The sequence below is a fragment of the Ovis canadensis genome, chromosome 5 (genome assembly GCF_042477335.2).
Source record: "Ovis canadensis isolate MfBH-ARS-UI-01 breed Bighorn chromosome 5, ARS-UI_OviCan_v2, whole genome shotgun sequence".
NCBI classification, from domain to species: Eukaryota; Metazoa; Chordata; class Mammalia; order Artiodactyla; family Bovidae; genus Ovis; species Ovis canadensis.
In genome coordinates, this window is record NC_091249.1 from 17,560,361 (window position 1) to 17,674,495 (window position 114,135).

A 114,135-nucleotide genomic window follows, 5' to 3' on the forward strand; every position below is an offset into this window, starting at 1 on the left:
GGGGGTCCCTGAGTCCAGAGACAAGGTCAGACACAGGGATGCTGAACCCTGGGAAGGGTGGTTGGAGGGACAGAAGTGCCAGAAAGAGCAAAGGAGCTGAGGCAGGAGGGAGAGGGAATATGAGTACACCCTCTAAGCCCCCCAGCCTGGTTAGTACCACATGCAGCTTCTATGTGTGGCACCTGTGAGGCGGGCAACATTTATGCCAGGCTAGTGGCAGTCAGAGAGGTTGCGAGCCCACCCAAGATCACACGGTTAGAACTGAGCCCCTGGATCTCAGATCCTAGCGTGTTTGTTGCCAGCATCTCTTCCTCTGTCCCCACCCTGCCTCTGAAGACACTGGAGCTTCAGTGAATCTGTAGGCTGCAACATTATCTTGTTTTCCTCAAGCGATGGGGAGCTCAGTACTTACTAAAGCACTCAACACCCAGGACCTAGTTGCAAAACTGTATCCTCTTAAAAAATTTCTCGGGATGGTGGGGGGTTTGGGGTGTCTCTGCCTACTTGCCCTCCCCTGGTGAGCTGGCCTTTAAAGAACCCCTGAGCCCAGAGGGGACCCTGAGACAGGTTTCTGTCCCAGATACAGGTGGGATGTGGAGAGGACCCAATCCTCCCCTCTGCTCAGCTCAGAGCCCTTCCTCTCTAGGATCCGCCCTCAAAGCCCTCTCTCCTACGTGTCCCTCCTGGTGCAGGCTTCAGGGATTATGCCAGCTGTTCTGGGGATGTGGGTCCTGGGACGGCACCTGCATGCCTCCATGCTCATGCCCGTTTTCCTGCTCCATCCCCAGGCCATTCTGCCCCCTTGTCCTGGGCCTGGGTTGGAGTCGGGACAGCTAGGTTACGTCAGAAACCTGTGTTTGGCATAGGGATGTGCCCACCGAGAGCCGCACAGCGGTCAAGGGTCAGTGGGAGGACCATGGCCCAGTTCCATGCCTGTGAGTGGGCTGACTCTGGGGCCTCTCCACCTTGAGACTCTTTGAGCATACCCACTCCTGCCTCAGTGTCCCCATATCACGCAGGCTCCTCCCTTCCCTGCATCCTCTCTCTGGCCCAGCTTACAGGAACAGCCCAGGACCATTCCCTACCCAAGGCTTTTCTCCCTCTTCCTGGGCACTGTCTGGGAATGTGCAGTTCTTGAATACTCGTCTCTGCTCTCCTGGGCATGGCAGTGCTCTCTAGAAGGCCAGCTTCACTGGGAAAGAGGTTTCTTACCTGGTTCTTGGTCTCACTTCACGCCTGAGCAGACGATAGGTAAGGCAAGTCCAGGGAGTGCTTCTCAGTGAGCTTCGCACTGGGATGCCAAAAAGCCCGTCTTTTTAGAACCCTCTGACTGACATTCACCATTCCCTCCCATTTTGAATATAGGTGACATTCCCAGATAGCGGTATGCACTGGCCCTACGATGTTGTCAGCAACAGAAGCCTCAAGACAGTTTTACATCTTGTCATGACTGTTGCAGGAACCATGAAATCTCGTTTCTGTCCCCCGCTCAACTGAGATTACAGACATGGTCAGCCTGCAGCTAGCGTTTTCATCTCTGGAGGCTGACAGAAATTACAGCGCTGCATTCGAGCCCCCTTCTGCGCAAGGCTCCATTCCCACGTCTGCCAGCATTATGGAGCCGAACACAGTCGGAAGGACACGCTGGATGTGTACAGTCCAGAAAGTGCTAACTGCACTGGGTACATTTTGGAAACCATCATCCTCATCGAGGTCGTAGAGACCTGTTGCCCCTGAAGTCACATGCCACAAAAATCTTAAAACTTTTGATAACTGGATCTGTTTCTGATGGTGCATCATTGATGCTAGGTAGTAATAAAACCGTATTCTGAGAAGGAGCTCATGGACTTCCTTAGCCTGCTAGCGGGTCCCTGGTGCCTATATAACCTCCCTGCTCTAGCTTCTAGATGAGGTCAGTAGGGGAGGGAGAGAGGCCCCACTTGGGGATGGTATGTGGCAAGCTGTAGGGCAGGGGACCCACAGAGATATCTGACATGGAATTTGAGGGGCAGGAAGACACCAGTGACTCAGGCACTTTCCATGGTGGTCCCTGCAGTCTGGCTGGAGACCAGGAAGCCAGCAGGAGATCACTGGACCAGGCTGACCAGGGTGTACAGCCATGGCACTCAGCAAGCTGATGGGGAGGGGAGGGGAGGGGAGGGCGGAGGGGCAGGCCCTCAGGAGTCTGGGCGCAGATTGTGTCGCAGACTGTGAGGGGCCCTGCAGCCCTCGTCTCCACCTGGACGAAGCTGTTCTCTTGGGACTCACCCCCAGGTTTGAGAGGGCTGTTCCTCTCTCTGGGGGGCCCTTCTCCCCCTTTCAACCCCCAGACAGAGGACAGCAGGAGGGAGGGACCCAACCTGTCTTGGGAGGCATCTGATGAATTCAGGGTTTCAAAACCCTGGGAAAGGGAAAAGCTTGTTGGTCCCTGCCCTATCTATGGACTGGTGACGAGTTCCACAAACCCTAGTGGCTTAAAATAACAGTCCTCATATACGCAATCTCCTTGGGGGTTAGGACCTAGGAGCATCTTGGTGGCATGGACTGGCGCCAGGCTTGCATGTGGTGCAGCCAAATTGCGGTAGTACCTGGGTTTACCCCACAGGGTTTTCAGGGGGTAGAATGGTATCCCCCCAAAGTCACATCTGTCCAGAATCTCAGAATTGGATCTTGTCTGGAAAAGGTGTCTTTGCAGTTGTTATTAATCAAGAATCTTGAGGTGAGATGACTGGATTAGGGCCCTGGATTCAGTGACAAGTGTTATTACAGGTGATCTGAGACAGACCTCTGAAGGTGGCCACCTGACCACAGGGGCAGAAACTGGGGTGACGCAGCCGTAAGCCAATGGATGCCCGGGCACCGAGAACCAGGAGCAGGAAGGGTCTGCCCCAGGGCCTCTAGAGGGAGCACACTCCACCCACACATTCATTTTGAACTTCCAGCCTCCAATCCCAGGAGAGAACAAATTTCTGTTGTTTTTAGCCACTACATTTGTGGAAATTTGTCACGGCCCCCCCAGGGCCTCATGTGGACTGGTTTCTGGGGCTGAAAGTATGGGGGTCCCCTAGACCCCTCTTTCCTTTCACCTGCCTGTCCAGGTGGTATCTGCACACATTGGCCTGAGGGTGGCCAGCTTCTTGCAAGTGACATAACCTGTGTAGCTGGGTGTGTGTCTCCCAGTGGGCAGCTGTCCCCTGCTGTGACTGCCACACCTTGTAGCGGTTCTGGCTCTTGGGGTTAGAACAGTCCTTTCCTGGGTTCCCCCTGGCCTGCAGCCCCTGACAGGACCAGGGGAAGGACACTCTCTCTCCCTGTTTCCTTCACGCATCACTCCCAAAGCCCCGGGTCTGGAGGGAGCCAGCCGTGGAGAATGTCAGCCTTGTAGCTGCAGTCATTGCAGAACTATTCTGAAGAAAGATGGGCAGCTGTGGGGCAGGACTCCTGCCTGCCACCGTCTCTCCCAGACAGCTCCAAGCCCAGACCCAAGGACCATCCTGAGACTCAGAATCTGTCAAGGACTCGCAAGTGTCTTGCTTGCCATTCCACTGAGCAAGGCTAGGGAGCACCAAGCAGATTGGTGTCTGAGTTACAGGGGTCAGGCACTCTGGTTCCTGGAACCTAGCAGGTGGCCCAACTCAGAAGCCCCATGTGGTCCTTGTCCACCTGAGTGACGCTGAAAACCTTCCATGCCCATGCCTTTCTGCTGTCTGGCTCCCTCTAGTTTTATTTTTTTTAATTTGTGTTTATTTTTGTTGAGTTCTGGCTCTGCTTGGTCTTCATTGCTGCGCAGGCTACTGTCTGGCTGCGCTATGCGGGCTTCTTGTTGTGCGGGCTTCTCTAGTTGTAGAGCAAGGCCCCAGGGCACAGGCTCAGTAGTTGTGGCCCAAGGGCTTAGCTGCTCCGCGGCATGTGGGATCCTCCCAGACCAGGATTGAACCGGTGTTTCCGGCATTGCACCTTGGATTCTTAACCTCTGGACCACCAGGGAGGCCCTCCCTCTCATTTTAGTTTGCTGGTATCAGGCAGCTCAGCTGTGCCCAGGGTTCTGACCCAAGGCCTTTGCACTGACTGCCCCCTTTCAGATGAGTTCGCTTTCTCCTTCCATCCTCTTTCTGAGGGTCTATGCTCCTTTGAACTCCCCTCTCCATTGAAAATAGCCCTCCCTTCACTCCACTCTCCCCTGTTGCACATGAACATATTTAATTCATTTTTTTGTTTCATGCGGGAGACCTGAGTTCGATCCCTGGGTTGGGAAGATCCCCTGGAGAAGGGAAAGGCTATCCACTCCAGTATTCTGGCCTGGAGAGTTCCGTGGACTATATAGTCCATGGGGTCGCAAAGAGTCGGACACGACTGAGCCAATTTCAGTTTCACTTTCACGTTGGTTTCATGGTTTCTTCCTCTGTGCTCTGCCGCCCAGCAGGGCCTTTTCAGTGGACACACTGTAGATGCTCAGAGACAGGAAGAAGAGAGGGGAAGCCAGTGGGGACAGTGGCTCAGAGAGGAGCTGCCTGATCTTGGGCCTCACAGAGAGGGCGCGAGGTCACAGGCCTGCGGGTGCCATGCCTGGCTGTGGGCAAGCGGTGCTTATTCTTGCCACCTGAGGTGCGCCAGCAGCCTTTGGAACAAGACTAGGACCAAGGCAGTCAGGTGGGGGCGCTCCTGCCTAGACCATCGCTACCCTGGCTAGGACCCTGCAGTGCTTTAATTAAAACCCATCTCTCTGCCTGACCCCGCTCTGCCATCACATTCTCCACTTAACTGGGGCCCATCAGAGTGGCCAAGGCTAATTAAAAAGCCCAGCCCGAGGCGTAGCGGTGTCCAGCGTCTGCTGCTGGGATCTGCCACATGCGCCCTGCCTCACACTCCAGAGGGCTGGCCTCCACACCTGTCACTTGGCTTGGGATCCAGCTCCGTGCTTTCCACTCTGGTCTCTCCGAGACTGTGAACATCACACAGGGATCCTGAGGCTCTGAAGTGGGTTTCTGTCTCCACCAGCTGAGGGCACGCTGGCTCTGGGGACACTAGTCTGTTTCTGCCGGGTCCTGTTTCCAGCCTGGGGGGGGCTGGGTGCTGCTTCTGGCTCCCAGGTGAATGTGGGCCAGCCCTGCCCTTTTCAGCACCGCACCCCTACTTGCAAGCCCAGCTGAGCATCTGCCCTGGGAAGCCCCCTTTTCAAGAGGGATTTCAAGCCTCTTGCTGCACAGACTGCTACCTCCTACCACCCCATGTTAGGGCTATCTGTAAGGGGAGAGGCTAAGGTCACCTTAGAGGGCACCTGGCTCCCCAGGTGTGTTTAAGGGGTGGGTGCCCTGTGAGCGAGGCCAGTGGGGAGGCAGAAGCCTTCCACGGACATCAGGGTCTGTGATCTGATCCTTCAAAGGTCTGGTTATAGACAGGGAGACGGACAGGCCGAGGAAGGCAAGTCTCTGACAAAAGCAGCCACTGTTCTGTCATAGATGGGAAAAGAAATGGCCAGAGTGTCTTGCTGCTGCCCAAAGGGGTGGAAGTCTGCCTGCTTGCCTGCCCAGAGCTGGACATCAGGCAACAGGCAGTCCAGGCCCAGAGGCCTGGCAGACCCAGGCTGAGGGATGGGAGAACCTGAGCAGGCAGGCCAGGTAGTGTGAGGAGGCCCAGCCTGATTTCTGGTTCTGGAAAGAGCATTATTCCTCATTAACTGGACGAGGACACTGGACACTGGACCCAGAGCCGGAGACCGCTGGCCATGCTGGGAGCTTGTCTGGGTTGGGTATTAGCTGGCAGGTGCTGCTGCCCAGCAGCACGTCGGACCAGGCTGGGTTTGAGCTGCAGGGGGAGCCCTGGAGAGACCTCTGGCCTCAACCCCGTGGCCTGCTCAGGGACCCCAGGCCCCACAGGAGGGGAGACAGGAAGTGGTCACACCTGCTCCTGAAGCTGCCGACTGAGGAAGCATATCAGAGTGGATGGTGGCCGGTCCCACTGCTCATGCCAGCCTCGGGCTGGAATGCAGGAGCTGGACCCTGTGGGCCTGGGCTGGCTGAGCTGTCTCCGCTTTTTGTCCATCGTAGGGCAAGCCGTGTGACAGGGAGAGGCAGAGAGTGAGCCTGAACCACCTGTGAGTGTGTCCGAGCCTGAGGCATCACACCTGCTGTGTGCAGCTCCACCTGTAGCGTGCTCCCTTGCACTGTCCCCACCTGCAGCATCCACAGCACAGTGCCCCACTTGCATCCGCCCCACCTGCACCCTCTCCTTCCCACCTGCATCACCCTCACTTACGGCATCCTTCTTACCTTCAGTGTCCTCACCTGCCGCACCCTCACCTGAGTCGCCACCATCCCTGCCATTCTTGGCTACTCTGGGGCCAGCTGAGCCGAGCTGTCTTCCACACCGTCCTCCTAGTCTGAGTGGGTGGGTGCTGAAACAGCCCCACCAGGTTCCTCACATCAGCTGTGGGCTCAGTGCCCATTCCCCCATCTGAGAGGCTAGAACTCGCCAACCTCCACATCCACTGGGGGTAGTCGTCAGACACCCACTGGGAGAGTTGTGAGCCACTGGGAAGTGCCAGAGAGGCTCCTGATGGCCCAGTGGGTGGGGGCCGTGGAGCTGATGCTGCACTTGCCGACGTGTCCAGGAGCCTGGGCGAGGCCACCCTCCCCCATACTGGCGGCGACATCCACGAAGACCAGCCCTCTGGACATAGGCCAGGGGCAGCCCCAGACCACTCTGACCTGCCGGGCTGACTTCTGACCTCAGACTGACCCTGGTCCTGTCCCAGGCAGCACTTTTCCTTCCTAGACACTTGCCCAGCTGGAGCTGCCCGCGCTGGATGCAGCCCCTTCCCAGCGGCCTCCCAGAGCAGGGGTGATGCAATGTATGATTCTGCCTGTCCTCAGTGTGCTGTTGACTTTGAGAGGCTGGGACAAGTTCTGCCTCTTTCCCAGACTCAGTTTCCCTGTTTGCAATGTGACCAGCTGCTACGCTGTCATCCTGAGACCTGGGACACCCTTCCTCGTGGACATCTCCTGGGGACCCTGATGTGGGAGGTGGGGAGAGGTTCCATGGGAGGCATCCACACAGGGAGCCCCTGGCATCACTGCAGGGACAGCTGATCCTGAGGCCACCTGTTCTAGGGATGGCCCACTGCAGGTGTCCCAACCACTCCCAAATCTCCTCCCAGATAAGGGGCTTTCTCCTGAGGCATTCTGATAATTTGACTTAGACTGGCCTGCCTGAGGTTGGAGCTAGGAAGGGTGGATCTGTTGGGAGCTAGGTCTAGAGCTGGGGAGATGGCTGAGCCCTTGGAACTGGTCAGGGCCCCTGCAGAGGCTTGCAGCCCTGGGGATGGATCAGCTTGGCACCAGAGATCCCTCCCCAACATGCAACATATGCAGGTTCTCCTCTGCCTTGTGTGGGTCCCTAAGGTGCGGCTGGGTCCCAGGGGACCATGATATAGGAACCACAAAGATTATGGCTGTGAGGTGGTGAGGAAGCCTCCGCAGAGGCCAGGAGATGCCTGAGACTGAGGGATGGGGGCGAGGGTGAAGGAAGTTGAGAGTGAACTGCAGGTGGGACCACAACGTACGATGTGAGGTCTCAGCTTTCCTAAGACTCTGCCTGACTAACACGCTGAGTGCCCTGGGGCAAGTCATGTCCTGCCCAGGTCAGTTTCTCCATCCATAGATTAGAGGTGCCCCTTTAGCTCAGAGTGGGACCCATTTGTGAGGGGTGTAGGCCGAGGCACTCCAACTCCAGCTTGGCACTGGAGAGCCATGGAAGGTTCTTGAGCAGAGGAGGGGGCTGGTTTTCTGTTCCATAGCTTAGACCTGAAAACTCAAAGTGCACTCAGGGAAGAGGCACATGTGATCCATGATGCTCCGTCCCAAATCCAAACATGAAACAACTTCCCCAGGGCCCCAGGCTCTGCCTTTCTGTAGGTTGCAGGCTGACAGACGGGGTGAGCCAGGTGAGGTAGAATGCATCCCTGCAGCTTGTAGGCAGCAGAGGGAGCCGAGGAGCCTAGGACAGCCAGGGCCAGCTGCAGGTTCTACACTGGCCAGCCTGCTTCTCTGCAGTCCAGTTGTCAGGCAAGGGGCAAACATTGGGAAGTCTCCCTTCTCTCCCAAAACCTCCCCCCTGCTGTCTTGGGATTCCACCGTTCAACCTCTTGCATTAAGGCCCAGGTCTCCCCACATTCCTGTCTTGAGTTCTGAAGATGGCTGCCGAGGTTGGGGGAAGGCGTGTGTGTAGAGGGTCCTAACATCTACCATAGGGACTTGGAGAAACTTGAAGGAAATGGAAGCCTGGGAGAAGCTTGGACATGGAGCCCTGGGGAATCTGAGGGCCCTGATGAACCTTCAGAGCTCCCTTTGGAGGGTCCTCTCTGTCACAGAGACTCACCTGCTCCAAGAAGCCCTCCTGGATTAATGACAATGCCACAAGTATTGACCACCTCCAAACATACCAGTGCCTGGCTGGCAGAATTCTGGCCAGTGCTGGCCCTTTGTTGGTGGGTGAACCAGCTGGCTCCTTGCCTCAGGCCAGGCTGCAGGCATCAGGGTTACTGGGAGCAGGCCTGCCTTCTCCTTTAGAGTGGAGGGAAGGCCTTCCCAGAGCCGGGCCTCCATGGGCGGGAGAGCATGCCATCCCTGCCAGCCCAGTGCCTCCCTCCCTGCCTGCTGTGTTTGGGTGGACGAGTCCTGGTCCTTATACCATAAACACCAATTTGCAGGGCCCTAAGAGCCAAATGACTGTTTACTGTGTGCTCCAGAGACTCAAATAAAAAAGAGAGAGAGAAAGAGAGAGAGACGTGATTGAGGAGCCAGCCTGGCTCTAAACATCAATTAGCACCTTCTGAGTAGCTCCTGTCCCAGCTGCCAGGCCAGGCAGTGGCGGCTCCCAGGCTGGGGCCCTTCCCAGGGCTTCCCCAGTGCCCTGGATACCTGCCTGATCCTGGCATCCGTGGGGCTGACCTCTCAGAAGTATGGGATGCCTAAGGGGCGCAGATCGAGGATGTCAGAGCCACAGAAACTGCACCACATGCTCACCTCCTCTTGGGAGCCCTCCGAGATGACCCGGAAGGTATGGAAGGGCCCATCACCCAGATCTCTTGGGCCAAGGTCATCTGGGGGGATGAGGAGTGTGGCAAGTGGGAGTGCCCTCTGTTACCTGCTCCTGATACCACCATTTTATGGGGGGACAGGGAGGGAGAAAATGGGGTAGTTTTGCCTTCAGGAACTCACACTGGGGAGAGAGGCTTTATCCAGTAGACTTCAGTTTACCTGTCAATGCCTATGAATAGAAGGACCTGAAGAACTCCCACCCAGGTGGGATGGCAGAGATGCGGTCCTGCTCCTCTCAGGCCTGGGCGTCACCCTGGGAGGTTGTCCACTCTCCGGACTGAAACTGGACTTGAGACGAGTGCAGTGCGGGCGCGTGAGGTGCCCTGCTCCTGCTCAGGCCAGGGGGCAGGGGGCCACTGGAGAGGGAGCTGCTGACTGCTAGGATGCCTTGTCCTTGGGAGTCCCAGCCGGAGGGTTTCATGAAGGGGCACAGGGTTCCAGTCAGCAGATGAGCTGCAGGCAAGAAGACCACGCAGCTTGGGGAGGGACCACGGAGTTTGGAGTGAGGCTAGGCCCCTGAAGGAGAGAGCTGAGGGACTGGGCTGCCCCAGGCCATCAGGCCGGACCCCAGGATGGGCTGCGTCATGCCCCCAGACCAGACCCTCAGGAGAGGGGCAGAGGCATGGCAGCAGGACCTTGAGGCCCATCCGGTCCAAGCTCTGCTGCAGGGGGTGAAGGCCATCACTGTGTAGGACTAGGGAAGCTGTCTGGGGGTCCTCAGTGCTCTGTGACAGGCTTGGTGACCCAGAGCCCTGCACCTGTTGCTCTGAGGGTCCCAGCCCTGGAGATGCTGGCCCAGCATAGGGGCAGGGGGATGGGATGTTCAGCACATCCTTGAAGTGTGGAAACAGGTCCTAAGGACCCAGAAAGTGGGAGTATGAGGGAAGGGGGGGAGGGGAAAGGGGAGGGAAGGGCCTGTCGGGGTCCTAGGAGGAGGGGGCTCACCACACCCCCTCCAGAACTTCAAAGCTGAAGCCCTGGGGGTGTGAGATTTGCAGGGAGCTGGGCCAAGGGGGGGCCCTGGCAGGGTGAGGGCCCACTACCTCCGGGCCTTTAATATGGTTATTCCTCTCCTGTCTCAACTACCTGTGAACAGACCCACCAGGCCCATTTCCTCCTTCTTCAGGGCTGGCGGGAGGGGCTGTAAACTCCCCGGAGAGGTGGCTTCTAAGGCCCGCAGGCTGGCTGCCCTGTGTTCTGGCCTCCTTCTGAGCTGAGGGTAAAGGCTGGGGGTGGGGAGGCTGGCCCAGAGTTCATGGGAACGTGCTGATGTTGGCAGGTGAGGGGGGCCAGCTGGGCTCCAGAGAGGGCTCTGGATGGAGCATCCCACATCAGCAAAAAGCAGGAGCAGAAAGGCCCAGGGGAGCCCCATCATCCCACTTCCTCTTCCTCTGGAGGGAAACTAAGGCTCTGGGTGGGGCTTGCTCCTGGCTGGCAGAGAGTTGAGGGTTTCACCTCCTCATTCACACAGGCTCTTGCTAGCTCCCTTTGACCATTTCCTGGAGCCTCTTCTGGTGGGGTCCTGCCTCTCTCTGCCCTTGAGCCATAGAGATGGAGAGTGGGGGCCTGGTGCCTCACCTGGGGGAGAGCTGAGACCAGGTAGGCAGAACCTACCTCTGCATCAACTCCCAGGTAGCTTCCACCTTCCTTCTGGGTGGCTGGCCTCTGCTCTTAGGAAGCGGGCCGTGTCCTTGCTTCCTCTCTTGGCCTCTCACCCTTGTGGCCCTGTGGCTGTGCCTCCACTCCCTGACTAGCCCGTCTCGCCTACCCTTTCATCTGTGGAGCCCCAGCACCGAGTCTTCAGCAGGTGCCAATTAGGGTCCTGCCCAGACCCTAAGAGGTGCCACACCATTTGTACCGTCTGTGCACTGTGGATGCAGCCCATGGGCAGCTCCGGTGGCGCCCCTGTCACCCCGCCACCTCCAGGACCTGACCCCTGTGTGGGGTGTCTGATCTGGCTCTATTGACTGGTGGGCTGTGTGGGCCTGGGGTCTTTCTGCTGGTGACTCACGGCTGCAGGTGAGATTGGCCACCTGTGCTCCAGGCCTGGACACTGCCCTGTGAACTTCATCACTGTCTCCCTCTTTATAGAGCGTCTGCCTGCAGTCCATATGACTCCAGCTGACCCCTTGAGGCCCCAGTAGGGAGTCCCTGGTGGTCAGCTACAGCTCTGGGGCAGTGGTGACCTGCCCTGAAAAGGGCCTGGTGAAGGAGGCAGGGAGCCCCGAGCCAGCAAGGGCGAGTGGCTTGGGTGGGACTTTGGTGTGCCAGCCTGGGAAGGTGATAATGATTTGGAGTGTGAAAGCAGAGGATTTGGGAGTCCAGAGCCCTGTGTCTCTTGGCAGTCCCCTTTAAATATATATATATTATATCTACTTATATTTATTTTTGACTGTGCTGGGTCTTTGTTGCTGCACAAGGGCTTTCTCTAGTTACAGCAAGTGGGGGCTATTCAAGTTGCAATGCCCAGGCTTCTCACTACAGCGGCTTCCCTCGTTGCAGAGCACAGGCTCTAGGGCGCGCCGGCTGCGGTAGTTGTGGTGCCCAGGCTTAGCTGCCCTGTGGCTTGTGGACTCTTCCTGGACCAGGGATTGAATCTGCCCCTTGCATTGGCAGGCAGATGCTTAACCACTGGATGACTGTGGGGAAGTCCCTGCCTCTAGTCCCTTAACCTTGCTGGACCTCTTCTGGCTCTGACTTCAGTGGCTTGGAGCCTGCAGTAAAGACCAGTGTGGCCGTTAGCGTGATGGGGGTGGTATTCCCCAGGCCCTGTCTGGAGTGATGAGGCCATGACCTCCTATCACCATGTTTCCTCTTTCCTCCCTTCCTCCCCTGAAGGGCTCCTACTCCCTCCACCAGGCAGCTCCTCAAACCCTCTATCCCAGTGCAGGGCTGTGTGGAGTGGATACTCTTGCCCATGCTGGGTCTGCACAGCCCTGGCCAGGACCCCGGCCAGCCAGCTCTGGCTCTCTGTTGGCAGAGGGTCACAGATACCATATGGCCCTGACATCCAGCCATGGAGCCAGCTGAACTGGGCTTCCTTCCCTCTGCTCTCAGCAGGCACAAGCCTCCTGATTATGAGGCTCCCGTCTGCCCCCAGCATATGGCTCCTGCAGGGTGGCTGTGCTGCGCCTGACCTCTGAGAGGGTGGGGACTAGGCCTCCTCCCCTTACCTCCTGCATCAGCTCTCCCCATGGCCCACCTGTCCCAGCATGCCCCTCCACCCCTGCTTCTCCTTTCTCCCTCCTTGTGGGTCTGCTTGGATATCAGGGCAGGGCTCAGAGGCAGTGGTAGTAGTAGGGAAGAGAGCCTGGAGGGACACAGAGAGAAACAAGGACCCTGCTCTTGGCTTGAAGAGATGAAGGTGTGGTTTGAGGAAGCCATCCCTTCATCCCCTGGCAGCTGCAGCCTCAGTTTGCAGAGGGCTACCCAGCTCTGCACACCTTGAATACCCTGGATTGAGGGTGGGTGTAGGCAATAACCATGGGGGCACAGCATGATGCTCCTGCCAACAGTATGCTTTGCTGGTCCTCGAGTCTCTCCCTGTTTGCCTTGGAAAGATCCCCATCCCAGGATTCTGAGCATGATTCCAGGATCTGGCCAACCATACATATAGAGACTGCTGACCCCTGCCAGTTCTTGGACACCTGAGCTACGCCCTGTGGTGGAGAGGAGGCCGGGGTCCAGGGTCAGCTCAGGCCTGAGGATGAACAGAGGCAGGAAGGAGCCCCTGAGAGTTCTTGGCTTCATACATTAGCTCTCTGCTAGCGATGGATGTCCCTCGTGACCTCCCAACTGGATTCCAGCTGCATGAGCTGTGACTTCTAATGTGGCCTTTGCAGGGGGCAGAAGGAGGTGAGGCCCAGTGAGAAGTTCCTGCCTAATTTTCAGGCTTCTTGCTGGTGAGCCTCCAATTGAGGGAGCATGTCTTGCCTCCAAGTCAGACCAGGCTCCTAGAGTGCCCCATGGCGGGCTGAGAAGGGGACCCCATACAGAGTTCATGTCCCCAAGCCCAGGAAGCATGACCACGTAGCTAGTGCTCAGATGTCAACTGAGTGAGCATGTTGTGGATGTTTGGGGAAGTGGCTTTCAGCTGACTTGGTGGATGTCCTGCTGCACCCCTGACTTGCGTGGGGTCTGCCCCCCTGGGGCTGCCATGGTGCCCTGCTTGCCGCACCACACATCCCCTGCAGCAGGCAGGCCTCCTTCCCCGCTCTCTGCACTTTTCACAGGTCTGTCTCCCCCTCGACTTTGAGACCACTGGCTGTTTCCTTCCTTCTTTGGAGTGGCCATCCTTTTTCCTTCCTCTGGAATTCTGGCTCTGGAGGCCACCACAGAGCCCCCAGGAGTCTCTGAGCTAAACATGCCCACCACCACCTCCCATCGTGGCCCCTCCTAGAGGGTCACGACCAATCCAGGTCCCGTGCCTTGCTGACCCACCACCAAAAATCCAGCACAATCCACAGGCTTGTTTGGTTGTTTCTTCTTCTTCTTTGTTTTTGTTTGTTTGTTTGTTTTTACTTTCCCCATTGTTTGAAACTCACAAGCTATGACTAAAAGTTTCTTTCACAGAAAGAAAAGGAAAACCACAACAACACATCTGTTTGTCTAGCTCCTGTGTATGGTGGATATAGCAGCATCGGAAATAAAATTAAAACCCACAAATGCAAAATTCAAAGCAGAGGAAGGTCATATTCCTAGTGAGGAGTGCAGGTCCCTCCACTGTCTTTCCCCCTGCGTGGAGAGGAGGCCCTCAAGGACAGGGGCCAGGCAACATTTCACAGTACCAGAGGCTGAGGAGGAAAAGTCTTGGCATGGCAGCACATGGTGGGCAGTTCCTATGGGCATTAGTTGAGGGGTCCATCGGCCTTGCTCATTCCCAGACAGGATGGATGAGTCAGATGTGATGAGGGCCAAGTCAAGTAGCCCACCGGAGACTCCACAATGGCTGGTGGCAGGTAGGTCTGGTGTACCATAGACATAGCAGCAGGACCTGGGGGGCAGTCCTGGCCACAAGGGGCTGGGGCAGAGACCACTCCTCTGGGGTCTTTGGGTCCTCTCTCCATAGCACCAGTGTTGTATCATCCCCCGACTCCAAATCTCCCGAACAACCCCAGGTGAGCCTCCAAGCTAGGTTATAGAGCTGAGTAGGCCCTGGGCAGCCTGAGAGTCTAGGTCCCCTTCTTTCCTTTCCCTTACAGAGGACTGTGAATGAGGGAGTTGGAGAGAGGTGCTGAGGCCAAGAGGGCGGCAACAGCAAGACTGGAACAGGAGACTTTGCTCCTTTCCTGTGGATGAGATGGGGTGCCTGTGGGAACGTCAAGACAGGGAGGCGGGAGAACCAGGCTTGGACTCTGTCAGCAGCCAAGTAGAGGGCACAACTGACCAGGCTGCACGGTGCCTTGCTGGGGCCTGGGTAGCAGTAGAACACTTGGAAGAGGGCCTAGGTGTCCGATGCCCAGCACAGAGCAGCCGTGACAGAGTTAGGCCGCACGTTCCAGGCCCTTCCTGAGCCTACTGCCACGAGGCTCTATCTCCTGGACCCAAATCCCAGCCATTCTTGCGGTTCTGCAGGGCCTGGTTGAGAGCGTTGGCAGGTATCATTGAGGGAGGAATCCTTGGAGGATATACCTCGGACCTCAGTGGGAGGGGTAAGAGGACAAGATGTTCCCCACAGGCTCTCCACAGCTCATTCTGTCAGGAGACTCTGCTTTACACAGATGAGGTCCGGAGGATGGAACCACGTGGTCTTCGGGGGACAGTAATGGCAGGCTAAATCCCCGTCCCTGGAGCCCCAACCCCAGAGAGGACCCAGGAAGGGTCCTGGGTTTCACTCCAGGACGGGGAAGAACTTTATGCCACTCAGGAGCCTCAACCCTGTCCTACCATAAAGGACCCCGCCCCGCTCCAGGAGCGCTACCTCAGAGCCCCGCCCCCGCCCCGCCCCGCCCCGCTCCGCCCCGCCCCGCCCCGCCCACGGAGAAGCGCTACCTCGGAGCCCCGCCCCCGCCCCGCCCATGGGGCAGCTCTACCTCAGAGCCCCGCCCCCGCCCCGCCCACGGGGGAGCTCTACCTCAGAGCCCCGCCTCCGCCCCGCCCACGGGGGAGCGCTACCTCAGAGCCCCGCCTCCAGCCCCGCCCACGGAGGAGCGCTACCTCAGAGCCCCGCCTCCAGCCCCGCCCACGGAGGGCCCCGCCCCCGCCAGGTGGAGCTCTAACCCGCGGGCGCGGATAGCGACGCCCTCTACTTGCAGGTGTGCACGTCGTAGACGCGCGCGCACTCCTGGCAGCTCACGTAGCAGCACCAGTGGAAGACGCAGTGGCACTTCTCCCTCCGCTGCTCGGTGCGCGCGTTGTGGCCGCGGCCGCAGCACAGCAGGTCGCAGCCGTCTATGCCGTGCGAGCTCACGTTGCAGGTGCGGTCTCGCGTGCCGAAAGATCCCGTCTCGGGGTTGGGCTCGCAGAAGTTGGGCGAGGCCTCGTAGTAGACCAGGTCGCGCTCTGTGGGCACCTTGAAGTAGGTGTAGCGTGGCCGCAGGGTCTCCACCCAGCCGCGCGACTCGCGGTGCTTCTCCACCACCATCTCTGAGGCGCTGTCATACTTATCCTTGAGGAAGTCACCAATGGCGCGGAAGTCAGGCTGCGACCACCAGCAGGTCTTCACTTCGCAGCTGCCCGAGAGCCCATGGCACTTGCACTTGAGGTGCATGTGACTGGCGATGGCCTGCAGAAGCGGGCAAGCGGCGGGGTCAGGGCAGGCCCTCAACCTCCCCCCATCCCCGGAGGATGGCTGTGCGCCTTGCCTTAGTCTTCCTTCCACTCATCTGTCAAACAGTCCCTCAACCTGCTCCGTAAAGCTCTGGGACTCCCAGGCGGAGCAGACACCCTCTCCCAATGCTATCCTTGATGTGGTTCCCCTGGCAGACCCAAGATCCTGGAGGGAAGGGTCTGGGAAGCCCCCTCCTGGGCTGAGTCTACTTCTAGGCCATCCCTGTTCAGTGAAGGAGCTGTAACGTGACATGTAAGTGCAGGGGTGGGAAAGGGAAATGGTTCCTTCTAACTGGGGAAATCCAAGACTTTGGTCTAGAGAAGATGCGCATGGGCTGGGTGGCAAGCCTGGGGGCTGGCCTGATGGTGAATAATGGGAGTCGCTTGAGCACAGTATCTTCAGGGCCCAGGAAACTGGGTTTATTGCATCGTAGGGGAGTGCTGAGAATTACATTATGTTTCTCCTGTGGGCACCCCAGCAGCAGGATCTCTTCCCTTCTCTCTTTGGGGGAAGGAGTGGGGCTGGGGGTGAAAGGTCCTGTGATGTAATCAGAAATAGCCACCTGTGAGGTCGTGAGATGCGGCTGGCTGGTGGTCCAAACTGAGAAGTGCTGTTGAGGGCACACTACATGCTGGGTCACACGAAATCCCCAGATTTCATAAAGGGATGTAAAATACCTTATTCAAAATTTTAATATTGATTGCATTACTGTCATGGTAACATGTTGGTTATATTGGGCTCAATAAAATTTATTATTTAAAACAAATTTCACCTGCTTCCTTTCAAAATGTGGCTACTAGAAATTGATCTCCATGACCCAGATAATCATGATGATGTGATCACTAATCTAGAGCCAGACATCTTGGAATGTGAAGTCAAGTGGGCCTTAGGAAGCATCACTACGAACAAAGCTAGTGGAGGTGATGGAATTCCAGTTGAGGTGTTTCAAATCCTGAAAGATGATGCTGTGAAAGTGCTGCACTCAATATGCCAGCAAATGTGGAAAACTCAGCAGTGGCCACAGGACTGGAAAAGGTCAGTTTTCATTCCAATCCCAAAGAAAGGCAATGCCAAAGAATGCTCAAACTACCACACAATGGCACTCATCTCACATGCTAGTAAGGTAATGCTCAAAATTCTGCAAGCCAGGCTTCAGCAATACGTGAACCGTGAACTCCCTGATGTTCAAGCTGGTTTTAGAAAAGGTAGAGGAACCAGAGATCAAATTGCCAATATCCGCTGGATCATGGAAAAAGCAAGAGTTCCAGAAAAACATCTATTTCTGCTTTCTTGACTAAGCCAAAGCCCTTGACTGCATGGATCACAATAAACTCTGGAAAATTCTGAGAGAGATGGGAATACCAGACCACCTAACCTGCCTCTTGAGAAATCTGTATGCAGGTCAGGAAGCAACAGTTAGAACTGGACATGGAACAATAGACTTGTTCCAAATAGGAAAAGGAGTACGTCAAGGCTGTATACTGTCACCCTGCTTATTTAACTTCTATGCAGAGTACATCATGAGAAACACTGGACTGGAAGAAACACAAGCTGGAATCAAGATTGGCGGGAGAAATATCAATAACCTCAGATATGCAGATGACACCACCCTTATGGCAGAAAGTGAAGAGGAACTGAAAAGCCTCTTGATGAAAGTGAAAGAGGAGAGTGAAAAAGTTGGCTTAAAGCTCAACACTCAGAAAACAAAGATCATGGCATCCGGTCCCATCACTTCATGGGAAAAAGATGGGGAAACAGTGGAAACAGTGTCAGACTTTATATTTTTGGGCTCCAAAATCACTGCAGATGGTGACTGCAGCCATGAAATTAAAAGATGCTTACTCCTTGGAAGAAAAGTTATGACCAACCTAGACAATATATTCAAAAGCAGAGACATTACTTTGCCGACTAAGGTCCGTCTAGTCAAGGCTATGGTTTTTCCAGTGTTCATGTATGGATGTGAGAGTTGGACTGTTAAGAAGGCTGAGTGCCGAAGAATTGATGCTTTTGAACAGTGGTGTTGGAGAAGAGTCTTGAGAGTCCCTTGGACTGCAAGGAGATCCAACCAGTCCATTCTGAAGGAGCTCAACCCTGGGATTTCTTTGGAAGGAATGATGCTAAAGCTGAAGCTCCAGTACTTTGGCCACCTCATGTGAAGAGTTGACTTATTGGAAAAGACTCTGATGCTGGGAGGGATTGGGGGCAGGAGGAGAAGGGGATGACCCAGGATGAGATGGCTGGATGGCATCACGGACTCGATGGACATGAGTCTGAGTGAAATCCGGGAGATGGTGATGGACAGGGAGGCCTGGCGTGCTGCGATTCATGGGGTCGCAAAGAGTCGGACACGACTGAGAGACTGAACTGAACTGAACTGAACTAGAAATTGATACACACTGTGTGGTTTTCATTACACTTCTATATTGAACAGTGCTGGTCTAAGACTTCATGTGGGCTCTGTGTCCAGATGTTTCCTCCACCCTGTTCCCCTCTCCTTGCTGTTTCTTCAAGACTTCCTTCTCATCCTGGCACTTTTTTAGGGGCATCTGTAAATTACATTCCCTCACCAAAGTCCAGTTCTGTCTAATCTCCATTTTCTTCTCTTTTGTGACCAAGCTTTTCCAAAGAGGAGCTGCCACTTCCCATCTCTGCCTCCTAAGTCTTTTGTTTTAGTTTTGCTTTTGATTAAAGTTATACATGCATATACTTTAAAGAGTCCAAGAGTTCCTAAGACTTGTTAAGAAAAACAGGAGTTCTGCTCCCACACTCTCATTAACAGTACTTTCCTGACCTGCTAGGGGCAGCACCTTGCACCTCTGCACCTCTAATAAGATGCTTGTCTTGACCCAGGTTTGATCCCTAGGTCGGGAAGATCCCCTGGAGAAGGGAATGGCTACCCACTCTAGTATCCTTGCCTGGAGAATCCCATGGACAGAGGAATCTGGTGGGCTACAGTCCATGGGATTGCAAACAGTTGGACACAGCTGAGCGGCTAACACTTTCACTTGTTACTTCTTGAGTTTTCAGTGTTTGGCCTTGTCTTATGGACCTATCACCATGGAGGTCCCATGGGGGAACCTTATGCCACGACTCTGATGCACAGTTTTTCCAAACTCACTCCCTACTCTAAAAACTATAGCATAATTCCAGTTAGATCAAAACTTGGTGCTGACCATGTTGAAAATGAAAGACGCTCACTTGTGTCTGATTCTTTGTGACCCCATGGACTATACAGTCCATGGAACTCTCCAGGCCAGAATACTGGAGTGGGTAGCCTTTCCCTTCTCCAGGGGACCTTCCCAACCCAGGGATCGAACACAGGTCTCTGGCATTGCAAGTGGATTCTTTACCAGCTGAGCCACCAGGGAACCTCAAGAATACTGGAGTGGGTAGCCTATCCCTTCTCCAGTGGATCTTCCCCACCCAGGAATCAAACCGGGGTCGCCTGCATTGCAGGCAGATTCTTTACCAGCTGAGCTACCAGGGAAGCTGACAGTGTTGGGGCTTTGTTAAATGTCATACTTGGTTGAGCCACATGATGTGATTGCTTTTTTTTTCCTACAAAATGTTTTGTTGTTGCTGTTTTTAATGTACTTACGGATTCAGTCTCATACACTCTCTAGTCATGTAAATATTCTCTTCAAGACTTTCAAACACACCAGATGTTCCATGGATTTCATGTTCTTGGAGACATCTTTTTCAAAGCCCTTCTGGTAAATTTTGTGAAGTGTGCATATCTGCAAACAAATCTTTTCTACCTGAAAAGTTGAAGAGATGATTTAGCTGGGTATAAAAGTTTTGGCTTAAAATATTTCGCCCTTTCAGGATTCTGAAAGTATTGCTCTATTTTATTCTAGCTTTCACTGTTGTTCTCAGAAGCACTGATGATATTTTGATTCCTGATCCTTTGCGTGAAGTCAAACCTTTTTCTGGGAAGTTTGGAAGGCTTCTCTGTGTCATAGGCTGTGAATTTCACAATAAGCTTTCTTTTTAAATTTTTATTTTTCGCTGTGCTGGGTCTTCGTTGCTGTGAGTGGGGGCTACTCTTCATTGACACGTGTGGACTTTTTCACTGTGGTGGCTTCTCTTGTTGCGGCTCGCAGGCTCAGTAGCCGTGGCACGTGGGCCTAGTTGTGCTGCACGTGGAATCCTCCCAGACCAGGCGTTGAACCCATGTCCCTTGCACTGGCAGGCGGACTCAACCACTGCACCACCAAGAAAGCCCTCACAATGAGCTTGGACATGGGTCTTCCCCTCTCTTGTGCTAGTCACTTACATGGCCTGTTTGGTCATCAGCTCTGGGAAACTTCTCTTATTACTTCTTTACCAAACTTCCTCATCTTCATGTTCATGGTCTTTCTTGGACAGATCTTCTATATTTTCTAGTCTTTCCTATTTTCCAGGTCTTTGTCTTTCTTCCTCTACTTTGTGGGAAGGCTGTCTCAACTGTCTTCCAACCTTTCTGCTGAGATTTTTTGCTGTTCTATTTTAATTTCTAAGAGCCTCCTTTCCCCCCTGAATATTCTTTTAACAGTTTATTCCGATTTTATGGATTCAGTGTATTAACTCTCTGGGGATAGTGATGGTTTTTTGAAGTTTTCCTCTCTCTCTATAATGTCTCTTTCCCGTAAATTTGTTTTTTGTTTATTTATTTTGGTCTTTATTGTTGTGGTTGCAGGAAGGCATCATCTTCAGTGATCCCTAACTACCTGCTGTATTTAAAAGCAGGGCACCAAAAACTTATTGGAACCTCCTGTACAGAGGAGAGACTCATGTACTTGGACCCTCACTGTAGAGTGATCTGGCCATGTTGCTTTTAGGGGAAACCCCACATCAATATCTTCAAGTCTCTTCTCTTGGATTGGTCTGATTTTCAGGGAAGAATCTTCCATTCTCCTGCCTAGAGCATACAAGATTCGCTGTGGCATTAGGAGATTAAGAGAAATGTGTATATAGACAGATTCCTTTCACTTGGGCAGCCTCACCCTCAGCAGTCCAGACATCTTCTGCTTTACCCTCATTAGGGAATAAGCTTCTGCCATGGTGATGGAGGGGTGTTGTCTGGATGCAAGAGGTGGGACAGAAGAGCTAGTAGGTTTAAAAGTGCTTTTAAAATAGATTTCAACCAATCTTTCTGTTTCCAAGCCCTATATCTATCTCTGCTTCTCAAGATATCGAATACTAGAAATTCCTGGGTTGATTGCTTTTAAGACTGGCTTTAGATTAAAGCCGATCTAGTTTAAGAGCTTCTATTGGCTTAAGATTCAGCTTTCTTGACTGTACTGAGGTATTGCTTTCTGCTGTCAAAGTTTTATTGCCTTTGTCCCCTTCTGTTTTGCATGTTCTCTATAGTTTAGTATCTTTAAATCAATTCATTGTCAGTTTAGTGATGTTCTAGGAGACTGCAGACAAAAATCCTTCGTATTTAGTTTGTCATTTTTTTTTTAACTGGAAGCTCCCATCCAGTTTTCAGGTCTACAGTTTCTTTGTGATTCTTTCCCAAATCTATTACATTGCATTTTAGCTTTGTGAACATAAGTAAGCATATTTTTTTTCTCGTAATCTGTGTCTAATAATTTCAGTATTGGACTCTTGTTTCCTTTTTTGTTGCTGTTCTTGTTTTGCTTTGTTTTGTTTGGCTGGTTATCACTCATTCTCTCACCAGCCCATTTAATAGGTTATATTTGATCATGTGTTGAACATTGTGCCTGAAAAATTGTTTGTAGAAAAAAAAATCAGCCTATCATAAGGTTATCATTCTCCAAAAAAGATTTTTGTCTTCTTTTTCCAGGTGCATGGGAATACCAGCAATCTGGGATCACCTTAATCCAGGTTTGAGATTTTGCTAGCCTGCACATGTGCACAAGGGCTTGTCTACTTCAGGTTTTTTTTACTCCTCAGGATCCCGCCTAAACTGAGGAATTATTTCCCAGACATAGAACCTTTGATGGTCCCTTTTAGCTCGGTGAGGCTGGTGAAAGTGCAGCTCAGCATATATACTTTTTTCACAGACCAGCAAATTACCCCTGGATAAAAGCAGCCCCAAGTACCTGGCTTGGAGGCTATAGTCGCCCTCTGAACTTTGGACTGCTAATTCCTCACTATATGGCTAGCTATTTGACACGTAACAATTTTTTTTTGGAAGTGTAGTATACATGCAAAAGTTTATATGTCATAAGCATGAAATATGACCAAATTTCACAAATGCCCAGCCTCAGAACACCAGCTCCTCGGAAACCTCCATCATGCTCTCTTCTAGCTGTTATCTTCTTTCCTGCCAGGGCATGTATTCCAACAGCATTTCCTTGATGACTAGTGATATTGATCACCTTTTTACATATTCACACATATTGGTCATTTCTAGATTTTCTTTTGTGAAGTGGCTTTCCATATTTTAGCCAACTTGCTATTGGGTTACCAGTCTTTTTCTTATTACTCTGTAGAGTTCTTTTTATACTATAACTTTAATATGCAGGTTGACTGTATATATTGTGAATCTCTCCTCCTGTGTGGATTGCCTTTTCAGTTTCATGGTGGTGCGGTTTTGTACATTTTAATACACTCTGCATTATCACATTTTTCTTTCATTATGAGCACTTTTTTGGCCTGTTTAGGAACTCTTTGCCTACTCCAAGGTCACAAAGATATTTTCTTCTAAACATTCTCTGTTTACTCTTTCCTATTTGGAAATGGAGAATTGATTTTTTAAAATATGGTGTGAAGTAGGGGTCAAGATTAATTTTTTACCATGTTGTTATCCAACTAACTGAGCATCCTTTATTGAAAAGACCACTTCCCCCTTTGCACCGCACTGTCTTCTTGCCTGTGATAAGTCAGGTGACGGTATCAGGTGAGTATTCTATACTTGTGAATGGTGCTTTTTAGTTTCATCCTACGTTTGTACTTGTCTTTAGTCGGAAGATTAATGTGAGTCACCAAGTTCCCTGCTGTTGGAAATTAAAATGTTCACTCTTCAGCCCTCTGCAATGCCCCAGTTTCACTGGCCAAGGTCAGAGCCAACTCTACTGGACATTTTCCAGCCCCGACACACATCACTTCCTATCAGCAGCTCCCCCCTGACCCTCTAATCAAGTTCTTTTCAAAAAGGCTCACAAAGCTTTTTACAGCTTGCTCTCTGGCAGCCTCTCCATCCCCCACATCTTTCTTTCTCTGCTCTCCATATTCGGCCTGAACTAACCCCTGTGCATTCTTTCACTGTGGGTTACCCAGAGGCTCTCCTGGCTCCCCCTCATCTCACTTCAGTTCAGTTCAGTCACTCAATCAGGTCTGACTCTTTGCGACCCCAGGGACTGCAGCATGCCAGGCTTCCCTGTCTGCGAAGGATTCTGCTTGTCTCCACCCACTACCTCAGTTAGTAGAAGTCTTTTTTGAGACTGCAGTCTGGGTCTGACCTCTCCACATGCCCAGATCACCTTGCGTGTGTGTGTGTGTGTGTGTGTGTGTGTGTGTGTACCCGCGCGCGTGCGCATTTCTTCATTGGAGAGCTTACCACACTGTGGTGTAGCAGCCTGGCTGTCTCCCTCCGGGAATGTGCAGGAGCAGGCCTTTCTCCCGTCCCTCCTTCCTTGTGACCTCAACATCACAGGCAGACCTGCCATCCTGTGAGAATGCCCTAGACCTCGTGGAGCAACGGGACAGCCCCGTGTTTCAGACACTCCTGGGCAGGAGGTGAGCAGACCCCCAGTCTGGCCATCAGATACATCTCTCCCACGACCCGCCACCCTGCCTCCAGCGGGCCACACGCCTCAGGGGGCCAGGGCACACATCCTACTCAGAAAGCTTCTGTTTCCCAGAGCCCCGCAGGGGTGTGGTCTCAGGGATTTCTGCTTCACCCCCAGGACTGAAGGGGCCACAAACGTACCTGGCGCCCAGCCTCATTGTTGTGGCGGTTCATCGCGGAGCGAGCGTCTGGGCGGTTCTCCCGCGCATCTGCGAACTCCCGAGACACCATCCCGCCGAACTCGATGTCCTCGCTGCAGCCGCCCCACTTCCAGCCCTCACCGGGCGAGCCCTGATGGCGGCCGCTGCAGCCGCAGATGGCAGCGGAGCCCTCGGCGCAAGAGCGCGTCACCGCGAAGGCTACGCCGGCAGAGGCGATGGCGTGCACGAAGGCGGACTCCCGAGTAGCTGCGGAAAGAGATGACTTGCTTGGCAGCACCCGGCTTGGCTGGGAGGGGCTGGCAGTGGGGGCGTGGCTGCCTCTTCCCAGGCTGGGCCGTGGGCACCCACAGTGGCCGTGGGGTGCTAGACTCGCAGCGCGGTAACCGGGGTACAGGGAAGGGGAGGAAGGGCTGCGGTGGGACAGGAGCGCGCGTCCCTGAGTAAGGACCCAAGGAGGGGAGAGAGCTTCCCCGAAGAAAGTATACGGAGAGTTAAGGAGCCAAGGCAAGATGCTGGGCATCACTTGTCATGGAGAACCGCGGGGATGGCTGAAACCAGAAAGTCAGATCATAACCAGTGCTGGTGAGGATGTAGAGAAATCAGAACGCTGTAGATTGCTGGCTGGAAGGAAACTGGTGCTTCCCGCTTGGAAGTCGATTTGACCGCTTCTTGAAAACATATACCTACCCTATGACCTGGTCATTCGCCTCTAAAGTATTAACCCTGGAGAAAACCTGTGTCCATGCAAAGACCATGAAGCAAATGTCGCTGCAACTTTATTTGTAATAGTCCTAAACTGAGTTCTAAAATGTCTATTAACAGGTGAATGGATGGAAAATAGCGGTATAAGGTAAATATGTCGTGGGTTACAGATGGCAACTAGAATTAATATTGTATATTTGGAAACTGTTAAGAACATAGATCTTGAAGTTCTCATCATAAGAAAAAGTCTTGTAACTGTGTGGGGTAATGGATGTTAATTAAACTTATTGTGGTGATCGTGTCACAGTGTCCACAAACACTGAATCATTACGTTGTAAATGTAGTAGTAGGTGTGTTAGTCACTCAGTCGTGTCTGACTGTTTGCAACCCCATGGACTGTAGCCCACCAGGCTCCTCTGTCTATGGGATTTTCCAGACAAGAATACTGGGGTGGTAACAGGGGATCTTCCCGACTCAGGGATTGAATCAGGGTCTCCTGCATTACAGGCAGATTCTTTACCATCTGAGCCACCAGGGAAGCCCCTCACTATTTTGGACACCTAAACTAATTATAATGTTATATGTCAATTATATTTCGATTAAAACCTGTGGCATATTTATGAAGTGGAATTCTACTTAGCATGCCAGGAAAGACAGGATGGATGAATCTCAAAATAATTATGTGGATTGATTAAAAGGGAGACAAAAAGGCAGATACTCCTTCTAGTGTCCTCCTAACCCATGGTGGAGCCCTTCTGCCCAGATGTCCTTGTTGGAAGCTTCCAGCAGCCCTGCCCAGGGGGCAGCTCCTGGTTCACATGCTGCCCATTGTGCCTCTCACTGCCTGCACACACGTCCCTTCTCCCACTTCAGACACCAGGTGCTGAGAGTCCCAGCGGAAGGGCCACCTCTTCTGGAGCCGTCTGAAGGTCAGCGTCTCCGAGTGCACTTTACCATGTGCTGGCCCCTCGTGCGTGGGTCTGGAGCGGAATGCCCCTCGGGAACTGGCAGACTGCCTCTGACCTGACATTGGAGCTTCTGGGCCCCTGAACGCTGCCTTCTCCTTCTACATATGGAGGAACTGAGTCAGGAGGTGTGACATTTGTTTTTAGAAGGCCAGTGGGGGGTGGCTGATGCTTAGGAAGAAAAAGCCAGTGGGGCTGAACTGGATCAGACACGCATGCGAGGGAGTCAGCAGAGGCCTGCCTTGGAGAGGCCAGCTGCAGGGGGTTTCTGGGTGTGGGAGGCCTCGCCTCACCCTGGCAGACAGAACCCTAGAGGAGCTGGTCTCAAAGGACAGGCAGGAAGTCGGCAGAAGAAAATCAGGAGGCAGGCGTATTCTGCATGGGGGCTCACAAAGTCAGGGCCCCAGGTGGGGAGGGGCTGGGCCCGCAGGACCGGGGGGAAAAGCAGGGCATGTGGGGGACAGCCTGGACTTGGCAGAGGCTGGATCCTCAGCGAGGCTTCCCCAGATGGTATGAATGAATGCATCAATGCATCATGCCTCCTGAGTGTGTGCAAACATTTCCTCAAGGCACCAAGCCGTGATCTGCTCCAGGTGGAGGACCAGGTCCTGGGGGCACCCTGGGTCCTGTATGAACTGACAGAACTCACTCACTCCTCAAATCACCATTCCACATGTGTGTGGAGAACCTGCTGTTTGCCAAACCCTGCTGGAGAAACATCGGGGAGCAAGATAACCTCATGGAGCTTACCTGCTGATTAGCAAGAATTTTAAAATCCCAGGTAAAAAAAATTGCTATGGACTGAGGAGTGAGCTGGAGAGATATAGGAACAGGACCAACCAGGGCTTTCTGTGTCTGGCAAGGGGTATGTGCCCCACTTTCTCCCTGGGCAGAGGCCCCACCGCAGGCCTGGACCGTGCAAGGGCTCGAAATGGCTACAGGAGAGTCATCCCAGGGGGCTGCTACCTCCTCACCCCACATCAATGCTCAGGAGGCTTTTTTCCTGGGAGGGGGATGGAGAGGGGGCTCCACCCTGGGGAGCAAGCAGAGGTTTGGGGTTGCACCACACACTTCCTCCAACTGCATGGTCTTACCTGCTCCCAGGTTTGCAGCCAAGGATATGTGTCCCAAAACTCAGGCAGCAGAGTCGGGGAAGTGGTAAGATAGGGTTCCAGCCAGCAGTGTGCACACACTCAGACTTAGCCACACAGCTTTGTACACATATACACACATCTGCCGCTAAGAAAAGCACATTTACTCCTATACCAGGAACACACAGAGTGGGATGTGTCTGAGAAAGCGCCCTAGGCACCAGCCTCTTGATAACTGCAAGGCTCCACTGAGCTTTTGGTGACTTCTTTCTATGGATTTGCCAACACTTCTGGATGGTCCTCTGCAGATCGTAGCCACCTATGTACTCCTCATGTTTTCCCCAGAGCAGGCCTGGACACCTGCTTCTTTCTGGAACTCCCAGGTGGCAAGCACCCAGTCACAAACCCAGGAGGACTCCCCATTTCTCCCCCATCAGCCTCCCACTGACAGCTTGGTTGGGATCTTCCCAAGTCTGAAGGCTGCTCCGGCCTCCTGAAATGGCCGTGGCCCATCTCGCCTCTCCTTGTTCTCAACCGTGAGTCCCGACCTTAGAATCTCCCACTTGCACCAGAAGAGGATCCTAACTGGGACAGGCGGCTCCAGCTTCCAGCTTCCCCCCACCCAACCCACACATATAGACACTCTCACCTCATACCCATATATGCATGCACACACAGACACACACATATATGCACACTCGCACAAGTATGTACATCCCCCGATACATACTGTAGGAGGAATGCTTTGTCCAGAGCCCAGCTGACCCTGCCAAGCCCCTTCTCCAGTCCTTGCCACTGTGTCCTTGCCTGACTCACACACAGGCTGACTCTGCTGTACCTGCTACCCTCTCAGCCCTGATCACCACTCCCTGGCCTCCAGCCACACTCGGCCCTCGTCCTTCCCTTGGGTTCTTTCCAGCTGCTTCTCTGCTGCTGTGCGTGTGCTGTGTCCCCATCCCTGCTCTTTGGAGATCCGAGGATGCAGTCGGGGCTCAGTCCACACCTGGCCCTGGAGCCCTAGGGCTCCCCAAGGACTTCAGGAGGACCGTCTCACACCCATTCTGCCTGAAAGCTCCCTGAAGTGGGGGCTGTGTCGAGTTCACCTTTTGTTTCTAATCTGTAGCCCCAGGCCCGCCCCACAGATGGTTATTGGTGAGCAAGGGACTGGTCAGAGGGGAAGGCAGAGGCCCTGGGCTGGGACAAGGAGTCCAGGAGGGTCTGAGCACACCTGGACAGGCCCACCCCAGGGGACCTGGCTCTCCGCCCCTCCCTGCTCAGCTTGTCCTGGAACAAATTCAGGACAGCTTGCCTCACTGTCTTCTTTCCCAGACATCAGCCTGGCCTCTGAAGACACGAAGCCCCCGTCCTGTTATCCTTTTATAATAAACCTGATTAGTTTCAGGGCGGCCTGGAGCCACTTCCTGCTGACTCAAGGCACACATGACATGGCCACAGACCCTCTTCCTTCCTGAGCTTCCACTCAGCAGAGCCCCCACCCTTATTTTGTCTTCTCAAGGACTCAGGTTGTCCCTCACCTCCAACTCTTTGGAGGCTGGGCTAACCTGATTCTCACCCCTCCAGGGTCCTGGTCGGGTGTCTCCCCTCCTGCCCATGCAGTGACTCTGGGTTAGGGGCTGTGAGCTGGAGGTCTGGGGGTTCCTAACCACCCCTCCCAGGGCAGGGTAGAGCCAGTATGTCCTGGGCATTCCTGAAACCCACTGCACACAGCCTGATGCCTCCCCTACCATGCGCTCTCTAGTGGCCCTTCTCAAGGCTCAGAGTCTCTGAGTCCTAAATACGGTCCCCCAAGTCCCTCTGAGTCTGTCCCCAGAGGGCCCAGGCGAGCCCCTGTAGGAGGATCCTGCCTCCTGTCTCTGCCTCTGCTCTGCACCCTACTCTAGCCCCTGTTCACCTCCCCTCTCCAGCTACTGAGATTAGGGGAGAGAAAGCGGGCCTGGGGCTTTGCCCTGCCCTGCACAGGGCTTGGAGATCTCTGCTTATCAAGCTCAGGCAAACAGTCCAGGGCTTCCAGACAACTTGAGGGGAAGGCTGTGCGGGGATTGGGAGGGGGTGTTCCCCCTTGAACTTAGAGGAAAAAACTCATTCCTGCCCTGCTCTGTCACCAACTAGCTGTGTGAGTGAGCCTGCACACTTCTCTCTCCTCTGGGTACCTCAGTTTCCTTTTCTGTCAAATGAGCAGAGGGGCTCCTCACAAATAAAGATCTGAGGACCAAGGACACCTTGGAGCTGGCCTTCAAATTGCTCGTGAGGAAAAGAAGCCTTACAAAGACCATAAGCCAAAAAAAAAAAAAGATAAGATGGTTCTTTCTGGCAAAGAAAATCCATTTAAAATTGAAGACACAGGTCTTTAAGCAGTTACCAGAGAAGCTGATCAGTCACAAAGAGAAAACTTGAAACTTTGCATTGGGGAACTATGACAGGTCCCTCCTCACCAGAGAAATCGGGGTTGCCGTCACCAGCAACAGGACAGAAAGCAGATGGATGGATGCCATGTGCCTCCTAGGACGATGTCCCAAGGAAATTCCACCCTATTTGAGGCATTTTAAAGATCTAATCATCAGGAAACATCAAACACCCCCAAAGACCTAACCAAATTCCTCCTGGTTTCAAGGGCATGAAGGGCAAGGGCTGGGCTGAGGAGCCCATGGATCTGGGATGGGATCCTGGACAGATAAGGGACATTAGTGGAGAAGTGGACGAAACCTGGGTAAAGCCTAGAGTTTAGTTAGTAGCGACGGATCTCGGTTTTGATGGATCTAGCTGGATTTGTGTCATGTCAGCAATGGGGAGGCCTGGAAGGAGATCTGGATTCCTGCAATGTTCCTGTAAGTCCACACAATTATTTCCAAAGGAAAAGTTAAAACACACTCTGATGCTGTGCATGAGACCCCCAGAAGGCCCAGATGCCATCCCATAGCTGCGGGGCTTTTAACCCAGGAAACCATAGGTAAGCTTTAGGGTGTTCATTGCTGTTCGTTGTTCTAGTTGCTCAGTCGTGTCCGACTCCTTTGTGACCTCATGGACTGTAGCCTGCCAGGCTCCTCTGTCTATGGGATTCTCCAGGCAAGCACACTGGAGTGGGCTGCCATTTCCTTCTTCAGGGGATCTTCTCGACCCAGGGATCAAACCTGAGTCTTCTGCTTTGGCAGACAGGTTCTATACTGCTGAGCCACCAGGAAAGCCCACGTGTTCATTTACTCTACCCCTAAAACGAGGTTTATTGTAGACTTACAGAAGTCTTTCAACCTAAACTTCTTGTCAATATGTAACAGTAACAGACCAACAAAGTCCAGAACATAACCCTCCCCAAATTGTGAGCTGAATTCCAGGGCATACCTGAAAACTTGTGTGTTTTTCTGGATAGATTTTTTTTTTTTTAAATCAAATTTCCACAGAGGTTTGAACCAAGAAAGCTATGACCTTCTGGAGTAGTCTCGGCTTAGAGAGGAAGGGCACAGGGCTCTCCTGTGGTCATGGGCTGGGAGGGTACAGCAGCAACTCCAGTTACAGCAACATTTTAGCCACAAAGAGCAGACACACACAGATAGGGAGAGAGAACCATTCTGCCTGTGGGTAGAGGAATTGCTTCTTGGAGATGAGACTGGAAATATCCCCGTCACCAGCAAAATGCTTTCTTTTGAATGGGCTATGGCAGGTCAAGAGAGAAGGAAGGGACACAGCCTATAAGAGAGGGGTGCATTGCTAGAACAGAGCCTACATGAGCTGTTAGGGTTTCTCAAGCCTGCTTTGTGCCAGCTCAGGACTCTCACACTGCAATCTCAGATTGGGAAAAGGAAGAAGTAAGGGAATCTCCTAAAAGAGTCTTTTTGTAAGACAGTGTCTTCCATCAAGAAAACCATCTTCCCCAGAAGCTTGATATTTTTCCACTGTTGTTCAGTAGCCTAGTTGTGTGCCAGCCCTTTGCAACCCCATGTACTGCAGCACGTCAGCACCACCCCTCCACCCCCATCCCCATCCCTCACCGTCTCCTGAAGTTTGTCCAAGTTCATGGCCATTGCATCGGTGACACCATCCAGCCATCTCATTCTCTGACGCCCTCTTCTCCTTCTGTCCTCAATCTTTCCCAGCATCAGGGACTTTTCCAATGAGTCAGCTATTTGCATCAGATGACCAAAATACTGGAGCTTCAGCATCTAACGAGTATTCAGGCTTGATTTCTCTTAAGATTGACTGGTTTGGTCTCCTTGCTGTTCAAGGGACTCTTGGGAGTCTTCTCTAGCACCACAGTTTGAAGGCACCAATTATTTGGTGCTCTGCCTTCTTTATGGTCCAGCTCTCACAACTGTATGTGACCACTGGAAAGACCATAGCTTTGACTGTATGGACCTTTGTGGGCAGAGTAATGTCTCTGCGTTCCAACACACTGTCTAAGTTTGTTATAGCTCTCCTGCCAAGAAGTGATCATCTTCTGATTTCACGGCTGCAGCCACCATCCTCAGTGATTTTAGAGCCCAAGAATAGGAAATATGTCACTACTTCCACCTTTTCCCCTTCTATTTGCTGTTAAGTAATAGGGCCGGATGCCATGATCTTAGTTTTTTAATATTTAGCTTTAAGCTGGCCTTTTCTCTCTCTTTCTTCACCTCATCAAGAGGCTTTTTGTTCCTAATTGCTAATAATTGTTTCATTAGCAATTATTTATTCAGTTCATTCAAAGGATTGATGAGGTAAAGGATCAATGAGCTATGCTTTTTTCATTTATCCACAATCCATCCATCCAGAATCAACCATCCATCCATCTATTCATCTACCATCCCTCCACCATCTATACATCCATCCATCCATCATTCATCCATTCACTCACTCGCCACCCGTCATCCGTCTATCAATACAGTCATCCACCCATCTAAGACCCGAGAGTCTATAATGAGCCATACACTAGGCTCACAACTAGATATACAAGATAAGTAAGATGCAAGGTGCCCATTCTCAAGAATCAAAGTAAGAAGTCTGTGAGAAAGTGGATTGCTGCTCTGATGGAATTTCTAACAACTTAGACTTTCTGAAAGTGGAAGGAGCTACCTGTTCTGGTGGTCATTAAGCATCCACTGAATGACCTACTGTTAGGTGGAGGGAAGCCCTGCACTGGGGAGGAGGAGGGTGACCCAGAGGAATCTTTGCATTCCTTTAGTGGGAGGCCCTGCTATTGCAAGTCAGGTTCTTTGCTTTGGGCTGTGCTGTGTCACCTGCCTCTGGGAGATTACAGTTTATGATAAAGAGAGTGGGGGGAAAGGACACACAATAGGCTTGGCAATGTAAGCTCTGGGCCAGGTTTGGGCTGGAGGGGTGGCTAAATGAATGGAGGGTGGAGGGATGGCTGAATGGGTGGATGGTGGAGACTGGGTGGATGAATGATTGAATGGGTGAGTGGGTGGTGGACAGCGGGTGGATGATGGCTGAATGATGGATGGATGGATGGATGAATGACGGTGGATGGAGGCATGGGCAGAGGTAAAGTCTGGGGCAGGTTACTATGTTGTAAGAGCTTGCAGTCCCGGCGGGGGGGTGGGGGGAGGGACATGCAGCGGGAGTTGCCTGGCGCCTGGCACGGCTGCACCATCACTGAGACCAGTGCAGCCTTGGGAACCAGGGTCAAGAGTCACGTGTGAGATGGGCTTTGGCGGTTACTTTACTTCCCTGGGTCTCAGAACTTTAGAACTCTAGTGCTAAACTCTAGAGGGATTCTAATAAATCCTGTTTCCAGATTTGGATTTCATAGGCTTGGAAAGTACTAAAAATTACATAGGGACTGACACAGGACTGTGAAATTTTGTTACTTTTTTGAGAGAATGTGATGCATAAGAAATGACAAGCATAATTTCAGAAAAGGACCTTTTTTTTACATCAAAAAAGGATTTATTTCCAAAGTCCTATATGCTGAAGAAAGTTCAAAAAAATATTCCAAGGTCCTTGTCTTTAACATTTCCTCAGTGGTTAGCAACTACTTATTAAGTGTTGACTGTGGTCTGAGTGGACAAGAAGACTGCGGCCTCTGTCCCAGAGATGATTTTCCATCTGGGAGATTACCCAGAAGGCCCTTTTATCAGGGATTGATAGGAAAGCACCACCCAGAGCCCTCCCTGCCCTAGCCCTTGCACATCCTTTTATAACTGGTCCAGACAAAAAGAGGGGGCTCCTCTCTGCTGAGCCACTGTAATGGGTCCCTCAGGCCCTCTCAGCTCCAGACGGGTGCAGAGCCTCAGGGCAGTCAGCCCAGGCCTCATGCTGCCCAGCCATGGCACTGAGCCCAGCGAGGCTCCTGCGTCCCCTAGCAATGGGCTCCATGACCACCGGGCTGTCCCCATAGCTGTGGCTTTCAGGAGGTGGAGGACCCACCTGCCCTGCTAGGCTGGCCCCATACTTTGCAGCCACAGGGCATGGGGAGAGACCCTCCGGTCCTCTCCTGGGAGGGGAAGGCTGTGGGGGGCTGGTCCTGGATGAGAAGGAGGGGATGGCCCTAGGGCTCCTGGGATGGTCCCATTGGCCTGAAGGGGCCATGGATCCCTTTTTTGAGGAATGAGTGTAACCTCTCAGGCAGTGGAAGTTCCTGGAAGGGGACTGTGGTTCAAATTTGACCACTGACCAATGAAATCAAGCTCCTGGGGCATTCTGTCTGTGGGGTCCACACAATGCACCCTTTGAAAAGCTCTGCAGGTAACTACATGCCCCAGCAGTGGTCACTGCAGATCTCCCAGTGGACACAGGGCTGCAGTTCTGGGAGGGGGCATGTATATCTGTGAAGAATCCTTCAGTGATTCTGACACATTCCTGAGCTGAACTCAAGCTCCATTATGGTCTCAGATTCCTAAGGCCCTCCTCAGGAAGGTGGCCAGACCCAAGAGGCATCTGGAAAGGAGGTCCCAGGACAGGGTTCTAAAGGGAGAGGGTTCACCATGGCGAGGGTGTCTCTGACACTCCCTTCCCTTGGAGGGACACGGAAAGGGCTAATATGGAGGGTGTCACCTACTCCCTCTTACTCCAGGCTCCTGCAGCGGGCTATGCATTTCTGGCCTGGCTTCTATGTGAAGTGAGGCCCTGGGTCCCTGGGGCTTGGCTGCTATCATCTGGTAGCTGGGTGGGGACTCAGCCTGGGGCAGGGTGGGATGTGACTCCTCCTTTAGAGCTGTAGGACCTGCCTGCCAAAGCCTCCTGGCTGAGTTCTGGCCTGAGAGGCAGCCCTCTCTCACCTGGGTGTGCCTCCCCTGTGGTCCCTTGAGACCTGGGGCTCTATTTCTTCCATGGGCAATGTTGACTTCTGGGTCAGACCTCCTGTCTTGATGTTGGAGTGGATCAGCAGAAGAGGTGCACATAGGAGGCAGGCTTCCTTGCCTCCATGCAGACCCCCTCCCCCTGCCAGGACCGCGGCTGCAACCACAGTCGCCTGCTCAGGGTGGGGAGCCCTGGACCCTCTCCCCACCACTCTACTACGCTGCAGGGAAGCTTCTCTCTCACCAGCTCTGTGAGACAAATTCCCCCATCCCACAGGCTTGCCCTTACTCAGCTAGGGGTCCTTTGGGTCTTCCCCGGGGGTTGCAGGCAAGGAGTTCTTTCTGGCGCATGCTGGTGCTCACAGTTGGAGAGGCCTGCAGAGACGCCAGCTTGGGGCAAATGGCTCCTGTGGACACTGAGCCTCCACGGGAGCTTCTGTGGGGGCATTTCTCTGTTCCCACCTGCCTCCACAGCATCCCTGGCAAGACATAGAAAGAACTCAGCGCCCTGACTCTGCCACATCCCCAGCACACACTCAGAGGCAGCGACCGTGGCTCCCTCTAGGCCTCCCTGGCCAGATTCGGGCCTCTGCATACCTGGCAGGTGAGAGGCTGTAGGAGGGGAGGGGTGCAGGGAGGCAGGTCCAGGGATAACCAACCCCCTGCAAAGACAAGCAAGTCCTACGGGGCCTGTGCAGGTGCAGAGAGGCCAGCAAATGCTCCGTGTCTGTCTCCCTGGCCCACGAAGGCCTCAAGAGCACTTTCAGAGCTTTCAGAGGTTGTTACCTCTTCCCCCAGCAAGGCTCCAACACGAGGAAAGGACAGACGAAAGACTGGCAAGAGCCCCTAGCCTGCAGTCTGCCCCCTTCCCACACAGCCCACCGTCCTTGGTCTCAGAGCTGGCGGGGTGGCTAGGAGGGGGTGTCGCAATGGGCAATGGCATTTGGTAATCCTGTTGGCCCGTCCTGCACAAAGGATGGAGCCACCTGAGAGCGGAATGCGGCTTGCGCCCCACTGCAGCAGCGGCCCCTGACACTGCCCGGCCGCCAGCACGGCCGGCGTCCTGATTACCTGCTGGGGCTAATGAATCTGGCTTTGTGAGCCACTGTCACGCCGCGTTAGGCCCACAATGGCCCTCGATATTTTATATGAATTTCCCCCTCGTCGGCGATTAGGCCATAGCAAGCCAGTCATAGCAACCGGGAGGTATGCGCGGCCCAGGGGCCTGGGGCACGAGGGGAGCTCACTATTCACACGCTTTAACACAGCACTCCTGAGGGCGTGTGAATCGCCAGCAGCATTTTCACTTTCCTCTTGTGCTTAATCTTGTCGTCTTCGTGGGGATATTGTTTTCTGAGCCGGGCCCGGCAGGGTGTCACCGGGGTCTCTCCTGGCCCCTTTACACACACCCCCAACTGGGGAGAGTTAATGATATACAGGGGCGGCCGCAGAGACGGTCGGAGCCCCCCAACCACCGTGAACCGAAACACTTTCCGATGGGGGTCAGGGGTTGCAACCTGGATTCAGGGATGCTGGTTCTCTGGAGGGCCCCCCTTCTCTCTGGCCCCTCCTGAGCCCCGTGGTTGGTGCCGTCCCGGCCATCCTGCCCGGGCCCCGTGCCTGCACTCCGACCCTCCGAGGATCGGGCCAGGACACACAGGGAGGTGGACAGACCACCCCCTGGAGCCTGGCCAAGGGAAGGGGCTCTGCCTGGGGGAGGACAGGCTGTGCCATCCCCCTCTGGCTCTCTCCAGCCCAGCCCCACAAGGAAAAGGGGGTAGAGGGAGGCAGATGTGGCTGCCTGGTCCAGGGCTGCCCAAGGGCATAGGCAGAGGGCTGCAAGGGATAAGCAGGGCCTGGGGAGCCAGAGCAGGCCTCAGGCACCCAGAACGCACTTGCTGAGACTTCGACTGACACCGCAGACTATACCTCAAGTAACCAACCAGGATTCTGACATGATGTGCTTTGAAGGGGTCAGCCAGGGCCGCCAACTCAGCTGTCCCATGGGTGAGGTCCAGTGGGTGAGGACTCAGGTGAGGACTGGCCCACCTCTACCAGCAGCGAGGCCCCTTTTGCCAATGAGGATGCCCCACCAGAGTGCAGATGTGCAGGCACTGTGTCCTCCAGGTCCTGAGACCCTGAAGGGACCCTTAGAGGCACACAGTCTGGAATCAGAGGCAGGGTTGAGCGGCTCCTCCAGTCTCTTCACTAGGGAAGCCTTGGAGGCCCTGGCTTGGGGGTGCCTGCAAAAGCCACTGGCAAGGACACTATACCAAGGGCACTAAACTAGTGATGGACCCAGGCTGAGGCCCAGCTTCTTAGGGGTCATCGATGGTGAAACTGGGGCCCATGCCCCACCTGTTCACACTGACGTGCTGGGACGCCAGCGGGAGAGACATCAAGGGTCCTGCCTCCCACTGTGGATGAGTCACCTCCTTACGGCCCCCTCCATTTCTCTAAGGTGCAAATGCCCCACCTAGCTGCGACACAGGCCCCTCAAAGTATGCGCCACCCACAAACCCACTGGCCTGGACCTTGGACCAGCTATCTCACTTCCTAAGGGGCGTGGTCTCGGCGGGGCTTCCTCCAGAGTGTCTGCAAAAGCGCTGACGTCTGGGACCTGCCTTCCCTGCCTTTTGGCCTCCCCTCCCTTCACCTCATTGGAGGTCAAGAGTGGGTGTCGGCCAGCTCTCAGGGAAAGCTGGTGCTCCAGGTGTCCAGGAGGGACAGATAAGCTGCATCGTGTGCCAGCCTCCACGCACTCAAAATTCTTCAAATGCTTTCTGCCCAGTGCAGGTTAAATTGTCCTGCTACTGTGCAAATGAGAGTGGAGGGTACTTCTTCCAAGCCCAGGCTCGCCTCTGCCGCCCAACCTCATGCTCCTTGGTGGCAGCTTCTCAGGGGTCCACCTGGCCAACCAGTCTCCAGCCCCAGGCCAGGCAGGCAGATAGTGGTGTGTGTGTGTGCGAGAGAGAGAGAGACAGACAGACAGACAGACAGACAGACAGAGAGTGAGCGCGCTGGTAGCGGGACACATGAACACACTCTCTCCCTCTTATCCTCACCCCCACACACATGCTCACACACGCACACACTCACACACCTCCACATGGGGCTGGGCCCCACTCCTCAGCTGGCAGTGTTAAGCTTTGTTCAACTAGGCCGCCTCAGCAGGGGTGGGCAAACGCCCCATGGACCCTGCCACAAAGCCCGAGTGACCTCTGACACGATTAGGGTCGCCCTGACCCTAATCCAATCAGATTGATTACTGTGAGTGTGGCCGGGTGGGCAGGCGGGGGCCTCCACAATGGCCTCCCAGAGCTGGCCTCTCTCTGGGGCCCCTGGCAGGCTCCTTCCTCCTGGGCCATTCAGCTCTGCGCCACAATGCATCCGGCCATTTCTCAGCCCCGTGGCGAGCGACGGGGGGAGAGGTCTTCCCTTTCCCGTTAGACCAAGTGATGAGGGCGAATGGAGCTGAGGTGACTTTCATCCCGCTGAAAATGGAGGCAGGAAGAGGGAGAGAGATGAGGGGAGGAGGGAGAAGAGGGAGCAAAGGGCAAAGGGAGGAACACAGAGATGGGGCGGTGAACGTGAAGGGGGGAACGCGGGGGACAGTGGACGTGAGGGAGAGACAAGAGGCGAGAGTGGGCTCGGGAAGGGTGGATGTGGGGGAGAGCCCACCCGAGGGTCCTGGAGGTCTGCTGGAGACTAGACTCCCTCTGAGAGCCTTTCGAGGGAGTGCAGAGGAGGGGGAGCTCCCTGGGCCTCCAGCCCTGGAGCTGGTGCCTCTCTGTTCCTGGACGCAGGCCCTGGGCGCCTTCAGGGCTGCTCTCACCTGAATAGCCTCTGCAGAACCCCCAACCCCCACAGGCTGGTGCTCTCTTAGGAGTCCTGGCCCAGCCCATTCTTTGTATCTCAGTTTCCTTAACTTATAACCATAGTGCTGGCTCATGAGATGGGTGTTAGGACTCAATTTACTGCTGTGTGTAAAACACTCTAACACATGGCTTCAAAAGCACTGTATACATGTTTCAAATAAAAGGAAAGCTCTTTAAGACCTAGCTTAGGTTCCCGCTCCCCAGAGAAGCCTGCCTGCAAGGGCACCCTCAAGCCTACGTGCTCATTCTTCAGTCATTTACTCAGCGTGTCCTTATGAAGTAACCATTCTGTGCCAGAGCAAACCTTGGTACTGCCCTATGTACCTGCCATGTGAACCTGCTGTGCATGGCAGGGGGGCCCACACCAGACTGGAGAGCACCCTGCAGGGCTCAGCTCTTGTCCTGGGAGAGCGATGTTGAGGATGGAGCCAGGAAACTAGGAGCTGCCCTGGAGGATGGGAGGGGTCCCCTAGGTGGGCCCTGTGGGCTGAGAGCTAAAGAGAAGACTGATCTGGAGAGGATGGAGGCTGCAACAATGGGGCCACAAAGACAGATCCCCACTTCGGACTGTGGGGCCTGGGAAGCAGCAAGTGCAGGCAGCTCTGAGGGTAGGTCCGTCTCCAATGGAGGCTTGGAAAAGTCGCCAGGGAAAGGGCATGGGTGCTGTGGCACCCTGGTGTGGGTAACACGGAAGGGAGTTAGGGTCCTGACTGTCACCACAGCTGTCCTGCTTAGGTGCCTGCGTGTTTGATCATGGCTGGAAGGTTCCAGTTTGGGGTCGAGCAGGACAGGATCCTTTGTCTGAATGTACAGAAAAGGGACAAGGCCTGTAGGCCAGTGAGGGTGATGCTGTGCCCCAATAGTCTCCAAGGCAGGTTCACATGTCCCTAGGGGTCAGGCCAGGGCCTACAGGACGGCATGGGTCATGCCAAGGCATCCTGATTGTCATTCTTGCCTGCATCACTGCTTCTTCTCTGGCCTTCCCTTCCAGGACCACCCATCTGCCACTTGACCCATGAAGACGCCCCCAGTTTTCCTGGTCCATGTCCAGCCCTGATGTCAGCTATAAAGACTGGGACACCAAGACCTGTGTAAATCAGGCGTTTCCAATTTCTTGTTTCAGAATGAAAGAGGACCCAATAGAATGACGAGCTGACAAATTTTTAAAATGTTTTGATATATCACTGTATCAATACATCACTGTGAGATTTTTGGCATACATAACTGAGAAAATATTCAAAGAATTGAGACATGTTCTATCAAAACTCACCCCCTTTTATCTATTTATTTGTGTGAAGGATAATTCTCATACCTAGATTTTTAAATTTTAAGAACACAATGGGCCCTGAAAGCTGTTCCTCCAAGATTAGGAGGAAATCAGGGGCACCTGCTCTTCTCACTGCTTTTCCACATTGTCCTGCAGGCTCCAGCCAGGGTGACTGATCAAGAAAAACATGAATAAATAAATTTAAAAAAAGGGTCCAGATTGGAGGAAACTGTCTCTATTAGCAAATGACATGAAAATTCTAAGTAATGCGTGAAACATCTATTAGAATTGATAAACTTTCATCATAGAGTATGAGATCTATATTCGAAAATCAACCATAGAGTTCAAGAGGTCAATATCTGAAAATCAACCTTATTGCTATACACCAGCAACGAGCAATGCAAAAATGAGATTAAGAAAACAATTCCATTTATAATACCATAAAAAAGAAAAAAAACACTTAGGAATAAATCTGACAAAAGAAATATAAGATTTGTATGCTATGAGCTGCAAAATGTCATTGAAAGGCATTAAAGACCTAAATGGAGAAGGCGATGGCACCCCACTCCAGTCCTCTTGCCTGGAAAATCCCATGGATGGAGGAGCCTGGTAGGCTGCAGTCCATGGGGTCGCTAAGAGTCGGACACGACTGAGCAACTCCACTTTCACTTTTCACTTTCATGCACTGGAGAAGGAAATGGCAACCCACTGCAGTGTTCTTGCCTGGAGAATCCCAGGGACGGGGGAGCCTGGTGGGCTGCCATCTCTGGGGTCGCACAGAGTCGGACACAACTGAAGTGACTTAGCATAGCATAGCATAGCAAAGACCTAAATAAATGAAGACATTCTGTGTTCTTGGATCAGAAGACTTAAAAACTACTAAGCTGGCAATATTCCTCTAAGTGATCTGCAGATTCAGTGTAACCTCTAAAAAAGCAAGTTTTTTTCCCCCAGGAATTGACTAGCTGATCTTAAAAGCCAAATAAGGGGCCCTGAAGAGTTGAAACAAACTTGGAAAAGCAGACAATGGTGGACTCACACTTCCCTGTTTTCAAACTCATTGCAGGGCCGCAGATATCAAGACAATGTGGCCTGGGCATAGGACAGACATGTGAACAATGGGGCAGAACAGAGCCCAGAAATAAACCCACTCTTCCCTCTCTGGCTGCTAGTTAGAGCCTGCCCCCACCTGGTACAGCCTTCCTCCACCTCCAGGATGACAGCCTTTCCAGGTGGGGCAGGCTTCTGCCTTCTTCTGAAACCCCTGATGTTTCTTCTTACACGGGGGAGTGGGAACCTTAGACATCCGCATTAGGTTCTGGAGCCAGGAAGCCAGATGGCACCACGCTCCTGTCTGGACCCTCCTGGGCATGGTGAAATTGAGGACCATACCTTCCTGCACCACAACACCGCTGACCCTGGCACAGCATAAAACCCTGCACCACACACACACTGCACACCGCACACCACACACACGCACGTAAATGCACACGCACAGTTCGGTTCAGTCGCTCAGTCGTGTCCGATTCTGCAACATGCCAGGCCTCCCTGTCCATCACCAACTCCTGGAGTTCACTCAAACTCACGTCCGTGGAGTTGGTGATGCCATCCAACCATCTCATCCTCTGTCATCCCTTTCTCCTCCTGCCTTCAGTCTTTCCCAGCATCAGGGTCTTTTCCATTTAGGCAGTTCTTTGCATCAGGTGGCCAAAGATTGGAGCTTCAGCTTCAGCATCAGTCCTTCCAATGAACACCCAGGACTGATCTCCAGGATGGACTGGCTGGATCTCCTTGCAGTCCAAGGGACTCTCAAGAGTCTTCTCCAACACCACAGTTCAAAAGCATCGATTCTTTGGCACTCAGCTTTCTTTATAGTTCAACTCTCACATGCATACATGACTACTGGAAAAACCATAGCTTTGACTAGATGGACCTTTGCTGGCAAAGTAATGTCTCTGCTTTTTAATATGCTGTCTAGGTTGGTCATAGCTTTTCTTCCAAGGAGCAAGAATCTTTCAATTTCGTGGCTGCAGTCACTGTCTGCTGTGATTTTGGAGCCCAAGAAAATAAAGTCTGCCGCTGTTTCCAGTGTTTTCCCATCCATTTGCCATGAAGTGACGGGACCAGATGCCATAATCTTAGTTTTCTGAGTGTTGAGCTTTAAGCCAACTTCTTCACTCTCCTCTTTCACTTTCATCAAGAGGCTCTTTACTTCTTCTTTGTTTCTGCCATAAGGGTGGTGTCATCTGCATATCTAAGATTATTGATATTTCTCCCGGCAATCTTGATTCCAGCTTGCGCTTCCTCCAGCTCAGCATTTCTCATGATGTACTCTGCATATAAGTTAAATAAGCAGGGTGACAATATACAGCCCTGTCGTCCTCTTCCTATCTGGAACCAGTCTGTTGTTCCATGTCCAGTTCTAACTGTTGCTTCCTGACCTGCATACAGATTTCTCAAGAGGCAGGTCAGGTGGTCTGGTATTCCCATCTCTTTCAGAATTTTCCACAGTTTATTGTGATCCACACAGTTGAAGGCTTTGGCATAGTCAATAAAGCAGAAGTAGATGTTTTTCTGGAACTCTCTTGCTTTTTTGATGATCCAGAAGATATTGGCAATTTGATCTCTGGTTCCTCTGCCTTTCCTAAAACCAGCTGGAGCATCTGGAAGTTCACGGTTCACGTATTGCTGAAGCCTGGCTTGGAGAACTTTGAGCATTACTTTGCCAGCGTGTGAGATGAGTGCAATCGTGCGGTAGTTTGAGCATTCTTTGGCACTGACTTTCTTTGGGATTGGAATCACATGCACACTACACACAACTTTGCACATGCACAAATGTGAATGCATACACACTTATGCATATGCACACACATGCACACATGACTCCACATGTACACGTGCCACACACACAATCATACATATTTATATGCACGCACACACACACTCACGCACACGCCCCCACACTCAGCGTGCCACATCAGCCAGTGACCCTAACTCCTCCCGCTCACGGCAGTGGCCATCCCCACAGGACCTGCTGTGTAATTACCCCAGCCAGTGGCTCCGTGAAGCTGGCTGAGTGGCAATTACTCTCCCATTTTATAGATGGGGACGCTAATGCTCCAGGAAGTGAGCCGACTTGCTGGTGAAGGTCACCCGGTGTGACTCTCCCCTGCCCCTTCCTGACTCTGGAGGACATGGGCCAAGCTGGAGGGGCGTGACCATGAATGCCTGATGTCGAGGAGCCCTGGCCCCTGAACACACCCCATCGGGCCCCACCTGCCGTCCGTGCAGTGCTCGGTTGCACTCTCAGGACCTCTGTGCACATGCATGCCAGCAGTCTCAGGGCCTGGTATGTCTCCCTCCCAGACATCTTTTGTTCTTCCTTCCTCTGCACTCCAGCTGCCAGGGCTGAGCAGGGCCATTTGTTCCTCCCAAATGTAGTGGCCATGTGCTGGCCAGACAGAGAGGGCAGCTGGGGCGGGCCTCACAGTCCTCCTGGGGAGGCTGATGGATGTGATGGTAAAGGACTTGGGACAGTGAGAAGCAGGGTGTGACGCCAGGTGATGGGGAGAGAGGCCAGCAAGGGGCTATGTGATATGGAGACAAGGTGACATTTAGAAGGAGGCAGAGGGAAATGGACAAGGCAATCATACAGAAGCAGAGGAAAGGGCAATGGCAGGGGACCTGCAAGAGCAAAGGTGGCGCTAGAACTGTCCTCCGTGTTTGGGAAGCAGCCAGGAGGCCAGTGGGATGGAGAGGGGCACAGGGAAGATGAAGAGGAGAAGGGAAAAGAGGCAGCGGGGCCAGAGAGTTCAAGAGAGCCGGGTGCCCTGGAGGGCCCACGTGGCGGGAGTGTGCTTGACACAGCTCTTTTGGCCTTAGGGGCATTGCAAATGTCCCTGAGCAGCTGTATAGGAGCCACTCTGATCATACAGGCTGTCAGGGTGTCTGGGCTTGGTGGGAGATGGCTGGATTCAGGATTGGATCTGAAGGTCTTGCTGATTGCATTTGTGATGGAGAGGAATCACAAGGAAATCAAAGAAACAGAAGGAGGCGGCTGCGCTGTACGAAGATGGGAAAGCGGGTGTGTGGCATAGGTACGTGGCCTTGGCCAGCCTATCACCAACGTCCCTTGGTTCTACAGCACGAGCCCCCAGCAGATCTTTGCTGACGTGACCCGCCGTATCTCCATCCTGGCGGCCTTCCTTTGGCATCACGGTCTCCTTAGGTCTTCCATGGCCTAGTCTAGCTACTGACAGCATGTTCAGCTATGGCCTCTGGGGACCCATCTCAGCCATCAAATCTCTGTTGGCCCATCCTTGAGTGGATGGTATGTTCCAGAGGTGGCCACATCCGGGGATGTCCCGTTTTCTAATGTGACCTTGATGTGCCATCAAGGGTGGGATGTGTCGCTATCCTAGAATCTGGGGGTGGGGAGGTCTTTGCATCTACCTCAACCAACAGAATGTGGGACTGCACAGCCTTTGAGGCTAGGTCTCAAAAGACGATACAAAGTAGTATCAGCAAAATGGCAGAGTGGGAGGGCTTTTCTTGTTATCCCAGGATATTAAGGAAATCTCTGCCAGATCATTAGCTGACTCTAAGCTAAAGAAACAGAGATTTCAGAGAACCATATATAATGTAGAATACAGTAATTAAACATAGTTTAGAAAAGTTACTGAACAAACATACACTAACAACCCATAGCAACAACAACTAACCCTAAAGAGGAAAAAGAATCTAATTTCCTGAGTTACCATATGATACTATTCGGAAGGTATATGTTTCCACAAAAAAATTACTAGGCATGCAAAGGAACAAGAAACTATGGACCATCCATAGGGAAAAGAAAACTAAATTAACAGAAACTGTCTCTGAGGAAGCACGAATATGGAACACTGTAGACAATCATTCTAAATTAATTGTCCTAAATATTCTCAAAGAGATAGAGGAAACCAGAAGAAAAATGTCTCAAGAAAGAGAGAAAATCAACAAAGAGACAGACATTATAAATAGTATCCAAATAAAATTCGTGGGGCTGAAAAGTACAATAACTGAAACAAGATGTTCACTTGAAGTTTTCAACAGCAGAGCTGAGCAGACAGAAGAAAGAATCAGTGACCCTGTGGTGCTTTTCAGGGTCACTGAACTATATGCTTCTACTTTTCTGTATATCCATTCTATTAATTTTTGAGAGTTTGTTATTGAAACGCCAACCAAAAATCTTAATTTGTCTACTTAAAAAATAATTGTAATGCATAGCAGAATGGTATGTAACTTTGTTCTGTATTTTCAAGGTCTCCTGTGAATGTGTCATCATACTTCCATAATTTTAAAAAAAAAGAACCAATGAACCTGTAGACAGTTCAACTCAAATTATACAGTCTGAAGAGAAGGAAGAAAAAAGAAGAAAAGTGAACAGATTTGTGGGATACCATCAAATGCAGCAACAGACATATTATGAAAGTCCCAGAAGAAGACAATAGAGAAGAAGGAGCAGAAAGAATATACTTAAGGAAATAATGGCCAAGAATTCCAAATTTGATTTACAAAAAACTTGAAGATTCAAGATACTCCCAAGAAGCTCAACAAGCTTCAGGTTGGATAAGCACAGAGCTCCACACTAAGACATTTGAATCAAACCATCAAAAGATGGAGACAGAAGGATGGAGGCAAGACGACAGGGGAGGAGGACCAAGAGTCCACGCCTCCCCACAGTCAGGACATTTAATAGATGCTGGTGGGGGACCTCAGACGCCCAGGTAGAAGGGAAGAACCCCCCAGCAACTGGGCAGGAGTTGGGGGGAGCAGGGGGCAGGAGAAGCAAACCTCACAGGACCAGGACACCTGAGGGGTAGCCTGGGGAGGGGAGGGTTTCGTATGCCCGGAGAAGTATCCTTACCCTAACTCCTGGGGATCAAGGGGATAGGAAGGGAACCTCCAGGGTTGGAGGACGAGGGAAGCACCTGGAGTTCTCTACCCACTCAACCCTGGGAAGCCTCCTAGGGTCCTGGGCCTGATCTTACACACTCTGTTCTGGGCTGCGCTAAGCCTGGACTAGAGATACCAAGGGAACATTTCATGTAAAGATGGGCTCCATAAAGGACAGAAATGGTATGGACCTAACAGAAGCAGAAGATATTAAGAAGAGGTGGCAAGAATACACAGAAGAATTGTACAAAAAAGATCTTCACGACCCAGATAATCATGATGGTGTGATCACTCACCTAGAGCCAGACATCCTGGAATGTGAAGGTAAATGGGCCTTAGAAAGCATCACTATGAACAAGGCTAGTGGAGGTGATGGGATTCCAGTTGAGCTATTTCAAATTCTGAAAGATGATGCTGTGAAAATGCTGCACTCAATATGCCAGCAAATTTGGAAAACTCAGCAGTGGCCACAGGACTGGAGAAGGTCAGTTTTCATTCCAATCCCAAAGAAAGGCAATGCCAAAGAATGCTCAGACTATCACACAGTTGCACTCATCTCACATGCTACTAAAGTAATGCTCAAAATTCTGCAAGCCAGGCTTCAGCAATACGTGAACCGTGAAGTTCCAGATGTGCAAGCTGGTTTTAGAAAAGGCAGAGGAACCAGAGATCAAATTGCCAACATCCGCTGGATCATCAAAAAAGCAAGAGAGTTCCAGAAAAACATATATTTCTGTTTTATTGCCTATGCCAAAGCCTTTGACTGTGTGGATCACAATAAACTGTGAAAAGTTCTGAAAGAGATGGGAATACCAGACCACCTGACCTGTCTTTTGAGAAACCTATATGCAGGTCAGGAAGCAACAGTTAGAACTGGACATGGAACAACAGACTGGTTCCAAATAGGAAAAGGAGTACGTCAAGGCTCAATATTGTCACCCTGCTTATTTAACTTCTATGCAGAGTACATCATGAGAAACGCTGGGCTGGAAGAAGCACCAGCTGGTATCAAGATTGGTGGGAGAAACATCAATAACCTCAGATATGCAGATGATACCACCCTTATGGCAGAAAGTGAAGAGGAACTAGAAAGCCTCTTGATGAAAGTGAAAGAGGAGAGTGAAAAAGTTGGCTTAAAGCTCAACATTCAGAAAACTAATATCATAGCATCTGGCCCCATCACTTCATGGGAAATAGATGGGGAAACAGTGGAAACAGTGTCAGACTTTATTTTTTTGGGCTCCAAAATCACTGCAGATGGTGACTGCAGCCAGGAAATTAAAACATGCTTACTCCTTGGAAGGAAAGTTATGACCAACCTAGATAGCATATAAAAAGCAGAGACATTACTTTGCCAACAAAGGTCCATCTAGTCAAGGCTATGGTTTTTCCTGTGGTCATGTATGGATGTGAAAGTTGGAATGTGAAGAAAGGTGAGCGCCAAAGAATTGATGCGTTTGAACTGTGGTGTTGGAGAAGACTCTTGAGAGTCCCTTGGACTGCAAGGAGATCCAACCAGTCCAACCTAAAGGAGACCAGTCCTGGGTGTTCATTGGAAGGAATGATGCTGAGGGTGAAACTTCAGTACTTTGGCCACCTCATGCAAAGAGTTGACTCATTGGAAAAGACTCTGATGCTGGGAGGGATTGGGGGCAGGAGGAGAAGGGGACGACAGATAGGATGAGATGGCTGGATGGCATCACCGACTCAATGGACATGAGTCTGAGTGAACTCTGGGAGTTGGTGATGGACAGGGAGGCCTGGCGTGCTGCGATTCATAGGGTTGCAAAGAGTCAGACACGACGGAGCAATTGAACTGAACTGAACTGAAGCCTGGACACCCCCCTGTACCTCCACCCAGGGCCTTTTCCAGAGGTGTGGGTCTTGAGCTTAGACCCCACCCCAGCCTAAGCCCTGCTCTGCCTAAGCCCCGCCCCTCCAACCAAGGCTTCTGCCTTTCTCTTCTTCTTCTGTTCTTTGCGATTGGAGTTCTGTTTTACCTTCCAGTCGTTGTTTCACATATATTCTTATTTTTTCTAAAACATCTGTTAGTTTTCTAGATTTATTTTATTTTTTAGTCTTTGTTATTGCTTTGCTTCTTTTTTTTTTTCCTTTCGCCATACTCTGTGGCTTGTGGGATCTCAGTTCATGGGCTGGAGATCAGGCCTGAGCTCCTGTGATTGGAGCAACGAGTCAGAATCACTGGACTAACAAAGACTGTCAGGCCTCAGGGAATATTAATTGGATTGAGGTCCCCCAAAGGTCCACATATCAACACCAGGACCTGGCTCTACTCAACTGCCTATACACTCCACTGCTGGAAACCTCTAGTTCTAAACAACTAGTAAAACAGGAACAGTCCCACCTGTCAATTAAAACAAAAATTGAGAAAACAAAAAGATATCTTTCAGGTGAAGGACCAGGGTAAAAATCTACAAGATCAAATAAATGAAGAGGAAATAGACACTCTATCTGAAAAAGAATTTAGAGAAATGATAGCAAAGATATTCCAAAATCTTGAAAACAGAATGGAGAAAACGCAAGAGCCATTTAATGATGACCCAGAAGAACTAAAGAATAAACAAACGGTGATGAACAACACAACAACTGAAGTAAAAAATATTCTACGAGGAATCAACAGCGGAGTAACAGTGAGAAGGAATAGTAAGTTAGCTGGGAGAGAGAATGCCAAGGAGAATAACTACAAAAGAAAGAAAAGAATTGAGGACAGTATTAAACTCACAAACATTCAAATTATAGGGGGTCCCAGAAGAAGCAGAGAAAGAGATCTGAGAAAATGTTTGAAGGAATTATAGTAAAAAACTTGCCTAATATGGGAAAGGGATAGCCACCCAAGGACGTGACATGCAGAGAATCCCATACAGTATAAACCCAATGAGAAACATGCCAAGACACACGTTAATCAAACTAATAAAAATTAAATACAAAGAAAAAGTATTAAAAGCAAGTGAAAAGCAAAAAATCACATACAAGTGAATCCCCATAAGGCTATCAGCTGATTTTCAGCAGAAACTCTGCAGGCCAGAAGGAAGTGGTAGGATTTATTTAAAGTGATGAAAGGGGAAAATCTACAACCAAGACTACTCTACCTAGAAAGAATCTCATTTGAATTTGATGGGGAAATCAAAAGCTGTGAAAGTGAAAGTGAAAGTGAAGTTGCTCAGTTGTGTTCGACTCTTTGCCACCCCACGGACTGGGGCCCACCAGGCTCCTTCATCCGTGGGATTCTCCAGGCAAGAGTACTGGAGTGGGTTACCATTTCCTTCTCCAGGAGATCTTCCCAACCCAGGGATCAAACCCAGGTCTCCCCCATTGCAGGCAGACACTTTGACATCTGAGCCAGACAAGCAAAGACTAACAGAACTCAGTACCATCAAACCAGCCTTGAAACAAAAGCCAAGGGAATTTCTCAAGGCAGGAAACATAAGCGAAGAAAAAGACTCACAAAAACAAACCCAAATCAATTAAGAAAATGGTAATAGGAACATACATATCAACAATTACTTTAAATGTAAGTGGATTAAATGCTGCAACCAAAAGACACAGACTAGCTGAGTGAATAGAAAAACAAGTCCCATGTATATGCTGCCTACAAGAGACCCACTTCAGACCTAGGGACACATACAGAATGAAAGAGAAGGGTTGGAAAAAATATTCCATGCAAATGGAAATCAAAAGAAAGCAATACTCATATCAGACAAAATAGACTTTAAAAACTCCTGGGCTTCCTCGGTGGCTCAGCGCCTGAGTCCCGCTGTCAGTGCAGGAGATATGGGTTTGATCTCTGGTCTGGGAGGATGCCACATACCACAGAGCGACTCAGCCCATGCACCCCAACGATTGAGCCTGTGCTCTAGAGCCCGGGAACTGCAACAGCTGAGCCCACGCTCCACAACCGCTGAAGCCTGCGTGCCCCGGAGCCTGAGGTCTGCAACGGGAGAAGCCACAGCAATGAGCAGCCTGCACACTGCAAGGAAGGTTAGCCCCTGCTCACCACAACGAGAGGAAGACCTGCACGGCAACAAAAACCCAGCGCAGTCAGAAAGAAAGAGAGGAGTGAAATCATCTAAAACCTATTGTAGGAGACAAGGAAGGAGACTACATAATGATTAAGGGATCGATACAAGAAGATAAAACAGTTACAAATATTTATGCACCCAACATAGGAACACCTCAATGCATAAGACAAATGCTAACAGACATACAAGGGGAAGTTGACGGTGACCCAATCATAGTAGGGGATTTTAACATCCCATTTACACCAAAGGACAGATCATCCAGGCAGAAAATAAATAAGGAAACACAAGCCTTAAATGACACAATAGACTAGATAGATTTAATTGATATTTATAGGACATTCTACCTGAAAGCAGCAGAATACACTTTCTTCTCAAGTGCACATGGAATATTCTCCAGGATAGACCACATCTTGAGTCACAAATCAAGCCTCAGTATATTTAAGAAAATTGAAATTGTACTAAGCATCTTTTCTGACCACAACACTATGAGATTAGAAATCAACTACAGGGGAAAAAAAGACAAAACTGTAAAAACCCACAAACACATGGAGGCTAAAGAGTGCACTGCTAAATAACCAAGAGATCACTGAAGAAATTGAAGAGAAAATAAAAAATGACATAGAAACAAATGACAATTAAAAGATGATGACCCCAAACCTATGGGACACAGCAACTTCTAAGAGGGAAGCTCATATCTATTCATTCATGCCTCAAGAAGCAAGAGAAATCACAAATAAACAATATAACACCAAAAGCAACCAGAGGAAGAAGAACAAAGAAAATCCAAAGCCAGTAGGAGGGGAAAAAAATCATTAAGATCAGATTAGAAATAAATGAAATGGAAGTGAAGAAAACAATAACAATGATAAATAAAAGCAGAAATTGGTTCTTTGAGAAGATAAACAAAATTGATAAATCTTTAGCCAGATTGATTCCTCAAGAGAAAAAGGGAGAGGACACACATCAATAAAATTAATAATGAAAAAGCAGAAATCACAACTGACACCACAGAAATACAAAGGATCATAAGAGACTTCTAGAAGCAACTATATGCCAATAAATTGGACAACCTGAAAGAAATGGATAAATTCTAGAAAGGTACCACCTTCCAAGACTGAACCAGGAAGCCTTAGAAAATATTAGCAGACCAATCACATGTAATGAAATTGAAACCGTAATGTAAAATCTTCTAACAAATAAAAGTCCATGACCAGATGGCTTCACAGGCAAATCCTATCAAACATTTAGAGAACAGTTAACACTGTACCTTCTCAAACTCTTTCAAAAAATTGCAGAGCGAGGAACACTCCCAAATTTGTTGTATGAGGCCACCATCATCATCCTGATACCAAAATCAGACAAAGATATCTCACAAAATAAGAAAATTACAGATCAATATCACTGATAAACATAGACGCAAACATTCCTCAACAAAATACTAGCCAACATTATGAAGGCTGGCTCAGATCACATTCAATTCTTTCTTACTACTGGTTAGAGAAAATGCTGAGGAAAGAATGGGTGAAGGAGATCAAGATGTATGAACTTCCAGTTGCAGAGTAAGTGGGTCACAGGTAAGAAATACACAGAGTGGGGAATATATACAGTCAAAAGCTATGTAATATCTTTGTGTGCTGACAGATGGTAACTAGACTTCCTGTAAGGATCATTTTGAAATATATAGAAATACCAAATCACTATGCCAGGAATGAGGAACTACATTTTTAAATTGTTTTTACTTTTTCCTGCTTGAGGTATTTATAATGAAAAGGAAAATACCTTTTAAAATTGGCCTTCCCTGAGAAACTATGGAAGTTAAGGGAACAGATAAACATTAACTATTTGAGTCAACAATTACTTTTAAATTCCAAACTGCCTGCTTTCACAGCAATACTGAGAAAAGCTCATTGCTTCCTGTTTAACTATTATTAGAATCATTTTATGTAATGTACTGTAGTTTGAAAATTCTTTGGCATTGCCCTTCTCTGGGATTGGAATGGAAAGTGATATTTTTCAGGCCTGAGGTCAATGCTGAGTTTTCCAAATTTGCTGGCACATTGAGTGCAGCACTTTAACAACATCATCTTTTAGGATTTGAAATAGTTCAGCTGGAATTCCATCGCCTCCACTATCTTTGTTTGTAGTTATGCTTCCTAAGGCCCACTTGACTTAGGACTCCAGGATGTCTGGCTCTAGGTGAGTGACCACTCCATTGTGGTTATCCTAGTCAGTAAGAAAAAAACTTTTTTGTATATTTCTTCAATGTATTCTCACCTCTTCCAACAACACAAAGGATGACTCTACACATGGAAAACACCTGATGGTCAATACCAAAATCAGATTGATTATATTCTTTGCAGCTGAAGATGGAGAAGCTCTATACAGTCAGCAAAACAAGACTGGGAGGTGAGTGTGGCTCAGATCATGAACTCCTTATTGCAAAATTCAGACTTAAACTGAAGAAAGTAGGGAAAACCACTAGCCCATTCAAGTATGACCTATAATCAAATCCCTTACGATTATACAGTAGAAGTGACAAATAGATTCAAGGGATTCGATCTGGTAGACAGAATGCCTGAAGAACTATGGATGGAAGTTCATGACATTGTATAGGAGGTGGTAATCAAAACCATCCACAAGAAAAAGAAATGCAAAAGGCCAAAACGGTTGTCTGAGGAGGACTTATGAATACCTGAGAAAACAAGTAAAAGGCAAAGGAGAAAAGGAAAGATATACTCATCTGAATGCAGAGTTCCAAAGAATAGCAAGGAGAGATAAGAAAGCCTTCCTTAGTGATGAATGCAAAGAAATAGAGGAAAACAATAGAATGGCAAAGACTAGAGATCTCTTCAAGAAAGTTAGAGATACCAAAGGAACATTTTATGCAAAGATGAGCACAATAAAGGACAGAAGCAGTATGCACCTAACAGAAGCAGAAGATACTAAGAAGAGGCGGCAAGAATTCACAGAAGAACAAAAGAGATCTTATTGACCCAAATAACTACGATGGTATGATCACTCATCTAGAGCCAGACATCCTGGAGTGTGAAATCAAGTGAGCCTTAGGAAGCATCAGTACAAACAAAGATAGTGGAGGTGATGGAATTCCAGCTGAACTGTTTCAAATCCTAAAACATGATGCTGTGAAAGTGCTGCACTCAATATGCCAGCAAATTTGGAAAACTCAGCAGTGGGCACAGGACTGGAAAATATCAGTTTTCATTATAATCCCAAAGAATGTTCAAACTACTGCACAATTGCACCCATCTCACATGCTAGCAAAGTGATGCTCAAAATTCTCCAAGCTAGGCTTCAACAGTATGTGAACTGAGAGCTTCCAGATGTTCAAGCTGGATTTAGAAAAGGCAGAGGAACCAGAGATCAAATTGTCAACATCTGCTGGATCATAAAAAAAGCAAGAGAGTTCCAGAAACACATCAACTTCTGCTTCATTGACTACACTAAAGCCTTTGACTGTGTGGATCACAACAAACTGGAAAATTCTGAAAGAGATGGGAATACCAGACACTTTACCTGCCTCTTGAGAAATCTATATGCAGGTCAAGAAGCAACAGTTAGAACTGGTCAAGGAGCAACAGACTGATTCCAATTGGGAAAGGAGTACGTCAAGGCTGTATATTGTTACCCTGCTTATTTAACTTGCATGCAGAGTACATCACACAAAATGCCAGGCTGGATGAACCACAAGCTGGAATCAAGATTGCTGGGAGAAATATCAACAACCTCAGATATGCAGATGACACCACCCTTATGGCAGAAAGCAAAGAAGAACTAAAGAGCCTCTTGATGAAGGTGAAAGAGGGGAGTGAAAAAGCTGGCTTAAAATTCAACATTCAAAAAACTAAGATCATGGCATCCAGTCCCATCACTTCATGGGAAATAGATGGGGAAATGATGGAAACAGTGACAGACTTTATTTTCTTGGGCTCCAAAATCACTGCAGACAGTGGCTGCAGCCTTGAAATTAAGATTCTTGCTTCTCGGAAGAAAAGCTATGACCAAACTAGACAGCATATTAAAAAGCAGACATCACTTTGACAGCAAAGGTCTGTATACTCAAAGCTATGGTTTTTCCAGTAGTCACGTATGGATGTGAGGGTTGGACTATAAAGAAGGCTGAGCGCCGAAGAACTGACGCTTTTGAGCTAATGCTAAAACTGAACTTCTAATACTTAGGCCACCTGATGGGAAGAGCTAACTCATTAGAATAGAGTCTGATGCTGGGAAAGATTGAAGGCAGGAGGAGAAGGGGACGACAGAGGATGAGCCGGTTGGATGGTATCACGGACTCAGTGGACATGATTTTGAGCCTACTCCAGAAGATAGTGAAGGACAGGGAAGCCTGGAGTGCTGCAGTTCATGGGGTTGCAAAGAGTTGGACATGGCTGAGAGACTGAACAAAAACAGCAAAACTCTTGCCACCTCTTCTTAATCTCTTCTTGTATTAGGTCTTTACCATTTCTGTCCATTATCGTGTCCATCTTTGCATGAAATTTTCCCTTGATATCTCCAATTCTCTTAAAGAGATTTCTAGTCTTTGCCATTCTATTGTTTTCCTCTTTCTTTGCATTGTTCACTTATGGAGGTCTTCTTATCTCTCCTTGCTATTCTCTGGAAGTCTGCATTCAGTTGGGTATCTTTTCCTTTCTCCCTTGACTTTTGCTTCTCTTTGTTTCTCAGCTATTTGTACGGCCTCCTCAGACAACCACTTTGCTTTCTTGCATTTCTTTTTCTTTCAGATGGTTTTGGTCCCTGCCTCCTGTACAGTGTTACAAATCTTTGTCCATAGTTCTTCAGGCACTCTGTCGACCAGATCTAAGCCTTTGAATCTATTGGTCACCTCTATGGTATAATCCTCAGTGATCAATGCAAGAAAATAGTGGAAAACAACAGAATGGGGAAGACTAGAGATCTCTTCAAGAAAATTAGAGATACCAAGGGAACATTTCATGCAAAGATGGGCTCCATAAAGGACAGAAATGGTATGGACCTAACAGAAGCAGAAGATATTAAGAAGAGGTGGCAAGAATACACAGAAGAACTGTACACAAAAGATCTTCACAACACAGATAATCATGATGGTGTGTTCACTAATCTAGAGCCAGACATCCTGGAATGTAAAGTCAAGTGGGCCTTAGAAAGCATCACTATGAACAAAGCTAGTGGAGGTGATGGGATTCCAGTTGAGCTGTTTCAAATCCTGAAAGATGATGCTGTGAAAACACTGCACTCAATATGCCAGCAAATGTAGAAAACTCAGCAGTGGCCACAGGACTGGAAAAGGTCAGTTTTCATTCCAATCCCAAAGAAAGGCAATGCCAAAGAATGCTCAAACTACTGCACAATTGCACTCATCTCACATGCTAGTAAAGAAGTGCTCAAAATTCGGCAAGCCAGGCTTCAGCAATACGTGAACCGTGAAGTTCCAGATGTTCAAGCTGGTTTTAGAAAAGGCAGAGGAACCAGAGATCAAATTGCCAATATCTGCTGGATCATCAAAAAAGCAAGAGAGTTCCAGAAAAACATCAACATCTGTGTTATTGACTATGCCAAAGCCTTTGACTGTGTGGATCACAATAAACTGTGGAAAATTCTGAAAGAGATGGGAATACCAGACCACGTGACCTGCCTCTTGAGAAATCTGTATGCAGGTCAGGAAGCAACAGTTAGAACTGGACATGGAACAACAGACTGGTTCCAAATAGGAAGAAGACGACAAGGCTGTATATTGTCACCCTGCTTATTTAATTTATATGCAGAGTACATCATGAGAAATGCTGAGCTGGAGGAAGCACAAGCTGGTATCAAGATTGGCGGGAGAAATATCAATAACCTCAGATATGCAGATGACATCACCCTTATGGCAGAAAGTGAAGAGGAACTGAAAAGCCTCTTGATGAAAGTGAAAGAGGAGAGTGAAAAAGTTGGCTTAAGGCTCAACATTCAGAAAACGAAGATCATGGCATCTGGTCCCATCACTTCATGGCAAATAGATGGGGAAACAGTGGAAACAGTGTCAGACTTTATATTTTTGGGCTCCAAAATCACTGCAGATGGTGACTGCAGCCATGAAATTAAAAGATGCTTACTCCTTGGAAGGAAAGTTATGACCAACCTAGATAGCATATTAAAAAGCAGAGATATTACTTTGCCAACAAAGGTCCATCTAGTCAAGGCTATGGTTTTTCCGGTGGTCATGTATGGATGTGAGAGTTGGATGTGAAGAAAGCTGAGCGCCGAAGAATTGATGCTTTTGAATTGTGTGAGAAGACTCTTGAGAGTCCCTTGGACTGCAAGGAGATCCAACCAGTCCATTTTAAAGGAGACCAGTCCTGGGTGTTCATTGGAAGGAATGATGCTGAGGCTGAAACTCCAGTACTTTGGCCACCTCATGCGAAGAGTTGACTCATTGGAAAAGACCCTGATGCTGGGAGGGATTGGGGGCAGGAGGAGAAGGGGACGACCGAGGATGAGATGGCTGGATGGCATCACCGACTCAATGGACATGAGTCTGAGTGAACTCCGGGAGTTGGTGATGGACAGGGAGGTCTGGCATGCTGCTGTTCATGGGGTCACAAAGAGTCGGACACAACTGAGCGACTGAACTGAACTGAACTGACGGTATAATCATAAGGGATTTAATTTAGGTCAAACCTGAATGGTTTTTCTATTTTCTTCAGTTCAAGCCTGAATTTTGCAATAAGAGACTGATGATCTGAGCTGCAATGAGCTCCAGGTCTTCCGTTTGAGGACTGTATAGAGCTTTTCTGTCTTTATCTGTAAAGAATATAATTAGCCTAATTTTGGTATTGACTATCTGGTGATGTCCATGTGCAGAGCCAAATAATGTTCAAACTACCTTACAACTGTGCTCATTTCACATGCTAGAAAGGTTATGTTCAAAATTCTTCAAGCTAGGCTTCAGCAGTACATGAACTGAGAATTTCCAGATGTATACGCTGGATTTAGAAAAGGCAAAGGAACCAGAGATTAAATTGCCAATATTTCTTGGATCATAGAGAAAGCAAGGGAATTTCAGAAAAACATCTACTTATGCTTTATTGAGTACACTAAAGCCTTGATTGTGTGGTTCACAATAAACTGTGGAAAATTCTTAAAGAGATGGGAATACCAGACCACCTTACCTATCTCCTAAAAAACCTGTATGCAGGTCAAGAAGCAACAGGTAGAAGCAGACATAGAAAAACAGACTGATTCAAAATGGTAAAGGAGTACACCAAGGCTGTATATTGTCATCCTGCTTATTTAATGTATATGTAGGGTACATCATGGGAAAGGCCAGCCTGGATAACTCAAGCTGGAATCAATATTTCCAGGAGAAATATCAGCAACCTCAGGCATAAAGATAATACCACTGTAATGGCAGAGAGTGAAGAGGAACTAAAGAGCATCTTGATGAAGGTGCAATAGGAGAGTGAAAAGGCCAGATTAAAATTCAACATTCAAAAAACTAAGATCGTGGCATCCGGTCCCATCACTTCACGGCATATAGAAGAGGAAAAAGTGGAAGCAGTGACATATTATATTTCACTGGGCTTCAAAATCACTGTGGATGGTGACTGTAGCTGTGATAATAAAAGACGTTTGCTCCTGGGAGGGAAAAGCTGTGACAAACCTAGACAGAGTATTAAAAAGCAGAGACATCACTTTGCTGACAAAGGTTCGTATAGTAAAAGCTATGGTTTTTCCAGTAGTCAGGTATGGATGTGAGAGTTGGACCAAAAAGAAGGCTGTTGTTGTTGCCTAGCTGCTGAGTCCTGGCTGACTCTTTGCAACCACATAGTCTGTAGCCAACCAGGCTCTTCTTTTCATGGGATTCTCCAGATAAGAACAGTGGAGTGGGTTGCCATTTCTTTCTCCAAAAAGAAGGCTGAGCACTGAAGAACTGATGCTTTCGAATTTTGGTGCTGGAGAAGACTCTTGAGAGTCCCTTGGACTGCAAGGAGATCAAACCAGTCAATTCCAAAAGAAATCAACTCTGAATAGTCATTGGAAGGACTGATGCTGAAGCTGAAGTTCCAATACTTTGGCCACCTGATGTGAAGTACTGTTCTATTGGAAAAGACCCTGATGCTGGGAAAGACTGTAGGCAAAAGGAGAAGAGGGTGGCAGAGGGCAAAATGGTTAGATAGCATCACTGACTCAATGGACATGAATCTGAGTAAACTCCGGGAGACAGTGAAGGACAAGGAAGTCTGGCTGCCGCAGTCCATGTGGTCACAGAGTTGGACATGACTTAGCAAGTGAACACACACACTTATCTAGCTGCTGCTGCTGCTGCTGCTAAGTCGCTTCAGTCGTGTCCGACTCTGTGAGACCCCATAGACGGCAGCCCATCAGGCTCCCCCGTCCCTGGGATTCTCCAGGCAAGAACACTGGAGTGGGTTGCCATTTCCTTTTCCACTTATGTAGCTACTATGTCTTTTATAAGTTATTAATGCCGTAGCAACTGTATCGACTGTACTACTGTTACTGGTTTTATTTATTTCTTTCCTTTTTCTGTTTTTACAAATAAATTGATTTAAAATCATTGGGAAATGCTTAAAAACAATACTAGCCAGCAGCATCCAATAATACATTAAAAGGATTATACACCATGATCAAGTGGGATTTATCCCAGAAATATACACAAGTCTTTCAATGTACACAAGTCAATCAGTGTGACAGTTTATGCAGTGATGGACCATATTAACAAATTAAAGAATAAAAGCCATATGATCATCTCAATAGACTCAGAGAAAGCTTTTGACAAAATTCAACAACCATCTGTGATACTCTCCAGAAAATGAGCATAGAGGGAACCTCAACATAATAAAGGCAATATATAACAAACATCATTTTCAATGGTGAAAAACTGAAAGCATTTCCCGTAGTATCAGGAACAAGACAAGGATGTCCATTCTCATCAACATTGTTTTGGAAGTCCTTGCCATGGATATTAGAGATGAAAAAGAAATAAAAGGAATCCAAGCTGGAAAAGAAGAAGCAAAACTGTCATTGTTTGCAGATGACATGATACTATATATGCAGAAAATCCCAAGATGCCACCAGGAAACTACTGAACATAGCGAATTTGGCAAAGTTGTAGGATACAAAATTAAGGCACAGAAATCTCCTGCATTCCTACACACTAATAACAAAAGAGCAGAAAGGGAAATTAAGGAAACAATCACACTTACCATCATAAAAAAAATAATAAAATACCTAGGAATAAACCAACCTAATAAGGCAAAAGACCTGTATTCAGAAAACTATAAAACACTGATGAAAATCAAGGAGGACACAGACAGATGGAGGGAAATATGATGTTCTTGGATTGAAAGAATCAATATAATGAAAATGAGTATATTGCCTAAAGCAAACTACAGATTCCATGGAATTCCTATTAAATTACCAATGGCATTCTTCACAGAATTAGAACGAAAATTTTTACAATCTGTATGAAAACACCCCAAAGAACCAAAGTAATCTTGAGAAAGAAAAATGGAGTTAGAGGATTCAGGCTTCCCAACTTCAAACTATACTGCAAAGCTACAGTAATCAAGACAGTATGGTACTGGTACAAAAACAGAGAAATAGATCCATGATACAGGATACAAAGCCCATAAGTTAACCCACGCACCTATGGTCACCAAATCTATGACAAAGGAGGCAAAAATATACAATGGAGAAAAGATAGCCTCTTCAGTAAGTGGTGCTGGGAAATCTAGACAGCCACATGTAAAATAATGAAGTTAGAATACTCCCTAACATCACACACAAAAGTAAACTTTAAACGGATTAAAGACCTAAATGTAAGTCCAGACACTATATAACTCAGAGGAAAACATAGAAAAAACACTCTTTGACATAAATCACAGCAAGATCTTTTTTTGCAAAGAAGTTCTTGCACCTTCTTGAGTAATGAAAATGTAAAAAGAAAAATAAACAAATGGGGCCTAATTAAACTTAAAAAGTTTTGCACAGGAAAGGAAACCATGGACAAAATGAAAAGACAACCCTCAGAATGGGTAAAGGAAAAGTGTTAGTTGCTCAGTCATGTTCAACTCTTTGTGACCCCATGGACTGTAGCCCACCAGACTCCTCTATCCATGGGATTTTCCAGGCAAGAATACTGGAGGGGTTGCCATTTTCTTCTACAGGGGATCTTCCAAACCCAGGGGTCGAACCTGACTCTCCTGCATTGCAGTCACGTCTGACTCTTTGCAACCCCATGGACTATAGAGTCCATGGAATTCTCTATGCCAGAATACTGGAGTGAGTAGCCTTTCCCTTCTCCAAGGGATCTTCCCAACCCACCGATTGAACCCAGGTCTCCTGCATTGCAGGTGGATTCTTTACCAGCTGAGCCACAAGGGAAGCCCAAGAATACTGGAGTGGGTAGCCTATCCCTTCTCCAGTGGATCTTCCTGACCCAGGAATCAAACTGGAGTCTTCTGCATTGCAGGTGGATTCTTCACCAACTGAGCTATCAGGGAAATCCTCCTGCATTGCAAGCAGATTCTTTATCATCTGAGCCACCAGGGAAACTCCAGTAGAATGGGTGAAAATATTTGCAAATTAAGCAAGAGACAAAGAATTAATATCTACAAATAGAGCTGAAAGGGAAATTAATATATACAAATAAATTCATATATATAAATATTAGCTACATACAAATATATACAAATAATATCTCCAAAATATACAAACAGCTCATGGAGCTCAACATCAAAAAACAAAAAAATCCAACCAAAAAATGAGTGGAAAACCTAAATAGACATCTCTCCAAAGAAGACATATAGATGGCCAAAAGACACATGAAAAGATGCTGAATATCACTAATTATTTGAGAAATACTAAATCAAAACTACAAGGAGGTACCAATGCACACCAGTCAGAATTGTCATCATCAAAAAGTCCATAAGTAATAAATGCTGGCGAGAGTATGGAGGAAAAAGAATTGGTATAGCCACTATGGAGAACAGTATGGAGTTTCCTTAAAAAATTAAACATAGAACTACCATATGACCCAGCAATCCCACTACTGGTTATATACCCTGAGAAAACCATAACTGAAAAAGACACGTGTACCCCAATGTTCATTGTAGCACTATTTACAATAGCTAGGTTATGGAAGCAACCGAGATGGCCATCAACAGATGAATGCATAAGAGGATGTGGTCATATTATACAATGGCCTATTACTCAGCCATAAAAAGGAATGAATTTGAATCAGCTGAATTGAGATGATGAGCCTAGAGCCTGTTATACAGAGTGAAGTAAGTCAAAGAGAAAAACAAATACTGTATATTAATGTGTACATATATATATAATCTTGCACACATATATATCTGTGTGAGAAAAGTAGAGGGATGTGCACTCAGTTTCCAGAGAGGTCACCAAAACTGCAACTAGTTGCTGAACAACCATCAACAGGGGGATGTTGGAACCCACCAAAAACAGATACACCATGTCTAAGGACAAAGGAGAAGCCACAATAAGACGGTAGGGAGGGGGCAATCACGTTTATAATCAAACCTCATACCTGCCAAAGACTCTTGGAGGGCACAAACAAAACCTTGTGTGCACCAGGACCCAGGGGAAGGAGCAGTGATCCCACAGGAGACTAAGCCAGACCTGCCTGTTAGCATCTGAGGGTCCCCTGTGGAAGCATGGGTCAGCAGTGGCCAGTCGCAGGGACAGGGGTACTGGCAGCAGCAGTCCTGGGAGGCAGGGCATGTGGTATAAATCCTCTCGGAGGAGGTCGCCATTAACCTTACCAAAGAGCCAATGGGTAGGCGATCTACAAACTGGAGAACAATTATACCAAAGAAGTTCTTGCACTGTTATGAAAGCTCCAGGCCCTACAACAGACTTCCCCAACTTGGGGATTCAGCAAAGGGACTGAATATTCCCAGGAAATTTGAAGGTCAATGGGATTTGATTATAGAACTTCAACAGAACAGGGGAAACAAACTCTTGGAGGGCATAGACAAAACCTTGTGTGTACCAGGACTCAAGAGAAAGGAGCAGTGACCCCACGAGAGACTCAGCCAGACTTGCCTGTGAGAGTCTGGGAGTCTCCAGCAGAGACGCGAGTTGACAGTGGCTGGCCTCAGGATCGGGGCACTGGCAGCAGCAGTCCTGGGAGGTGCAGCGTGCTGGCCTAAGTCCTCTTGGAAGAGGCTGCCATTACGCCTACCATAGAGCCTAGAGCCGACCATAGAGGCTGCAGCCTCCAGGACTGGGCTGTCTCAGGCCAGACCACAGAGAAGGAGCACAGCCTCACCCAGCAGCAGGAAATTACACTGAAGATTTAATGAGCATCACCTTACCCACCAAAGCAAGACCCAGTTTTCTCCACAAGTCCCTTCCTGATAGGACTTTTGCCTTTTGCCCTCATCAGAGGGCAGGCAGAATGAAAACCGCAATCACAGAAAACTAACCAAAATGATCATATGGACCACAGCCTCCTCGGGCAACTCAATGAAACTATGAATCAGGCCATGTTGTGCCACCCAAGACAGATAGGTCATGGTACAGAGTTCTGATAAAATGTCGTCCATTGGAGAAGGGAATGGCAAACCATTTCAGCTTTCTTGCCTTGAGAACCCCTTGAACAGTATGAAAAGGCAAAAAGACATGACACTGGAGGATGAGACCCCACTGCCCAGGTCAGTAGGAGTCTAATGTGCTACTGGAAGAGAGTGGAGAAACAGCTCCAGGAGGAATGGAGAGGCTGAGCAAAAGCAAACATGACCCCTAGGCGCGGATGTGTCTGGTGGTGAAAGTAAAGTCTGATGCTGTAAATAATATTGCATAGGAACCTGGAATGTTAGGTCCATGAGTCAAGGCAAATTGGAAGTGGTCAAACAGGAGATGGCAAGAGTGAACATCAACTTGTTAGGAATCAGTGAACTAAGATGGACAGAAAGGTCAAATTTAATTCAGATGCAAGAATTCCTTAGAAGAAATGCCATGTGAACAGAATGAAGGCAAAATCATGTGATCATCTTATTTGATTCAGAAAGAGCATTTGATGTAATCCAGTAGCCTTTTCATGATACAAACACTCAACAGATTAGGAATAGAAGATAATCTCCTTAACCCGATAAAGGGAAGTTATGAAAAATTCACAGCTAGCATCATATACTCCATGGTGAAAGATAAAAGCTTTCCCTCTAAGATCAGGAAGAAGACAAGGGTGCCCACTCTCATTGATCATATTCAACATAGTACTGGAAGTGCTAGCCAGAGCAATCAGGCAAGAAAAAGAAAGAAAAGGCATCCAAATTAGAAAGCAAGAAGCAAAAACACTTCTACTCACAGATGACTTGATCTCATATATAGAAAATTCTAAAGAATCTACACAAACTCTCACAGCTAATGGAAAAATTAATCAAATTTGCAGGATACAGTTTCAAACAAAAATCAATTGTACTTCTACACATAGTGAACAATTTGAAAAGGAAATGAATGAAATGATTTCATTTATAATAGCATCAAAAGAATAAAACACTTAGGAACGCATTAACCAAAGATGCATGAGACTCGTTCACTGAAAACTATAAAACACTGCTGAAAAATTAAGGAAGACCTAAATAAATGGAAAAATCCCATGTTCATGCATTAGAAGACAATAATGTTAAGATGGCAATACTTCTCAAACTAATGTACAGATTCAATGCAATCACCATCAAAATTCAAAACATCTTTTTTTGCAGAAATGAAAAAACAACCCTAAAATTCACATGGAATTGTAAGGGAGTCTCCAAAAGCCAAAACAATCAAAGCCAAAGCAATTGTAAAATAAAAATAAAGTCGGAGAATTTATACTTCCCAACTCTAAAGCATACTATAAAACTATAGAAATCAAAATAGTGTTGTATTGGAAGAATGGTAGACATATAGACCAATGGAACAGAATTGAAAGTCCAGAAATAAACCCAGACATCCATGGACAATTGACTTTTAACCAGGGTGCCAAGACTATTCAATAGGGGAAAGACTAGTCTTTTGAACAGATGGTGCTGAAATAATTGGTTTCCCACATGCAAAAGAATTAAGCTGGACCCTTACTTCTCACTATATACAAAAATTTACTAAAAATAGATCAAAGACCTAAATGTAAGAAGTAAAACTATAAAACTCTTAGGAGAAAACACAAGCGTAAAACTTCATAACTGTAGATTAGGCAATGTTTACTTTGATATGATATCTAAATGGGTAAATTGAATGTCATCAAAATTTAAAACTTCTGTACATCAAAGGACCCTGTCATACAAGTGAAAAGACAATCTATAAAGGGAGAAGATGTTTTGAAAATAATCTTTCTGAGTGTTAGATATATAAAGAACTCTGACAACTCAACAATAGAAACGCAAGCAACCCAATTAAAAACTGGGCAAACGACTTGCATAGACATTTCTCCAAAGAAGACATTCAGATGTTCAACAATCCCATGAAAAGATGCTCAACATCATCAGTCATCAGGGATGTGCAAATAACAATTACAATGAGACATCACTTCAGATCCACTGGGAGGACTAAAGGAAAAAAAAAAGAGAATAACAAACATTGGCAATAATCTGGAGAAACTGGAACCCTCTTGTGTTGCTGGTGGGAGAGCAAAATGGTGCAGTTGCTGTGGAAAAAGAGTTTGGTAATTCCTCAAAACACAGAATTACTATGCAATTCTACTTCTAGGAATATACCCAGAAGAATTGAAAAACGGGTATTCAGATACTTGAAATATCAGCATTATTCACAACAGACAATAAAAGGCTTGAAACAACCTAATTGTCCATCAACAGATGAATGGATAAATAAAATGTGATCCATCGTATGATGGAATATAATTCAGCCATAAAAAGGAATAAAGTACCAGAACACACTACAGGTGGATGCATCTTGAAAACGTTATGCTCAGTGAAAGAAGCCTCTCTCCCTCTTTCTCTTTTTCTCTCTCCCTCCCTCTTTCCTCACTTGCTGGAGGGCCCAGCCACTGCATTTAAGCGAACCCAGGTCATGTGCAGAAGCATCAGGGGCCACCAGGCATGTAAGAGAGATGAGGACCAGCTCGTCTCTCTCTCTCTCTTGTTAGCAGAGACCAGCCCTGCCTACTGCATCTCCCAGTGTCTGCAGATGTTGGGACCGACAACACATGATCATTATTGTTTAAACTGCTATGTCTTGTGCAAATTTGCTCTTTACCAAGAGTTAACCAGCACCCAGCCTGCCAGATCTTCCTCTTCTTCCCTGGCTCCAGGACCCTGGATAACTTCTGCTGTGTGCCTCTATCATCCCCAACCCTCACCCTTTTTTGTGTTTTCTGTTTGTTTTTGTATTTTCTCTCTAAGACCTGCCTTGAAGTCCTGGCTTTTTCAGGAAAACTGCAGTAGTTAATCCTGTCCCCGTGAAACTGTGTAACTGTTTTTCGGAAAAAGGGAAGCAGGAGGAATCTCTGTGTGATCCTATACCCTTCCCAAACTCCAAGAGCACCCTCCAGAGTGGGTGAGCATTGGAAAGGACCCACATAGGAGATCCCTATAGTATCGAGCACTGCCCTCTTACTGGAAGTGCTGTTCCTGTGCCTGAGCACAAGTGAGAAAGAGAGACAGAAAGGAAATGAGCTGGCTTGTGCCCACTCCCACTGAGGGGGAAGCTGGTTTGAGCCCTGCTGCACCCACATCCCTGGGCTGCCGCCTCTGCCTGGCTAGCCATGATGGGTACCACCTGTACCTTTGTCCAGCACGGGGCCAAAGATGGCCAGGCTGTTGTTGATAGTGGTGCAATTCCAACGGCGGCCCCGGAACTGGTGTTGGCACTCCTGGATGCTGATTTTGATGCCCTCTGCCACGCTGGGCATGATCTCCACGTAGTTCCGGCAGAAACGCAGCTGCTTGGGTACTAAGCCTGGGATGCTGGCGCAGAGGATGGGCTGTGTCCCCAGGGATGAGTACTGGGGCCCAACAGCCAGAGACCTGGGGGAGGACAAGGAGGCCTGGTTAGTAGGGGAAGTGCCCTTCTGGCCCGTGAACCAGGAGCAGGAGTCAGGCCTGTCCTCGGGTGAACTTTCTTTGGAGGATGCACACAGGCCCTTTCCTTGGGCAAGATGTGCTTCTACCATGGAGGAAGCCTGTCCCTATCCTGTACATGACACTTAGCACAAAACATCGTGATGTGCACGTGGATTGACAGAAGAGAAGTCAAGGAAATGGTGGAGGCTTCCCTGCTTCTCTGCGCAACTGCAGGGGTCCTGGCTCCAATGGTGTGGAGATAGCAGCACCCTGAAACTGTTCAGGAACACAGAGAAGAGCACTCAAGGATACAGGTGATGCTGAGTCAGTACAGGGGCTGCCCAGAGGAGGTGCTGCTGGGTCTTTGGCAGGAGGACAATCACTTCTAGAGCAGTGTGAGATAGGGCATGTTGTTCAGTAGCTAAGTCATGTCCAGCTCAGGGACTGCAGCATTCGGGCTCCCTTGTCCTTCACTGTCTTCTGGAATTGCTCAAGTTCATGTCCATTGAGTCAATGATGCTATCCAACCATCTTATCATCTGCCATCCTCTTCTACTCCTACCCTCAATTTTTCCCAGCCTCAGGGTCTTTTCCAGTGAGTCAGCTCTTTGCATCAGGTGGCCAAAGTATTGGAGCTTCAGCATCAGTCCTTCCAATGAATATTTATGGTTGATTTCCTTTAGGATTGATTGGTTTGATCTCCTTGCAGTCCAAGGGACTCTAAAGAGTCTTCTCCAACACCACAATTTGAAGGCATCAGTTCTTCAGTGCTCAGCTTTTCTTATGGTCCAACTCTCACATCTGTACATGACTACTGGAAAAACCATAGCTTTGACTATATGGACTATTTTCAACAAGGTGACGTCTTTGTTCTTTAATAAGCTGTCTAGGTGTCATAGCTTTCCTTTCAAGGAGCAAGTATCTTTCAGTTTCACGGCTGCAGTCCCCGTCTGCAGTGATTTTGGAGCCCAAGAAAGGAAAATCTGTCACTGCTTCCACTTTGCCCCTTCTGTATGCCATGAACTGATGGGACCGGATGCCACGATCTTAGTTTTTTGAATGTTGAATTTCAAGCCAGTTTTTTCACTCTCCTCTTTCATCTTCATCAAGAGACCCTTTAGTTCCTCCCTGCTTTCTGCCATTAGAGTTGAGTTAGAGATGGGGCACCCTGGAGGAGGGAATGGCAACCCACTCCAGTATTCTTGCTTAGAGAATCCCATGGACAGAGCAGCCTGGGGGACTACAGTCCACGGGGTCACCAAGAGTCAGACATGACTGAAGCGACTTAGCACGCACGCACACACATAGAGATGGGGCACAGCAGTGGGTAAATAAATCATATAGGCGAAAATCACTGCTGAACTCATGCCCACCATTCCAGCAGGCCTTTGGCTATTTACTCAACAGATATAAAAGCTTATGTACACAATAAGATGTGCTCAAGAATATTCACAGGGCTGTGATCACCAGAGAAAAACTTGGAAACCACCAAAGGATGCATCCACAGAAGCGTGGATGAACAGACAGTGTTTACTCTTGCAGTGGAATGCTACATCGAAATAGAGAGGAGTGGCCTGCCGGTGCAAAGGTCAGGGATCTCCCTGGCAGGGAGCTTAAGAGAGACCTGATACAGTGTGGGTGACTGCGATTCCTCTGATGAAGACCAAGGCCCAGCAACACTGTGGATAGGTACAGAAATCAGCATAGTTTCCTCATTCTCATGGGAGGTCTGGCCTGACCAAAAGGCGGCATGAGAAAATGTATGTCAGGCTGTGCTTTGCCAAATGGTTCCCACTCAGCACATGTGCCTATTTAATCTAAGCAAAATGACAAAAAATGAGAGAAAAATGTGGTTTCTTAGTCACACTAGCTAGACAGGATCTGTGGTTGCCATGTTGGATGGTTAGATATAAGAACACTTCGGTCACTGTGGAAAGTTCTACTGGACCACTAGGGTCTAGGGTGAAGGAAGTGCTCTGTGTTTGATGGGGCTGTTGGTTACACACGTGTTTGTGTGTCACAACTGACTGAAATGTGGTCATGTTACTATTCGTGATTGTTTTTCAGCCACTCAGTTGTGTCCGACTCTTTGCAACCCCATGGACTGAAGCATGTCAGGCTTGCTTGTCCTTCACTATCTCCCAGAGTTTGCTCAAACTCATATCCATCGAGTCAATGATGCCATCCAACCATCTCATCCTCTGTCATCCCCTTCTCCTCCTGCCCTCAATCTTTCCCAGCATCAGGGTCTTTTCCAATGAGTCAGCTCTTCACATCAGGTGGCCAAAGTATTGGAGCTTCAGCTTCAGCATCAGTCCTTCCAATGAATATTCAGGGTTGATTTCCTTTAGGGTGGACAGGTTTGATTACCCGTTGATTTCAGAGGAAGACTCATCTGGCCCTTTCCAGGTCAGAGGGAAAGAGCTTCCCCAGTCCAATGGTGACACACTGTATCTGCCCAGCCGGATGGATAACCCGTGGTTCTGTCACCTGTGGGAGCATCTATGTTTGTAGTGGGGTGATGGTCTCTTGTTGGCAAAGCTCTGCTTGGTTCCCATGTCTTAACGCTTCCTTCACCCCTGGGTGGAAGCTCCATGTGAATGACTGTGTGGCCACTGCTACTTTTTGGGGCTGTCTGTTGAAGCCTGCCTCCCATCAACCACAGATATCACAAAGGCTCTTCAGGGTCTCTCAGAAAGGGCCATGAAAATGTTTAGGATGGTAGGAGACGACCAACGCACGGAGGCCCTGTGGACCTAGGAGGACCACTGGGTGTGGGGTGGCTCTGTGCTTTCTTCCTTGGTCCCCAGAGATCTGCTCACTCTCTCGGCACAGAGCGGTACAGGTGTTGCCCATGCTCACCCGGCCTTTAGCCGCAGCGCTCTCTCCTCCTCCCCGAGAGCCCCATCTCCTCCTCCCACTGGGGTTTCTGGTGTGGTATGCCCAGACCCAGACTGACCCCTCAGCCTGGCAAGACGGTCCCTGCTTATCTGGTAGGTTTCTCTGGTGGGATTCAGGTGGAAATGTCTGTTTCCCTTTCCTTTATTTGGTGGGTGACTTTGTAAATATTTCAGCTGGGCCCCCAAAGGTTCCTCTTGTTCAGCATCTCCTCTCTCCTGGAGGGTTAGGCACCCCTAAGAACATGGGACAGAGGTTTCTGTGTTCCTCAGCAAGCTACACACCTCCACTACGATGCTCTCAGTAAATCCTACTCTGAGTCTAACCCAGATCCATCCATCTGTGGTGAGAATGAGAGGAAACAGGAATCACCGTCTCTCAGAGAAACAAACCTACCCTCTGGAAATACAAATCAGACCCTAACATCTTTCCCTCTTTGTCTCCAAAATCTCCAGAGGCCACCTTGCCTCGAGGCACACAACCCATGCCCTTCAGCACCTGGAGACACCTCATTGGATGACCCAGAGAGAACACTTCCTCATTGCACAATCCTGTGAGATCTGTCCAGCTCCATCTTCTCACACTCTGCCAGCCCCCTGCTCCTGCCATAACAGGCTCTGGGCGCAGTCCCTGTCTCCACGCATCTCTCAGTCAACGTGGGACTTTGTCCTATGCATCTCTGTGGCCACAGTTCAGTTCAGCTCAGTTGCTCGGTCATGTCCGACTCTGCGACCCCATGGACTGCAGCATGCCAGGCCTCCCTGTCCATCACCAACTCCTGGAGTTTCCTCAAACTCATGTCCATGGAGTCAGTGATGCCATCCGACCATCTCATGCCTGTCGTCCCCTTCTCCTCCTGCCTTCAATCTTTCCCAGCATCAGGGTCTTTTCAAATGAGTCAGCTCTTTGCATCAGGCCGCCAAAGTATTGGAGTTTCAGCTTCAACACCAGTCCTTCCAATGAATATTCAGGGCTGATTTCCTTTAGGATGGACTGGTTGGATCTCCTTGCAGTCCAAGGGACTCTCAAGAGTCTTCTCCAACATCACAGTTCAAAAGCATCAATTCTTCGGTGCTCAGCTTTCTTCACAGTCCAACTCTCACATCGCTACATGACCACAGGAAAAACCATAGCCTTGACTAGATGGACCTTTGTTGACAAAGTAATGTCTCTGCTTTTTAATATGCTGTCTAGGTTGGTCATAGCTTTTTTTCCAAGGAGTAAGCATCTTTTAATTTCATGGCTGCAGTCACCATCTGCAGTGATTTTGGAGCCCAAAAATATAAAGTCTGACACTGTTTCCAGTGTTTCCCCATCAATTTGCCATGAAGTGATGGGACCAGATGCCATGATCTTAGTTTTCTGAATGTTGAGCTTTAAGCCAACTTTTTCACTCTCCTCTTTCACTTTCATCAAGAGGCTTTTTAGTTCTTTGCTTTCTGCCATAAGGGTGGTGTCATCTGCATGTCTGAGGTTATTGATATTTCTCCCGGAAATCTTGATTCCAGCTTGTGCTTCATCCAGCCCAGCATTTCTCATGATGTACTCTGCATATAAATTAAATAAGCAGGGTGACAATATACAGCCTTGATGGTCTCCTTTTCCTATTTGGAACCAGTCTACTGTTCCATGTCCAGTTCTAACTGATGCTTCCTGACCTCTGATTTCTCAAGAGGCAGATAGGTGGTCTGGTATTCCCATTTCTTTGAGAATTTTCCAGTTTGTGGTGATCCACATAGTCAAAGGCTTTGGCATAGTCAATAAAGCAGAAATAGATGTTTTTCTGGAACTCTCTTGCTTTTTCCATGATCCAGCAGATGTTGGCAATTTGATCTCTGGTTCCTCTGCCTTTTCTAAAACCAGCTTGAATATTTGGAAGTTCACGGTTCACATACTGTTGAAGCCTGGCTTGGAGAATTTTGAGCATTACTTTACTTTTTTTTTTTTTTTTTGCTGCAAAAAGCTTTATTGTTTCCATTTGGTCCAAGGCTTGAGAGAGGGCTCCAGGGTGTTAAAAAGCTGCCTAGTGACTGCAGAGAGGGACTTCAGGCAGCCCTGATGTGAGGTGGGTTCTTCAATGGCCACTGGTCTCCAGAAGCTCCTGGTCATGCTTGAGGGTGAGCCTTTCCAAGAGATACTCGCCCAACCCAGCCTGGGGACCAGCCAGCCTGCGGAGGTTGGTCAGGTGGTCACCCATCTTCTTGATGAGTTTCACTTCCTCATCTAGGAAGTGGTTCTCCAGGAAGTCACAGATGTGGGGGTCTCCATGGGCAGAAGCCAGGCCACGCAGATCCAACAGGGCTTGATTCAGGTTCTTCTCTACGAGAAGGGTGGCTTCCATAGCGTCCTGGGTTTAACCCCACTCATCTTGAGATGGCTTCTGCACGTCCAGGAAGAGGGCACGGCCGCCACGCTGGTTTTGCAGTTTCAAGAGACACTCCGCACCCTCGCGCTTCTCCTTGGCCAGTTGGTGAAAAAAAGTGACCCACACCCTCCAGGGCCACATTGTTGTGGTCGAAATAGAAGCCCAGAGAGAGGTAGGTGTAGGAGGCTCGTAGTTGCATGTTAACCAGGCGGTTGACGGCGGCCTCCACCTTGGTAGAATAATTCTGACGAATCTGGGAGCTCATGATTGGTCGATAATAATAAGGAGTTAAAAAATGGTGGCTGGTCCCGGTGATTGCGGACAGCTGAGTGGCTGACTCCGGAGGTTGCGACTGGAAAATAGGTTGGAGGGTGGTCGGAGGCTGGAGCAAGGGGCGTCCCTGGGTCTGTTCCGTTCAAGCACTGTTGAAGCAAGACACAGATCCATGGGGCCGCTGAGTGCACTTCCTGAGCATTACTTTATTAGCGTGTGAATGAGTACAATTGTGTGATAATTTGGGTATTCTTTGGCATTGCCTTTCTTTGGGACTGGAATGAAAACTGACCTTTTCCAGTCCTGTGGCCACTGCTGAGTTTTCCAAAATTGCTGGCATATTGAGTGCAGCACTTTGACAGCATCATCTTTTAGGATTTGAAATAGCTCAACTGGAATTCCATCACCTCCACTAGCTTTGTTCGTAGTGATGCTTCCTAAGGCCCATTTGACTTCACATTCCAGGATGTCTGGCTCTAGGTGAGTGATCATATCATCATGGTTATCTGGGTGGTGAAGATCTTTTTTGTATAGTTCTTCTGTGTATTCTTGAAGGAGAATATCCCACGTAGGCTGGGAGATACCCCAGACCCAACGGCAAAGGAGAAGCCCCAGCAAGATGGTAGGAGAGCCGAATTCATGTTCAGAATCAAACCCCATTCCCACCAGAGACGCTCAGAGGGCTCAAACAAACCTTGTGTGCACCAGGACCCAGGGACCCCACACAGACTGAGACAGAACTCTGCAGCCACACAGAGTCCCTTTTGTCTCCCACAATCCCCCTGCTGTCCTGTGTGAGCGTCACCCTCCTCACCTCCCCACTGCAGCACGTATGTAGCTCTATATTCAGCTAGCTGGCTGAGGAGAGGGCAGCTTCTTGAAGTCCTGAACACAGGGTTTCCCAAGTTTGGCATCCTCTCATCCTGTGCCCATTCTGCCCACCATTTCTGGGTGACCTCTATCTTCGGCTTGCTCTTCCTTCCTGATCAAGTACATCTCTCATGAGTTAAAACCTATCTTTCCCCGGGGAGTGTCCATGACACCATGCATCCACGTGCTCAGGTGGAGCTGAGCCTTCTTTCCATGGTGGCCATCTCTAGCACCCCTATTTCTAGGGAAAACCTGAAGCCTCCGAACCAGACCCTGGGTCTCCTGGGTCCCTCTCACGTCTGTGCCCTAGTCTGACACCCCTCCCTGGGTGCAGTCTCCATTCTATACATCCTCATGCCTTGATGAGCCAAAACCCAGCCATGACCTCACAGCAGATATCACAGACATCCCCATGGCCCTGCCTGAGTCTGTATTCCTAGAGTGGCATTCCATCCGTGGGGCTGGCTTGTTCCCTCACTTCTTCCTTCATTCCCTGCAAAGCCTACTGGATCCTGGGTGCCTGAGGCCTGACCCTCCCCAGCTTTCTCCCACACCCACCCCAGGGTCTGGGACCCCAAGGTTTTCAGGAAGGGAAGCCCTCTTCTCTCACCCAGCTGTGAGGTCTCTCTCTAGGCAGTATTCTGCAGTCTGAGCCTCGCTGTCCTGCGCTCTGTCCTGCACAGACAGCTCTGAGCGGAGACTGCGGGGGCTGCCGCTGTCTCTCTGGGACTCCTGTGCTGACCGAGGTGTTTGGCTTCTGATGGACCTGCATGGGCTGGATGCACAGACGGGAGGATGGGGGAAGCTGGTGCTTGGACTGAGAGGCGGCATGCAGGCCAGGGTCAGCAGTGTCTGCTCTTGAAGGCCCCCAGTGGGCAGGGTGAGGACTTCAGGGTGGAGAGGATGGGCCAGCTCTGCCCACTCCAGGCTGAGTTCAGATGTCCAGGATGGATTGGTGAGGGTCAGCGGGTGAGGTAGGCTGTGTCTAACCGGCATGCCTTCTGCCACTCTCCATCTGAGCTTTTGCAGATAACCTCCCACTTCCCTGGTGGCTAAGGTGGTAAAGAGTCTACCAGCAATGCAGGAGACCTGGGTTCGATTCCTGGGTTGGGAAGATCCCCCAGAGAAGGGAATGGCAACCCACTCCAGTATTCTTGCCTGGAGGCCCATGGACAGAGGAGCCTGGCGGGCTAGAGTCCGTGGGATCACAAAGAGTCAGACATGACTGAACAACTAATGGTTCCTTTCACTTCCCACTTATAAATCAGAGGGCGAAACTCCCCGGACCTCAGTTCTCTTTCAGAATACTGTCACCTCCACCACCTCCCCAACTTAGTTCAGCCAATTTCTGTCCCCTCTCACCCACTGAGACATCCCTGTCTTGGCCCCAGTGACCACTCTGCCTATATCGGCATATGTGGCTGGCTCCGACTGCTCATGGCTCAGGTTGGCCATCCGTTTCCACCGTGTGGTACCTCTCACAGTGACCCTGGCAACCCACTCCAGTATTCTTGCCTGGAAAATCCCATGGACGGAGGAGCCTGGTAGGCTACAGTCCATAGGGTTGCAAAGAGTCGGACACGACTGAGCGACTCCACTTTCTTTTGCTTTGTCTTTGGTTGTGCTGGGTCTTTGTTGTTCCGAGCGGGCTTCCTCTAGCTGCAGCGAGTGGGGGCTACTGTCTAGTTACAGTGTGTGGGTGCCCACCGCGGCGGCTTCTCTCGCTGTGGAGCATGGGCTCCAGGGTGAGCAGGCTTCCTTAGTTGCGGCTCGTGAGCTCTAGAGCGCTGGCTCAGCAGTTGTGGTGCAACGGCCTATCTGCTCCGCAGCATGTGGGATCCTCCTGGACCAGGGACTGAACTGGTGTCGCCTGCATTGCAAGGTGGATATTTAACCATTGGACCACCAGGGATTTTTTAAGCAGGAACGAGCTGCCACTCCAGGTGAACCTGCCCTGCTCGGCTCTGGCTCTTCCACTCTGTGATTCGGGAGGTTTTGCACCCACGTGTCCCACACTTTGACGCTCCACGTGGGATGTGATTTGCAAACAAATGTTGAACTCTAGTTAATGATGAGCCAGCCAAAGTCTTCAGGGAAAGAGTGGATTGAGGTCTCATAAAAACACGCAATGAATAGGTGGGTGAATAGCACGGATGGTGAGGCATGGAATACACTGGGTCAATCAAAATGTGCATGACCCAGGGTATGACGTTCTTTGTTCAAGCCCTGCATCTCTTTGGATGTTTGAACATTTCCTGATGGAGCATTAGGGTAGGGTTTGCCCTTCGTGGCTCTGGTCTTGGAGCCTTTCTGAAGGGGGATGGCTCCTGAGGTTTGTGGGGTTCTCTCCTTCTCTTCCATTGCTGGCAGCCGGGCTCAAACTGGAGAAGGGATGAAGAGGGTCTGTCAGAAGGAAAATGCACTCAATTGATTCCTGAGTGGATTTCTTTTTACTGGCTGAATGTACTTGGAGACTCAGAACAAGTGGAAAAACAAAGGGCCACTTAATTCAGACAGGAAAAAAAAGCGGACTCTATCTCTGTCCTCACCAGTCCCACGGTGCTTGTCCCCCTGCCAGATGCCAGGGCTCACTGTGGGCGGGGACTGAGCTGCCCGTCCCCGGAGCCCACAGCCTGTCCCCACCTGGCGCTCCCCACCTCTCCCCATCCTGCCAGGGGAAAGCAGAGTGGGGCTCCCGAGGTCACGGCTTCTCCCCAGGCTTGTCCCAAGCTTGCGGTGCTGAGTTAGCACCCCGCGCCTGCCTTCTCTGGGCCCTCTTCCCATTCAGGACCCATATTACCACTCCCCAAGCAAGGCCAGAGTGCTGGCAGCCAGCTCCCAGCCCAAAGGCCATGCCCCTGTTCTGGCCTCCACCAATCCCAGCTGGATCCCTCTTCCACCCACCCTAGACCTGATGGCCCCTTAAGTTCCTTGAATTATTTCCAGAAAGATTCCTCTGTCCCAGAGCTGGGCAACCAAGAGAATCCTGGTGATGCAGACCCTGCCCATGTAGGGCAGAAAGTTGGGGGCTCCTGTCAGACATGGGAGGAGTCTGTGTCTGGGAGAAAGGGGGCAGAGAAGGGTCACAGGGGCCCAATTGATGCCACTGAATTTTGGGTGAGCCGTCAAGGATAAATTGGTTCATAAAAATTTATATTGAATATCCAACGTGTATTCACTAACCTTACTGTGGTAATCACGTTGCAATATATACATCATTATTACGTGGACATACATCAGATAATTGCATTGTACACCTTAACCTTACACAATGTTATATGTCAACTATCTCTCCATAAAGCTGGAAGAAAACTCCCAACTGGACACGTGCTATCTTGTCAACGCTCCCAAGACTCAAAATTCTAATCTGAGGAGGAGGTAGGTACCCTCAGTCCGTTAATACTTGGAAAATGAAGATTTGTAAGTCCTTCCTCCCCTAATCTTCTGGGAGGAGGTAGAAGGTGCATTGACCTGGGGCCGGGGGCTGGACAGGTTGGCGGGGAGCAGCATCCACCAGGACTCTGGGCCCCAGACCCCAGGAACAACCATGCACTGTCCCGTTTAAGGGTCTCTCCAGGAACTAGAGACTAGTGGGAGAGGGACGCTGTACGCTGAACAGTGCTGCTACTGCAGGGCGCTGCCACCTCGGTGCTCCCCAAGCTCTCAGAGCACATGGAATGCAGTAACAGCAAATGCAGCCGGGACTCCTGCGTCAGATCCTGGGCTAGAGAAGGGCGTCCATGGAGGGACTGCCGAAGTCAGCCTGTGCTTGGCTGTGCACTAGCAAGGTCTCCATCCCGATAAACAAACCGGCTATGTGAGATGCGAGCACGTGGCGAAGCAGCTTTGGCCTGTAGAAACTCTCGGCTCTATAGTCAAGCCATCATCCCAGAGCCAGGTGGAGAAGAAAGAAACAGTTACAAGCAAACAAGCAGACTGACATCAGGTTACAACAACAGGGAACAAGCTTGTGATTCGGGACCGTGAGTTTCTTTACTGAGCCTGCATGGTGGGCTGAGGGCTCAATGACATGGTGTAATCTCTGCACCGGCTGCCTCCATCTTCTGAGATGAAAGTGTCTGCTTTCCCCTGGTGATAGCATCTCAGAAAACCACAAAGGCTGTTGCAGTTTGTCACCTCCGTTCATAACTGAAGGTGAGTTTGACTGCACTTAGTGGTGGGTACAAATAAAGATGTTATTTTCTTGTCCCAGCAGACTGGCGCCCAGAGGGAGATAGCTCAGGAGCATCTGGGAAGGGACATGTGGTTTGAGCTTCTCAGGTGGCGTTAGTGGTAAAGACCCTGTTTGCAAACACAGGAGACATAACAGACATGGGTTTGAGCCCTGGGTCAGGAAGATCCCCTGGAGGGGGGCATGGCAACCCACTCCAGTATTCTTGCGTGAAGAATCCCCTGGACAGAGGAGCCTGGTGGGCTATGGTCCATAGGGTCACAAAGAGTTGGACATGAATGAAGCCACTTAGCACACACACATGTGGTTTGAGGGGATGGGACAGAGAGCGGCTGTGCACACCTTGAAGGAGGTGGTTGCTCTCCTGCTCTCCTACCCAGCAAGTCCAGATGCTCACAAGGCCTCAAGAGTGCCCACCTTCCTGCCTGGGACTGTGAGCACAGGCAGAGTACACTATGACTGCAAGTCACGCAGTGGAAAGCAGACACGAACCAGGGCCACCAATCTGGGTTCATCTAACCACAAGCCTGCTTTCAAAGCAGAGCCTTCACCTGGTAGCAGAAGTCAGGGACATCAACAGCGTCTGAAGCTGTTGCTGGCTCTGAGATGAAGGTGCTGCAATCCGAGACCAGAAAGTCGCCTCGAGGAGCTGAGAACCACCCTGGCAGACAGCTGCGAGAACATGGAGACCGCACGGACCAGAATTTGACAGCTGGGTGAGGTCGGGAGAAAATTTGTTGCCAGAATGGCCAACACTCTGATTTTGGCCTCTAGACACTATGAGTAGAAAACCCAGGCAAACCACCAAGATCTCTGACCTGCAGAGCTGTGAACTAATGTACAAGTGCTGTGTGAAGCCGTAACTCTGGTCGTCTGTTTCTCAGCAAAGATTAAATATTCCCCATCTGTCTCCTCTGCTCACGCTGGCTCTTTTCTCTTGCCCTCAAAGCTGCGCAGGCCTGGAGGAACAGAACCTCACAGGGAGGTGGCCCCTCCAGATTCAAGCCACTGCCGCCTTCAAGGGCTGGTCACCACAATCTTTAGACAGCTCTTCCCTTCCTCTGCCTCTGTCCCCAACACCATCCCTCCTCAGAGACCCACTACCACTCTGCTGGAGGCTGATTACTTCTTCTTTTCAAGCCCCTGGAATCTTTTCTTCCTCCATAAGCCAAGCTGCTTATCTGGCCCACCTGCCCCACCAGCATCACCTGTGTGGTCCTGCGCCTGGCCCTGCCTACTATATGAGTCTCTCCAACCTATGCAACCTGGTCAGTGGAACCCCAGGGAATCTCCTGGACCAAGAAGCTGGGGGTAGAGAAAGACACCTGACCAACATCAACGAGTTAATTTGGCAGGATAGGGTTTTGGCACGTTGGTTTCCCCTTTCCAGTATGCTATTAAGCTCTTCAGTTCAGCTCAGTTCAGTTCGGTCGCTCAGTCGTGTCTGACTCTTTGCGACCCCATAAATCGCAGCACGCCAGGCCTCCCTGTCCATCACCAGCTCCTGGATTTCACTCAGACTCACGTTCATCGAGTCCGTGATGCCATCCAGCCATCTCATCCTGGGTCGTCCCCTTCTCCTCCTGCCCCCAATCCCTCCCAGCATCAGGGTCTTTTCCAATGAGTCAACTCTTCGCATGAGGTGGCCAAAGTACTGGAGTTTCAGCTTTAGCATCATTCCTTCCAAAGAAATCCCAGGGCTGATCTCTTTCAGAATGGACTGGTTGGATCTCCTTGCAGTCCAAGGGATCCTCAAGAGTCTTCTCCAACACCACAGTTCAAATGCATCAATTCTTCAGCACTCACCCTTCTTCACAGTCCAACTCTCACATCCAAACATGACCACAGGAAAAACCATAGCCTTGACTAGATGGACCTTAGTCGGCAAAGTAATGTCTCTGCTTTTGAATATACTATCTAGGTTGGTCATAACTTTTCTTCCAAGGAGTGTCTTTTAATTTCATGGCTGCAATCACCATCTGGAGTGATTTTGGAGCCCCCAGAAATAAAGTCTGACACTGTTTCTACTGTTTCCCCATCTATTTCCCATGGAGTGATGGGACCGGATGCCATGATCTTCGTTTTCTGAATGTTGAGCCTTAAGCCAACTTTTTCACTCTCCACTTTCACTTTCATCAAGAGGCTCTTTAGTTCTTCTTTGCTTTCTGCCATAAGGGTGGTGTCATCTGCATATCTGAGGTTATTGATATTTCTCCCTGCAATCTTGATTCCAGCTGGTGCTTCTTCCAGTCCAGCGTTTCTCATGATGTACTCTGCATAGAAGTTAAATAAGCAGGGTGACGATATACAGCTTTGACGTACTCCTTTTCCTATTTGGAACCAGTCTGTTGTTCCATGTCCAGTTCTAACTGTTGTTTCCTGACCTGCATACAGGTTTCTCAAGAGGCGGGTCAAATGGTCTGGTATTCCCATCTCTTGAAGAATTTTCCGTAGTTTATTGTGATCCACACAGTCAAAGGCTTTGGCATAGTCAATAAAGCAGAAGTAGATGCTTTTCTGGAACTCTCGTGCTTTTTCCATGATCCAGCAGATGTTGGCAATTTGATCTCTGGTTCCTCTGCCTTTTCTAAAACCAGCTTGAACATCAGGGAGTTCACGGTTCATGTATTGCTGAAGCCTGGCTTGGAGAATTTTGAGCATTACTTTACTAGCATGTGAGATGAGTGCAATTGTGTGGTAGTTTGAGCATTCTTTGGCATTGCCTTTCTTTGGGATTGGAATGAAAACTGACCTTTTCCAGTCCTGTGGCCACTCCTGGGTTTTCCAAATTTGCTCTTAAAACATATTACGCTCTTAAAACATGTTGAATACCAGTACATGCAAGATAATATTTATGAACAGTTGTCTTGGTGAGCGTGGTGGCTGGGTGGCTGAAACAGCGACCGTTTGTCTCTCACCATCCTCAGGTGAGAGTGTGGATGTGATGGGGTTCTGGCGAGGGGCTCCGGGTTCACAGATGGCCAGCTTCTTGCTGTGCCCTCATACAGCAGACAGAGAACTCTGATGTCTTGTCTTCTTCTTTTAAGGAAACTATTTTCCATCATGGGGACTCCACCTTCATGACCTCATCTAACCCCAGTTACCTCTCAGAGGCCCCACCTCCTAATACCATCACACTGAGGGCTTGGGGGATCAACGTATAAATCTGGGGGAACATGGACACGCAGTTTATGACAGAGAGTAAGGTAAATGTCATATTTATGAACAGACCCCACACAGAAGCCACTAATCCCAGAGACAAAGAACACTGTGGAGCTCCTGCATTTGATATGACACTGTTTCTAGCATGAAACGGTCACTGAGGGGCAACGCGCGTGTTGGCTCCCATCTGCCCCCTGGCTGGTCCACTCTGCCTGTTGCTGGGGCGTTTGCACCTTGGTTTCCCAGCCAACACACTAGGCAGCTGGAGGCAGAGCTGGGCACTCTTAGGGTGGCCCTGGGCTGGCAGCATGTGTTCCACGGAACCTGTCAGAAGTGCAAGCTCCCCAGCAGTGCTTCCCCAGACCTGCCGAATCAGAGCCTCGGGGCCAGTGCCCTGCTTTGACAGGCCCTTCAGGGGCTTCTCTCTCTTGCTCACATTTGAAAACCACTGATTCTGGGATCACTGAAGGTGAGCCTAACTTTGAGTCCCGGGACTTTGAGTCCAGGGAGCCTCCTGAGGCTTCAAGTCCAAACCCTTTGGTCTGGCAGTCAAGGTTTCCTTTGATTTTTGCTTCTAAACCCCAAGGCTTCCAGCAACTTCTAGTGCTGCTCTCTGAGGACGTGAGTTCCATTATAGTGGCAGGGGAGAGCATGCTCAGCCAGGCTCAGGAGTGGGGCCAGGAAGTGTGTCCCCGCCCTCCAGAGCCCCATCTGTCTCCATGGGGCTGGCCACTTGCTTCTCTCCAGCCTAGTATCGCAGAGCCTGCCATAAGTGAGATCACCAGGAGCCAGACCCCAACTCTCATCTGGGAGTAGTGAGAATCCTAAAAAGAGCCAGGTGGTGACAGAAGAAGGAAGCAACAACGGTGAACATTCCTGAAGTGGTGTGGTGGGAAAGATGATGTTGAGGCAGGGCACTGACTGCCCATTTCCAAACCCAGTTCAGTCCAGTTCAGTCACTCAGTCATGTCCGACTCTTTGCGACCCCATGGACTGCAGCACACAAGGCCTCCCTGTCCATCACCAACTCTCGGAATTTACTCAAACTCATGTCCATTGAGTTGGTGATGCCATCCAACCATCTCATCCTCTGTTGTCCCCTTCTGTTCCTGCCTTCAATCTTTCCCAGATCAGGGTCTTTTCAAATGAGTCAGCTCTTCACATCAGGTGGCCAAAGTATTGGAGTTTCAGCTTCAGCATCAGTCCTTCCAATGAATATTCAGGACTGATTTCCTTTAGGATGGACTGGTTGGATCTCCTTGATATTCAAGCAACTCTCAAGAGTCTTCTCCAACACCACAGTTCAAAAGCATCAATTCTTCGGCACTCAGCTTTCTTTATAGTCCAACTCTCACATCCATACATGACCACTGGAAAAACCATAGCATTGACTAGACGGACCTTTGTTGGCAAAGTAGTGTTTCTGCTTTTTAATATCCTGTCTAAGTTGGTCATAGCTTTTCTTCCAAGGAGTAAGCATCTTTTAATTTCATGGCTGCAGTCACCATCTGCAGTGATTTTGGAGCCCAGAAAAATAAAGTCTGCCACTGTTTTCACTGTTTCCCCATCTATTTCCCATGAAGTGATGAGACTGGATGCCATGATCTTAGTTTTCTGAATATTGAGCTTTAAGCCAACTTTTTCACTCTCCTCTTTCACTTTCATCAAGAGGCTCTTTAGTTTTTCTTCACTTTCTGCCATAAGGGTGGTGTCATCTGCATATCTGAGGTTATTGACACTTCTCCTGGCAATCTTGATTCCAGTTTGTGCTTCCTCCAGCCCAGCGTTTCTCATGATGTACTCTGCATAGAAGTTATATAAGCAGGGTAACAATATACAGCCTTGATGTACTCCTTTTCCTATTTGGAACCAGTCTGTTGTTCCATGTCCAGTTATTGTTGCTTCCTGGCCTGCATACAGATTTCTCAAGAGGCAGGTCAGGTGGTCTGGTATTCCCAACTCTCTCAGAATTTTCCAAACCCAGAGGAGGCAAACTCAGGGTCTTGCTGAGAGGGGCTCTCAGGAGGGGTCACAAGCATGGACAAGGTCTCATTAATCTCCCAGGAACCCACTCTGAGTTCTTACCTGGGTGTCTGGGGCTTCAGGTTAATTTTTCAGTCTCCCCCTCATTTACCCTCTGGCCCGTGTATCTAGGTCATTATGAGGTCCTGACCTTGTCTCCCGCGATCTCTTCCTCCTCACGGCCATTGCCAGTGCAGGATGTTCTAGCCAATGATGACTTCAGGTGTCAAGGGCCCTGCCCTGATGGACAAAACCTGTGTCCTGTGGCCCCAGGGAAAGCCAGACAGGAGGGGGTGCGCTGCCCTCCTCCTGGGAACCGGCAGGGCATGGGGGCCCCGCTAGTCTGCACTCAACGCGCGCATTTCCTTCACCCGGCGCCTGGCCACCATGATTCACCCATGAGGAATCTGTTCCATTTCCCTTCTTACTGCCAACCCTGAAGTGCCTGCATCCCCACTGTCAGCCACCCCCTGGCTGGGAGCTGGAATCTTAAATGCCCATCTGCTGTCCCAAAGGCCCCTCAAAATCAGACTGTCCCAAACTGAATGCATCCCCTCCCCACAGATACGGGGAGGATCCCTCTCTGAGGCCTGAGCCTCTACCCTCGGTTTCCGTTTGGGAGAGATTCTCCTTGCAGGGCCGCCCATACAGCAGAAAGGGGCAACGGTCAGGCAAGAAGATTACAGCGCACCCACACCGCAAGCCCGAGGAGCTGCTAGCACCACCGCTGAGAAGGTCCCACAAACGCAAAACATTTAGTGGAAGATGGTAAGCCTTAAAAAACAGAACATAGTCTTCTCTGCACACTGTTATTATGATCATGAAAAACGTGTAAGCGAAATGAGAAGAACCTAAAGTGAGGAAATGCCTTTTTTAAGTTGGTAAGATGAAGAGCTTGTTTGTTTTCCAGGGTTTTGTGAATGCTACTATCTGGTTAATTTTTAGTAATAATTTGTTTGCGGGTGAGGGCATCATTTTCAACCCAGAGCACACACTTGTGCAGTTTGCAAAGTGGCCCCTAGACTCCAGTTCCAGTCTATGGCTGGGGCCAGGTGAGCCACGCCTGCCGCCGAAAAGCACTAATGGTTTTTCTCCCTCTGCCCCTGTTCGCTCCTGTTGAGGACTGCACAGTTGCACTGTTGAAAGGCCAGGCGCGTTGCCAGGCAGTCTTACTCAAGATAGAGGAGAGGCACTGGCTGTGACTTGTAGGGGAAGGAGGCCACTCAGGACCCCGTCTGGGCCAGCTTTGCTCCCCTGGGCTGATGGCCTTCACTCAAGCGGAGTTTACTGTAAATGTGCAGTGAGACCCGAGTACAGAAGCCACGTCTCATGGACAGAGGCTGAGGGCAAAGGCAGGACCTGGAGCAGACCCCCTCTGCCCGCTGTCCCTGCCTGGGTCCTTTGGCGGTGGACCCTCAATCAGGGCGCCTAAACGCTTGTGCACCTGACAGCTCAGAATGCAGTCACAGGCTCTCAGGTCTCTAGAGTTCTGGTTCGATTTCTTTTTGCACGATCAGCAAACACAGGGTACCTGTGCAGTGTGGGCACAGCTCTGCCCTTGCCATGGCTGTGTGCTGAGAGCTGGGGCCTCACAGCAGTTCTCAAAGAGAGAAGGGCTCTTTGGGGAGGAGGGCTTGGCTGGGTCTAGGGGGAAGGATGTGATCACCACCTCTTGTTATTCACTGAATGAACTGTTCTTGCCCTTCTTTCCTGGGCCTCAGTTTCTCCATCTGTCCAAGGAGGTGGTGGGCCACATTCTATCAGAGGCTTCTGGAGGGGAAGTGAGTCATAGGCACGGCAGGTTCATTCATTCCTTCGGGGTGGGTGGGGCACATTCTATCCACACAGCACCCAGGGTCACCTCTCCAGGAAGCGCTCTGGGCTCTCAGCGCTCCTAGCCGCCCTCTCTGTACCCCGCTGAAGCTTGCCACTCCTCCTGCCCAGCCTCCCACATGTGGGCCACAAGGGGCCACCCCCCAGAGAGCACGGCCACACTTCCTCTTGTCCTTCAAGGGCACAGATCTCTGCTCATTCCTCATCTGGGGGCCCCTGTTGCCCACTCTGCCTGTAGGGCCGCTGCGGAGGAGGACCGTGGTTGGTCCCAAGGACTTTCCTCGTAACTCATGAGAGTTCCAGAGTGGCTGTCCCATTTTAAACTGCTGTCTTCTAAGGTTAGGGCCTCTCTATGACTGGACCAGGTGCCTATCCTCAGCCTGGAGGCCTTGAATATGGGCTGGTTGCCTTGTGGGTTGATGGCTACCCAGCTTGATGGGTAGGCTCTGTCCTTTCTAGATGGAGCTGTTCAGGAGGCTCAGAGGACCCAGACTCCCCCGAGGGTGCTCATTTGCCCCAAGGCATTCCAGATTTTGCCTTCTCTCCCTACTCACTATGACATCTCCCAGAGGGACCCACGTGCCTTCTGGCTCTCTCTCTCCTGGAAGACCCCTCCCCAGCAGCTGGAGCACTTTCGGCAATGGGAGGGCCCATAAGGAGGGGCGTCCCGAGACCTGGATCCCTGGTGTCGGGGGCCACCTCTTCCCAGCTCCTGGGCTGCGTGGCCCTGCCTGCAGCCCTCCCAGCACCCTCTCCTGCCCCACCGGGCCGAGCCGGGATTACTGACACATACTTTGCGCAAGTCCCAGCAGGCGGGCAGAGGCTCCCGTGCCCGCGGCCATGCATTTGCCCGCTTCCCTGGGCGGCAGCGGCACGTTTCGTTGGGGAAGGAATGTGGAAGCACCAAAGTGTGAGACACCTCCAGGGTGTCACCTGGAGAGACTGGGAGGGAGACCGAGGCAGAGCTGGCCTGGTACATGGCGGGGGACCCAGCCCCAGAGCCAGGGGTTCAGTCGAGGGGGTTGTGAAAACAGTCAGCTATGTTTTCATGTCCCCAAGCACAGGCTACCCAATGCAGCTTCTGTTTTTCATAGGAAACATTCCACCCATTTATTCCTTCATTCACTTGTTCAGCAAAGTCTTATCTAACAGCCACGGGGGGTGAAGGGCCAAGGTTGGGGGCAAGAGTAACACATACCCCGTAGGATCTCACAGTCCGGTGATATAGGTGCCGCTCTTATGACAGTTCCACAAAGGGGTGGCGGGGGTGGGGGGCAGGTTTCACAGGGATCAGGCAGCCCGGCCGGAGTCAGAGCCTTATTCTCCACCTCTTCATGTTACCCTACAGCATCCAGCCCAGTCTGGCAGGCAGTGAGGAGTCAGATCTGGGATCAGCTGAGCAAGGCTGCAGGAAGGGGGATGGGATGCGGGGGCACTGGGAGGGGAGGGCATGCTGCCGGGGTGTGGGGGGGCAAAGGCATGCCAGGCTGGGCTCACTGATCACTGTGTAACTGAACTATCCCCCACTGTGCCTAGCGGAGTTTAGGGAACTTACCAGGAGGACTGCAGTGCTGAGCGGGGAGGGGGAGGAGCTGGGTCTTGTAAACCTTGGATTCTCAGCCACTGCAGTGTCTGTGGGAAGCCCCCACCCCGACCCCCCAACCAAGGCAGGCTGTTCCTTCCTCAGCCTCTTCTTCTGCCCCTTCGTGGATGGGCAGCTCACTACCACCACTCTCAGACTCAGGAAGCCTTTCCTATACTGAACCAAAATCTGCCTTCTGGCTACCTATAGCCTGTGCTCCCAGGAGCCACACAGAAGTCCAGGACTCCTTGCCCAACAGCTTCTCACACACCAAACTGCAGTGGGGTGTTCCCCCAACACTTCTCAACAACAGGAGGCTCCAGTCCTTCAATTGCACTTGAAAGGGGTAAATACAAACTCTAAGACTTGGCTCAAAAATGCAAACGACAAGTGTGGGGTGATGGAGCCTCAAGGGGAGTGATCTTTGACCTGGGCATGGCAGAAGCTGCCCGTTGTTGGGGCTTCAGCTTCTCAAACTAGCTACAGAACTTGGGTTTGGGGTTTTAAAAATTCCTAATCCATTATTATAAATTACATTAAAAGTCTGCTAAAATAATACATAACACATTTTTTAAACTGCCACGATTCTTCCTGAACACCTATTTTCAACTTCTGTTCTTATTTCTTCATGAACAATCATGCATGGATGGGCTCTGGTCTATAGTTTGGATATACCGATACTTTCAGGGACAGGAGGTATACCCAAACCCTGCCTTCCCTGTCCTGTCCTGCACGATGGTGGCAGAGCCCCTCTGGAACAAGGCAACTTCCGTCCTTCCAGGCTGGAGATTTGTAAGTAAGACCCACCGTGAAAAGTGTGATTTTATAGCCTCTCCAGACTGTATTCCTCCTTGATTGTATTTACTCACCCTCTTCGCTGTCACAAAGAATTCTAGGAGATTTGTGCAAATAAAACAGAATCATTTAAAAAGATGACAAGAAGCCCAGTGAAATGCAGGGTTAGCTAGCGTGGGAGAAGCTGCCCCATCTGAGTCCCAGACAGAGTCCCGAGTGTGTAGGTGGCCAAGTCATATCAAGTTGGATGTGAGAGGTGGGTAATGCTTTTGCATTCTGGAAGGAGTGAGTTCCATGGTGGGCTTTCAAGGGGTCAAGACGATGCATATTCAACTTGGTGATATAAAACAAGATTTCTGGTCATACATATTTTACCTATGGTCATTTCTAACATTGCTCTTCAATAAAAGGATGCCCATTGGCGGTTCTGTGGAGGAACATCGTTCCCAGTACCCTGAGATCTTACAACATCAAGGGTGTTGAACTGGCATCTGGATTTCTCTAGTTTCATAGGCTAGCTGGTACCATCACCAGCCTCAGGGCTGCAGGGAGAGGCAGAGAGAGAGAGAGGGACAGACAGAGACCAGAAAAGAGAGAAACAGAGGCAAACACAGAGATTCAGAGGGACAAATATAGACAGAGAGAGAGAGATGAGGACAGACAGACACACAGAGAGACAGAGAGAGACAGAGAGAGACAGAGAGAGACAGAGAGAGACAGAGAGGTAGAGAGGCGCGCGCGCACACACACAGAGGAACAAACAGGGTGAGGTGAGAAGGAAGAATCGGGAGGAGGGACAGGGCTGCCCTGGGGAGGGGCCCGCAGCGGGGCAGGCTCACAGAGGAACAGCAGCTCAGGGAGTCTGGCTTGCTTGGGCCTTTCCCAGTTGAGAAGCCTCCGAGCCTTGCTCAGCCCTCCCAAGTCCCGTGTCGTCTGACACAAGCAACCTCCTCCTCTGTGTGACTGCTCATCTCTCCCTTCCCCTCCTCCTCACTCTCGCCCACACACCCTTTGAGTCTGCGGGTCCCACATAGCGCCTTTAGAGCTCTCTTTCATTCTCCCTGAATTCCACACGCACTTGTGCCCCACAAACATCAGGGTCCAAGGGGGAAGCCTGTGTTCCGCCTGGGACCGAGAAGACCCCTGTGTGTGAAGAACCAGTTAGAGCCAACACCAGGGAAGGTTGTACAGAGAGAAAGTTCTAGAGTGCGTGGAGGGGTGATGGCCAAGCTGGCATTCCTTAGGGTCTGGATACATGCTCAGAGCAGCGTGTCTGCATACAAACAGGTGTGGGGTGCGGTGGGCTAGGGAGGAGGATGGAGAAGCAGCGAGTCGGGAGAAGCGAGAACACTGCACTGGAGTCCGTCTCAGGCTGCTGAGCTGGCTCAGGGGTGGGAGAAGACTGGACGCGGCCTCACGGGGAATTTCCGGGGTCAGCTGGGCTGACATCCACTCCAGGTACCACTCAGTGCTGGGGAGCTCTAGGCACAGCAGAGACTGGTGGGGTGCTGGATGGCAGGAAAGGGGAACCGGCAGGACAAGAAGGGCCAGGCTCTCTGTGCAGGTAGACACTGCTGCTGGAGCTCCAGGAGGTTAGAGGGGAGGGTGCAAGGGAGGTGAGAAGAGAGGCAGAAGGCGGTGGGTGGGATGGGGCATTGCCGTCTGGTGCAGGAGATGAAGGGGCCTGGCTTTGTGGGGAGGGGGCAGGGGAGAAAACAGGCTGACCTCCAGGGTCAGCCCCAGGGGAGGGGAGGGGAGGGGATCACAAGATGCCATCAGCCCAGACATGTGAAGTGGGCGGCAGGTGCCTGTAGCACAGCATCAGCTGTGTGCGGAGTATAGGTCAGGGTTTCTGTGTGTTCCCCTTGACCATGATGCCAAGGTTTCTGTGTGTTCCCCTTGACCATGATGCCGGTTCTGTATTCACACAGATCTTTCTGATCAATTCTAATTAAACAAGAATTCAGTCTGGATCAGGGGAGTGAGGGGGAAGGGGCTGGCGCCTCCTCGTAGGTCTGCAGTACATGGCCCCGTGGGATGCTGCTGGCTGGCCTCTGGGATCAGGTGCCCAGGCCTGGGTTCTGTCACCTCCCAGGTCCCTTCTCCAGACCCCTCTGTCACATGAGGAGACCAGAACACACGTTCTTGGAGATCTCTGCAACTTTCAACATTCTGGCCTTAGGGCTGTCTCTCTGTGTCTCTGCTGGGACCTGTCTTTGGACCTTGAACATCTAGGGTGAAGGACACTTCCGAGATGGTCCTCGGGAGGCGGTTGGCTCTTTAAATCCCCACGGGATGCAGCGCCACCTCTTCCTCCCCTTCCACCCTCCCACCAAGACTACACCAACTTCAAAGCCTAATTACTCCCAATTTGGGCTGTTTCCTTGTTTCTCCAGGTGAGGAAGTCCCTGTCACTTTCACTTTCATATGCAAGAGTTGGGGGTGGGGTGGGGAGAAGTGATGAGAGCGGTGACTTCATTTTGGGGAGGGAAGGCGAAACGGAATACCAACTAGGGAGGCTGAGTGTGAAGGTGAGAAGTTATAAAGAGAGGGTCCCCCCCACTCCAATGCCTCACTGAGGGGTGGGCAAGCAGGAGAGAGGGTGCGCAAGAAAAAAGAAGGAGCCACCTGTGGGAAACTCCATTAGGTTGGATATGAAGATAGAGAGCCTTCCTGCTGCTGTTAAACGCCATTTCTTTCTTTGTGAGCCCTCCTTTTCATTATGCTCATGGGCACCGTGGAGAGACCACATCCTTGCTGTGTCCAGATGGCCTGGGGGCAGAGGGGAGGAAGAGAGAAAAGCGCTGGTCCTCAATGAGCCCTGAGGTTGTGGCCCCCAAAGATGCTTCTCAAGAAACAAGAGAACCACCGAGTGCGAGAATCCTATGGAGAGCAAAGTGGGGCGGGGGGCGGTTCCATGGCACGCTCTTCCCTTTGGGGTTAGACTTGCGCTAGACTCTTGATTGGGTGGGCCATTGGAAGGGAGGGGTGGCGACAGGACGCGCCTCCCCACTCACCTGGAGAATGCCGGAAGCACCAAGCAAGCCCCAGGATCTTTCAGATGGAACACATCTGGCCCGGGCGGAAGGGGTGGCTTAGGTGTGTTGAGGGGAGCAAGGCCAGGGACGTTCAGGGCCGAGAGGACAAACATTCAACGGCGTTGGGTGGCCAGAGGCTGGTGACAGGGCCCTTCTTTCTGGAAGAAGCGCGGGGGCGAAGGCGCTTCCTCTAGCGCCCAGGAATGCAGAGGCGGCGGGTTCTAATTAGAGGCCCCCGCGGCAGCAGGCGGCCGAGGGCTCTCTCCGACGCGCTTCCCTGGTTCCCCCGGAGTCAGTGTCCCCGCGTTGGTAGGCACGCCCGCCGCAGCCAGGAGCTGCAGGTGCCGCGCGGGTGCGGGGCGCGCCGGGGTCTCCGCAACACGTCCCCGCCGCCCCCCCACCTCTCCCAACCACGTCTCCCAAGCCCTCGTACCCGCCGGTGCCTCCTTCTTGAGCCCCGCCCCGTCCCGCCAGGCTGCGCCTGGACCCGCGCCCCACACCTAGGGCGCCCCCGCTCCTGAACAATCTCGAAGAGAAAAATTATTATCGGATTAGATGTACTTCGGCTCACTCAGTCTCCCCCCGCCCCAACTTCCCCTCGGCATAATTATTATAATTCCAGGCAAGCCGTCGGAGAGAGTTCCTGGTGTGTGTGTGTGTGTGTGTCTGTGTGTGTGCGTGCGTGCGCGCGCATGTGTATGTGAAGGCTTGTCTCTGATCTGGGTCTCCTCCAGCGGCGCGTTCAGGCCCCTCGGCTCCCTTATTTCCCCCAGCAGTGTTCGTCAAATCTTGGGCATCTCAGAGAGCCCCTGCCCTCTCCCCTGGGGAGCTGAAGTGACCCTTGCCTGTGGGGCCTCTACCGGAGTAGCTTCCGTCCTCCCCTCGGGATTTGAGCTGTAGACCCTCAGGACCTTCTCTTGGTTCATCTGCCCTTCCATCACTAGGTTTAGGAGGGTTTCACGGGAAGGCGTCCTGTCTGGGGTGGAAGACGTCTCGGATGTGGGTTTGCGGAGCCTCTCACTAGGGAGCCCTCAAACTCGATGCTTTCTCCCTCGTTACCTCTCCCGAAGCCCCTTCTTACATCTCGGTGGGGACCGCAGCAGGAAGACGCAGCAGGGCCAGGTGCTGCCCCGGTGCGCCCGCCACTCCCGGCCGGGTCCCCGCAGTCTTTACGTAACTACGCTGCTCCGAGCTGTTCGGTCTTGTCTCACTGACTTTGCTTTAAGGTGTGTGTGCGCGCGTGTGGTGTGTAAGACATGTCCTTCAGGAAAGTCTCAGGCGGATCGCCCTCTCCCAGCTCGCACTCCTGGCTTCTCCTGACCTCGGGCTGCCCAAGCGGTCGTGCCACCCGTGTGGGTCCCGTTTCTGCCTCTCGCAGCCTCTCTGCTCGCCCCGTCCGACGCCGGGAGCGCCCCCATGCCCGAGAGATCAATGTCCCCGGAAACTCCGCCACCCGCGTCCCAGCCCCGGCCCGAACAGGTCGAAAGTGGCCGCCAAGGAAAACAAGCCACCCGCGGAACAGGAGGGCAGGGCAGAGCGCGGGCTCCGGGCCACCGCGGCGCCCTGCCCGAGGGGACGGCGACTGGGGGACGCGCACAGGCCGGGGAGAACGTGAGGAAGGCTCACTCACCACCAGATCGGGTAGCTGCCCAGCGCTTGCTTCAGGCCGTAGAGGAACATGAAATATCCGAGCGGGGCCATCGCCGGGCGGGAGATCTCGGAGGGCCGGGAGTCCGCCCCGAGAGCGCGGGCGCCGGAGCGGGCCGGGCCCTGGGAGCTCGCGGGCGGCGGCGCTGGGCCCTCCTGCGGCCGCGGGGTGCGCGGGGTGCGCGGGTGAGCGCGGGTGCGCGGGCTCCGAGGGCGGCGCTGAGCCAGGTGGGCCGGCAGCCGGGCGGCGGGCCGGGGCCCGGGGCAGCGCGGGACGGCGGGGGCGGGGCGGCGCCGCGGGGGGCGCCCGCCGGGGCCGGGGCCGGGGCGGGGCAGGCAGGGGGCGGGCGGGGCCCCGGGAGCGAGCTCGCAGGCGGCCGCGGCGCCCGCCCCTCCTGCGGCCGCGGGGAGCGCGGGGGTGCCGGGGCGTGCGGGGGTGCGCGGGTGCGCCGGCTGCGAGGGTTGCGTGGTGCCGGACGGGCAGCTGGCCCGGCGGCGGCCGGGCAGAGGTGGCAGAGTCCGCAGGTATCCCCGCCGCTCCCGGGCCGCGCCCCCTCAGGGCTCCTGGACGGCTCCTGCGGTTTGGAGCCCCGCGCTCCCTGCGGGACGCGCTGTCCCGCGGCCGATCCTGCTCCTGCGTCGTCGCGCGCTCTGCCCCTTGCCCTCAGCTGCTTGGGCTGCGGCCCCATTTCGTCCATCCCCTTACTGGGGGGCCGTTCGTCCGAGGCTGGGCTCCTTGAGCTGCGCCTTGCGGCTCTGCTGGGAGCTGGGCCAATGGCGAGCGGCCAGGACAGGGCGAGGCCGGCCTGGGGACAGCTGCTGGGTGGGCATCTAGGGTGCAGCCACGTTTCTGAAGGTCACTATTAGCAAACAGTCCAGCTCTGCTTAGGGTCCAGGTGTTGAGGGCTCCACGTTCTCCCCGCACACCACTAGGGAAGGGAACAGCAGTCCTGGCGCTTCTGGGCCCCAAGAACAGTGTAGCTGATTGGCGCCCAGGCTCTGGGACCACTGACCGAGGAGTCTGCCCAGGGCTGCTGGCTTCTTCAGCCAGAAGCGATTTCTGACAACTCGAGTAAGCCTTATGATTTTTGCTGATGGGGAGAGGGAAGACCAGAGAGGGTAAGTGACTTATCCAAGGTCACAAAGAGTGGCTAGCCAGTTCTCCAGCCCCTAGTCCACTGCAAAGCTCTGTTTGCATATTCATCTGTAGCCCAGGGAGACAGGAGCCAGAGTTATTTGGGGAGAGGAAGATCCAAGTCAAGAGGTCTTCCCAGTTTCCCTTCCCTCCCCGACTTTGTGTATTAGCAGGAGACCCAGTCAGTCTCAATGACTGTGAAGAAAGGGGGGCAGGAATCCATGCTACTGTTTTGCAATTGAGAGAATGGTGAATAAAAATCCCAACTCCAGGCTCTTCTGTATTGTCTCTTCGTGTGGATCATCTGCCTCTCTAGAGCCCTGAGCCTTGCCTTACCATGTGATCCGCAGAGTGCGTGGCTCCACCGAGAGGCCTCTGGCTGGCATGTGGCTGCTTCTCAGGGCACAGGAAATTAGTGACCCTACAGGTTTAGCGCGGGCGGGAGAACTAGAGGCAGGCCATAACCCACGACACGCTGGCCCATCCAGCTTGGGTTTCCCATCTGTAGAGGGTGCTTGTGGGGTCCTGCGGATTTGGAGCGAGAGCCTTTCTCTTTCAAGGAGTGTTGCCTTTTCCTGGCACTGCCAGTGGGGTCCAGTTGAGTCTACGCATGCCTGGTCCTTCTACCCCTCCTCTGAGTCACCGTGCCCCCTCACCTGCAGAGGGAAGGAGGGAAGAAAACGAGGCAGGTTGGGGAGTTAGCTCGTCCTCTTCTGGACTTCCCCTCTCTCTCAGTGAAAATCCCACCCAATTATCGCATTACTGGGGACCTGGGCTGTGGGCGTAGGGTGGGGCCAATCCTGATGCAGCAGGCTCCCACCCCCCTCCCCAACTGTGGGGCCCTGGGATTAGAGGCTGCTGGCTCCTCACACACAAGGGGAGTGGATAGCTGTGTCCTACCCAACGACGGACTGTCCCACTGTGACGGGCTCTGGAGAGGACGGAGCTGGTGGGTGCTGTCTTCAAAGTCCTGCCTCCTGCCTCCTCATCTGCCACGACCCTCCTGTCTTCCTTTGCTGCTTGCTTCTCTCTCATTTGGTCCCTGCTTGCTGCTGTTGCTGTTTAGTTGCTAAGTCATGTCCGACTCTTGTGACCCCATGGACTGTAGCCCACCAGGCTCCTCTGTCCATGGGATTTCTCAGGCAAGAATACTGGACTGAGTTGTCATTTCCTTCTCCAGGAGATCTTCCTGACCTGGGGCTCGAACCCATATTTCCTCCTTTGCAAGTGGATTCATTACTGCTAAACCACTGGGGAATGAATCAGCCCATTCGTTTGGTCCCTGCTCTCTGCCTAAGCTATGTGGTAGAGAGGAAGAGAGAGCTGGACACCCTGAACTTGGGCAGCCTCCTGTGGTGCAGGGAGAGACAGAGAGAGAGATAACTGCTCTGATTCCTCTCCCACATGAAGACTCCCAGGTCTTTAGAGTTCCCTGAAAAATGTGCATTGCAGCGCGCCTTTGGGCAAGCTGCAGCCAGGGCAGGTTGCATGGTGGCGCCACTCTGGGGGCTTCCTGAGCTGGCCCTTCCCACATCCCTGATCTTGCAGGGTGCTTTTCCTTTGCGGCCATTCTGTAGTTTTTCTGCGGCTTTGACCTCAAACAGCCATGTAAGTGTAGAGAAGAGGGGCAACAGTGATCTCTAGTCGGGTAGCAGGACCTCAGAGGAAAGTCTGGCGAGCAGTGCCACCTGAGTCCAGATGGCGAGGGCCACCAGCCCTCCGCAGACCCCGTGAGGCTCTCATGGGGGTTGTGGCACGGGGAAACGGGGATCCCAGTGGCTTCTCTGGGCATCACAGAAGCCCCTTGAGGAGCCCAGAATCGTGGGGATGGGGGCCGTCCCCAGGTTGGGGTGTGAGGAGTACAGGGGCAGGAGGGGGATGTTTCCATCAGAGCTGAGTCAGTGGGATTCTTTCCTGCCCCCTGATGTTCAGCTGGAAACTCTGCAGCCTGACTTACGGACAGAGTCAGCCTTGTGATGTGGCGTGTCTGTGGTGCTGCTCGCTGCTCTGCTGGCCGTGGAGTCTGGGCTCCTTCCCTGAAGGGGAAGGGGAGGAGGCCTTCCTGGCAGCGCCCTCTGCTGTCACACAGTGGGAGCTTCTAGGACTGGCCCATGGTGACAGGTCTAATACAACATTCTGAAGAATTATGGATGCCCTTGGAGAAAAGTTGTTGTTGTTTTTTTTTTTTTTCGCCTCACCATAGGTCTTCCAGAGGCCCCTTGGGGCCGCTTCCTTCCAGAGTCGTCCCAGAGGGGAAGGAAGGCATGGTCCCAGGAGTGTTGGAGGTCCCTGCTAGGAAACAGGGAAGGGAGGGCAAGGACCCAGTGTGGGGGACGGAGCCCAGATGAGAGGGCAGTTTGCTTTCTGAGCTAGTGAACCCTCATCCGTGGTAGCATTTGAATCCCAGTCTGATAGGCATCAGGTAGAAATCCTTCCGGTACTGGGGAGAGTGCAGCCAGGCTTTCAGACACTAAATGCCTAATCATTCTCTTTCTTTTTTTTTTTCAAAAAGTTGAGGAATTAAAATACAAAGTGGCAAAAAAAAATTTGTTTTAAGTTGAGAGGAGGCAGGAGAGGCTTTGGGTAGCTGAGAAGCGATTCAGCTGTGACCTCAGAGGGGCTGCAAGAGGACAGGGTGAAGCTCTAAAGTCAGAGGAGGGGTGCTCTTTTTACCTCCAGGCCCATTTGGCTCTAAGCTCTTTCTGGCAGCTTCCCTGACCTGCCGTGGGGTCATTACTGGGACATCTGCTCTTCAGAGGTGAGTGCTTATACTCAGAGGCAGAATTTCTGTCCATTTTCTGTCTTTTTTTTTTTTTTTGCCTCAGGCCAAAAAAACGCATAGTAGTTTTGTTTAGCAAGTAGTTAGGTCCAAATAATGTATTATTTAGGAGCTCTTGGGAAAAGAAATGTATGTAAGTTAAAAGGAAAAAAAAGCAATATTTATTTCATCCTCACATCACTGCAGTCACTTACCCATGGGAAGCGTGTGCCTGCAGCCCCAGGTGAGACACTTTACTTCCTGTTCTTCATCAGTTTCCACTTGGTACTTGCTTTCTAATCACAGCAAAAGCCAGAAACTGAGCTTCACAAAGGAAGATGCCGCCGTCCAAGCTGAGACAGAATTACCTGGAGCTAGTAGGTATCTGTCCTACGGATGGCCATCTTGCTACCTGTTCCTTGAACATTTGCGATATCCTGCGACACCCTGGGATCTGCTGCCGCGCTCCATGGCGCCTTGGCAACTATGAATCTTGAGTGCCCCGCTCATGAGACGCGTGAGCCCTCTTGGCTTTTCTGCTTCCTCCATCGCTCTCCTGGTTGCAGACACGCCTCTTCATGTGTCCTGCCTTCTGTCTAATCCTGCTGTGTGTGTGTGCATTGACCCTTACTATTGGCCCACATCTTTCCAACTTAGTTTGTAGTTTCGTTAGCGTTCTAAGAACCTCTCCTCTAAGTTCAAATCTAGTGAATTTTTCACCTCTTCTTGTTCCTCTGGAAGATTCTCCTGGTAAAGGCAGGCAGTCGGATCAGATGACTTCCCAAATGCTCTTTAAGACAGTGGCAACCCCACATGCTCTGGGTGCCCGGGCTCTGCCCAGTGCTGTGGGGCCGTGGTCTCATCCATGCCCCCTGGAAACATCTGTCTCTGAAGGAGACAAGAAGGCAGGGAGGCTCGGTGACACTCCTAACACAGCTCTCCCCAGATCCGCAGAAGGAGTCAACGCGGGACTGGGGCCCCAGGCTCTCTGACACTTGCATATCTGTGGACAATGTAAGTCCTTCCGAGGTTCGATTCCTCATGGAGGGACTCGTAGTTCTGAAGGCTGCATGGCAGAAGCCTGAGAAGTGTATGGCTGGGATGGAGCGGGGGTTCCGGGTGGCGGCTCAGCAGGTGAAGAACCTGCCTGCAACCCAGGAGGCGCAGGACATGCCGATTCAACCCCGGAGTCAGGAAGACCCCCTGGGGGAGAACCTGGCAGCCCACTCCAGTATTCTTGCCTGGAGAATCCCATGGACAGAGAGGCCTGGCGGGCTACAGTCCACAGGGTCACAAAGAGTCGGACACGACTGAAGCCACTGTGCACAAAGGCACGGGATGGACAGGGCACGCGTGGGGCGTGTGTCCACAGCAGAACAAACTTGGTCTGTGTCTGTCCATCTCTCTGAGCTGATTCCTGTGAATGAAGGGTGAGGTACCTGGTGGGCTGGGTTCCCTGCCTTCTGGAGTTCCTGGAAAGAGCATTTGCAGAAGTTTAGGGAAGTCACTTTGAGAACAAATCCATGTGTCTCAAGATAGCATCCCATAGCTGGCTCTCCCTTCACATGGTAACCTCTTCTAACTTCCCCTGAGAGTTCCATTCTGATTTTGATCAGAGGCTCTGATTTGTGACCAGAACCTTAGGTCAGCTCCCTCCTTGTTCAGAGAAAGTAGGCTCAGGGTGAGTAGCAGAGGGTGAGGGCGAAAGGATTCTGATTTCTAGACCTCACACCCCAGGGATTCTTCATGCCTTTCAGGACAGCTGCTCCTGGATCGCCAAGACCCAAGGCTCTGGAAGCTATGGGAAGCTATCGTCAAAGGCTGGCGAACACCCCCAGTAATGCAGACCTCTGTGTGCAGCCCCACCTCATGTGCCTTTCTGTGTCGGCACCCTAACTTTCCATCCCCTCCACTTAGGACTTGGAGGGCAGGAGATATGGCTGAGCCTGTTCTGGTTGCAGGTTGTACCTTTCTTTTTAGACCACAGCATGCAGCTTGCAGAATCTTAGTCCCCCCAACCCCCCCGACCCAGGGATTGAACCTGGGCCACTGCAGTGAAAGTGCTGAGTACTAACCGCTGCGCTTCCAGGGAATTCCCAGGCTGCATTATCCTTGAGCTTGCCCTCCTTGGATGGCAGAGGTGGCCTGGTGATGTGGGAATTGTGGATCTCTGCAGAGGGATGCGGGGAGGAGGAAGATGGAATCCAAGAGTTAAAAAGTAGGGCCACTGAGTTCTCTAACTCCCTAAGTAGCCACATGGTGAAGAAGCTGCTTGCCAACACAGGAGACTTAAGAAACACAGGACGGTATGGCAACCCACTCCAGTATTCTTGCCTGGAGAATTAAACAGACAGAGGAGCCTGGAGGGCTCCATTGCATAGCATTGCAGAGTTGGACATGAGTGAATTGACTTAGAATGCAGGCCAGTAGCCACATGCTGAATTCTGCTTAACAGAATGAATGAACTCAAAATGCTGGCTTCACCCAGTGACAGAATCATGGGGCCCAGAGCTGAGCCATCGGATCTTGGCATCACTTGATTCTCAAAGCAGGGAGCCACAGTGTGGAGTCTTAGAACCATAAAAAAGAAATAATTTTAAAATCAGCACCATGGACTTTCTGGAATCCTAGACGCTCATCATGACAATTAGGATCTGTACATTAATTGTCCCGGGATCTTGGCTTCCTGTGAGGCCTAGAATCCTGACTCTGAGGCTTTGCTCGCTTGTAAAGTGAAGGTGTCATGTTATCCCAGCCATTCTAACGTGCTAAGTTTTGTTGTGATCGCTTCCCCGTGGTGCCATTGGTGTTTGAGTAGCCGCCTGCCGAAAGTCCTCTTCTGGGACAACAGTGCCCCCGTGTGGACATGTCGAGTGAGGCAGCCTGGGTAGGACACTTGGGGCCCCTTTGAGGTCTATCACCTGCAGGCAGTGAGGCTTGGGCTCAGCTGTGGGTGGAACAAGCCTCAGCACCTGCCCAGCCTTTGGCCCCTAAGACTGAGTGCAGCTGATTCTCCTCCTGGGAACGGCAGTGACCTCAGTCCCGGCTGGTCTGAGTTAGGCAGGTTGTGAGAGTCACTTGATCCCAAAACCACTTGAGGCATGGGGCAACTCTCCTCAGGATGTGAGTCAGAACTGAGGCCCAGAGGAGCTGAGTGCGAGCTCCATGAGGCTGGCATTCAGAGGGTCAGACTCAGGGTCTGGATGCCGCCTTGCTGCCTCCCTGTCACTCAGCCTCTAACTCCTGCACTCAAGATTGCCTTCTCCTTTGGTGCACTGAACCCTCTGCATCATCTCCAGCGCCTCCACCAGTGTTGGTGGGGGAAGCATGCTACCACTGGTCTCCATCTCCCTGGGGCAGGAGAGGCTGGGTTGTTGCCTTCACACACCTCCAAGTCAGGGTTAGCGGGTCAGAAAGGGTGGGGCATGATCACAGGAGCGTGTGAGTAGGGAGGGCGGAGGGGCTGAAGCAGTCCAAGGTCCTCACTGAGCACTCCTTTCCCCTTTCCTATTCTCCGGCTCCAGTGAGACTTGACAATGTGTTTCCTACGGGGCCACTAGCCTCTTGGTTGGCCTGCTCCCTGTCTCCCTGCTCCGCTGAGACTCTCCACCTAGCATCCCCACCTCCCCCTATCAGCACAGCTCCTTCTTCCGCTTTCAAAAGGCATCCCCCTTCTCTCGTGTTGTATAGCAGGTTTTACAAGGAAATTGATGCCATCAGCTTTCCCCGTACAACCTACTATGGGGCCTTCATCTTCCCTGCCTTGGAGGATGAAATTTCCACCAACCTGCTTCATCCAGAAGATTCAGCAAGCATTTGTTCTCATTGTCTCCAGGCTAAGCCATCATCTCTCCTTTCTCCTAAATCCTCAACTTGCCCTCTAGACCAGCTGTTTCTTTTTAGTCTAAGAGAGAGATGCTATTTTAAATGATATTGTTTCTTTCATTTTCCATTGCCATTATCCATTACTAGTATGTAGAAATGCTATTGATTTTAGTACACTGATCCTGTATCCTTCCTAAACTCACTTGTTAGGTATAGCAGTTTTTTTTTCCCCCCATAGATTCTGTAGGATTTTCTCCACAGACGTTGGTGTTATCTATGAATAAAAACATTTTTGCATCTTCCTTTCAATTCCAGATGCCTTTCATTTTTCTCCTGCCTGTCACATTGGCTGGAAACCCTAAGACAATGGTGAATAAAAGTGGTGAGAGTAAATATTCTCGCTTTGTTGTTGATAAGGGGGAAAGGCACACAGGGTTACATTCGAGTATGATGTTGGTAGATTTTTCATAGATGCCTTTTAAGGGTTGAGGAAGTTCCCTTGTGTTCCTAGTTTGCTGAAAGTTTTTATCCAAATGTCAGAATTTAATTCTTTTGCATCTATTGAGACAATTATATGATTTTTATTTTTTCAGTCTGTTAATATACTGAATTATGTGAATTGATGTTCAAATGTCAAACCAACCTTGCATTTCCAGGGTAAATCCCACTTGGTCTTAATGTATTGTTTTCTTTACATACTGCTGAATGATAGGCTAAAACTTAGTTAAGAATTTTTGCATTTATGTTCATGAGGGATATTGGCCTGGTATTTTCTTTTTTGATATCTTTGTCTGATTTTGGCATCAGGATAATGCTGACCTCATATACTAGTCATGAGTGTTTCCAATTTTAATTATCTAGAAGAGTTTGTGGATTATTGTTGTCATTTTTCCTTGAATGTCTGGTAGAACTTACCAATGAAGCCATCTGGGCCGAAAGTGTTCTTAGGAAGAAAAGTTTTCTCTAGGAAGATTGGTAACTATATATTTAATTTCCTTAGTAAACGTAGGGCTATTTTGGTTATCTATTTCTTATTGAGTAAGCTTTGCTAGTCTATGTCTTTTAAGGAATCTGTCCATTTCATGGATCTTGTAGAATTTATTGGCAATAAATGTTTAAAATATTTTTTATTTTTGGCTGGCTGTTCAACTACATATATGAACTCTGCATGCATGCTCAGTAAAAATATTTTATTTTTAATATCTGTACTATCTGTAGAAATGTAAACTTTCTAACACTTGATATTATCAGTCTCTGTCTGCTTTTCATGATTAGTCTGGCTAAAGGGATCTTTTCAAAGCTGCCTGTACTCTTGCCTAGAAAATCCCATGGATGGAGGAGCCTGGTGGGCTGCAGTCCATGGGGTCGCTAGGAGTTTGACATGACTGAGCGACTTCACTTTCACTTTTCACTTTCATGCATTGGAGAAGGAAATGGCAACCCACTCCAGTGTTCTTGCCTGGAGAATCCCAGGGACGGGGGAGCCTGGTGGGCTGCCGTCTATGGGGTCGCACAGAGTCGGACACGACTGAAGTGACTTAGCAGCAGCAGCAGTGATCTTCTTTTCCTGAATTTCTGTGGCTTGTGGATGTGCTCAGCCTCTACAAATGTATAAGCAGTTCCTAACAATAAATCTGTGTCCTACCTTCCCGGACTCCAGTTATACAAGTATTAGTCTGCCTGAAGCTCTCCCGCAGCTCACTGGTTCTCCGTTAATACTTTCAGCCTTTTCTTCTGTGCTATGTCTTCTGGTTCACTAATACTCTTTTCTGCCGTGTCTGATCTGCACGTCCAGTGTACGTGTCATCTCAGATATTGTGGTCTTCAACTTAAGAAGTGCCGTCGCCTTAATATACCCCTTATCACAGCACAATCTGTTCAGCTTTTCCTCTACCTTCACAAACATGTGAAATCCCATGGCCGCTGTGCTGATGTGCTTGTCTGCACTTTTCTCATCTGCCCCATCTGTGTTCATTTCTGTGCCTTGATTGCTTTTTCTCTTCGCTATGAGTCCTTTTTCTACTTATTTGCAGGTCTGATAATTTTCAACGGAGAGTCAGCCATTGTGAATTTTTACCTTACTTGACTGAATGCTTTTACATTCTTTTAAAAATTCTTCAGCTTTATTCTGAATGCAACTAAATTACTTGAAAACTCCTTCTGAGGCTTTCTTTGAAACTTTATCAGGACTTGAGCAGGATTTAGTCTAGGGCTAACTTTTGCCTGGCATTGACGCTGTGTACTTCTGATGACGCTGTTTGATGTTCTCTGAATTATGAGGCTTTTCCAGTCTGGCTCTTGGAAATAGAAACTGTTGCTGGCCTGTGTAAGCTATGGAGACTGTTTCTCTAATTCTTTCCTATGTTTCATCGCAAGCATGTGCTGATCAGCACTCATGGTTGGCTTGAGGGAGCACTCTGCAAGTCTTGGTACCCTCTCCATGCAGCTCTCTCCTCTCCAGTACTCTGTTCTGTGAACTCCATCCAGTCTGGATCCTTAGACTCCTGACTTTGCATCCTTAGCTCTGGAAGACACCGGGAAGATCCTCCTCCTTGCCTCAATGTGAAATCTCCTCAGATAGCCCACTGGAGATGACCTTGCTTGCTTTCCCTTGTTTAGGAATCACTGTCCTGCACTGTTTGGACACTCACTATCTGTTGTTTTCTGTATTTTGCCCATTTATTCTCTTTTCCATTCTTTGATTCTGTGGTTTTAGATCAGAAGGTAAATCCTTTCTCTGTTACCCCTTGGAAACAAAAATCCTGATGCTATTCACTCATCTAAATTTTTGTTCTGCTGGTGGGTGTGAAGTGATAGCTCACTGTGGTTTTAACTCGCATTTTTCTAATAACATTTGTCCATCTTTTCACTTTGAGGTATCTATTTGAGTGTTTAACATGCTTTACTGAGATCATTGTCTTTTTACTTTTGATTTGTTGTTTTGTTGTTGAGTTGCTCAGTCGTGTCCAACTCTCTGTGACCCCATGAACTGCAGCACACCAGGCTTCCCTGTCCTTCACCATCTCCTGGAGTTTGCTCAGACTCATGTCCATTGAGTCAGTGATGCCATCCAACCATCTCATCCTCTGTCATCCCCTTCTCCCGCCTTCAGTCTTTCCCAGCATTAGGGTCTTTTCTGATGAGTCAGCTCTTTGCATCAGGTGGCCAAAGTATTGGAGCTTCAGCATTAGTCCTTTCAATATTCAGGACTGATTTTCTTTAGGATTGACTGGTTTGAGCTCCTTGCTGCCCAAGGGACTCTCAGAAGTCTTCAACACCACAGTTCAAGAGTATCAATTCATCAGCGCTCAGCCTTTTTATTGTCCATTTCTCACATCCATACATGACTACTGGAAAAACCATAGCTTTGCCCATGTGGACCTTTGTCAGCAAAGTGATGTCTGTGCTTTTTAACATGCTGTCTACATTTGTCATAGCTTTTCTTCCAAGGAGCAAGAATGTTTTAATTTCATGGCTGCAGTCACCATCTGCAATGATTTCGGAGCCCAAGAAAATGTTTCCATTGTTTCCCCATCTATTTGCCATGAAGTGATGGGATTAGATGCCATGATTTTAGTTTTCTGAAAGTTGAGTTTTAAGCCAACTTTTTCACTCTCCTCTTTCACCTTTGTCAAGAGGCTCTTTAGCTCCTCTTCGCTTTCTGCCATTAGGGTGGTGTCATCTGCGTATCTGAGGTTATTCATATTTATCCTGGCAATCTTCATTCCAGCTTGTGCTTCATCCAGCCCAGCATTTTGCATGATGTATTCTGCATGTAAGTTAAATAGATCTTTATACAGCCTGGTTGTAAGACCTTTGTCATGCACACACACACACACACACATATAATTGTGAACATTTTTTCTATCAGTCTAATGCCTTGCATTTTTATTTTCTCAATCCTGTCTTTAGGAAGACAGAAGTTTTTATTTTTTAGATTAATTTTTCTTGGAGTATAGCTGCTTTACAATGCTGAGTGAACCAGTTATACATATACATATATCCACTCTTTTTAAGATTCTTTTCCCATTTAGGTCGCCACAGAGCACTGAATAGCACTCTCTGTTTAGGTTCTCTCGGTAGGTTCTCATTAGTTATCTAGTTTATGTATAGTAGTGTATATATGTCAATCACAATCTCCAGATTAATCCCGCCTCCTTCTACTCATGGTAACTAGAAGTCTGTTTTCTACATCTGACTCTATTTCTGCTTTGCAAATAAATTCATCTGTACTATTTTTTCTAGTCTTCACATATAAATGATATCATAAGATATTTATCTTTTTCTGACTTATTTCACTCTGTACGACAATCTCTAGGTTCGTTCATGTTGGTGCAAATGGCATTATTTCATTCCTTTTTATGGTTGAGTAATATTCCATTGTACTTGGGCAAACTCTGAGAGATGGTGAGGGTCAGGGAAGCCTGGTGTGCTGCAGTCCTTGGGGTCACAAAGAGTTGGACACGACTTGTTGACTAAACAACATCGACAATATTCCATTGTATATATGCATCTTTATCTATTCCTCTGTTGTGGGCATTTAGGTTTTTCCCATGTTCTGGCTACTGTAAATAGTGCTGCAATGGACAGGAGGGTGCATGCATCCTTTCAACTTGAGGTTTTCTCTGGATATATGCCCAGGAGGTGGACAGCTGGATCACCCTGTAGCTCTATTTTTAGTTTTTAAAGGAACCTCCATACTATTCTCCATAGTGGTTTTACCAATTTACATTCCCACCAGCAGTGTAGGGGGGTTCCCTTTTATTCACATCCTCTCCAACAATGTTTGTAGATTTTTTTCATAATGGCCATTCTCACTGGTGTGAGGTGATACCTCATTGTAGCATTGATTTGCATTTCTCTAATAACTAATGTTCAGCCGTTTTCCATGTGTTTTTTGCCATCTGTATGTCTTCTTTGGAAAAATATATGTTTAGATCTTCTTTCCATTTTTTGTATTGCATTGTATTTTTTTTTTTATTGTATTGACCAGTGTGAGCCTGTTTCTGTGTTTTGGAGATTAATCCTTCATCAGTTGATTTGTTTGAAAATATTTTTTCTTATTCTGAGAGCTGTCTGTTCATTTTGTTTATTTTTCCTTTGCTGTGCAAAAGCTTTTTAACTTTACTTAGGTCCAATTTGCTTATTTTTATTTTCATTTCTCTATGTGGTGGATCTGGAGAAGGCAATGACACCCCACTCCAGTACTCTTGCCTGGAAAATCCCATGGATGGAGGAGCCTGGTAGGCTGCATCCATGGGGTTGCTAGAGTCAGACACGATGGAGCGACTTCACTTTCACTTTTCACTTTCATGCATTGGAACAGGAAATGGCAACCCACTCCAGTGTTCTTGCCTGGAGAATCCCAGGGACGGGGGAGCCTGATGGGCTGCCATCTCTGGGGTCGCACAGAGTCAGACACAACTGAAGCGACTTAGCAGCAGCAGCAGCAGCAGCAAGTGGTAGATCAAAAAAGATCTTGCTGCAATTTATGTCAAAGAGTGTTCTGCTTATGTTCTGCCCATATGTATTTGGCCATACATTTAGGTCTTTAATTCATTTTAAGTTTGTTTCCGTGCATGATGTTAGGGTATATTCTAATTTCATTCTTTGCATATACCTGTCCAGATTTCCCACACTGCTTATTGAAGAGGCTGTCTTTTCTCCATTGTGTATTCTTGTCTCCTTTGCCATGATTAGGTAGCCACACGTGCATAGGTTCATCTCAGGACTTTCTATCCTATCCCATTAAGTTATATTTCCCTTTTTGTGCCATTACCATGCTATTTTGATTGCTGTAGCTTTGTAGTATAGTCTGAAGTCAGGGAGCCTGAATCCTTAAGCTCTGTTTTTCTTTCTCAAGATTTCTTTGGCTGTTTGGGGTCTTTTGTGTTTCCATACAAGTTGTACGTATTTTTTCTAATTCTTTGAAAAATTCCATTGGTAATTTAACAGGGGTTGCATTGAATCTGTAGATTTTTTTGTATAGTATGGTCATTCTGACAATCCTGATTCTCCCAATCTAAGAGCGTAGTGTATTTTCCCATCTGCCTGTGTAACTTTCTGTCTCTTCCAGCATTCCTTATGGTTTTCTGAGGGCAGGTCTTTTGCCTCTTTAGGTAGGTTTATTCCTAGGTATTTTATTCTTCTTGATGCAATGATAAATGAAATTGTATCCTTAATCTCTCTTTCTGATCTTTCATTGTTACTGTATAGGAATGTAAGAGATTTCTGTGTATTAATTTATCATGCAACTTTATCAAATTCATTGATGATCTCGATTAATAGTTTTCTGGCAGCTTCTTTAGGATTTTCTATGGATAGTATCTGCAAACAGTGACAGTTTTATTTCCTCTTTTCCAATTTGGATTCCTTTTATTTCCTTTTCTTCTCTAATAACTGTGGCTAGGACTTCCAAAACTATGTTGAATAAAAGTAATGTAAGTGGACATCCTTACCTTATTTCTGATCTTAGAGGAAATGCTTTCAGCTTTTCACCGTTGAATATGATGTTAGCTGTAAGTTTGTCATATATGGCCTTTAAAACTTTGAGGTAGGTTCCCTCTAAGTTCATCTTCTGGGGAGTTTATTTTCCTTTATAAATGGGCTTTGAATTTTGTCAAAAGCTTTTTCTGCATCTATTAAGATGATCATATGGTTTTTATTCTACTGTTTGTTAATATGGTTGTTGTTGTTATTTGACTTCCCTGGTGGCTCAGAGGTTAAAGTGTCTGCCTGGAATGCAGGAGACCAGGGTTCGATCCCTGGGTCAGGATGATCCCCTGGAGAAGGAAATGGCAACCCACTCCAGTACTCTTGCCTGGAGAATTCCATGGAGGGAGGAGCCTGGTAGGCTACAGTCCATGGGGTCACAAAGAGTCAGACATGACTGAGCGATTTAGTCACTGACTTGTGTCCAACTCTTTGTGACCCCATGGACTGCAGCTTGCCAGGCTTCTCTGTTCTTCACCATCTCCTAGAGTTTGCTCAAACTCATGTCCATTGAGTTAGTGATGCTATCCAACCATCTTATCCTCTGCCACCTCCTTCTTCTCCTGCCTTCAATCTTCCCCAGCATCAGGGTCTTTTCCAATGAGTCAGCTCTTCACATCAGGTGGCCAAAGTATTGGAGCTTCAGCTTTAACATAATTCCTTCCAATAAATATTCAGAGTAGATTTACTTTAGGATTGACTAGTTTGATCTCCTTGCAGTTCAGGGACTCTAAAGAGTCTTTTCCAACACCAGAAATTGAAGGCATCATTTCTTCAATGCTCAGCCCAGGGACGGGAGCCTGGTGGGCTGCTGTCTACAGGGTCGCACAGAGTCGGACACGACTGATGTGACTTGGTAGCAGCAGCCTTCTTCATGGTCCAACTCTCACATCCATACATGACTACTGGGAAAACCATAGCTGTGACTATATGGACCTAGGTAATAGCATCATGCTACTTCTGCCTCAGATGGTGAATGGTGTCCAGTAGCCTTTATCCCATTCCTTGCTTCTCATGTCCATCAATAAACTAATCCCAGGGAAGTGAAGGACAGCAAAGGCAGTATTTGTCTGGATCAATTCATGATTTTAAGAAGATGCTTAAAGACTGCTTGCACATATGGAAGATGCTTTAAGAAGATGCTCCAGAACAAAAGGCCCAGACCCATAAAAGCCACTGTGAGCCATTTGCACTTCCTGTCATTCCGTGCTCTGGTGGCATGGAAGGCACCTGACGCCCAAGGAGGACAGGACTGGGAGAAGTTGCCTCTACCTGCCTAGAGATGTAATCTGGGTTTAATCCTCCCCATGCATGACTTTTGCCTGGCCCTGGGATTCGTTTATCTGTGCACGTGAGAATCAAAGAAGGGATCCATCACTGATCTCTGTGTCTAAGAGGCAGATTTAGGAGGTGGGAGAAGATAAGATTGGGACATTCAAAATGCTCCTTCTGCCTGCTGATAAAGTCTGGTAGATGAAGACCACCAGGGGCACCCTCATAATGGAGCCATGTTGGGTGCATTGAGTTGCCAGGGAGGCCTCATGCCAAGGGAAATCTTGAAGTGTCCTAGGGAGGAGGTGGGGCCTTTTAAAGGGCCTGGTGTTGTGTTGAGCAGTTCTGAGAGGGTTTGGGATATTAGGGGCAGCTCTGCATGGTGTCAGCAATTGGGGTTCCCAACATCTTTGTGGGGATGGGGCAAGACAGGGACTGGAGGGAAGGAATAATGGTCACTTGAGAATGGATGGCACTGTCTGGGGAGAAATGTTGCTTATGCAGGTGGAACCCGTAAGTTTGGATTGAGATGTGGAAAGTCATGTCTAAAGAAACCCCTTGATCTAAGCTTTGTAACAGATGAGTTAGTTTTCTTTTGCCACATAACAAATTAGCACAGGGTCAGCACTTAAAACTTGTGCATCATCTCATTCTGTAGATGGCATCTGGATGCGTGTGGCCTCTGATCAGGGTCTCATCAAGCTGAAACCAAGGGTTGGGCAGGCTACATTCTCACTTGGGAGATGGGCTGGGGAAGAGCTACTCCAACGCCCCAGGGGCTACTGGCAGAACCTTTGTCCTGGTGGGTCTAGGGCTGAGGCTCCTATTGTCTTACTGCTGTGACTGGGGACTGCTCTCAGAAGCCAGTGAGCATTCTCATGTCCTGGCCCTCCCTGGGCCCCTTGCACCTCCAATCTATGTGGCCTCAGAGAGGAACAGGTCCATTTACATGTTCACATGATTAAGTCAGGCCCACCTAGATACTTAGGCTTCCCAGGTGGCCCTAGTGGTAAAGACCCCACCTGCCAATGCAGAAGCATGAGATGCAGGGTCAATCTCTGGGTCAGGAAGATCCCCTGGAGGAGGGCATGGCAACCCATCCCAGTATCTTTGCCTGGAGAATCTCATGGACAGTGGAGCCTGGTGGGCTATCGTCCATAGAGTCACAAAGAGGTGGACACAAGTGCAGTGACTTAGCATGCATGCATGCACTTAGATGCTCAGCCTCTTCAGTGCCAACTGGTCAGCAACCTGACCCCACCACAATCATGGTTCCCACTCAAGGGTTGAGGCTTATGCAAGGTGTGAACACCCGTGGGTGGGATTCATGGGGGGTACCCTAGAACCCTGCTCGCCATACCAAGTTTGGAACGCAACTGCTTGTCCATGTCAGTTCAGTTCAGTTGCTCAGTCCATGTAACCCCATGGACTGCAGCACACCAGGCTTCCCTGTCCATCACCAAATCCTGGAGCTTGCTCAAATTCATGTCCATCGAGTCGGTGATGCCATCCAACCATCTCATCCTCTGTCGTCCCCCTCTCCTTCTGCCTTCAATCTTTCCCAGCATCAGGCTCTTTTTAAATGAGTCAGTTCTTCACGTCAGTCCTTTCGTTGAATATTCAGGACCGATTTCCTTTAGGATTGGCTAGTTTCATCTCCTTGCAGTACAAGGGACTCTCAAGAGACTTCTCCAACACCACAGTTCCAAAGCATCAATTCTTCGGCGCTCAGCTTTCTTTATAGTCCAACTCTCACATCCATATGTGACTGCTGGAAAAACCATAGTTTTGACTAGATGGACCTTTGTCAGCAAAGTAATATGCTTTTTAATATGCTATCTAAGTTGGTCATAGTTTTTCTTCCAAGGAGCAAGTGTCTTTTAATTTAATGGCTGCAGTCACAACCTGCAGTGATTCTGGAGCCCAAGAAACTAAAGTCTGTCACTGTTTCCATTGTTTCCCCATCTATTTGCCATGAAGTGATGGGACCAGATGCCATGATCTTAGTTTTTCGAATGCTGAGTTTTAAGCCAGCATTCTTCTTCACTCTCCTCTTTCACTTTCATCAAGAGGCCCTTTAGTTCCTCTTCACTTTCTGCCATAACGGTGGTGTCATCTGTGTATCTGAGGTTATTGATATTTCTCCCTGCAATCTTGATTCCAGCTCGTGTTTCATGCGGTATTTCGCATGATGTACTCTGCATATAAATTAGATAAGCAGGGTGACAATATACAGCCTTGACATACTCCTTTTCCGATTTGGAACCAGTCTGTTGTTCCATGTCTGGTTCTAACTGTTGCTTCTTGACCTGAATACTGGAGAAGGGAATGGCAAACCACTTCAGTATTCTTGCCTTGAGAACCCCATGAACTGTATGAAAAGGCAAAAAAGATATGTCCATGTCAGAGTGATCCATGAGGCTCCTGTCTCTCAGGCAAGAATGGGTTGTAAGACTCTTACCAGTGTGATTTCAGATAGCAAAGTTCCTACTGTCTATGAGTTTGGGGACAAGGTTTCTCAAAGTATGTCCTTATGCTGATGGACATGCAGGGTCTCCAGGCTCACAATGGCCTTTCCCGCCCACCTTGGACTTGCTTCCCCAAGTGCCAGTTCAAAACTGTTTTCAGGTATCCAAGATGCTGGTAGGGGTTCTATGCCTGCTATGCATTTTGCTATTGAGTGCTTTGTTGCAATTGCCTGTGGTCCCTGGAATACAGGGTTAAATTTGTAAGAAGGGTGAACACAGCTTTTTTTACTTGCCAGTGTAGCAGGAATCTCAAAAGTGTTCTCTCAAATGCCTTGGACACCCTGTTGGTCATCTTTCCTCAATTCCAACCTTGATGTTGACAGTCAACATCAGGTTCTCGAACTGCTGGCCCCTTAATCCTTCCATCTGAGCTGACAGCAGCCCAGTTTTGGAGCTGTCAGGCTGTTCTTGTCCTCCTATACTGACAGGAGTGTTGAGAGGCCTGTCAGCTCTCCCTGCAGGGGTGGCTGGAGCTTGCCCCACCACTACCAGCTCTCTGCTCTAAGAACGTGCAATCCTTCACCTTGTTCCTGCTTGTTTGCCCCATTCAGTTCAGTTCAGTCACTCAGTGATGTCCGATTCTTTGCAACCCCACGGACTGCAGCACGCCAGGCTTCCCTGTCCATCACCAACTCCCAGAGCCTGCTCAAACCCATGTCTATCAAGTCGATGACGCCATCCAACCATCTTATCCTCTGTCATCCCCTTCTCCTCCTGCCTTCAATCTTTCCCAGCATCAGGGTCTTTTCCAGTGAGTCAGCTCTTCACATCAGGTGGCCAAAGTATTGAAGCTTCAGCTTCTTCATCAGTCCTTCCGATGAATATTCAGGACTGATTTCCTTTAGGATGAACTGGTTGGATCTCCTTGCAGTCCAAGGGACTCTCAAGAGTCTTCTCCAAAACCACAGTTCCAAAGCATCAATTCTTTGGCGCTCAGCTTTCTTTATGATCCAACTCTCAAATCCATACATTATTCGCCCCATAGACTGATCTTGGTGCAGAAGCCCGAGGGACTTTGCCCTGGTCTGCAGACTTGTGTGAACACCTGCTCAGTGCAAGACCCTGCATGATTTGCTTCCCTGCTGTGTGTCTGACTCACTGTCTCCCCACCCCCGGCCTCACTCACTGACCTCCAGGCACTGATATCCGCACTCAGCTTGCTGTGGTCAGACAGGAAAACCACAGTGGGGAACTTGGATATCTGGGACGGGCTTCATACTGGCCTGGCTGAGGAAGACCCTGAAGTTTGTAGGGCAGGGCAGCTGGGCCCTCGTTCCCAGGGACCACGTTCAGTCAGAGGATTGACTCAGACAGCAGCAGTCTCCACCTGTTGCTGATTCTGATAAAAAAAATCATGCCTTAGAAGACAGATGCCAATTCCTTACCTCCCACCTTTGGGTATTACTCTCCTCGGCAGTGCCATATAACAGAATTGCAGAATGTCAGTTCAAACACCCAGCCCTCATACCTCCCAGGTGGACAAACAGGCCTGGCAAGGCTGGGACTTGCCTACAGGTGGAGCAGAGTGGCATGGCCTGGATAGGACCCTGCGTTCCACCCTATCCCCCTCCTCCTTTCTCATCCTGTGTGGGCTCTGCTCTCATCCCCATTTCCCCCTTGGATTGGGGACACTCTGTTGGCTTCATTTTACTTTGATCACCTCTTTAAAGATCTTGCCTCCAAATATATTAATTCTGAGGTCCTGGGGGTTGGGCACCCACATTTAAACAGGGGGCACAGTTTAGCTCATAAGTGTCCTTGGACTCCAGCTGTCTTCTCAATCTGGGGTTTCCTGGACCCCGCCCAGACTTAACCATCTGTTTTCTTTCCTTTAAAAATTTGTTGTAGACTCTCATTGGCTTCTCTGGATCACTTTGTCTCATGGACCTCATATCTTTTAATTAGTTTATTATCATCTTAGTGAGGTCTTAGGAGGAAGAAGAAATTAATGTGGGATAAACGTCCATCTTTAACCAGAAATTTTTTTGTATCTTTTAGCAATTAAAACTTTCCTGGAAATGCTAGTTGATAAAAGCTTTCCTCTGGAGGACCTTTATCATGTTTGTAATTTTGTACTATTAAAAATAATTCTTTGATCCCTAGGCTTTCCCAGATTGTTTGCTCATCTCTGTTCTTTTTCTAGCATAAAAGCCTAGAGACCGGGTCAAAGTTTTGACAAAGTTAAAACTTTGCAGGTATATTGCCAGGTGGCCTAAAAATGAGCATCATCTTATCAGTGTTTTATGCTTATAAAAGGCATTCTAACCCGTCAATGGAAAGCTGTCCTATGGTTTCATTATTTTAAAGTTTCTTTGCTCCCTCTGAAAATCGTTTATAGAAAAGCTAGGGTGTGACTTTCTTTTTCAGAGAGTTCATTAGTTCTTGTTAAATCAGTTTTCAACCCTGCTGGACATTCATGTTTCCTTCCCTCCTCATACTGGGCTTAGGGCTGGCCCTGGTACTTGGGAGGGACATAGACAGGGTGGGACCAGCTCCTGAGCCTGAGCTCGAAAGGATGGCTGTTGCTTCCCGGCGGCACTACTGTGATACCAAGAGCCCCCTTCACTGACGCTGAAATAGCACCTTCACCAGCCACCTAACGAGCAAGCTAACTTGCATCTCTCTGTGAAGCTGTTCATTTGGAAGTCCATGCAGGTAAGAAGGAATGAGAACAGATGGAGGTGTCCTAAGGAGAGGCGCTGTGGGCCTGTGTACTGTGGTAGGCACATCCTGGCCAATCCAGGAGGCCCAGCATGAGCGGGGTGGCCTCACTGACCACAGAGGGTATCCCAGGTCTGGCATCCACCTCTTGGGCACAAAAAGCGCAGCACTCTTTCACTTACTTTTTCCAAATGTCACACAAAATGTTCCTGGCGGGGTCCAGGCTGCCTGAGTCTTCAAGAAGAAGCCTTAGGAAATGCGGGTCCAACTAGGCAGCAGTGAGATTTGGCACTCAGGGCTCCCAGAGAGGAAGGGCAGCTGGCAGACTCAGCCCTGTTGCTAAGCCTAACAGCTGTCCCTCCTGGCTTCAAAGGAACCTGAAAATGTTGGGGTGAGTCCCTAACTCTGGGGCCAGCCACTGGGGAACGTGCTGACCACTAGGGGGGGCCAGTGAGCCCCATGGAACAGGAACACCTTTCCAGGGCCTCTTGACTGAATATGGTGGTCGTGGAGTCAGAACTCCACCCAGGCCTGGTTGGGAGAGCCAGGCTGTTCCCTGGGAGGATAGGAAGGCATTGGTTCAGTGGGCCAGGAAGAGTCTGGATACAGGATTTGTGCTCCCTACTGCCAAAAGGGAGTCCCATCCAAGAGGTTGGGACGTTGAAAGTGGGACACCGGCCTGCACCTAGCATACTCCTGCATAACCTCTAAGTGCAAACAGCACCTCTCCTACCAAGTCCTAGTCCGTGGGTCCAGGTGGAACGGTGTCTCAGCCTGAGTGTCTGCCCACTTTCTCTGCTGGCCCTACAGATGTGGGGAGTCTCTGGAGTGACATTGTCCCTGTTAGCTGTGGATAAACCAAGGGAGGAAAAGAGACCATTCAGAAACCTGGTTTGGTGTAGATTATAGAAGTGAAATATTTTCTCCAAATAAGGGATAGATTGCTTCTGCTTTAATTAAAAACTAAAAATTTGAAAAACATGTTAAAAAATTTTCCTTGAGATTCTGTGACCCGTAGATTATTTATAAGTGTGCTGTCTAGTTTCAGAGTGTTTAGAAGCTTTCCAGGCGTCTTTTGTGGTACTGATTTCTAGTTTGATGCCACTGTGGTTAGAGAACACACTCTGTATTATTTCAATTCTTTTAAATTTGTTGGGGTTTATTTTGCATATGAGATATGATATCTATCTCAGCAAATGTTCCATGGGTATTTAGAAAGAATACATGTTAGGTAGTGTCAAACTTTCTCAGTCAATGGGTTGTTGAGTTCTTCAATGTCTTTGATGATTTTCTGTCTAGTAAGGGGTGTCAATGTCTCCAACTATAATTGTGAATTTATCTACATGTCCTTTCAGCTCTATCAGTTTCCAATTCATGGATTTTGAGACTCTGTCGTTTGATGCATACATATGTGGAAATTAAAATAATAAAAGTGCGACCTGTCACAATATGTGGGAGGCACCTAAAGCAGTGCAAGTAGGAAGATTTATAGCGCTGAATGCTCACACTAGAAAAGAGGGCAGGACTCAAGTTAATATTCTACGTTCCTGTCTCAAGAGACTAGAAAGAGGGGAAAAATAAAACCAAAGAAGGCAGGAGAAAAATAGTAACTTAAGAGCAGTCATCAGTGAAATTAAACAGGAAAACAATAAGGAAATCATTTAAAAATATTTATTTATTTATCTGATTGGTCTTAGTTGTGGCACATGGGATCTTTCCTTGCGGTGCGCAGACAGGACGCTCTAGTGTGGGCCATGGGCTCCAGAGTGTGTGGGCTTAGTGGTTGTGACAGGCGGGCTTAGTTGCTCTGTGGGATATTAGTTCCCCAACCAGGGATGGAAGCCAGATTCTTAACCACTAGACCACCAGGGAAGTCTCCAAGAAATCAGTTTTAAAAGCTAGTCCTAAAAAATGTTTATAAACTCTAGTAAGACTGAAGAATATAAAAAGAAAGAAGACAGAAATCATTAAGATCAGGATGAAACAAGGGACATCACTGCAGATCCTGGGACATCAGAAAGATAATAAGGCAGCTATAACAATAAGCTATGAACAACTTGGCATTCATGAATCCAACAACGTAGGAGAAATGAATAAATTCCTCAAAAACTGTAAACCACCAAAACTCAACCAAGATGAAATAAATTACCTGAATAGTCCTATAACTATTTCAAAAATTGGTGTAAATAAAAGCCCCTTTCCCCCAAAGAAATCCTCATGATCAGAAGAAGTAGCATCAATTTTATACAATTTCTTCTAGGAAATAGAAGAGACAGGAATATATCCCAGCTCATGTTAGGAAGTTACTATTACCCTGTGTGATACCCAAACCCAGGAAAGACAGTACCAAAGAGAAAGAGAGAGAGAACTACAGACGAATATTCCTTATGAACTCAGTGGAAAAAATCTCAGCAAAATGTTAGAAAAATGAGTTTATAAATATATAAAAGGAATTATATAATATGGCCAAGTGAGAGTCAATGGTCAGTCCTTGAAAATCAACAACGTAATCTATCACGTCACCTGGCTAAAGAAGAAAAATCATATGTTTATACTAATACAGAAAACGCATTTGAAAAAAATCCATCCATTCATGTAAAAAGCTCTCTCAAACTAGGAATTGAGGAGGATTTTCCCTAATGATAAATAACATCTGAAAAAGAAAGACACCTAACATCACACGTAATCGTGAAAGATGAAAGTTTTCCCTCTATTGTTTGAAAACAAGACAATGATATCTGCTCCCACCACTGGTTTTCAACATAGTATTGGAAGCTCTAGCCAGTGTAATACGATCAGGAATGAAAGGTAGGCAGATGTGAAAGAAAGAACTAAGACTATCCCTATTGGCCGATGACATAGTAGGAAATCCCAAGGAAGCTTTTATTTATTTATTTATTTATTTTGAGTGTTTTTGGTTGCTGTTCTTTTTTTAAACATTCTGTGTGTTTATTTTCTGGCTGTGCTGGGTCTTTGTTGCTACGCAGGCTTCCCTCTAGCTGCAGGGCGTGGACATCTCACCGTGGCGGCTTCTGTTGCTGCGCAGAATGGGCTCCGGGCTCTCCGGCTTCAGTGGCCGCAGCACACGGGCCCAGTAGCTGTGGGCTTCTGGGCTCCAGAGCAAGGGTGCAATACCTGAGGTGCATGGGCTTAGTTACTCTGAGGCATGTGGGGTCTTCTTGGTCCAGGGGTCGAACCCATGTCTCCTGCATTTGAGATTTGACGCCTGGATTCTTTACCACTGAGCCACCAGGGAAGTCCCCCACCGAACCTTTTACAAGAAAAGGATCCAAACCTTCCAGCGCTAAGTAAGCTCTGCATGATCGTGTGTGAGATCAACACACAAAAATCAATTGCATTTCCGTGTACTTGCAGTGAACATGTGGAAGTGGAAACGTAAAATACACATTTATAGTCACTCTGAAGAAAATGAAATATTCAGTTGTGAACTTGACAAAATGTGCAGAATCTTTATGTTGAAATTGCAAAATGATTTTAAAAAGTCAAAGAAAACCTAAATCAATAGAGACATTTTGTGTTCTTGAATTGGAAAACCTAACATAGCAAGGACGTCTGCTGCGGCTGCTAAGTCACTTCAGTCGTGTCCGACTCTGTGACCCTATAGACGGCAGCCCGCCAGGCTTCCCCGTCCCTGGGATTCTCCAGGCAAGAACACTGGAATGGGTTGCCATTTCCTTCTCCAATGCATGAAAGTGAAAAGTGAAAGTGAAGTCGCTCAGTCATGTCAAACTCCTAGCGACCCCATGGACTGCAGCCCACCAGGCTCCTCCATCCATGGGATTTTCCAGGCAAGAGTACTGGAGCGGGGTGCCATTGCCTTCTCCGAGCAA

The 114,135-nt window shown here is 49.6% G+C and overlaps 1 protein-coding gene across 1 annotated transcript; it reads right to left on the reverse strand.

Annotated features, from left to right (window-relative positions):
* Positions 1-13,699: 13,699 nt before the first annotated feature.
* WNT3A (Wnt family member 3A) lies at positions 13,700-89,674 on the reverse strand. Its single transcript, XM_069590531.1, has 4 exons — positions 89,597-89,674; positions 64,659-64,900; positions 23,750-24,015; positions 13,700-15,822 (listed from the first exon to the last, which is right to left on the reverse strand). The coding sequence occupies exons 1-4, from the start codon at positions 89,665-89,667 to the stop codon at positions 15,343-15,345; spliced, it is 1,059 nt and encodes a 352-aa protein (XP_069446632.1). The 5' UTR covers positions 89,668-89,674; the 3' UTR covers positions 13,700-15,342.
* Positions 89,675-114,135: the final 24,461 nt, after the last annotated feature.

Coding starts and splice junctions, on each gene's coding strand:
- WNT3A (XM_069590531.1), bottom strand. CDS start 89,667: ATGGCCCCGCTCGGATATTTCATGTTCCTCTACGGCCTGAAGCAAGCG. Junction 64,901..89,596: donor GGCAGCTACCCGATCTGGTG/GTGAGTGAGCCT, acceptor GTCCTCCCCCAG/GTCTCTGGCTGTTGGGCCCC. Junction 15,823..23,749: donor ACAATGAGGCTGGGCGCCAG/GTACGTTTGTGG, acceptor CCGCTTCTGCAG/GCCATCGCCAGTCACATGCA.